We start from the raw sequence: 144,179 nt of genomic DNA, 5'->3' as shown, positions 1-144,179 counted from the left end.
ACCTTTTTCAACAGCATATGGTTCATTGCTTGTGTTCATTGCCGAACTGCCTGCAGTCTTCATGCAGGATAATGCTCCATGTCACACAGCAAAAAGGGTGAATAATTTCCTTAAAGATGAAAACATTTAATTAATGGCATGCCCTGCCCACAGTACTAATCATTACTTAGTAGAGAACCTCTGGAAAATCTTTTGTGACAAGGTCATGGTCAAGAAACCCACTACAATCACCGAACTGTGGAGGAGGCTGGAAGAAGAATTAACAAAAATCAAACCAGAGCAGTGCAAGAGACTAGTGCTTATTCTGTGGCTGCAAGTGTGCTGAAGTTATTTACAGCAACCTTATTGACTGTTGTAACCTTCTGAGTTTTTTCCCATGCTATAGTCATTGTTGTTCTTTAATTTTGATCGGAAAAATATTTTTTTGTGAAATGCATTTAGTTAGAGAAGTTGGATTTATTTCAAAGTTACTCAAATTATTAAGTTGTTGTCTAATTTTGATCTCGAGTGTATGAGCTTAATTCGTTCCAGGATGGTGCTTGTAGATCATACTGCTCGTGTAATGAGTGAATTTCCCCTACATGAAAAAATTTAAAACTAATTGGCCCGTTCGCAACCTCCCAAAAGGATCAAAGTGAACTTTATCTATAAAAACGCCTTCTTGGTCACTAAAACACATTCAAATTATAAATAAAATAAAAAATACTGCATTAAGATAGATAAAATGATAATAACAAAATAAATGAGAGTTTACAAATGCTGAAGGCAATTGCCATTAAAGAGAGATGTGGCACGACAAGGTGCCTTTTTTTCTGGATGTTTTTTTTTTTATCAATTAAAGCAGCAACTTTCTCTCACTTAGCCAGCACCTCTATAATCGTCTTTGTAGACATCAGCTTTTTTGGTTCGTCCTTTTCTTCACTATTTTCTTGCAGCAGGAATATACCGTCCCTCTTAAATAATGGCTTTGTGATTGGCACTTGCTGCTTTCCAATTGTACTCTTTGGCCTTGCCACTAACACAAACACCACACTTGTGATTCTCTATTTCTTGCTTCGTTTCAATTGTCATCGTTTTCCTTTATTTCTCAGACGTCTTACCATTTGGATTTTCAGAACTCACGGTTAAGATCACAAGAAGTCACAAAAAGGAGATGCTATAAAATGTGATTGCAAAGATGTGTTCAAAACGTACTTGCTGTGGAATATAGGGACTCTACAAGGTATAACCCAAGGAGGGGAATGAGGTGCCTGATGCATGCGCAAACTGGACTGAGCTGATCGTAGAGAGCAGTCATGAGCAGGGAGCGGCCTTAATCGGTGACTAGTGGTAGCCCCGGGGCTGCTCTTGAACTAAATTTTCCTTTTGTAAAGCGAGCAATATTAAAGAAACAACAACTTGTGCAAGGAAATCCTCGTGTGTAAAAGGGCTCTTTTAAAAAAATAGAAGAGGGCATTTGAGAAGTAAATCATACTAGCTCTCACATATTATAACGTACAGTCACACATGTACAACTATACTCCCCAAATTGCCACAGTCATACCCCAGCACAAATACTTCTATCCACTCTCATACACAATACTATTTTCACGTACACATTCAGATTCAGATTCAGATTCAGATCTACTTTATTGTCATTCTAGTACGCGTACTATTATACAGTACTTTCATATACACACTACTATGCTTTCACACCCATATTACTATACTTTCACACACAAGACACACTTACGACTAAATACTTTCACACACACTGCTATACTCTTTCACACACTCTATTATAAATTTGCCCACACTACTAGACCCTCACACACACACTACTACTTTTTCTCACACACCATTAAAATTGGTATTACTATAGGGTTTTTTTCACACCTAGTATAATGATTACCTTACCTCTCAGTGTTGTTTTACTTTGTGTACTTATGGTAACCAAGGCGATACACACTGATATGGTTTACAGTTCAATGATGAACTGGAGTTGCTCCCAGTACAATGAAAGAATGAGAGATTTTAGTAACATATGTAAGAGAGTATAGTAGTATGTATGTGACAGCATAGTAGTATGTATGAGAGTATAGTGGAATGTGCGAGAGTATAGTAGCATGTGTATGAGAGTATGTGTGAGACAGTATAGTAGTTTGAGTATGAGAGTAGAGTAATAGTATTTGTGGAAGAGTATGGAAGTGTAAGTATTAGGGTATAATAGTATGAGATTGTATGGTAGTGCGCATGAGTATAGTGGTATGTATGAGATAGTAAAGTAGTGTTTGTGCATGGTTATGACTGTGTCTGTATGAGAGTACAGTTGTGCATGTCTGAGAGTATGGTATTGTATGTGAGAGCAAGTATGAAATACTTCTTAAATGGCCTCTCATACAGAAGTACCGCTGTATACATAAATCAAATGTTTTCATATATTTTTCTGTTCTTGTTTCGTTTCTAATTGGTCAAGTTCATTGCATCTTTCTTCATCATCAACTGTAGACTGACATGGAAATCCACACTCAATTTCACACACTTCCCCTTGCAAAAATCCTCCCCTCCCCCACACACCTCATGCCTCCCTACACCATGCTGAAGCAATTATGTCCAGTGAGTCTTCTACAGGCAGGGTGAGGGTGATTGATGATGCTGTCAGCACAGGGAACATGTTTTAACGTCAGAATAATCTCCCTGCTAATATATTACATCCACTGGATAGGGTTCAATCATTACTAATAGAGCTGCTAAATTGCTGAGAGGGAAGACAACGTTCCGAGCACGTGCCTTGTGTTTGCTTGACCTAAGCGTGTGTACATACTTGTGTTTATGCACATTCATCAGAGCAGTGGTAGAGGCATCAGAAATCTAATAAGGACGACCAATAAAGGCATACGGTGAATGAGCAGCCAGCCATTCCGAGTTGGTTCTTCTTACATAATTACTTAGCGAGACGCCGCTATTGTGAAATTGAGAGTCTTACCAGCGTTCTGTATAATAATGTTTTCATGAAACGAAACAAGTGGGAAGAATAGCACACAAAGAAGAGCGATGCTTCAGAGAGGCGATCTTGCGACGTCTAATCCGTGCTGTCTAATCTCTCAAATTACTGTGACGCCGATGAAGAGGATGGAGCTGGCGTGCAAAAACGAACGCTCAGCCATTTTAATTTCTTTGCTTTTGACGTTCTTATTCTTTATAGGGATGGTGATACTAGGAATGTTGGTGCCCGATCCATGTGAATAAGGGGAAGTATTGATCAACAGCGATGGATACTTTTGGCCTGGAAAAATCATGATCGTTGAATAAATCACCCCACCCTTTAGTTAGTTTATAAATCTTGTAAACCAAAGGTCTTCAACATTTTTCAAGCTGAGTGTTTTTTGTAACTAATTAGTGCAAAGAACACCCAGGGTGGTATGCATTTTTAAAATATCAACTTACTGTATTACCCTGTTTTTACTATGTTATCAGCAGGTTAATTATTGGAAGTAGGGTAAATAGACTCGGTCAACTACTAAAAATATGACCAGAAAATCACAATGACCCAGTACTTGTGAGGTATTTGCAAAACGGGACTGCAGGCAGTTTAGCTGTCCTTAGGGGCCACGCTGGTGCCCGCGGGCACCACGTTGGAAACCCCTGTTGTAAGAAACACAATTTAAAAACCTTTACCAGTATAAAAAATGAAATACTTTGACGACAACAAATGTTCTTAAACAAAAGCCAAGAGATTTAAACCAAGAAAAGCATCAATTCAAAGAGTAAAAAATATATTGTACTGTACAACAATGTCATCAAGACAACTAAAATCTGCAACATTATTACTGTGAGAGTTGAAATGGGAAAACAATAGTGACCCTGAGACAATAATATCATTCTAATCCAAGTACTCGCTCAGTATTAATGATATCGATGTTTGCATTGATCAACCCACCCTTTTTTGCAAGTCACAGTTCCGTGGCCTTCGCTTCGTAGCAAATCCTCTTTTAAATTTGAGCAGCGTTGTTTACAACACTTTTGTATCCTTCCTCTTCCTACACTGCAGCAGTGAATTCCACACTTGCGTTTTCTCTTATCTGCTTAGTGAGCCGCTCATCACGTAACCATCCCCCACTTTGTGTCTCTGATATGCACGCGCTTTGGTCAAAAAATGGATGCACATGCGCATGTATATGTTAGATGTGGAGAAAAATAAATCTTTTATAAGAGACGGAGAAAAAACTATGACTGTCAGCCAGCTTTGATGGGATTTCTTACCAAATGCGGTGCACATTGAATGTCTAGACCTAAGCTTATTTGGGAAAAAAAAATCCATGCTTATGTAAGATGTTATTTTGCCCTTTATTTAAATCAACTTATAAATGAATACGGTATTTTAACAACACTAGGGGTTTCTCTATGAAACACACTAGGGCTGCAGACCTATGTTTTTTTTAATTATTAACGTACTGTATTTTCTGCACTATGAGGTGCACCGGATTATAAAGCACACTTTCAAAATTATATTTTTATCTAGTCATTGTATATATGGCACACTCTAAAGTGCAGTAATAGCTATCGTATTATATTTTTCATCACGGTACGTATTGTCCCTGACCAAATAACAAATCGTTGTGTGCAACGGGAATCGAACATCGATCAGAGGGCTGAAACTTAACCTTTCGATCACTAATAGTTCATATGACATACGAAAAGCAACTAGATTTCATCCCATTATCACACTATTTTTGCAGTGCCAGGAACAAATATTAAAGGATGGAAAAAAACAGAAAGTTGTCCTGAAAGATCTAAACGCGGAAAAGCACAACAAAGGAAACAATTATTTGGTGTATTTGATAATGAATCTGAATTTGAAGGACATTAAAGGTGTTCTACGGAACTTTAACCTTTGTTACTTGCTGCAGCCACCTATGGCATGCAGGGAGGTTCGTTCACAATGCCTGTGAAAGTACGTGCATGTATTTAAAGCAACAGAGGTATTAAAATCGACAGAGGTAAGATAATTGTAATAAACCTTGTGAATCACATGTTCTAAATATGATTTCATGGTAACTGAGTTGTCTTTTTGTCTTTACTTTGCATTGGGCTTACGTATGAAGACATTGTAAATAAGGTATACTGTATTTTGCTTACCGACATATTCAGACCTAACCAGAGGTTTTAAGTGATGGCGTCGTAAAAAGTCAACTAAAATAATTTGTGAGCCTGGCAATATCAAACAGCATCTTTTAAGATCTTATTTGATCTCCATTAAGTTTTTTATTCCTCATCATGCTGACTAGGACCTGCAATGGTAAAACCATAAATGAGGTTGTTCATGTTTCAAATTTTACCTGCTGAAACATGGCAAAAGACACTACCTCAAAAAAATTAAAAATAAAAATCTAAAATTATGAACAGTAAACCTGCTCGGTGAACTTTATGTTGGTATTGTTTTCAGTTTATTTTGTCGAAACAGTGTTACGTAATAGTTATTTTGTCAGTAAGTGGGTAATACAACTAATTATTTTTTCCACCGTTACAACACTGTTACCGTTACTGACAGTCAAAAGCGGTGCGTTATGTGGCTGCACAACGCCAGAGGCGGCGTGCCCCCGCAAACCAGTTTTGAGTGGTGCTGTTTTCTGCACCCTTCTGAGTCATTACATCACGTATTTTCAGATGTCACCATTTAAATTGATGACTGCCATATAGTGAGACAGCAATTACAAACATAGCATTTACTAAGGCGCCGAAAGAAAAGGCGAAAGAGGGCTTGAGTCGCGAAAAATGTGGGCCCTGTATTTGACAGCGCCCGACTCGTGTCATTCGTGAACCAAACGACTCTAACAGCCAGCTCTTGGAAGTGAACGAAGGAGCCAGCTTCCCACCAATTAACAGTTGGTTGCAATCATGACGCACTTTTTTTTAAGCTTGTGACTAGTCTGTGTGCATTATTTAAGGGTGTCTGTGTTGTTGAATTGATATTTTTTTAGCATTAAAAAAGCTTAAAATTGATTTGTATTTTATCTTTTTATCTTCATTCCTGTGTTTTTTAATGTTAATGTTCTTTTTACATTTTTCTTTCTCTTGTTTTCCTTTGTATATTTGTATATTGTATATTTTTCGTTCGTTTCTTCTCCATTTTCCCATTAACTTTATTAATCTCACTATATATGGTTTACTGCTAAATGTTGTTTGACTGCTAATTGATTACATTATATAATTGACTGTTGCGCTTCAAGCGTAGGATACATCTGTTGTTGGTGAAGTTAATTAAATATTACAAGGTCATATAAAACTCTATAACTGGAATACTCGTCAGAAAATTTCAAATTCTTTGACAAACAAGAAAATCTTATTTTAAAGAAACAGAAATAGTCACTTTCCATGGTAACTAGTTATTTTTTCCGTAGAGTAATTCAGTTACTAACTGTAACTCTTTTTGGAGAAAGGAGTGAGTAACTCCAACAAATTACTTTTTTGAAATGCCCAACACTGGTGGTCTACAAATGATTTTAATCATGGTCGCACTTATTCAAAAACGTCTGTGACTTATAATCCATAGTTTGAGCTGAGAAAATGTTAAAAAGGGGAGCACATTATACAAGTGTGTGTTATACACAAATACAAATGTTTTTCAAAATAAGGAAGGAAGAAAGAAGAACGGGTCCACAGAGATTTTTTTCAATATTTTGCTGGTGTCAGCTGGCTCAGAGCAAGCATGTGTACATGAAAGCATATGTGCACGCCGCAAACAAAAGGCGCCCTCCCAAACACCCGTAAACAGATTAGCTCGTCAGCGGAAAAACAAAGGGTTAAAAGTAATTTCTGATTTCACAGGGAAGGCGAAAGAGATGGGGGGGTGCGTCTCAATTTAAGGTGTGTTGGGGGTTCATAGGCCAGTACGGCGGTTGAGTTTGGTGATCTCGCACTCTAATATTGTGTGGAGAATCTCCCGGCCGGGCTCAGCTGCCAATTTTCTCCACTGTAACACTTCCATTCTCTTCTTCAGCTGGTGAAACAATGGCACCATCCTTCCAGCTCTCTTTCGCACAAAGACGGTGGCGCCGAGATAGACGCAAAGCATGAACAGAGACACCATGGCAGGACAATAGACCCGGAGTGGTTTTACGTGGCATTGGATTTGGTGTTTACGGAGACAAAGAAGGAGAGATATGTCCCAGGGCTGAGTGACTTATTGCTCATTGTTGTTGTTTTAAGACGATGCGCATTGCATTGAAACAGGAGTTGGCCTGAAGTTGTCCTCTGAAGATCGCTTTCCAATATGCCAAAAAACTTTAAAGCAAACTTTGACATTTTGGATGTGAGGATTTCAGTAGCGGGCTTACATTTCACACCTAGGACTTTAGTAGAACTACAAAAAACTGGAAAAAAAATCCTGGCCATACAGATGCAATTCTGTAGGAAATTTCTAGGCATCAGCTACATAGCCGTTGTGACAAGCAATACAGTGCCCAACACCATCAAAGGGTGCATTGGACCCTACAAATAACTGTTGTCAACTGTGCGCAGATAAAAACTGCAGTGGTATGGTCACGTCACAAGAACATCACAACTGGCCAGGATTATTCTCCAGGGCAGAGTGCAAGGGGACAGGAGGAGAGAAACACCAAAGGAGAACTGGGCCTACAACATCAAGGAATTAACTGGTGCCAACTTTGCCACAACCCAAAAACAGTCCAGGAACCGTCATCAGTAGAGAAATCTGTCCAGAGTTCTCTTCAGTGGTGCCCCGACAACCCAGGCAGTTGAAAGGATGCATTTATCATGAACAGATTATCAATGCGTCATTAGGAATAATACTGGTCCAGCCTGTTCTGTTCTATTTCTGGCATATATTTTCATCGGATACAGGGCATAAAATGTCTGTTTGAATATTTTTTCACATTTTTTTGTGACACTTCTGTTACCGCCCCTTTGCCAATCATGGTTTTTGAAACCGCAAACGTTTTCCAAGGCCCGTTAGCAGGCCCTGGCTTGCCATCTCAAAATCTGATTGGCGAAACCAACAGCTTTATTGACACTGGCCTTCAGAACTCATTGTGAAGGCCTCCAGGTAGATTTCTGATGCTAGCGACAAGAATGCCTGAAACCTTATTTGTTAAATGCCTAAAGAGCACAGATCTGGAAGCAGCACAACCAGGGGAAAAACAATGGAAGGAAGCTGATCGAAAATTTGAAATTATTTAATAGGAATACATGGACAAAATATAGTTAACATGACATGATTCAGGTATTTGTCTGTCCAGGTGTGTCCTGCGAATGGCTGGCAACCAGTTCAGGGTGTCCCCTGCCCACTGCCTGAAGATGGCTGGGATAGGGTGCAGACCCCGTGACCCTTGTGAGGATAAGCGGTGCAGAAAATGGAGGGATGATTCAGATATGTTTAGGCCAACAGAGATGGCCATGCAGAAACTGACAGCTAACCGCTGGAAGATTACATACCTGTCAACCCCAGCCGATTGATCCCCTTGTTAATAATTGCAATTACCCGACTAAGTAATAACAAACCTTACAAACACAACACCTATTGACTCAAAAGATTACATAGAATTAAAAAAAAAGATAATTAGTGTGTACAAGTTTATTTTATTTAACAAAAAAAAAAACTACTAACAAATATTTCAGCATCTTTCCTAGTTCTTTCCCCACTTGCAGTTAATTTATACATAGCTGCTCAGAGTGTCGGCATTAAAGTGAGGAAGGCAGAGCAATTAGCACGATCAATAAATTCCTGATCGAGGATAATTTTTGCGAGTGAACCACAACAACTCTATCAATCTACCATGACGTTGTTGTCTACTACCAATAACCAAGAGGATCCGGATTAGAGCTGAAGGAGCAAGACAGTATCGGTCTAACAAATTTTTTTTTAAAGATAAATATATCTTTTTTCGGCACAGAAATTGTTATACAATTTGAAACAATCCAAAAACTTATAAGATAGGGGGAATACATGAGATTTGTGCGGAAGTTTTTTTTTCCATGTTTTGGCGGCAACAAATGGAAAGCCGCACGGGCCCCAGAGGAGACAGCCAATCACGACTACCGAAACAAGCTCTTTATCTACGGGGGCTTATTAAGCTAATTCAATTAGCATGTTGTGGTTTCTGAACCCAAATACGATTAGCCTGTTATTACTGTGTTATCGGGGTCCCTAGTTACAGTAACAGCAGGTTACTTCTGGATGCCTCATTGGCTCTTTTTCTCCATTAACGCTTAGCCTGTGTGGCACACAAGGACTTTTTTCGTAGTCTCAACAATCGATCCCTAGAATGCATTCAGGAACAATTTCCATGTTTTATTTTCATATTTGCGTTTTTCTAGTTTATTAATACAAACATAATTGAACGGCCACATTAATACCTACTCCAGCAGTCTCAAACATGCAGTCTGAGGGCCAGTTTAATATGTTATTTTAATGTAAGAGTTCAATATTGATGCTCCTTCTGAAGAGGAGATCCTCATAGCTGTTGAAGTCAAGCTTAAAGGACAGTGGATGGACCTCGCAACGTTTAGTGGTCTTCTCACTTTGAGTGTGTTAAACATGTTTTATATGCTCGGCCATGGTCATTAAAAACGTTGGTTGGATTTACTCTGTCTTATATCACAGAGGTTAAATGTTACGATAAATAATTTTGCGAGAAGACATTTCCCAAACAGTTCATGTTTAGAATATTAAAGGCTAAATACATTAAAATCTGAATCATAAATGTTTGACTCAAATATGTATATAGTCTTTTGCTTCATTAAATGATTGATGTTCTTACTATTTTGTCAAAACATATACATATACAAAAATACACACACAGACAGACACACACCGCTTATCCAGCGGGGTGCTGGACCCCATCCCAGCAGTCATCGGGCAGTGGGCAGGGGGCATATATATATATATATATATATATATATATATATATATATATATATATATATATATATATATATATATATATATATATATATATATATATATATATATATATATATATATATATATGTGCTCGCTGGACGCGTGAAGCAAGTTGCTCTCGAGATCGGACTGTGATCCAAATACAGAAGTGGATCTTCCGTAGCAGGCGATGGCGGTGTCAGGAATGGAACAACAGCCAAGACAGGAGAGAAAAACGTGGTCGGGGTCAGAAACGGGTCATAAGCCGGGAAGGGAAAGCAGATGTGGTCGCAATCAGAAACAGATCTTAGCCGGAGACATACGGGGTGATCAGGAATGGACAGGTGGAAAAACGGGTGCAAAAATGGGACAGGCAGATGTCAGGATCAAAAAGGCTTGCCTGGTAACATTGTAACAACAGAGGTTCACAGACGGGCTGACAAATGGAGAATGACAGGAAAGGGCTTCAAAAGGGACAGGGAGCCACAGCGGCTGCCGCCAAATGAGCAGGCACAGGTGATCCAAATTGGTAATCAGGACATATTCAAAATAATTTATATATATATATATATATATATATATATATATATATATATATATATATATATATATATATATATATATATATATATATATATATATCATCTCATCTCATCTCATTAGCCGTACCGCTTATCCTCATTAGGGTCGCGGGGGGGCTGGAGCCCATCCCAGCCATCTCCGGGCAGTGGGCAGGGGACACCCTGAACTGGTTGCCAGCCAATTGCAGGGTACACAGGGACAGACAACTCATTTGCACATTCACACCTATGGACAATTTGGACCGGCCAATTCACCTGAAATGCATGTTTTTGGAATGTGGGAGGAAACCGGAGTGCCCGGAGGAAACCCACGCAAGCACGGGGAGAACATACAAACTCCGCACAGGAAGTCTGGAGCTGGATTTGAACCCACGACAGGTTCCCATGACATGAACTGTGCCGCACAAGCGCTAACCACTGCGCCGCCGTGCTGCCCATATATATACAGTATATATATATATATATATATATATATATATATATATATATATATATATATATATATATATATATATATATATATATATATATATATATATATATATATATATATATATATATATATGTATATATATATATATATGTATATATATATATATATATATATATATATATATATATATATATATATATATATATATATATATATATATATATATATATATATATATATATACGGCTTATGACCCGTTTCTGACGCCGACCACGTTTTTCTCTCCTGTCCTGGCTGTTGTTCCATTCCTGACACCGCCATCGCCCGCTACGAAAGATCCACTTCTGTATTTGGATCACAGTCCGATCTCGAGAGCAACTTGCTTCACGCGTCCAGCGAGCACAGGATCGTGGGCGCAGTCCTTCCTCTTTCTTTTAATAAAACTTGTGGTTAACCTTACGCAATTGGGTCCTGATTCCGTTCTGGTCGAGACTGAATAAAAGAATGTTTCTTAAAAGATATTTGAGAATGGTGGTATTTTTCAGTGCTCAACCTCACCGAGCCCTAAATTGAGTTTGAGACCTCTGACATACACCGACACTAACTAGTGATAAAAAGGTTTATTTAATATTCTGCATTAATTGACAATAGCATATCCAATGCAGGAATAGGTCGTAGTGTTCATGTAAACACACACGGATATCAAAATATGCTCTTATTCAAACTGCAAATGGTCTGATATTCAAGGATGGGTCTCTTTTAAAGGGAATTGTTGTTCAGAGGTGTCCAGTGGATGTAAGAGCCAAATAATAATTAAACAAAAAGACAAGGGCCTGAATGATAAATATTAAAATGACTCATATAGTCTAGTAAACCTAATTGAACCTACTCAAAAGCTAACAAATATATTCCAAACTGATGAGATAAATTAAATCTCATTTTCTTACAGCTGAGTTCGTAGTTTTTTTTCAACGGGCACAAAATAAAATTTCCTTGGTATGAAAATTCCCATTACATGAACATTAAATGAATGAAGCTGGGTATTTTGAGGCATCAGTAGCCTATATTTTATATTTTAGCAGAAGTTGGCCTCAATTTGTTCAAAGTCAAGAAATTTCCATTACACACTAAACTACGATAAAATAAAGTGCCAAGAAGTGTAATGTACAGTGAAATCTAATACACAACGATTGTTGGTGGACAATGCAAAGAAAACCTTGACCGAGGCCAGATGTGACCCGCGAGCCTTGACTTTGACATAGGTGATGTAAACTAACTTGAATTATGGAATGTCGTATGCACAAGCTCCTTTACTACGTTGGCTTTTTTTTGGGTGTTTGCTGCAATTATTGTGGGTTTTGTAATACAGTTAAATTATACGTGCTAACACTGGCTAACTTACTTGACAATCATCACAGAAATAAGATGATTTCCCCACAACATTTTCATTTTATTTTCTGACAGTTTGCCGAAAAAGCCACAGTTGTATCTATACATGCTGTCTATCATGTAAATCCGTGCTTTTTGTGAGCAACGTCTGAGCACAACTCGTAAACATAGGAGATATGGCAACGAGTGTTGGGAGAAACACTTGACAAATGAATGTGTTATTGGAACGCAATTACCTTTTTCAGTAACGGGTACTCTACACGGTATGAAGAAAATGTTGTAATTCAACTGTTGTTACAACATGGTGCGTTCCTCCCCATTTGTTAAAAGCAGATCATGACTTACAACATCCATTGACAGTTAACCATTCCTCCTTTGCATGCAATTTAAGTAACAATTCTCACCCTGCCAACAATGTTTAAGAAGGGTAGGTGTAAAACAACTGAATACAGTTACGGCCTCGCTTTCGCAAGCACAAAGATTGAGATCGCTGAATTTTTGTCATGGAGATATTCTCCCTACCATATACTGTATATTCACATCCAAGCTGTAGTTACAACTATAAAATGCTGTTTCTGTGACCATATTTGGTTGTGTGTCACCAGTAGCGAATGGTAGACTTCACGTGAAGACAACGTGTGGCTTATACAGGAAAAACAAAATCAATGGGGGAAAAGTGAGCACAGAATTTATGACAAAAATGTGCTGGATTTGGGTCTTTTTGTTTGTAATCTTTGACTGGTTTTAAGCTCTGAGACAAAATGGATATGGAGTGTCTTGGCTAAGTGTTAATTTGCAAACGGTCAAATTGCACAAGGCAAAAAAAAATTGAAGGCTTCACTGCTTTCCCAGGTTGGTGTGCCCATTTTATTTCATTATGTGGCTATTTTAAAGCAGGTGTAGGGGGTCTGCTTCGATGCGAGTTTATACGGAGATCTCCAACTAGATAATTACTTTCAGAGTAATGCGCTACTTTCTGGTGTCTCTAATCTGCGGAGTAACAAATTACTTTTTCAAGGAAGTAACTAGTAACTGGGGCAGCACGGCGGTCCAGTGGTTAGCGCGTGTGCGGCAAAGTTCTAAGGTCTTGGGAACCTCCTTTGTGGGTTCAAATCCAGCTACCAGACTTACTGGGCGGAGTTTGTATGATCTCCCCGTGCTTGCGTGGGTTTCCTCCGGGCACTCCGGTTTCCTCCCACGTTCCAAAGACATGCATTTCAGGTGGATTGGCCGGTCCAAATTGTCCCTAGGTGTGAATGAGCGAGGGAGTTGTCTGTCCCTGTGTGCCCTGCAGTTGGCTGGCAACCAGTTCAGGGTGTCCCCTGCCCACTGCCCGATAATTGCTGGGATGGGCTCCAGCACCCCCGCGACCCTACTGAGGATAAGCGGTGCAGCCAATGAGATGAGATGAGACTAGTAACTGTAACTTTTTTTTTAAGTAACGGGCCCAAGACTGGGAGTAAAGTAACGCACTTTTGCAGCGAGGGGAAAACTATTTATTTACTTCGTTGATTATTGTGGGTGAAATTAATAAAATAATATTCTATTTAATGTAAAAAATGTCATCCGGAAATGACCTCCATGTGCGTAATGACGTCACTCGTGCTGTACACTTTCCAGTCGAGTTATTCCTAAATGGCATGTTAGCGGGGTTAACTCTTGTCACTAGTCATGTAAAATAGAAACAGATTTTCCGAATTAGTCCAAAAACTTCGACTGTGATTATAATCTATCTATTCCTTGCATGTAACAATAGAATTATTAGTGTTGAATTCCCATAATATAGAGGGCTCCTCAAGTTTCAATGACTGCAACATTATATTCAATATATGACAAAGCCCTTAAGTCAAATGGTCCAAAATGTCAATATTACCTATCATGGCTATGCAGATGACAGCTGACAAATGACAAATGTGCTTATCAAAGTCTCCAAATGGAAGCACTTCAATTATTGCACAATTGGTGCCTAAAGCAAATATATGACTGGTAGAAAAGAAGAAGAAACAAAATTACCCACAGCTTAGCGGTGGTAATTGGACTGGCGCTTATAAACACTTTTTTTGTTTTGTTTTACTGAAATCAAGCACAACAGGCAAGTCGAACTCTATATGAGTTAACTTTCCTCTATTTTGATGTTCCGTCATACTTTTTACAGATAAAAAAAATGAGATGGAACACAGCCAGGTCATGGCTTATCGAAGCCTTTGGTAGGATGTTTACTGGCTCTAGGTTTCGTTGTTGTCATGCACTTTCTTGACAATTTTCACATATTACCTGTGTTTTTTTATTGATGTTTACTATATTTTGTGCACTGTTATCCAATGACAAATCAATTGCTTCCTGGTCATCCTGGAAGAGGGATTACCACTTGTGAGGCCCCTTTTCAAGGTTTCTTATTTTCCCCCATGCTGGGTGTTTGTGTTTTTCCTTGCCCTCATGTTGGTTTAAGATCAGGGGATGGTATCATTGTAACATGTGCAGTCCTTTGAGACATTTTGTGATTAAAAGCTATACAAATAAATGTGACCTGACCTGACATGTATTCTCATGCAACCCAATTGTGAATCTGTTACCTTGCATATTTAATGTGTTGCCAACAGATGAAGTGTGTAATATTTATTTGAAGTCTTGGAAAAATACAAGAACCATCGTACCAATGTTAATTAGAGAAAAAAAAAAAAGCACTGGCTTGCAACCATAAAACACAGTGCAATCGTGTGGTCAAATATTACACTTTGGAGCTATTTATTTTATTACTTATTTATTTATTTTATTTTAATCCTTTGTTATATCATGGTTTATGTTTCACAATCTCACTGCTACACAAAATTGAATCGTGTTCTGCATTGTGATTGGCTAACAGTCTCCAAGAAAGTTGTTTTCAGGTACAGTTTACAGTATTTTTGTTTGTTAAAGAAATGCTTGGGCCGCTAAAAAAATTTAGATGGCTAATCAAAAAACATTTACTGCCTCAAAAATGTTTTCATCTGTCAAAGATTTTATTTGGAACATAACCCCCACAAAAAAATATAGGACTACTGTAGTTTTTTTTTTAATGTGTCCAGCTGGTAAATCAATTGATAAAAAAGTTCATTTTTAGGCGCGAGTATTTCTTTGCCATATTCTTTAATTGAGACAGCACAAAGCAGTCCATGTTGCAAGTAAATATAAAAAATTTCAAGCTGTTGAGGAAATGTGCTTCCACGCGTTTACTGGGACTCAGCTGGTCAAGGGTCTCATGAATAGCTAATAACAAAATGTTGGAATCTGAAGTGGTTTTTTTGTGTGTTCTGATCCAAATCCTATAGATAAAAGCATCTGAAAAATTGGGTCTGGATTAATTCATTTGTGGAACATTTGATGTGCTTTGCTACATGTAGCAGCAATTTTCTTTTTTTAAGGGATGATTTGTGAATATCTCTTAATAGTTTGTCATGTCATAACATTTGTGTGTTTTTTCTCTCTCTTTTTTATTTATTTTCACATCATACGCAGTGCATATCTATCTATATACAATGGTCCCTCTTAACACAAGCCACTTATGAAAAGAGAAATTCAAGATGTATTTCGATGTAGTATCTTGCCTAATGCACAAAAGGAAGTCCAATTTACGAGAATTTCCAGAGTCAAAAGGTTTTAATTCAGTCTTCTATATTTTTACTAATATAATGCTATAGGTTACATGGCAACCTGGGCTGCGAAGAGGGAACATTCTACATATGACGCCTCTTTCAAGCTCAAAGTTGTCAATGGTGCTGAAATTCAAGGAAAATCGAACAGCTATACAGAATTACAGAGACAAATGTTAGAGAATAGAGAAACCTGACATTTGTCCTGAAAGATACAAACAAAACCAAAAAAGCAGAAACAACTCTTTGGTATATCTGATTATGACTTTGAAGGATCTTAAATAAATATTGTAAATTTTATATTGGTATTGTGTTCATAGTTTATGTTGTCAATTGGTTATTTTTATCATGGTGACACGTATTCAACGTCTGTAAAACAAAATCCTCTACATAGAAAGTTATACTTTTATTTATAACATAATTTTTCCATTTGTTATTTTTTTTTGCCCGTATAAAGTTTTATCATTTTTAGGCCAATCTCAGATATGGCTTTTTTGCCAATGTATCTTGAAGGCCAGCATCTCAGGGTCGCGCTTGACAGTTGTATGTGGCTACTATTTTACAAAACTGCTAGTTGAGGACCTGTAAACTAGAGTCTCGAATGAACTACAACTTTTGCCATTTTGTACTACCTGTGCTGTTCTTTGAAGGAAGTAGTATACGTTATTGTAGGAGATCTTCAGTTTCTTGACTGTAACGTTTCACATGAAAGTTCTCTTTTCTGAAAGCTTAATCACACCCACAAATGTGACCCTCTGCATCAGTGATTTTCAACTACTGTGCCGCGGCACACTAGTATGCCATGAGAGATCGTCAGGTGTGCCATGAGAAATTATCCAATGTCACTTTTTAAAATTTAAAATTTTATAAAACATTTAAGAATCATTTTCTGCAAATTGTCAAGTGTCTGTGCTGTAAAAAAAATGGGGGTATTATAAATGATATTGTAGTTAAACATACCGTTCAGTGTCATTTTATAACATTTTTGGTTAGTGGTGTGCCGCAAAATTTTTTCAATGTAAAAAACGTGCCCTTGCTCAAAAAAGGTTAAAAAACACTGCTCTACATACTAGTGTTCCTCAAAGGAATGTCAGTTTTATAGTTTAAACTCTTTTCAGCTGTTATAACATTATTTTTAGTCATTTTCCAGATTGGCAATCTATAGAATCTATTTCTGATTACTTAATTTTCCGGATTACAAGTTGCATCAAAAAAAACCTTTTGGTCAGAAATTCAAAAGTTTGTCTTTTAACCCAGTGCCCCAAATAGAGTAAAGCTCAGTCTAGCTTTAGTATTTATTTTTTTTGCTGAGGAGAGCTTTGGTCACTGCATTGTGGGAATTCATGACAAATGTTCTTACAGTGAGACAGATCCTTACCATGTTCAGAACTTAACTGGACAGCAATTCCAACTGCATTGTGACAACCATTACCCATTAACTTCCTCCACAATGACCTGTTCTCTCTTGCATTTGTCTTCCCTGGATAACCAGCCATCTTGGGCAACTTGAATGAGTTTGTATATTGAATATTCCTGAAATCACAGATTTGGAACAATTAACGGTGTTGCTATGGCTGATAGGGGGATACCTTTCATTTTCATCCAGACAACCTGCTGCCTGAGTCACTTTAGGACGGCCCACCATCTTTTAAAGTCAGTGAAACTGGCAGTTATAATGCCAGTAAAATAGAGGGTGACAGATAATCAAGGAATTTAACACCATCCCCACTTAAGCACCTCCGCACCACACGACAGCGATTCCCTCATAACAAACTAACATTTATTTTGTTTTTGTCATCTTATCTTTATTATTTGTGTATTTTTAGATATTTACTACTAGGCATTTTTAGATAAGGTTCAGTTTGATCCTATTGGGAGGTCACAAACGGGCCAATTAGTTTTTACCTAATTAATCAGTTTATTGTTACCACGGCGCAGTGGTTACCGTGCTTGCGTGGGTTTCCTCCCAGATTCCAAAGACATGCATGTTGGGTGAATTGGCCGGTTCAAATTGTCCCTAGGTGTGAATGAGCGAGCGAATTGTCTGTCCCTGTGTGCCCTGCAACTGGCTGGCAACCAGTCCAGCACCCCGCGACCCTACTGAGGGTAATCTTTACATTCTGTTTATGTAGGGAGATCCTGCCCCATAATACAACATTTTGAAAGAAGAAAACGTCAATGTTTGGTCTCAATTACCAACGAGAAGTGCCGAACACAGACGGCTTTGTGCGTTGAGGCTCCCCTCAGCAGCTGAGCCTGCGGTGACAGAGGCGTTCTTCAGTGGGAGGGGATGAGGCGGCCAGATTGGGTGGAGCCAAAGTCAGAAGTGACTTGTGAGGGGAGACGGGATGCAGGGATGAGCCAGGGAGCTAAAAGACCAAGTTGAGGGGTGGGGGGTAGTCAGCTGGTGCACCCCTCCTCATCCCCCTTCCCTCCTTCATGAATAACACTTTGTGCCACCTTCACACCAAACTGTCCTCACCTCCAATTAGCATGCTAATGAACCCGCACATGTGCAACCATGGTGTGCATGTGGGTGTGCTCGTATCACCTGAGGGCTCCATCCCACTTTGAAAGAAAACGGAAACGGGCCGGGATTCCGAGAAACGGCTGCTGCTCCGGTAATTGAGTGTGTCCGCATTTGCGTTGTGGACTGTGACCCGACGTTTACGCGTTGCTGTTATAGTAACTGGCTGAATAGGAATGTTTTTCTCACCCTCATTAGACTTGTCATGGTGACCTTTGTGGCCCTTGATTGCTGAGCCTTAGACGGGTCACAAACATCATTAACAAATTTGCTAACAAAGATGCAGCACTACCAGCAGGAAATGAACAAGGCGTGCATATATGGAAATATAATGGAAGACTTGAGCAGCTTACCTGTCGATAGGAAAGAAAACAATGGGGATGAAATTCATTGCATTACAGAGGAACGCGTTCCTGGAACGAGTACTGCAACACAATATTGATAAAAAATTTGTAATACGCAGCAAAACGCTGAACACAACATTGAAATGATGTGGATGTGTTTATATCTACTTCAAATTACAACTGAAAACAGTAACCTTGATGCCTTAAGCACAGATTATGAAAACAGGGAATTTCTCTCTACTGACATTCTGATATCCTCCCTTCTGTACATACTCACATCCAAGCCGTATATACAACTACAAAATCAAATACTGAAATCAAGGAGTCAGTTTATCTGCTCATATTTTGTTGTGTCTCAGCAATAGCGAATGATATGTGACCTGGGTTAAGGGGGCGTGTCTTATACAGGAAATAAAAAAAACTGAGAAAACACGAACGCAGAATTTATGGTAAAAGAGCGTTGAATGTTGGTCTTAAGTAAAATTACTCTGTATGTAATTAGCCGGTTCAAATTAGCAGGCCCAGGGAGACAAAAGGAAATGTCTTGGACATTACTCAAAAATTGAAGAAGGATATATTCATGTGGTTTGCAGACAAAAGACAAAATGGGTGTAGAGTATCTCGGCTCTAATAGTTTCCAAGCTCTCAAGTCAATAAATATGAAGGTTCACTGATTCGACAGATTGTTGTACACGTCTTTTTCTATTTTTTTGATTTTTTTGGGCTACTTTAAACAGTTTTAGGATGTCGGCTTCAATGTGAGTATGTACTGTAATTTGTAACGAGTTACTTTCAGAGTAGCACTCTTCTTTTGGGTATCAGTAATCAGGGGTATCGCAATTTATTTTTAAATGAAGTGTCTAGTAAATGTAAGTAATTTGTTTTTTTTTAGCAGCGTGCCCGACACTAGTCACAAGCATCATTAACAAAATTGGTAAGAAAGGTGCAGCTTTACGGCAGGAAATGAACAAAGCTTGCATGTATAAAAATATAATGGCAGAGTGGCGCTTGAGGAGCTTCCCTATTGATGGCACAGGAAACAATGCAGTTGAAATGTATCACGGATCACAGAGGAAGGACTCAAGCTCACAATGAAAAAGAAGATGCGTCAGTAAGACAGAACAATGACTCCATTTTGCTCTTTTGGAGGCAGTGCACCCCCACCCACTTCCAACCGCTCCCACTAGACTGTGAAAGCTACTGGACGTGCATACTGGCCAGGTTTGAAGTGTCACTCCAACAGAAGTGTGTGCATGTTTGTTGACTGCTTTGAAGGATAATTCACACAATGCTAATCTCTCACTTTTATGGACATAAGCAGACGAGAGATAATATGAGAAAAAAAAACATACACAACGTGTTAAAATCAGATAATGATTTTAATGTCATTTGAAATTGGCCCCAATCGTTCTTTGCCTTTTCATTCTAGAAATCCCTGTTGACAAAACAAAATAAAAAAGAATAATGGTAATTGTTCATATGTATTGAATATATATCAGAGGTAAGATCTGGCCTAAAAATTTAGTTCGACCTGACCTAGGCCCGCAGGTATTAAAGCCCGACCTAGCCTGAGCTCAAGCAATTAACTTGAATTTGCAGGACCGAGCCCAGAGCAAACTTGAAATTTCATATTTTGCTTGTGAGGACATGGGAGAAGGAAAATGATTTATGATAGCAAATAAAAGCCTGTCTGTTGCAACAAAATCTAACAAGACTGTATAATGATTTACATATTTTATATTTCTGTCTGCAGAGGTTACATTGACCAACACTTTTCCCTCATTGATGGGTTTTTCTAAGAGTTTAATGGACAATTTTAAGGCCATCCATCATTTTGACGTGTTGAAAATTAGGCTATAAACCACAGAAGCAGCACTTAAAAATCCTTAAGAATCTAGCATGGCACTTTAAGATAAAGAGAGAAAGAAAGACAAAGAAAAACAGTATAATAAGAAAAGTCAGTGAGACAAAAGCCCGGGCCAACCCGAAAGTAATGATTGACATTTCATGACCAACCTGGCCAGAAATTTGGGTCGGCTTGGGCTTAAAATCTTAGGTTCTCATGTCAGAGACTAGTCTACAGGTATAAAAACTATTCCTTGCTAAAATATTTGATTTCCAAAGAGAAAGGTGAAAAATCATGCATTACATGCTAAATGTCTGTTCATTTTAAGAAATATTTTCAACTTGTATTCCAAAAATACTTTAAACAAGGGAGACAATCGATCAACTGCCGATTGTATGAATATACATTTTACCTATTATACCATTTTAACAAGAAACTCAAAGTACAAAAACATTTTTTAATATATGCAAAAATGGAAGGTCTTACTCAATTGGCAAAAAAATGTATTTTCCGCACTATAAGGCGCACCGTGTTATAAGGCGCACCTTCAATGAATGCTATATTTTTAAACTTTTTCCATACATAAGGCGCACCCCATTATAAGGCGCTATAAGTGCATGCTGGTTCAAGATCAGGTGATTGTGCAAATTTGTAATTGTAATCCTGTGCAGTCCTACAAGACATTTTTGTGATTAAGGGCGTCATAAATAATTGTGACTTAACTTGACTTGGCTACAGTAGAGGATGTAGTTACGTTATGCAACCGTTAGATGGGAGGAAACCCACGCAAGCATGGGGAGAACATACAAACTCCGCAGAGGAAGTCTGGAGCTGGATTTGAACCCACGCAGGAGGTTCCCATGACTTGAACTGTGCCGCACATGCGCTAACCACTGCGCTGCCGTGCTGCCACGTCTGATACTTTTATGGTAAATTAAACGTTAGTGTAATCGCAATATAGTGACACTCGTAATGTGCAAAAACAACAAGTGCAAAACAATAACAGTAAAGCAATAACATAATAACTGTAAAATGTAAAACGTAGTGGGTTTTACATAATTCACCCATGGAACCATTGTTCAGTTAGCGAGTTCCTAGGGGGACTCTTAATTCTGCCGGCTCGAGCCACTCTCGTGTTTTGGTTTGTTTTGTAAGTTTCGATTGCAAGTTTAAATGTCATTAAAGCAGCTTTCGTTGGCACCTTTGTTTGACACTCCGCCTACGACTCCCGTCTCTGCCCGCTACAACGTAAACACACACCCAGTAGGACCACCTCTGAATTCTTTAATCTTAAGTTACCGTGCCGGCGCTGTTGCCTTCATTCGAATAGTTATTGTAGTGACACTTCTACACTGTTCAAGTGTGTCCTCTAACCGTGGCCATCTCGCTTTTATTGCCACGGAAACTTTGTTTATTCTTCCTTACTTGGCCATCGATTCATTAATGTTGAACTCTCTCGCTGCTGCTCTATTCCCGTGTTCTACTGCGTGAATGATCGCCTTGAGTTTAAACTCTGCGTTGGAAGCGTGTCTCTTAATAGGAGCCATTTTAGGGTCTTAATACAAACGCACAAATAAAAGAGAATCGTTGTTTAATATTTCCCAGTATGCACAGCGCACTTCTTCTTCTACGCTAAAAATGGAGTCGGTGGCTGCTTACCGTAAGTTGCGAGACCTTGTAATTCAATATTGATCCATATATAAGGCGCACTGGATTATAAGGCGCATAGTCAGGCAAATCACATTTTATGTGCGCCTTATAGTGCGGAAAATACGGTAGGTAATTTTAAGTATATGTTTTCTTATTTTGCTTTATTTGTCACGTCAAATAAGTTCACTTTTTAAAAAAGCAAATTTGTCTTATTATCTAGCACATAGTGGATTTTTATGCTCATTTTACATTCTAAGTTTTTTTTCCAACTTGGTGGAAATCCCTTTTTAAAACAAGCAACATTATAAACCTAATGCTAAATAAGATATTATCAAAATAAAAAGAGAAGGCATCAATCAATTTAAAACATGCAAGCAGAACAGGAAATAGCCTGTGTCAAACCCTCAAATAAGAAATTCCAATCTGTCCTAAAAGCCTTCCCCTCAGCCCTTTCTTTTAATTAAATCTCCCAGGTTAGGGCCCGGTCACACAGCCTTTTGCGTCTGTATCGCGGGTAAAATTTTGTGATTTTTTTTTTTGCCCGTGGTTGCCCGCGATAGAAAATGCGCAAAATTGGCCAACCCGCTGTTCATCCGTGGTATGCCCGCAAAACAGACGCCGCCGACTGTTCCGCTTCCTCATTGCGTCAGTTCCACGTCCTTTCCGCGTGTGGACCACGGGTATAAAAGCTGCCGAGCCGGGCTGTAGAAATCATAACCGCTCAAGACACAGTCCCGTGAAGATCAAGATTTTAAGCTATGGCACCGAAGAAGAAGCCAATATGTTATTATTGTAATAGTTTTTCATTTTTATTTTATTATCTTGTTATGAAATGGAAAGAAATGTCAAGAAATAAAAATGGATTAAGACGAGGTCACTACGGTGACGGGGATCCATGTTCACCCCTTGACGTCTCGAGCACAACTGACGTGTGCTCGGCAAATCGCGCTGAATATACGCGGAGAAAGGCGTTTGACCGTCACAAGCGTTACACACGCTAATTCACGTGATAACACCGCGATACAGGCGCAGAACAAACGTGCTATGACCGTGCTCCACCCGCGATTACCCACTAAAATTTTGCATCCTACCCGCGTGTAACCACGCCCTGGCCGCGGCCGTAGCACGTCGTTCCGCGTCTGTACCGCGTCATTACCTCGTGTGTACCACGTGTGCCGCCCACGGTTACCCGTGGTCTAAAGTTTTGAGCAGCGCAAAAGTTTTGAGCAGCGCAAAACTTTTTCGCGCGGCCAACCGCGTGTGAATTTCTTGCCGCGTGTAAAGCACGGCTGTATCTCGTCTGTATCGCGATCTCAAAGCGTCCAACGGCGTCTGCTTCACGGGCAGAAATTTCTGGCCGTGATTCAGCCTCTATACGCCCGTGAAAGGCTGTGTGACCGGTCCTTATCAAAAGCCTATTCGCCATAAAGAGTGTAGATACCAAAGAACAGAAACAGTATAGACCGATAATGACAATGACATCAAAAAACCAACAACAGGGATGTATAATGGTCGATATACCGAACCATGCAATCCCCTCTGCAGGTGTCCAATATCAAAAACAGAATAAACAGACTTTATTAACTATATTTAAAATAGGAAAAATAATTCGGCTAACGGGTTGAGACTTCATTTTTTGCACTGTGTGCTGCATAAACTTTGTAAAGACTTGTTTAAAGTTAAAATTGTTTTTTTCACAGAGGTTTGCAGGCGCTACTGGTGCGCTCTTCACATTAATGTCCAACATTGCTCTTAAATCTCTTACCTGACACTCAGCGATAGCATTTCTGAACTTACTATTTTCTCCACGGGCAAAAGCATAATCTCGTCTCTGTTTCATTCCTGTGAGTGCCCGCGTGAGAAGGTCTTCGTTTAACTGCGCGATAGTATGTGTGTGTGTGTGTGTGTGTGTGTGTGTGTGTGTGTGTGTGTTTGTACTCGAAGACACAGGCAGCAAAACAGTAACCTTTACAATCAGCTCTGTCTGACAGGCCTCTTTAATTAACCTTGTAGGAAATTAATCCCAGTGTTAAATGGACAAGAAAAAGATGTTTGATTACCGGCGGCAGCCAACTGGGACTTTTGCCTATGTCTAATTGACCAGGAAGAGAGAACAAGAGGAAAAGTAGCCAGAATGCAAGACATCAGGTGAGAGAGAGCACGGAGAAAAAGTATCGCAAATGTTGTGGTATTATTAGTGTCTGTGTGAATGTCAGTTAGTTCCCGGAGCACCGATAAGGTTTCGCTGGCAAGAGCGACGAGGGAGGAAGGAAGCTGAAGGGCAAACAGCCCGCTCAATGTCCGATTGTGCGCTTTGTATGTGTGGGTGGCTGTGTGGAACGGGTTTATTCGAGAGTTTAACATATGTACTTCATTTTGATGAATATGTTCAAATTGTCATGGATTTGTTCATTTTCTGTCTTGGTTTTCAAACAACTTTAGTTTAAATAAATGGTTACGTGAGGGATCAGGATATTATATAGATTGGAATTGAATATCTTGAAAATCTTAGCTTGTCTGCCTCACGAAAACTTTCCACGTTTTACAAATTTTGATGAACGCAATAATGCAAGTCAAATGAAAGAGAGTCTTAATATGTCTTTTTTTATGTCTAAAAGTTTTTTTTTTGATACCCAACCAGTGCTGGTGCCATTTGAAAAATGGAGTTATACATGGTTGTTAATAACCTTATTCTGTTTTTCAAGGCGCTTTATGGAATTTGGAACTTTCTTACTCTCTGCTGCCATCTCCGGGCTTGAAGTCAAGATCACAGCCTCTCCACCTCATTCATGATACTCGTGCAAGTACGTGCATTTTTTAGAGCCGCTCGAATAAACTCTTCTTTTTCATCCCTGTTGGGGTCTGAGATAGCGTTTGGACTAGAAACAGGCCCAATTACTTTCACAATGTTCATGCTACACAGAAAAGTTTTTTTTTTTTTTTTTAATATACATGTAAACTGCTTGGACGAGCATGACGTCACTCTCCAGCACTACCCCCAGGCCCACTCTTCGAACCTAATATTTTCCGCCTGAACAGCTATGCTTAAAGTAAAATAAAAGCAGATACAGTAAAGAAAATAAATAATTGAACACCCTGTTATTTTGCTATTTCTCCCACTTAGGGGTCTGAAATGTTCATCGTAGGTGCATGTCCACTGTGAGAGAGATAAACTAAAAAGAAAAATCCAGAAATCACAAAGCATGATTTTTTAAGGATTTATTTGTGTAAAATAGCTACAAATAAGTATTTGAACACCTGAGAAATTGAACGGTAATATTTGGTACAGTAGCCTTTGTTTGCTATTACAGAGGTCAAACGTTCCCTGTAGTTTTTCACCAGGTTTGCACACACTGCAGGAGGGATCTTGGTCCACTCCTGCACACAGATCTTTTCAAGATCAGTCAGGTTTCAGGTCTGTTTCTGAGAAACATGGAGTTTGAGCTCCCTCCAAAGATTTTAGATTGGGTGCAGGTCAGGAGACTGGCTGCGCCATGCTAGAACCTTGATATGCTTCTTATGGAACCACTCCTTGGTTTTCCTGGCTGTGTGCTTTGGGTCATTGTTGTGTTTGAAGACCCAGCCAGGACCCATCTTCAATGCTCTGACTGAAGGAAATAGGTTGTTCCCCCAAAATCTCACAATGCTCTGCCCCACTCATCTTCTCTTTAATGCAGTACACTTGTCCTGTCCAATGTGCAGAAAAACACCCCTAAAACATGATTCTACCAACAGTAGAGGTGGTTTTCTTCACTCTTCTTCCTCCAAACACGCTAGTGGAATTATGACCAAAATGTTCTATTTTGTTCTCATCTGACAACAAAACTTTCTCCCATGACTACTCTGTACCATCCAAATGGTTATATGCAAACTTAAGAAAGGATTTGACATGTGCTGGTTTAAGAAGGGGAAACTTTCATGCCATGCATGATTTCAAACCATTGAGTCTTCGTGTATTACCTACAGTAACCTTGGAAACGGTGGTCCCAGCTCTTTTCAGGTCATTGAGTAACTCCTGTCGTATTGTTCTGGGCTGATTCCTCACCTTTATTAGAATCATTGAGACCCCACGAGGTGATATCTTGCGTGGGGCTCCACTCGGATTGAAATTGACTCTCATGTTTAGCTTCTTCCATTTTATAATGATTTCTCTAACAGTGGACCTTTTTTCACCAAGCTGATTGGCAACTGCTCCGTTGCACTTTCCAGCCTTGTGGAGTTGCACAATCTGGACAGCTCTTAGGTCATTACCATGTAACGTGTTTAAGTCTTATTGATTGTATTGGGTGGACAGGTGTCTTTAGCTAAAGACCTCAAACAGGTGCATCTGATTCAGAATGAGACATGGAGTGCAGGTGGACTTCTAATAGGCGGACTAAAAGGTCTTTCAGGATCAGAATTCTAGATGTTACACAGGTGTTCAAATACTTATTTGCAGCTGTATCAGACAAAAAAATGTTGAAAAAAACATGTGTTCTGATTTCTGGATATTTCTTTTTAGTTTATCTCTCTCACAGTGGACATGCAAATCCTTACCCCTCCATGATTTCTGCGTGGGAGAAATAGAAAAATAGCAGGGTGTTCAAATACTTATTTTGTCCACTGTAGGCGCAGTAAAAAAAAAACATTAGGGCTCTTTGAACACAGTTGGACATGGTTGACACATACCTGATAGAGAAAATATTTAACTTTCAACTTTTTAGGGACACATAAAAGAACGCAACCCACCTTTAATCTAAGACGGGGGCTTTTGTCACGCAGGCCGTGTGTTTGAGACCCTCGAGCCCTGGTGTCTGCCATGTAAAGATGTTTTACAAAAAAAGAAATATTGCTCTAGGTAGGAGGCTACGGTCTACGGTAATTATCAATTAATAGAATTACTGAACTTACTTACCTGCTGTCTTTGGTGAACACGGTGAAGGTGACTGTTATGAAGCCCGATTGATGCGCAACTGGTTTGAAAGTATTGCTCTGGTTCTTAATGAACAGTTCATAGCCCTACTAGAAGATTTTAGCTGTGATCCTTAGATTCAATTTATTCAGCCCTCACATAAGCCATTATACTCTTCTGCTGACTTTCAGCAACAGCAGTGTTGCTATCCCTATCATAGCATCATCTCACGGATGTGGCCTGCGAGTCCACGTACAATCGTTTTAGGTCGAGGTCTCCTAAAAGTTTGCATTCCAGACTCGTGCTCTGCTTCCTCTCAGTTTGAGGCTCGCTGGAGCAGGTGCTTTTTCTCTTTTCTTACTAATATCTTCAGATCTCTGCACTGACCTCATCCCTCCATGACTCATCCCCGCTGTGTACTGGCTCTGTGTGTAGTGAAATTATGTATGTGTTGGCTATGTTCATCGGTGTGTGTCGACTTCCCGGATCACTGCTGGTGACTTGGTCAATAAACCAAAAGACATAGTGAAGGGAACCAGCGAGGCTTTCGATTTCAGCCTTTGCTATTTTGTAGTACATGAAGGTTTTTGTTTCTCACTGCAAGGTGTTATGTCTGGAGGACATTACTGGCTTGCGATACCGCACCAACTAAATTATAAAGGACTCATGTGACCCCGACCATCACCTCTTTGACCTACTGCTCTCTGGTAGGCACTACAAGTCCCTTAAAACAGGGACAGTTTCTTCCCCAGGGCTATCAACACCCAAATCAAGCGCTCAAGACTGGGAAAAATATAAACTGTTATATGTTATATGTTGCCTATGTATAGAAAAATAGGTATTCATATCGTATTTATCGACTTGTTTTTCTTGTTTATCTTTGTTGTATTCATCTAAAATCTTATTGTAATATTTTTTATTGCATTACTGTCACTATGCATCATTGCACTATTGTTCTGATGCATATACAATTTAGGCCAGTAACCTTGTAGTTTTTTATGTATTGTTATCCTGAGAATCGTTTTTTTCATCCTATTTTTCCTCCTATAAGTCTTTATTATGTGTTTATCCTGGAGTGCCACATACTAATCATGTAGTAAACTACTTTCACTATGTTGTTATCAATGGGGAAAAAAAGAAAATTCTAATTCCAAGTCTAATGTTTTGGATGATGACTATTGTCACTATTTTGACAAATTTTTCTGAAAAAAAAAAAAATACCTGCTCCAAATATTTAGCTCGGCTTGAGTATCATTATTATATTTGAACATATTTCAACTTCTTTCTGTCGTAAAATAAGAAAAATCACCTGATGTTTTGTCATTTTAAGAAATTTCTACACAGTTATTGAAAGAAAAATGAGCAAAATAATCTGCCATGTGTCAAAACAGAACATTTTGTTTATTTTAAATTACTTTTTATTTGACAAGTTTTTTTTTTATTATCTTGGAATCAAACAAAAAAACAAAAAAACACTTTAAATGCTAATGGTATTTCATTTATTTTTCTGTGCACCACTGCTCTAATGTTTGAGTACCGTATTTTCCGCACTATAAGGCGCACCTAAAAGCCTTTATTTTTTTCAAAAGCTGACCATGCGCCTTAAAATACAGTGCGCCTTATTTATGGATCAACATTAAGTCGCAAAGTGTTCCAACTAACTTGCAGCCGCCGACTAGATTTCCCCCCGAACGCCAAGTACTACGCGGTGTATGCTGGGATTTATTTACCGGCGTTTCATTGGCTAACCAATGTGTCAATCATCATTTGAATCGATCACTATTGGGTAAAGTTATTCGGAGGTTAAGGGGCGGATCCTTTTTATCATTTACAGGCTGGCATTGGCTTAAACGGCAAAACAAAGCCTGCAATTGGCCGAAAAAGATGAATGTTTATAGCACGTGGTTGACGGTATACAGAAAGCATTTTTACTGTTCTGTATTTGTAAATATTTCATTCTCCTGGATTTACTACACTCAAGGATATAAGAGGACATTGGCTGCACATTATTATGAACACAACAACTTCGGTGAGCTACTCCGGGTTTTATATTATCCCTGTATCTTGTTTCAGACTGAACTCGATGTTTCTGTGATAAGCGGTGCAGATAATGGATGGAATGGAGTGTCTATTTTTAAATTAAACTCAATTCCAAGTGTTTATTGTCATATGCACAGTAAAGTTGCGAGCGAAAAAGAAAATAGAAACTAAGGAATGGTTGGCATTTCTTGAATCCCAAGACTTTAACCTTCCGAATGATGGAACGATGCATTTGAGTGACATTGTACGGACACCGCATCCGCACGTGTTATCGACACATATTTGCATCTTTTCAAGCTTTCAAAATGTTAAGGGGGTAATAAGTTTGACTGAACTATCTGACTGTTTTGTCGACGTTCCCATTGTAGCGCCTTATAATCCGGTGCGTCTTATGTATGTCAAAAATAGGACCAAAAACTATTTTTTCGGGGTGCGCCCTATAACCCGGTGCGCCTTAAAGTGCGGAAAATACGGTACATTTATGTTAACTGTGTTTGTTTTTGAAAACACTTATTTTATTATCATATTACGATAATCTGATATTAGTTGTAATTTTAATAAGGTTTTCAACTGGACAAAGCAATCACTGGACCTTAACCCAATGGACTAAAAGGTTCATTGACTCAAATAAAAAGTAGAACCTCAATTGAGAAGTTTTTAAACTAATTTGATGATGAGGTAATAATAGTCTGTGGTTTGCAATAATCTGTGGTCCGTGCAGCCCTTTGAGACTCTTTGTGATTAAGGGCTATACAAATAAACATGACTTGACTTGACTTAAACTGACAATAAGATAAGACATTTTTACTGTTAACAAATCACAGTTAGAAACTTGTTTATTTTGCTTCAGACTATACATGTGATTGTTAAAATTCTGAAAATGATTAGGATGCAACGATTACAAGAGTTTGACTCAAATAAAGCATCTGCAGATCCAAACTTATCGACATGAAAGATTGCCTCCTGTGTGTCTTTGCTGTTTGCTACCTTAACAGTTCACTGCAAAATAAAGTAACAGTAGGCAAATATATAAACACATTAAGAATTTAAATAATAATGATAATAATAATAACAATAATTGTGATGATGATTAAAATATAAGCAATATAACAATTAAAGCACATAAATTAAGGATAGTGAGAGGACGATAAAAAAGTTACATGTGAGGTGAACTTTTTATCTACTTATTTTTTGTTTTTTTTGTTTTAAGTGAAAGGATTATTACGTAATTTTTGGGTGCAGAAAAAGTTTACGGTTATTGTGTATCTGTAATTATAAGGCTTATAAATACATGTTCTGCCATATTTTTTATTGTTCTACTTGGTCAGAATGATTACCACATAATATGTTTATAGTTTAGTCGTCACTTAAAATAACGAGAGCTGACATCAATGGATTATGAAAGGGGAGAACCCATACCTCAGACAAAAAAAATTCCAACCTCTTCTAAAAGCCTTTCTTTTTATCAAATGTCCTCAGTTACACAAGCAGATTTGCCCTAGAGGGTGCGGATATCAAAGAACAGCAACATGATTGGCTGATAGTAACAATAATGTGAACAATGCACTACAGTCAAAACAACAGAAACCAAGGGTTTATATTTAAGATCACAAACTGGCATTCTACGTGATTTCCTTTTCAGGTGTACAAAAGAACAGTAATTACCTGACTATAAATTTTCTCCAGAGTATAGGGTGCACCACCTCGGTGGCCTTGGGGTAGGGCTCCCGCCCTGAGACTGGGAGGTCGCTGGTTCAAGCCTCCGCCGGGTCATATCTAAGACTTACAACATTGGTACTCATTGCCTCCCTGCTTGGCGCTGGGCATTAGGGGTTGGAATTGGAGGGTTTGGTCACATAAAGACTCCCAACACCTCACTTGGGTTGAGCGAGGGGGCTGGGAATCCCCTCCTCTGTATCGATTTCCCAGAAAGAGTCAGAAAAAGACTCTAGCCACCTCCCACTAGGTGGACATGGCTCTGGTATATATATAATAATAAGGTGCACCAACCAAAAAATGCACAATTAGGAAGGAAAAAACATGTATACGTCACTCGGTGTATTAGTCACATTTTTGGGGGGAAAGTTTTTGATATAATCCAACATCAAAAACATACATGTTATCTTAAAAGACAATTAACCCCGCCCAAAAGAATGGAAAACACGGTATACTAACGTTAGACATACGTGCATATCTCAGACGTGCTTTTGAGTAACGATGTAATGTATAAAGAGTTATTCAGATAACTCTAGCGTATAGAACATGCTTACCAAACTATCATCTTCACTCCAATTGATTCAATCCAATTAAATCTTTATACTCCGTGTCACTTTTACCAGTAAACAACTCCAGGTAGGACTGGAGGTAGACAGTGTGTCGACTTCCTCTTTCCAACAGTCAAGATTGAAATTAAGAACACAGGGCTAGAGCACCGTTTTGCAGTTTAGTGTGAATTGTGAAGTTATATACAGTACCATTAATAAAAATGTAAAACTCAACAATATAATAATAATGTGTAAATAATTACACATATAAGTCTCGATGGAGTATAAGTCGCACCCCCTGCCAAACTATGAAAAATACTGCGACTAATTGTCCAGAAAATACCGTACCAATAGTGTTATATTGTGGGACATAAGGGAGACAGCACCTCGTAATTTGAGGTGTTAAACTAAAAAAAAGTTTGCCTAAAGTCCCCAGTATCTTGATGAGAGTTAAATGTATATTTTTGTTTTCATGTTTAAGGTCATTCGGGCCAATAAGGTGATTGTCCACGGCTCGCGGCGCCTTCCTGCTGTAACGAGCCTGTTAGTGTTAACTCATCAGAGGGTCAAACACTACGAAAACACACATTATGACACAGTCAGAAGATCACTTTACACAATTTGAATAAATACAAGGCAATTTGTCACTGTCATGTCAGAATTGCCCCTTTCTATTGCCTACCCTCATCCTCTACGTCTCTTGTCCTCCCCCACCCTCCGCAGTCAGCTTCCTCAGGTCCCCCAGCAGGAAGCCGTAATGATGATTGTATTAACCCTTTGTGGAGAGCGCTGACCTTTATTTCTGTTCAGCTGGAGGTATTTGGGGAAGCAACACCTTTAAGCCCAACTGCATTTTTGGAAGTAATGTGGATCAAGTAACTCGAACTCCCGAAATGTATTGAGTGCCCTGTCATCAATGCACCAAGTCAGACACTTTACATTAATAATTGTGGGTTTGAAAGTACATTATTACACTATTAAACACTAGTTTTCATAATATTTACCTGGGAAGGTAATGTCATACCAGTCAACCACCACGGCTCCATGCCCGTACAAACTGTCATATTTTCCCGTACAAAATACAAAATAATCGTACACCATATTTTTTTTGTCTGAATGATGCATGATGGGAAATACCCAAGCGGCAGACGCATGCTCACAGTAGTATCAAACTGCTCGCTTTGTTTGCAACGAAAAAAACGATACCGAGATAGAGGCTTCCGCAGCGAACTCTTTTGACTCGATTGATTTGCCGTTTTGTGATAGTTGGTGTATACCGGATTGTACCCATCATTGACAAACTTGCGTTTGTCCGTACAGATTTCCTTGTACGTCGTAAATTGCTTTAGAAGTATGTGTGAGTAGTAAAGCTATTTTAAAACCTGATGTTTAATATAAAAACCCCAATCGCAAGATTTTAAATGTCAACGAAAGAATAAAAAAATAAAATGTGAGAGAGGTTTGATGTCAGCGTGGTTAATGGGCATCTTTTGCATTTTCAATACTTCCGTTAGCCTTTGAGCTTTGGATTAACACTGCTCTTGGCCAAGTGCAAGATTTTTTTCACGGTCCTTAGCCCATGACAACCTATAAGGGCCTATTTTGAAAAAAATAAAAATAAAATACTAATATATATATATATATATATATATATATATATATATACACACTATAAGGCGCACCGTGTTATAAGGCGCACCTTCATTGAATGATATATTTTAAAACGTTTTCCATACATAAGGCGCACCGCATTATAAGGCGATACAGTAGAGGCTGTAGTTACGTTATGCAACCATTAGATGGTGCCGCGCTAAAGGGAATTTCAACAAAACAGTCAGACAGGTCAGTTAAACTTTATTAATAGATAACAAACAAGCTTTCCACAACTCCATTCACTCCCAAAATGAATAAACAGCTGTTTTATTATTTTCTCTGAGGTAAAGCATTTTCGTGACACATCTTTAACATCTTTGAACAAAAGCAAGGCATACCATTTTACTTTTCTGCCATTTAGTCAACACGCAAAAAAAACGTCTGATACTGTTATGGTAAATTAAACGTTAGTGCAATCGCAATATAGTGACACTCGTAATGTGCAAAAACAATAACAAGTGCAAAACAATAACAATAAAGCAATAACATAATAACTGTAAAATGTAAAACGTAAACACACAAAAGAAAAACATAAAGCTCACTCTATCAGCTCCTCATCTATGAATCCCTCGAATTCTTCTTCTGCAGTGTTCGCATTTACTTACTCAGTGAATGGGCCATCCAACACGTCCGGCTCCGTCTCATCAAGGTCGTCATTAATCGAGTCAGTGTCGCTGTTGTTGTCTGGCAGTTCGGGGACAATTCAACAACCCACTGTTCAAGTGTGTCCACTAACTGTGGCCATCTCGCTTTATTGCCACAAAAATTAGTATTAGTATTTTATTTTTATTTTTTTCAAAACAGGCCCTTATAGGTTGTCATGGGCTAAGGACCGTGAAAAAAAGCTTGCACTTGGCCAAGAGCAGCGTTAATCCAAAGGTCAAAGCCTAACAGAAGTATTGAAAATAATTTTACGTGTCTGTAATTTAAAAGGGGAGTGATGAAGCAAAACAGACTGATACAACTATTATCATCAAACAATGCAGGAATGCTTTTAGGCTCTTTTTTTCATCTGACGGCATTATTTTGTGATTCGAAGCAAACATTTCCAAAGTTGGGTGCACAGGACTTTGGTGAATGTACCCACACCATATTTGCGAGGAATAATATCATGAGCTGACTCCCAGGAGACGTTAAAGGTGAGCAATGCCGGCTTTATAGTTTTTGGGTATCTTTTTGCAGACTTATCGCAAGGTTTTTGTAATGAGTATATCTTGAATCCCAAGCGTTTAAGCTTTCGAATGATGTGTGGCATGATGTATATCAGAGGCTGGCGACATCATGAAAACGCGACTTTATTTACCAACATCCCAAATATCTTTTTTTCATCTATATGTATCTGGGCTGCTGGAGTATAGATGAGGGGCAGCAGATGGCCCCAGACATGGTTTGGACACCCTGCCATGAATGTTAAACATTTAGACTTTATTTAGAGTCGTACAAGTATCCGCCTGGATGTTTTGATGTCCCTCCATCTCTCCACACATTACATTCATACAGTTTTTCGTTTCGACTTTCTGACACCAAGGCTTAAGTAAATCCTGTCCAAATGGAAGTCTACATTAACACGGAAGCACAGAAACCTAAGGGTCATCTCAGTCAGAACGTGTAAGTGATAGTAATGGTTCGTTCGTGAATGAAACAGCTCTCTTTAAAGAAAATAATGAGAACCAGCTCCCTATCAATAAGAAGTAGGTTCTCTTCAAGACCATCACCCTATCTATCCTTTTCTCTTTTTTCTTTTTATCTCATTCTATCAGTGATTTTCTCTTTTTTCTTTTTATCTCATTCAATCAGTGATTTTCTCTTTCTTCTTCTCAATCCATCCATCCATTATCTGCACCGCTTATTCTCAGTAGGGTCGCAGGGGTGCTGGAGCCCATCCCAGCCATCTCCGGGCAGTGGGCAGGGGGCACCCTGAACTGGTTGCCAGCCAGTCGCGGGGCACACATGGACAGACAATTCGCTCGCTCATTCACATCTTGGGACAGTGTGGACCGGCCAATTAACCTGACATGCATGTTTCTGGAATGTGGGAGGAAACTGGAGTGCCCGGAGCAAACCCACACAAGGGTGAACATGCAAACTCCGCACAGGAAGGTTGGTAGCTGGATTTGAACCCATGACCTCAGAACTGTGCCGCACACGCGCTAACCACTGCACCGCCTTGCTGCCTTCCATATTCTGACTATCTTTCTATTTTTTTCTCACTCTTTCTTTGTCTTTCTCTCTATCCCTTTGCTCTCTCTGTATTTGTATCTCTCTCCCTCTCTCTCTCCCTCACTCTCTCTCTCTCGATTTCTCTCTCATTTGTTCTCGCCCTCTCTCTTTTCCTTTTTCTTTTCCTCTCTCTCACTCTCTTTATTTCTCTCCATCTCTATTTCTTTTTTCCTCTGAGGAAAAACTAAAGAATCATTTAGGAGCCGAGCCGAAAGAGTCGGTTCTCTAACAAGAACACAAATTCTCATCACCAGTGGGTAAATCGCCCCTTCTGGACCCCGATGTTCTGTTTGCCATTTTAGAACCATAAAAGTAACCCATTCGATTTATCGGGCCCTCTTCCTCTTGCCGTCTCCTTTTCGCCGAGGCCCTCAGGAGACACAGTGATAACTGGGCCTGACGAGAGGAGTAAAGGAGAGGAGGAAACAGGGATGGGTGTGGGCACAGGATCGGTGGGGAAGGGAGAGGTTGGGGGAAGTGGGATAAAGGCGTTGTGATGTCCCAACTCAGGGATATTTAATCCTCACAGTGAGGGGTAAGCGTCTCTTTCACTCTGTTTGGATTTTCTCAGATCAAAGCTGCAGTTCAGATCCTGGCCAGATCACTCCCTTGCTCCTCCTGAGTGGACACGCTTAAGCACACACACTTCAGCACTGGTGAGGATACTGTGGTTAATGAGGCAGTGATCTGTAGATACTAAGCTGTCTTGCAACCTGGACAGAAAAAGGACACTTTTGATGTATTTAAATTGCAAGTTTAAAATTCTTGGTTAGAGTTTTGAGTTATTGCGGACGATACTCAGAATCTTCGTCATCCGGTTGTCTTTAATGGAACATCGAGGGTAACACCAGTAACTTACAACAATAAATGAAGTTAAAGAGCAGCAGCAAAATGGTGAGTTTTAAGGTATGTTGTGTTTTATTTGACCACAATATTTTGCTGTATTGTGTAATGCAAATTAAAATGAAGGCTAAAAAGCACAAGGAAAAATACAAACCAAGCAGACTTCGTGACTAAACCGCAGCATTTTTCTTTTCATTTTTTGCCAAGCCTTTCGCAAGGTTTTTGACTTCTCTTAGAAGTAAAAGGGGGGACGATTATATCAGCTCCATCCATTCTTCCATTATCTGCACCGCTAATACTCAGTAGGGTCACGGGGGTGCTGGAGCCCATCCCAGACATCTCTGGGTAGTGGGCAGGGGACACCCAGAACTGGTTGCCAGCCAATCGCAGGGAACACAGAGACAGACAACTTACTTGCTCAATCACACCTAGGAACAATTTGGACTGGGCAATTAAGTTGCATGTTTTTGAAATGTGGGTAGAAACCGGAGTGCCAGGAGAAAACCAACACAAGCACAGAGAGAACATGCATATTCCGCACAGGCTGGTAGATGGATTTGAACCCCTTGACCTCAGAACTGTGGCCCAGACACGCTAACCACTCAGCTGCAGTTCCTACTTAGTCAATGTAATTTATCTTATTATTTAAATCATTACCACTTTTCATTCAAATCTTGTTTTTAATAATGTTTTTTACCTCCAGGAGGAACTAAATAATACAGACTTTCCCTTTAAAATGGAGTTAAACAATGGCAGGAAAATTTACAGTAGTGTATTATTTAGCGCCTCCTACTCGTAAAAAAAAGTCTTCATTTAAAAAACAATATTGATTTAAATACCGAGCAAAAGCACATGTACTATTGCATAAACATGCATCATTTAAAATATTTTAATAATTATTTTGATTTGGAGATATATAACAATTTTAATAATTTTACATAACAGGAGGCTTACATGTCACGGTTGCCATGGCGCCCAATTGGCCCCGCCCGTGTGGCGCCAGCTGCGGCTCATTAACAGATTGACTTTTTGTGTATTTTAAGCTCAGCACTGTCACGCTTCCCTTGTCAGCCCGTCAATGAACTTCTGCCCTGCAAGACGTTTGTTTCGACTCGGTCCTGTTCCTGTGGTTTTTTTCCTGCCCGGTATTGTTTCCGTTTATTTTGTCCTGTTTAATTTCGGTTTCCAGTTTTGTTTCCGTCTAGTTTTGTCCTGTCTATAGTTTTCTCCATTTTCATTCCCGTCTAGTTTCTCCTGTTTATGTTCGATATCCTGATTCATCATCTATCCTGTCTGTCCTGTCCGGTATCGATCCCATCTGTCCGATATCAACTCTGGCAATTGGAATCAATCTCGTCGGTCTCTGGCTTCCTGTCTTTCCACACCAGACCGCTGCCTAACGTGCATGACTCCCCATTTCCTGTAAAATAAAAGGCTTGTGTGAGAACGTCACGCGTTTGGGTCCTTATCCGTTTCTGGTTCATGACATTACATTGATCGATGTGACATGATCGTCCACCATCTTGCTGCTACAAGTACCCTAAAAAAAAAAACCTTGTCACAAGCTGGGCAAATCAATGATAAGAAAAATTGTGTGGTTTGATCTTTTTGGGTTTACATGGTTTGTTTGTGGCTTTTTTATTCAGGCACAGCATAAAAAGATATCATCAACTAATTAAAGGAGCTGTACGGAATTTGAACATTTGTTACTCTCTGCCACCATTTCCTGACTTCTGTAAGTCATAATCGCAGTGTCAGTGAGCCCATTCATGATGCGTGTGCATGAATGTGCGTTTCTTAGACACGCTCGAATAAACTCTTCTTTTTTTAAATCTTTTGTTAGGGATACTACCGGAAGCAGTTTTTCCTACTCTCACCATTTTCATGCTACACTAACAAAAAAAAAATAATAACCTGCAAGACGTCACTTTCCAGCACTCCCCTTAGCTAACCTTCCTTGAACCTAATGGGTTTTGCTTCGAACAGCTCTGATAAAAGTAAGATAAAAGCAGTCAGTGGAATTTATAGTATAGGAGCTCTTTGAACTCAGTTGGAAACACAAACTTCATCGAGAAGAATTTCACTTTCAGCTTTTTAAGGACACCTAAAACTAGGCACTTCACCTTTAACAGAAGGAAAACAACAAAATATTTGCACAAAATAGCTGTACAATACAATGGAAATATACATAAACATGTGCCCACCAAAGCTGCAGCCTTAAGTGCCTACATCCATTCCAATTTTACTTGAAAGGGAAGTCATATTCAAAATCAAAACAAGAAAATATACCCAGCAAAATGGAAATGAAACAAAAAGAAATTTTATTTCAGAACCCGAAATTGAACTGCTAGCATCTCCTATAACACACAATATCCAAAGAGACTCGTGATATATTCGTACTCTTTAGCATATTCATCTAAAATATGTACAGTACATAATTTTTGAGTTGATATAAATCAGGGACATTGTCAAGTTCACCATCTAAATCATTAATTGAATGAATACATTTTCATGTGGCACAAAGCCTTTTTATGTTGTACATCAATATTAGACCTTGAAGTTATTGTAATATCCATAGTGCTTTTTAGCACTTATCTTCAGTTGCACTATAGAATTTTACTTGAAAGGGAAGTCATATTCAAAATCAAAACAAGAAAATATACCCAGCAAAATGGAAATGAAACAAAAACAAATTATATTTCAGGACCCAAAATTGAACTGCTAGCATCTCCTATAACACACAATATCCAAAGAAACTCGTGATGTATCCATCCTCTTTAGCATATTCATCTAAAATCTAGTACATAATTTTTTGAGTTGATATAAATCAGGGACATTGTCAAGTTCACCATATAAATCATTAATTGATTGAATACCTTTTTTGTGTGGCACAATGGCTCTTTATGTTTTACATTAATAGTAGACCTTGAAGTTATTGTAATATCCATCGTGCTTTTTAGCACTCATCTTCGATTGCACTATAGAACACAGCAACATCTGGTGGTCAAATATTACACTGTGTCCCTTTCAGAACCTCAATGTACCAAAAAGTAGCCTTGATTTATTTTAGTTGAATTCCAAATGAACAGACACATTGTTTTAAAAATATATTGGGTTGTGTCCAGCGTGCTAAAGACGTTGTCAATTACTAGTTTGCTTGATGTTTTCATCCATCCATCCATCCATCCATTCATTATCTGCACCGCTTATCCTCAGTAGGGTCGAAGGGGTGCTGGAGCCCATCCCAGCCATCTCCGGGCAGTGGGCAGGGGACACCCTGAACTGGTTGCCAGCCAGTCGCAGGGCACACGGGGACAGACCATTCGCTCGCTCATTCAGACCTAGGGGCAATTTTGACCGGCCAATTAGCCTGACATGTTTTTGGAATGTGGGAGGAAACCAGAGTGCCCGGAGGAAACCCACGCAAGAACGGGGAGAACATGTAAACTCCGCACAGGAAGGTTGGTGGCTGAATTTGAACCCATGACCTCAGAACTGCGCCTCACACGCGCTAACCACCACGCCGCCGTGCTATCCTGATTGATGTTTTGTTGTACACAAAATCTTTAGAGGAGATAAATTGTGAACAATTTATGTGGGAATTTTCGCTTCTTATCCAAGCTTAAAGTAGAATTGTTTTTCTACGGCCAAATGAGCAATGTCTTCAGTGAAAACTATAGGTGTCTTTGCTAAAACATTAGTGTTTTTTTTTTAAAACATAAAGTAAGAAAACAATGTTTTATTTATCCGTGCTGAAAGCTGAATTACTTTTGTCCTTCATTAAAAGCTAAGTTAGTCATTTGCAATTATTCAGCTACTTCTCTACATAAGCTGCAGATTTCAAAGCAAAAATGACAGGATGTCAAATTTGGTTCGAGACTGTATTAAAACATTTGTTGGACTTGAGGGGGATGGGCGTCACCAGGCTGTACTTGCCCAAGAAACACTACAGGAAAGGCCGCCCGATGACCATTGTGGTTAAGAGATCCATACCACCCACAGATCCACATTACCTTCATTGTAAATGTAGTTTAGGCCGTATTTCCCAACTCAATTTGATTTGGAGATGTATTTTTACAGGGGGCATGTCAGCTAAATGGTTAGCACGTCTGCGGCACAGTTCTGAGGTCATGAGTTCAAATCCAGCTACCAGCCCTCCTGTATGGAGTTTGTATGTTCTCCCCGTGCTTGCGTGGGTTTCCTCCACGCACTTCGGTTTCTTCCCACATTCCAAAAAGGTTGATTGGCCGGTCCTAATTGTCCCTGGGTGTGAATGAGCGAGTGAGTTCTGTGTCTCTTTGTGCCCTGCGACTGGCTGGCAACCGGTTCAGGGTGTTGTCCCTTGCCCACTGCCCGAAGATAACTCCAATCCAACCTGTCATTAATATAACTTTGCTGTTCTCTACAAAATAAGTCTCATCAATTCAAATAGATGCCAATTTATATATAGTATTTTTTAACTTATTTCTACAACTTCACCGTACCGTTTCACTATGATGTAAAGAAAATAAGGCTCCTTGGTGTACACTATAATCACGTTTAATAGAAATTCCTGATTAAAAAAAGAAAAAAAACACGAAATACGCGTTCAAAGAAAAGGTAGACATTCTTTCATTAAACGCAGGCCTCCAATTTGGAACGGTGAGTGCTGCCATCTTTTATTCATGTTGTTGAAAATAATATTTCTTTCTGGATATGTGTCAGGAATTGTAACCTAGACTTTTGAGTGCACATTTTCACTCATTGTGTGAACAAACCCAGCATTGCTAAAAGATATTGCGTGGCTCAGGATGCAAAAATATTTCTGTTTTATCACACAAGAGAAATGTCGTAACTGTGGAAGCTCCAAACCATATAGCTGGTGATAACAAAAATGATGAATCCAAAGCATTTTTCCCCATTCCTATTTTAATTTCATACCAATCTCCTGAAACACACATACACTAATGCATCATTACACGCACGCACAAACACACACATGCACATGCACTTGAACACACCTACACACAACCCACAGCTCCCCTGTCATTCCGCCTTCTGAGCCTTGCAGGTCTCTGATAGGAGAACTCTGGAATGGAAAACAGATAAGAGTAAATAAGCAAATAAATAGAATAAAATGTAATTTCTGCTGATTCAGAGCGCATGAGGGAGAAGTGGAAGAACATTGCACACTGCCTGATGACAAATAGAAGGAAGCAAGGTAAACACCTGAGCAAAATCACAGTATTCCCATTTATTTTAACTGCGCCAGAGTGCTGATAGAGTGAAGCGTATCACATGTTGCTACTGTTTTTTTCCCTCACCATCTGTGACCATTTCAAGTGACTGCATTTATTTTGAATGCAATAATTCTATATCAGGGGTCTCAAACTAAATTTGCAAGGGGGGCGCCATATATGGGGCCTTGGTGAGGTTGGGCCAAATGAGTTTTCCACACAAAGGCCATGAGGATAACACCCAGAATTTTCAAATTTTACAATTTTCTACACAAAATAAGTTTTAAAAACTAAAAAGAAAACCGTTCAGAATTCAAACAAAAATAAACCAATCAATCAGTAATTAATAAATCCATAATTTGTGTGGGCTACACTTAAGGGACAGTGTGAATTAATTGACCACTAGAAGGCGCTGTGTTGTGGCATCGAAAAAGGACAAGGGAGAACTCAGACAATGGAGAATCAAAGTAGGCAAAAGACAACATTACATTTGATTACAGATGATTTGCCCAGCCTTTCATGAAAAAAAGGAAGAGAAAAGAAAACGAAAGATGGGGAAAAGAGAATGGAAAACGCAAAAATAAAGGAATAAGAAAAAAAGAAGAAAAGAAAAAGGAAAACAGAAAGTTGAAAGGGAAATAGGAAAAAAAGACAACACAAATTGAGAAAGGTCAAGAACAACATCCATTCATCCATTATCTGCACCGCTTATCCTCAGTAGGGTTGCGGGGGTGCTGGAGCCCATCCCAGCCATCTTCGGGCAGTGGGCAGGGGACACCCTGAACTGGTTGCGTGTTGTTTTTTTGGGGGGGAATGTGGAAGGAAACCGGAGTGCCCGGAGGAAACCCACGCAAGAACGGGGAGAACATGCAAACTCCGCACAGGAAGGTTGGTAGCTGGATTTGAACCCATGACCTCAGAACTGCGCCGCACACGCGCTAACCACCGCACCGCCACGCTGCCCTCAAGAACAACAGAAAAAGCAAAAAGAAGGGAAGAATAAAGCAAATATTAAATAAGTAAGAAGAAATTAATGAAGGAAAGCAGAAAAGGGAAATAGGAAACCAATAATAAAACAGAAGAAAGGAAAACAAAAAGGAAGGAAACGAAATAATACTGGAAAAAGAAAGGGAAACTCAAAGGGAGAAAATGAAAGCTGGAAAGACAAAAGAAACAAAAGAAAATGAATGTATGAAAACGTGAGGAAAAGCAAGAGAAAAAAGCCAGGCTTATGTTTTTTAGGGTTAATCTTTGCAGCAAGATGTTTAAAAATTATGTCAACACCCTTGAGGTGAGACTCATTGTATTCAAAATAAATTCAAAAAAATGCAGGTCGAATTGATAGTTCATTGGTTAATTGTATTAATTGTATTATTACTTACAGCACTAAGATGTGCTAAATAATACACATTGTCCCTTTAAACTTTGGGATTGTCAGGGGCCTTTAGGAGTCATCGTGCGGGCCGCAAGTGGCCCACCAGGCTGCGGGTTCTAGACCCCTGTCTATATGGAAAATTCCCACCTTGTCTCGGCTCGAGCGTGTATAGCAGCATGAATCCCAAATGGTCACTAGCTTTGATGCGTTCACAGCAATACGACACTGTAGCTTCCTTTCTTCTCAGATTTTGCTTAATTACACTATCATAGTCTCTTAATTACCTTATCTGTGTTGAATAATCCCATGGTCAGTGTTTGAACATATCAAAGCGGAGAGATCCTTTTTCATGTTTTGTTTGGCTTTTTGTGGTTTAAATTAATGGGTTATTTTTATGGCAACAAAGGAAGAACAGCAGTGCTAAAAACGGACCACCAAGGCTGAACTATTGTTATGTAACTAACATACACCCTCCTTTTATGTATCCCTTATGTTAATGGTTTGTATGCAGTACACTGTAAAACAATTGTTCCAGATTATTTTTCTAACTTCAATTACGTTTTGTCATATTTTCTTGAATTTTTCTTGTAAAACAGGAAACAGGATAAAGAAATTTCTTATTCATTAATATTTTATCTTATTTTTTTAATAAAATAAGAATTCAAATTTTCTTTAACGTTATTGATAACGTGGTGAACATTGTTTACAACTAGATAAGACACGGCACTCCAGGATGAACATGTAATAAAGACTACTAAGAGAGGAATAAGACACAAAAAATGTCAACATAAACAGGCAAAAATGTTTACACAGCAGTGCTAGTCTAAGTTGGAAGTGCATAATGACAATAGTGCAAAAAAAATACTGCAATAACAAAATTCCCAAATATGTCGATAAAGATATGAATAACAATGTTTCTGTACACAGGCAATATATGTGATATTTCACAGTCTTGCGTGCTTGTTTAGGGTGGTCTCTGAGCCTGTTAGTCCTTGTTGTACGGGACTAATAGCGCCTACCAGAGGGCAACGGGTAAAAGGATTGGTGGCTGGGGTGAGAGAACTCCTTTGTAATGATTAGCTCTGCTATCTGCAACGCTTATCCTCAGTAGGGACGCGGGGGTGCTGGAGCCCGTCCTGGCTATCTTTGGGCGGTGGGCAGGGGGCACCCTGAACTGATTGCCAGCCAGTCGCAGGGCACACAGAGACAGACAACTAACTCACTCATTCACACCTAGCGACAATTTGGACCGGCCAATTCCCCTGACATGCATGTTTTTGGAATGAGGGAGGAAACCAAAGGCCCCGGAGGCAACTCACGCAAGCACGGGACGAACGTGCAAACTCCACAAAGTAAGGTTTGATCCCATGACCTCAGAACTGTGCCACACACGTGCTAACCACTACACTGCCATGATGCCCAAGTACAAATCCCAATTATTGTATATTCAATTTTGTTTTAGGTTTCACTGATTGATATTCAGCCTCACAGCTGCGCAGTGGTTAGCACGTGTGCGGCACAGTCCTGAGGTCATGCGATCAAACCTTCTTGTGTGGAGTTTGCAGGTTTCTCCCTGTGCTTCCGTGGGCTTAATGCGGGCAACCAGTTCAGGGTTGCCCCGGAGGCAACTCACGCAAGCACGGGACGAACGTGCAAACTCCACAAAGTAAGGTTTGATCCCATGACCTCAGAACTGTGCCACACACGTGCTAACCACTACACTGCCATGATGCCCAAGTACAAATCCCAATTATTGTATATTCAATTTTGTTTTAGGTTTCACTGATTGATATTCAGCCTCACAGCTGCGCAGTGGTTAGCACGTGTGCGGCACAGTCCTGAGGTCATGCGATCAAACCTTCTTGTGTGGAGTTTGCAGGTTTCTCCCTGTGCTTCCGTGGGCTTAATGCGGGCAACCAGTTCAGGGTGTCCCCTGCCCACTGCCCGAAGATAGCTGGGATGGGCTCCAGCACCCCCGCGACCCTACTGAGGATAAGCGGTGCAGATAATGGATGGATGGATGGATGATTGATATTCAAGTTTAGATGAGAACAGCCCCACTTTATTAACATACAATTTTATTAAACTGCTACTACCATCTACAGATCTAAATATCGATATTATTGATACCGAGCAAGTACTCGGATCAGATTGATACTATTGTCCTCGGATCAATACTTCCCCCCTCCAACAAATTCTTGAAAGCACCCCACCTATATGTGGTTAGTGCAGTCCTTCCCCTCTCACCCAGCGCCCTCGGCCACTTTCTAAGTTTATGCCTGTTCGTGAGACCGAAGGGAATCTAAAGGCCTTTTTTTCAGTTTGACACGGAGAGTGTAGTGTTTCTCCCCACAATTATGCAAATATGTTCCAGAATATTCCGCACGCCATGGATCTCAAGTAGACAGTTTGAGTTAGAACTCATACCTCCTGGAGCTGTGACGTCACCAGAAGACAACAAGAACCAAAACAAACGGCGTGTCCTGTTAAACAACAGACAGCGTTTGTAGTAATCAGCGAATGCCTAGTGGACATTTCAGCTTGGAGTAATCAAAACTTTGCTTACCGTGTCGCTGGGGGACTTTTGACTGTCTTGTCCAAGTTGATCGTCAAAGGGTAAGCCTACCTGCCGTCGTTTACAGCGTGCGTTCCTTTTTTGACTTTGCCTCATTTTAGGTATGCGATTCTGACTTTTCCTCTTGTGTTTTTGCTTCTCGTCTTGCAATTAATATAATACTGTCCTGAAAGCTCCTGGTGAAGGCTTCCGGTTTTGTTTGGTCCAGATTAGCCCTGCAAGCAGTTGGCTAACTGGCTTTCCTTCCCTGCCCAATGTTTTTTCTCCCGGCTGGGTTCGTGTTTGTTGCTGCTGTCCCTCGCGGTCATCCTGGCTCATCTTGTTTTCGGTCAGCCAGCCTCCCGTTTTTTTCCGCCGATCAGCCCCAGTTTGTCCTTTAACCGGCTACCTTGACATGTCATGGCTGGTTCACCCCCTATTAGCGCTGTGTGTGTTATTTTTGCAAGTTCGCCCCAATTTTGGCTGCTCGCCATTCGTTGTACCATTGCTGTACTCATCTGCGACACAATGCCTAGCCCATCTCCACAAAAACTACCTAAAAGGCTTAAAACACTGAAAATATTTTCGACTAGTTAACATTAAACCATAGGGTACTGGCTTGATAGGTTGCTGGTGTTCCTCACATGACGTCACAACTCAGGAAGTCAAAGACGAGACAGACTGCCTTCAAAATCCATTATTTTGGGAAATTATTGAAATACACCAATGACATATATATAGATATCATGCTAAAAACATGTGCTATTTTCTCACACTTTGTATGTTTTAGAATTTGGGAATCCTTTTAATCACCTCTTTCAACCTGGCCAGCTTCTGCTTCCTGCCAGTCAGTCAGAGAGAGAGAGTGCCTAAACTCGGTGCTCACCTTTAACGGAAGCTGGGGTTGAGTGTTATGCATAAGGAGGATTTAATGTATCAATATACATACATTTATTATTGGCAGCTTTTGTCAAGTCAAGTCAAGTCATGTTTATTTGTATAGCCCTTAATCACAAAGAGTCTCAAAGGGCTGCACAGACCACAGTTTATTGCTTTTACTACACCATCCCCTGATCTAAAACCTACATGGGGCAAGGAAAAACTCAAAAACCTCAACATGAGGAAAATGAAGAAACCTTGAGAAGGGACCGCACATGAGGTAGTCCCCCTTCCAGGATGACCAGGCTGCAATGGATGTTATAACAAAACGCACATTATGCATAACTTTGCTTGGAGGTGGTCTCGCCCAGGTAATAGTTTACTGTAGAACTTCCACTGCAGCTCAGTGTAGACTTTTTTTTCAACAACAGAAAAGGACAGTGCCAGGTGTAATCTGTGTGTTAACGTGGTCTGCTACTGTGACAAATTGTCATAAACGATTCTTAGCCCGACTAGCTATTAAGTTTTTCTTTTTGTCAAGTACAACTAAATTTTATTGAACCAAATTTTATTTGACAATGATAATTGATTGCAAAGTATGTAAGGCTCTTGTAAATTCAAATCAAAATTTCAAGTAAACTATATGTGATGAGTTCAATTGAGCGCTATAGTGTTTACTTTCAAAAGGTTGTGCACATCCGCAGGTAACATGACTCCGCTCAACTTACTTTTGGGAGTAACTACGTAAATAATGTTGTATATCAGTTGATTTGGTGTAAGGATAGTCGATTTTAACACTTTAAATGAAGCCCTGTTTTTTTTATATTATCAGAAAAAATACTAGTACTGCTTAAACATTTGCTCTCAAATATTGAGAGTAAGGATTAGCATACAGAGAGCAACAAGCTGCAACCAAAAATGTAAACGTGTTACTGTTCCTGAACAAATCTGTTTTCACCATAGCAACAGATTGCAGATTTTTGGGGGGTTAGACTCTCGACTTTTTCTCTATAACAGTTACTGTAATATCAATATTTTCTTATTTATAGTATTAAAGGTTTTTAGATTCTATTGCTTAGACTATCTGCACCCTCTGACATTATTTGTAAAATATTCTGCAATGGTAGTTTATATGTTGATACTGTATTATATCATTAGCTAAGGAGGTAGAGCGCTCATCTTGGGATCAAGAGATTGCATGTTTGATTCCCGGCTCCTACGTGTTATATGTCAAAGTGTCCTTGGTCAAGACACTAAATCCCTAATTCCCCCGATAGCAGGTATTTGCCTTGTATGGCTGATGCTGCTATTGGTTATATAGTGTTTGAAGCACATTGTAAAACGTTTTGGGAGGTCTTCATTGACTTGAAAAGCTCTATATAAATGCATAATGCATATAAATTACATCATCGCTATTTTGTTTGACTCTTAAGAATCCTGGATTTTGTTTTGAAATTGTTGTGTAGAAATTTATACTATTGTTTATCCTGTTCAAGTTTGAAATGTAGTTTTTGTTTTGTTTTTTTAATAAATGTTTTTAGAGCCTAAAATCTTGGCGTTGTGTTTATTGTAAATATTAACAAACTCAAGTGGGAGGGTTCATTTATTCAGTGATCGCGACATTTCCAAGCAAAAATAATTGGTATCGGATCGGTATCGAGTGATATTGTGACGTGCGTCAATAATGAAGTAAGAGGGGTGCTGCGATAGTTAGAATTCCTGTGTCTTTTGGGCAATTACTGAAAAGCGACACTGGGAAGTGTGCTTACACTGTCTATTGTTTTGGTTTGATTTCGTCCTTTTCTAACACCTTATTTTACCTACGTCTTCACGTGACGCCATTTTTGTTCCCATGTTTCTTTTGGTTCAATAAGGAATTTAAGGTTAACGATTTTGACTATTCATCATTACCATCCAGAAACACCAAGTGTGCAGGTGGCCAGTGCACAAAAAGGGGTAACATTTCCAATAAACGTGTGCTGACTTTGTATGTATAATTATGTGTATTTTTCGTCGACAAGGATCGATCCAGAACCCTGTCAAAACAACATGCTACAATACTACCATGTACATACCATAACCTTCCCAGTATCGCCCACCCATAATGGGGATCCTAAAACATTTTTTAATCTTGGAATTCCCACGTGAAAGTGCTTTTATCTTAAATGTATCTGACGTGCGCATGTGTTTTCAACTTAATGTGGAGACGGTAATTAAGAAATAATTGGAGGGACTTGAGACATGTTGCTGAAGCGTGGAAGATTCATGCCTAAGTGTTAATTTTCTGTGCACAGATGTTTTTTTGTGCACAGATGTTAATGCGCGCTGCACGTCGGCTTCCTGGGCGCTTACATTCGACTCTACCAGCCACCCACCAGATCTGTCAGCCCCGAGAAGATTTCAATTTTGTAACTAACTCTGCCGCCTTTTGATGGATGTGTCTTGCTGCCTTTTATCTCTGGCTGCGTTTGCAAACTAATTATTTTTTTTCCGCCTTATTCTCTTTCCCCCGCTAACTCATTCAGGCAAATATTTGTTTCCTACGAGGTGAGCGTTTGCAAAACCCGCCTCGCAGCTCGATATGCTGCCATCTGTCAATCAAAATTCTTGGTAATGCCTTCCTTCTCCTCCCACCTTCGCTTCACGAAGGAATCAAAGAACTTGGAGGAACGCAAGAGTGAGTGCATTTCAAAGGAAAACCGGACTTAGAGTTCAAAGTAGCAAAGGAAATTCATATGATACTATATTAAAATACTGTATGACACTACCCACAGTATAGTCATGATTGTCTTATTTTTTCATTTATATCTTTATTTGTTTTCAGTAATTACCGTATGTATTGGCGTATGACGGGCACCCCTTTTGTTCTTTATTCATGAAAAAAAAAATGTTTTCACTTTTTCTCAGCTCAAATTACAGGTGGCATCCGTAACATTAAAATATATTCTACTTGCTGACGCCATCATCATTGCAGCCTCTGTCAAGCTGCCTGTGTGCATGTACATACTGTATTTGAAAAAGTCCTTTTCTTACTTTCAGCATTTTCATCCTTGAATAAATAATAACGACCAACACGCCTGTGAAAATACTCTCCACCACCGCCCTCCCCCGCCACGATTCTTTCAGCCTAATGCACTGAGTGGCCAGAACACCAATGATAAAGGTAAGATAAAAGCAGATTGGCATGGTGAAAAAATAATAATATAAAGGCTATTTGAACTCAGTTGGGCATCGTTAACATAAACTTAATAGAGAAAATGATTAATGGTAAACTTTTTGAGGTCACTTTAATCAATAATTGATCAGCCGCAAAGTATTGCTGGCCAGATTTCCATATCACTGGATGCAACAGGATTCAAACCCAGATCACAGCAATAAAATCATCAGATCTTTTCCACTAGATGACAAGGGTTATAGGTGACACAAGAAAAGGTATTCATTTTAATCTTATCATCACACTATTTTCATGGTACCACGTTGTTCAAAGTTGTTTTAGCTGAACTCTTTCCCAAAATGCTACATTACAACATTGTACAACATAGGACTGAGTAAAAACAGTGTAATGATGAGATAAAATGTAAAGCTTTTCCCTATTTCTTTTCATATGTTCAAATCCAGCTACCAGCCCGTGCAGCGTTTGCATGTTCTCCCCGTGGGTTCCCTCCGGGCACTCAGGTTTCCTCCCACAATCCTAAAACATGCATGTCAGGTTGATTAGCCAGTCTAAATTGTCCCTAGGTGTGATTGAGCGGGGAACGGGATGGGCTCCAGCACCCCCGCAACCCTACTGATGATAAGCAGTACAGATGTACTGCTTATCCTCAGAAGCTGGATGGATGGAGTATTGGCTAAAAATCGATTCCTGGGCAAAGTCCTTGCATATTTAAAATAAGGCGTATCCATTTAAAATATCAGTAAGCTGGGTTTGGTCAAAGATGGAGGAGGCTGCAGTCAAGTGGCAAAATTTAGCGGCTCACCTGACCTTAAAGCACAAGAATCATCAATATTCACTTGCATTACAATCTCTAGATGAGGCTTATGCTATATAAAAAAAAAAATAAGAATAAATAATAATAGTAACTAATACATTTTTTGCCCAACAAGTATTTTAAAAATGCACATTTACATGAAAGTTAATGTATTTTTGCATATTATTTAAATCAATATTGTTTTTTTTTAATTCAAAAAAACGTTTGTGTACCCACTAAATAATACACGCTATCCTTTTAAGTTCCAATGCGAGTTGTATCACCTTACTTCTTTGAGTGAAATACACAGCGAGAAACATCGAATTCAGCTAATGAGATGTAATGAGCTTAAGAATTCCAGCAAGGCAGATCGCAATAAGTAAAGTCCAGGTTTCATCCTTGTTAACAAAATATAATTGATTTCCTCAGGAAAATGATGAGGAGTTTGCGCAAGATTTCCCCAAGGATGACGAGGCTATCATCACTAAAACAGTGTTCTATTGAACTGTGGGCCCCCTTTAATATTTAAAGTTTATCTTTGTAATAGATTAGAATTGATAATCTTCACATCTGTGTAATCATTAAGCCATTGGCAGTAGCAAATTGATGCCCAGAATATTCTGTAAACAAAGCTTTCGAAGAAACTGCTCATCTCCAGCTCTTATTTTAACCGGTCATTACGTAACCCGGATACAAAAACTGCGGAGGAAGAAAACCCGTTCCTTAACATGACCCAAGTCCTTGCAGATTCTTCCTGTTTGACTTTGTTTTATGTTTGGGGTGTTAGAGAATTCCACAACATTGATCACATTCTTGTTTTGTTTGTACAATAGAACTTCTGAGAGAGCGCAGTGAGTACATGCGCATATTGATTTTCGTTTTTCGGTTGCAGTGACACAAACAGTGTGCTGCGCTATTGACACTGTTGTATTTGCAATCACAACATTACAGGTAACCTCTGTGTACAATGGATATAAAGTCTACACAGTCTTGATGAAATGCCAGTCTTTTATTCCTTCTGAATAAAAGACTGGCATTTCATGTACACTTGATTTGAGGGACCATATAAGTTACCCATTATTGTAACTCCAAACTCATAAAACGGTAAAAATATCCCCTTTCTCAAATTACAAAATGTGGTTGCACAATTGTGAGTTCCGAGTGACATTTCAGACTGGATGTACTACGGTGATAACTCAGTTCACAATGACAGTACACGCAGATTATTTCGGTCTTGTTACCGATCTATCTTGCAACTTTTTGAAACAAAACTTTCTGCTCAGAATTTTTTTTAATCAATTTCAGCGTTTCATACAACCACAACACATGAAGTGAGCACGCGAGCCGCAAGACCAAACACATGCATGGGGCATTTTTCCTTTCCCTCATGTTGGCTTTAGATTAGGGGATGGTTTAATAATAGTCTGTAGTTTGCAATAGTCTGTGGTCTGTGAAACCCTTTGAGACTCCTTGTTATTATTGGCTATACAATTAAATGTGATTTGTCTTGTTTCCGGGTTACAAGCGGATCCTGTCGTTTTTCTGACATTGCTGCCAGTGGCCATAGATTATAAAAACTACAAGTTCACTCGGTCGCAATGAACATTACTCTTGCGCGAACATAAATGACGCCGTTAAAATTGATTTGCATTAGAGCGTTAATAACGAGATATTTTTGACAGCAATAATATTTACAAGTTGTTGGAAAACATGGATTCTCGGATTAAACCAATTGTAAATGGGAGACAGCATGCACCTGACACGGTTTTAAGTCACCTTGCTTATCCTAAAAACTTAGTTCATTCATCTTCCTGTTTGGTAATAATCCCTTCTTAAACATTTTTAGAAATTGAGTTTTTCTATGTTTGGGACAAGAGTGTAATAATCTCTATACCATAGCCTGTGGAAAAATAGCATTTGTTTTGGGGTTCTGGTTCTCACAAATTCATTAAATGGCCTTGGCTGTCATCGTGTGGCATTTTTACTATCAGAAACTTACATTATGTACTACTTTTACAGGCCATGCCAACGTCCAAATCTTAAGAAGTCATTTGTACAAAATACGGATGCCAGCAATACATAAATTTCCTCTCCCCAACCCATCCCCTTCCCCAAAAGTACCAAGACATTCTTTATTTTTGTTCACAATTGCAGTTGTTGCAATATAATACTCTACATTCTAATTGTAAAACAGCTCTTAGAGGGCAGCCATTACTAGTGGCCCTTGACCCAAAAATTAATAATACAGGAACAACAGGTAATCTAATGGGGCAAATGTGAGCATATAATTTACGGTAAAAGTGCTCTGGATTTTGTTGATTTGTTTGTAGAAAATATTTTTGCAATACACCTGACCTGGAGAAAAAAAAGAAAAGACATTGGACAGCACCCAAAAAATGAAAAGGATATTTTGGTTTGAAGCCCAGAGACCTGGATATGGAATTTTTCAGCTAAGTGTTCGTTTGCGAGCTCTCAAGATTGCATAAGCCAATAAATATGAGCGCTTTACTGCTTCCACAGTTTGGTGTACACGTTTTCTCCTATTTCTATTATCATGTGGCTCTTTTAAAGCAGTTTTAGGGGGTCAGCTTCTATGTGAATATATCAGGAACCAGAAAGTTCCTTTCAGAGTAAGGCACTACATTTTGGTGACAATAATCTGCGGGGTAACCAAATTACTTTTTATATGAAGTAACTACTAACTGCAACTTATTACTTTTTTTTCTTGATTAACATGCCCAACACTGGTTACGACGAATGTATTATTTCCATTATCAAACCAAACCAGACTTGTGGTCTTCTAAAATTGGACTTTCTAACTCCCTGGCACAAATTACAAACAACAGAGAAAATGAGACGTGGAATGCATTTTGTCTCCAAAGCTTTGTGGCTAAAGAAACACTCATGTTGGGAAACAAACCACTGTAGCTGCAGGCGAACTGCATATTAGAGCGATAAAAAGTCCAACTTTATGCAAATTTAAACAAGAGGAAAAAAAACAAAGAACCAAAGCTTGGCCTAACATTCTCAATTGTGAAACTAGAAACGAGAAGTTTTACTTAAATAAAGGTCGGTATCAAAGGCATGTGTAAAAATTTTTTCTATTTCCACAGTTATATTGACAATAAAAGGCACAAGCACATTTATGCTTTCTCTGCAGTCTTACTGTTTAGAGTGGCAAACCGTAACATATATTCTTTCCCGCTTCTCCCATTGTTTCCTCTTAACATAAAAAAGATCCATTGGTCAAGAAAAATCCGAAAACCTGCAGCATGACTCTTTTAGAAAAACTCTCTTTTGGTATTATGGCAACACAGATTTGGAGGGATCTTGCAGGGACATTGTGTATTATATAGTGCCTTCTAGTGGTAGAAAAAAACTGTTCATTTAAAAAAAACAATATGGATTTGATTAACAATCAAAATTACGTGAAGTATTATTTTATTTGCATTTTATTTTTATTTTATTTGAAAACACTTATGACTTTACATTCAATTTTCAATACATTGGTTTTTATTACAAATACCTATCGGAAAGAAACCAAAACATTTCTGAATATGGTGCACTTATCATAACTGACAATATTATGACTATAATGATTGGAAAAAAAATATAAAAAGATTTTAGCTTGTAATGTTAATTTAAAAATAAAAGTATGACACAAAGTGGTAATGTCCTTAGGGAGTGCGCCGATCAGCTGGCTTGTGTCCTAACAGACATTTTCAACACCTCGCTAGACCAAGCCACGGTACCATCGTTCTTAAAAATTGTCACTATCATCCCAGTGCCAAAGAATCCCCAGATCTCATCATTGAACGATTACCGGCCCGTTGCACTGACTCCCATCATAATTAAGTGCTTTGAGAGACTGTTTAAAGAGCACATCACCTCCAGTCTCCCCTCCTCACTCGACCCCTTTCAGTTTGCCTACCGGACAAACCGCTCCTCCGGGGATGCCATCTCCTCTGCGCTTCACCTGAGCCTGACACACCTAGAGGAGAAGAACACCCATGTGCGGATGCTGTTCCTGGACTTCAGTTCAGCATTCAACACCATCATCCCACAACACCTGGTAGACAAACTGAGACTCCTGGGCTTCATCACCCCCCTGCGGAACTGGCTGATGGACTTACTCACTGACAGACCCCAGTCAGTGCGGATTGGTCAGAACATCTCCGATGTCATCACCCTCAGCACGGGATCCCCCAAGGCTGTGTCCTGAGCCCCCTGCTGTTCACCCTGATGACACACAACTGCGTCCCCAGGTCAGCCACATACCACATCGTGAAGTTTGAGGACGACACAACAGTGGTGGGCCTCATCAGGGACGACGACGACCTGGCCTACAGAGAGGAGGTGGAGTAGTTGGTGGGCTGGTGCAGAGACAACAGCCTGGTCCTGAATGTTAACCAAACTAAAGACATCATCATCGACTTCAGGAAAAACCCAGCCCAAACATGCCCCACTTCTCATCAACGACAAGGCTGTGGAGGTTGTCAGCAGCACCAAGTTCCCGGGGGTGCACATCACAAACAAACTCATCTGGACCGTGAACACTGCATCACTGGTGAAGAGGGCACAGCAGCGCCTGTACTTACTGCGGAGGATGAGGAGAGCCCACTTGCCCCCACACACCCTCATCACATTCTACAGGGGCACCATAGAGAGCATCCTGACCAGCTGTATCTCTGTGTGGTGTGGAGGCTGCAGTGCCTCGGACTGGAGTAGTGTGAGGAGGGTGATGAGGACAGCAGAGAAAATCATCGGGACTTCTCTCCCCTCCATTCAGGACATTGGCCAGAAGCGCTGCCTATCCCGAGCCAAGAACATCATTAGGGACCCCTCTCACCCCCATCATGGACTGTTCACTCTGCTAGCCTCTGGGAAGAGTTACTGCAGTGTGCAGTGCAGGACCACCAGGTTCTGCAATAGTTTTGTCCCCCCAAAAAACTATTGTTGCTGTTAAATGGTCAATCACACACATAGTAAGTCTATGCACTACTAGGAGTTCTTTATACCTATCCACTCCTTTGCACATCTGTTCTCCCCTGCACTATCGTACTACAGTGTTATTGTTACTGTACAGTGACTTGTTTACCTGACTGCCCATTTTGCACATCTACTGCAGTTGCTACTCTTGCACTCTTTGCACTATTATATAATACTATCCATAGCCATAATCATTTAGTATATTATTAGTACTTCAATACTCCAACTCAATACAACATTTTATTTATATCTGTACATTCAAGGAAACTGTGCGGGTCAGATGTATCGACATTTCGTTCTGTATACACGTGTTTAAGAATGACAATAAAGTATATCTGAATCTGAATCTGAATGATGATAATACTACAACCACTAATAATATTTATTCTCCCAGAGGGTACCAACCCTGTTTTGAACTGGACACACCTGAGCCCAATCTCCCCACACCTGTCGTAAAAATTACAAGACTTAATATTGACCGCTCGGACAGCACACTGCTTCGGGTCGTTGCCATTGTCATCTTGGTATCCATATCTATGTCATTCTGCTGTCTTTAACTGTCATGTCAGGTTTGGTTTTGTTTGTAAATTCCTGGTTTTGTGACCACTTTTTTGTTTTTTACTTTATACCACCTTTTGTTTTTAAATACCATCCCTCCTTTTGAGGAAACCTTCCATTGTTCTGGCTTCCCCGCGTTTAGTTCTACCCGCAAAATGCAACTATAGAGTATACGTTTACTTAGTCACTCACTTGGTTGCTTACTACTGTATATTTTTAAAGACAGGCTACTAGTTTTCTGTGGGCGGCAGTAGCTCAGGAGGTAGAGCGATCATTTTAGGATTAAGGGATCCCAGTTCGAATCCCGGCTTGTCCGTGTTACATGCCGAAGTGCCTTGGGTAAGACACTGAACCCCCAATGCCCCCAATAAGCAGGTTAGCGCCTTACATGGCTGCACAGATCACGGCCGCTATTGGGAAATGTGAAGCACAATGTAAAGCGCTTTGGGAAGTCATTGACTTGTAAAGCGCTATATAAATGCAGATCATTTCATTACTGCTTTGGTTAATGTTCTTGAATCACGACAATGAGCTGGATCAACAAACAACATTTCGTTTTTTTCTGGGTTAAGGCGCAGTAAGGCAAGCTCCTAAATTTCTCCAATGTACCTGAGCAGTTGTCTCCAGTGGCAGATACAGTTAGATGTCATCTGCATAGCAATTGACTTGAAAAGCGCTATATAAATGCAGATGATTTCATTTCATTTTTCTGACAATCATTTATATTTCGTAATTTCTTTTTTCAAATACAGTAATCAGGCGGCAGTAGATCAGGAGGTAGAGCACTCGTATTGGGACCAAGGTTGCAGGTTCTATTCCCTACTCTTCCGAGTTAAAAGTCTAAGTGTCCTTGTGCAAGACACTAAACCTCTAAAGCCCCCAGTAAGCAGGTAGGAGCCTCGCATGGCTGGCGCCACTATCTGTGTGTGTGCGTGTGTCTGTGTGTGAATGGGTAAGTGTGAAGCACATTGTAAAGCACTTTGGCAGGTCTCCAGTGACTTCAAAAGTGTCATATTAATGCAAAACATTTACCATTTAATCCCTTGTTGCAATGTGATTCTCCTTCCACGGTCTTGGTGCTTCACGGATTTCCATCAAGCATGTTGTTCTGCAATCTGATTGGTTAAACATTCCTTAAAACAGAAAGTTTGAGTAAAAAATAAAGTTTAAAAGTCTATACAGGTACAGTATGAAGCACTTTTATTACTTTAATGAATACTTGGGCTAGTAAAAATGGTTTCTCATTGATTTAAAATTTAAGAGTATTTAACTGTATAATAATTGTTAGAACATAAAGGTTTCTAATCGAAAGATTTTGTTTATCATGGTTTCTTTTTGGAACATAACCACCGTGATAAACAAGGGGTCACTGTACTGGAAATTATTTATCCATTTTGTGCATAATGTAACATAATTATTGGTAATATACAGATTAAATGGACCTACCAAAGGAATATTATTTTTTAATAGCTTTTTTCTTCATTTTTCTTTTTTACTTATATTTTGTTGCGGTTTTCTTTTTTCCTTTTTTTTTTTAAATTGTTTTCTCCTTGTGTTACTTTTTATTTATTTGGGTGTTTTTTTCCTTTTTTGCTTTAGTTTTTTTCCATTTCCTTCAAGGCAGTTACTGCGTAATGTTACTCAATAACTAAATGGATGGAATAAATGGATTAGAGCAGGGGTGTCCAACCTTTGTCGAGCTGCGAGCCATGCTTTGTTACTAGTTAGCGCAAAGGGCACCCAGTTTTATATGTATTTCAAAAATAACTTATCATTCTATTACTATTTTTACTATGTTATTACCAGTTTAATTATCGGAAGTAGAATTGAATAGACTCGGTTAAAAACAACAAAAATAATTTCACTTGAAATTTACAATGTCCCAACACTTGTGACCTATTTTCAGAACAGGTCGGCGGGCACATCAGCTGTCCTTAGGGGGCCTCTTAGTGCCGGCGGGCACGAATTTGGAGACTCCTGGATTAATGCAACATAGAAAATCTGAAATCTCGAATAGGATCCGAAAGAGCTGACTTTTTGTAGTAAACTACGCCGAGTTGGTTCTCTAAGAAGAACCGAAGCCGGAATTTTGGAGATTATACAACACTTTTTATTTTATTTGTTAGTTAATTTTGTGAATAATGTTACATTATAATTGGTACTATATCGATTAAAGCAAAACAAACAAAAAAAAATCTGAAGAGTCTTTTAGCAGCAAAATAACCAGCTCTTTTTAGTGAGCCAAGCCGAAAAAGACGATTCTCTGAAAAGGCTGGAACTCCCATCAGAAGTCTTCTGCGTACTGTAACGTAACTTCCGCTTTTTCAAAATAAGACGTATTTTAGCTGCAGGGACCTAGTTGTCCCAATAGATGGCCCTAAGCACATGTGATTTAACAAACAAGGAATTATTTCCCATTTAGCATTCAAATTACAAGACAGACCACACGTTTTCATTCCTAACGAGTACTTCATTGCCATGTTTAAGTAAAACACACACACAAATAAGTGTTGGTAAGATCAGGGTTAGGGACTTTTCACAAAATGACTGCTGCAAATTATGTATGAAAAAAGGAATCACTTACAGCATGATAGGCTCACCCTTGAGTTCAACATTATTTTTCCTTTCTTCTGCTATCAAGGGTCTGGTGATCCAAGTAAATGCATAGTAGTATCAATCGATACCGATCCAATACAGATATTTTTTGTCATGGAAATTTCAAGATCATTTAATTCGTTTATAAATACAATAAACACAGCACAAAGATTTTGGACACTATGAAGTCTAACTATGTAGTGTTTTTTATTAAATAACTACATTGCAAACCTTAATAGTATAAAAAATAGAAATATTTATTTTACAATTGTTTTATAGAAAAAAAAGCCAAGTTAGTTAAAGCAAAAAACGGCAATGTAATGGAAATACCGATACTGTATGACAGTGTAAACTAGAGAACTAAAATACATTAAATTGCACACTTTTTTGAAAAGAAAGTCAGTAATGCAAATAAAGTGTCGAATGTCTTTAATTGTTTGTGTTGCCATAGTGACAACAGAATCTAAAGTTTTTGTTCAGGAACGGTAATGTTTTTTTTACATTTAATGTTTCAACTCCTTTCTCTCTGCAGGGCTAGCTTCTTCGTTTATGTCAATTTGGAGTGTTGCCACAGTAGCAGACTACTTTACCACTCAAATTAGTAGATTACACTTGGCATTATCCTTTTCTGTAGTTGAAAAAAAAAGTCCACACTGCTATACACTTTCCGTTTACCTCTGTCATTTATACCTTTCTGGTATGGGTGGGCCCATTGATTAGCCCTCTCTTCTGCATGGCAGGCAGGATGAAGCAGTAGGTCAGGTATGGAGAGGTACTGAAAGTATTCATGGGTGAGAAAGAGAAGGGCTGCACTATCTACGTGGAGAAGAGGCGCTTAGAGGAAATAAGCGGCAGATTTAAGTATTGATCCTAGAAAATTGATATTGATCCAATCCAAGTACTTGATTTGTATCGTTAATATCGACATTTCCATCAATCCTGCCACCCCTACTGCTCTCTTGGTGTGTGTGTGTGTGTGTGTGTGTGTGTGTGTGTGTGTGTGTGTGTGTGTGTGTGTGTGTGTGTGTGAAAGGGATCTGGTCTTTGTGAGGTTAATTAAAGGCGGGAACTGTGACTGCCTCAGACATAATCTGCCTGCATTTACACTTCTGTCTGTATGCATGTTTGCGTGTTCCAAAGGGAAGGATGTTCCTTCATAAGTCCCCTCTTGTTATTTATACAAAACTGGGGAAAGAAATGCAAGCAGCAACTCTTTATCCTTCCACCTGCTGCCCCTCTACCTTCGAGCCTCAGAACAGATTAGCACTGGGGATTTGGGATGTTTAAAAAAAAGTGTTGCCACAAGGCTTTCTTTTCTCTCACATCAGCGATTATCTAGGCAGTCGTTTTCGACAGGAAAACGCCTTTATTACATAAAAGTCGAAAATTGTTTTTACATCAATTTCAAAGGACTTTTTACTGAGCCAGTCCTGATGCTTCTCTTAAACTAAGCTACAGGAACGATCTCCAATCGAGAGGCTGACATCCAAACGTGCAAAGACGTCAATAGACTTATGTCCTCGCACTATGTGAAAGAACACGCAAAATACACAAGCGCACAAGCGCACGCACACGGAGCAGGTAATCGGCTCAGTATGGTTAAGGGGTTAGAGCATGGAGGAAAAGTGTTCTTGCCAAGTGGATCTTTCCTTTGACTGGATTAGCACTCACTGTCGTTTAGGTTCTGGTGCTCAACGGAGGACAGTGAAAGTTTCAAATGAATTTTTAATGATTTATTCTTGTATTTTTCTGACAATATACTTATGGCTGCATGGTAACAATTTGACCTTCTCTCAAAACTGAAGGAATGGTACCTAACACAATAGTAGCCACAGTATAAAAAGAAAAAAACTGAAATAAATCAGTTACTAGATTCTGTTTGTTTAGATCTGTGTTTGTTTAAGCTAACGTACCCTTTTTTTCGTTTAAAACATTTCGAAGCCTGATTAAAAATTGATACCTGGCACCTCTCATGTTTCATGTTTTTATTTTGAAGTTTAAAATATCATGTTTCCTCATTTGACAGCATGAAGTTTTTCTTATAATTTGTGGTTACCGTGGCTCAATAGGGAATAGAGGCTAGTCAGTATGGATAATAATTTTGCTGAATTTGGCATTATAAGTTAAAACTTTAGTAGACACTTAAAATAAAGAGAGAAGACATCAAGGAATTTTGAACTTGCAATGAGGACAGAGAAGCCTTCAGATAAAGAATTTCAACCCGTTCTAGAGGCCCTCCCATGAGCCTTTTCATTTTGTTACATATCATACGTTACAAAACATGATTGGCCTATAGCAACAATGTGGTAATAGTTATCACAACAATGAAGAGTGTGCAATAACAGTCAAAATAACAAACTAGCATCTTATGAAATCTTGTGTACAATATTAAAAACAGAACAAACTTATCACCTGTTTTTTATCTTGTGTAATTTTGTATTGATTTTACGCATTGTTACAATATAATGTAATAATTTTGGTTCAAAATTGAGCTCTAATTTATTTTCCTTTTTATAACCTTTTTTTCCAAGTTTTACTTAATTTGATTTTGTTTTCTTAAAAAAAAAAAACTAAATGTGGTTGTTTTTTTCTGGTCTAAATCCCTATTTTCATTTGTGATTCCAGTTGAGATCTATTTGAAGGGCAAGACTGTGCCAGGCGACAATACCAATGCTTGTATCGCTTTCTTGAGCAAGCACTACCATGCTCTCTGCAGTTCACCAGGAGGGCTCATTCAACAGCTGGCTGAATCTGAAGTCAGTCAACCTCTTGAGGCTCACTCAAGAAAGTTCCAGCTCCTCTTGAACCAAGTATGGCCAATCTAATTATATATGACCAATTTTACTGGGTTATAGAGTTCTAGTTTGTGCAATAATATCACAACTATAAGTGCCAAGATTGACTGTAAAAGCTGACAGTGATCATTTGCTGTTTACAATTGTTTCTTACGGCTTTTGCAGAACCTCCATTTATGATTATCGGTCAAACCTCACCTAGTCTCCTTGTGCCAGAAGTTTTGCATCCACTTACACCATTGATCTTGCTTATGTGCAAAAGTCCAGTCCGATCACTACCTCGAGGGAGCTCTTGTGCAGTACAAAAAGCTGCTGGAAGAAATTCAAAAGGCTTTTGACTTGTTCGCCCTGCGAGTACTATTTATCATGGAGCCTTATGTTCAAGCTGTTCTGCATGTTATGGAACAGTCAGATTCAGATCAGATTTCACAGAAGTTTTGGCTTATATTTATCCATCCATCCATCCATTGTCTTCCGCTTATCCGAGGTCGGGTCGCGGGGGCAGCAGCGTTAAAAGGGAAGCCCAGACGTCCCTATCCCCAGCCACTTCCTCCAGCTCATCCGACGGGACCCCGAGGCGTTCCCAAGCCAGCCGAGAGACATAGTCTCTCCAACGTGTCCTGGGCCGCCCCCGGGGCCTCCTGCCGGTGGGACATGCCCGGAACACCTCCCGAGGGAGGCGTCCAGGAGGCATCCTTATTAGATGCCCGAGCCACCTCAACTGGCTCCTCTCAACGCGGAGGAGCAGTGGCTCTACTCCGAGTCCCTCCCGGATGACTGAGCTTCTCACCCTATCTCTAAGGGAGAACCCAGCCACCCTGCGGAGGAAACTCATTTCGGCCGCTTGTATCCGGGATCGAGTTCTTTCGGTCATGACCCAAAGTTCATGACCATAGGTGAGGGTAGGAACGTAGATGGACTGGTAGATCGAGAGCTTTGCCTTTCGGCTCAGCTCCCTCTTCACCACGACAGACTACTAAACATCACAGAAAAGAATTTCAGTAAAGTATTTTGACAATAGAATAGAATAATTGACTATGTTTTAACTTTTATCATTTTTTTTTATTTTTTCTGTTATCTAGAACCCGCTTGGGTGGCGCAGAAGCATAAAAATATATCGATTAGAGCAGGATAAAGAAGGATAAAGGCAACATGGGTTGTTAATTTGGTCCAGGTTTGGTACACGGGAGACAGAAAATCGAGGTAACAGTATCTTGATCACCGGAGGCAGTTGTAATGGTCCAGGGGTAGGCAAGGTGTCGGTAATCCAGCAAACTCACAATGGCAGAATTCGTGGTCGGGAAAGGAGGCAAGGGTTCAGTACACTCAAAACAAAACAAAACAAGACAAGACCGAGACAGGAATGGCAAAAAAACAGTAAACGTAACCAAAAACAGGAGCGCTTAACTAGTGAGCAGGAGAAGTGATTACGGTGCAATCAGGGCAAGTGACACCAAGTTTGAGTAGAAATCAGAGACAAGGAAGAAGTAACCAAAAAAGGAAAAGGGACAGCAAGAGGGGGAGAGAGAGAGATAAAACCAATCATGACAGCGAGACCGTGACATATTTAATATTATAAAACAATTTTGGTAAATTATTCAGATGTATTCTTTTAACATTTTCAATTTCTTAACTTTAAGAGTAAATAATTAATAAGTAATATCAGCAAAAGTATGTGCAGGATTTTTACTTCATTTTACGTTTCCTTGCAATCTCAAACAGCTTTATCAAACAAAATAACTTATTAAATATATTTCAATACACTTCCTCATGAGCGGATAATATGTATAAAATTAGAAAACAAAAAAATTTAATCTGCTATCACTTACTGATATTGATGAAGGTTATAGTGGAGAAATTTAAAATCTAGAACAATGGCATGCTTTTTTGTAATGAAATTTGGGGGGGGGGGTATCAATGCGGCACAATAAACAAGGTCTCACAGCACAGTAGTGTGACCCAGGGCACAGGTTAATAAGCACTATGAGTGAAAACATTATTACCGATATAAGGATTGAAAAAGCAAAAACAAAATAAGGAATACAGTCTTAATTCAAATTTCTATTATGTTTTTGTTTTGAAATTATTTTTCATGCGCATCCCCCACCACAAAACTTTTTTGAGTGAAAAAGCAAAATGTTTTTGTGGCGAGAAGAGCAACAGAGACCTCAACTGGTCACAAGGAAGAACTACTCTTTTACGGGATCAAACTTTTTCAGACGGGACGTCCAGTCAAATTCATCACCAAATCCTAACAACTATTTCAGTATACAATTTTTTACCCTTACCTACGTAGAAAATATTCTCCTAAATAAATTAGAATTAGTTTAAATACTTTATAAAGAGTAGGCTTTCATAATTGCCCTGCAACTGGCTGGCAACCTGTTCAAAGTGTCCCCCTGCCCACTGCCCCAAGTTTCATATTATTGGACAAATAGGAGAAAATGTATTAAAATAAGAAATATATGTTTATGGGTTACAGTGTTTGGATTGAAAAATGTAGAAACAAAAAACTTTTTTCCAGACTGATATGGACTTGATAAAGAAACTTCCCAATAAAGATACCATTGGTGGGCTACATAACAAATGGCTGATAATTTAAAAAAACACAAAATCCCCCAAAATGTATTTATTTTCAATAAAATTGATCGAATAAAACTAAATTTAAAAGAGCTGTATTGAATTTTGGAACTTTATTCTTGGATGCCATGCCTTTCTTGTGTCATCATTGCATCCTCAGTCTCCTGATGCGCATGCAAGTACGTGCATTTCTTAGACTCGTTAAATAAATTCATCTTTCTTGGGGTTTCGGTTGGCGTTTGGGTTCTACTTGAGGCGGGCCTTTTCTTACATTCAGCATTTTCATGGTACACTGACAAATCTAAATTCTAAAACACTGGAGACGAGCATGACGTCACTCTCCAGAAAAAGCCCCCGATCTACGAGCCCCCATTCATCGAAATTAATGTGCTCCGCCCCAAACAGTTTTGCTAAAAGTAGGATGAAATCAGATAAGTGTAGTGTAAGTAAAAAATGAATATTGGCTCTTTGAACTCAGATGGGCATCGTTAACACATCCAGTGCTCAATAGAGAAAATATTCAAGTTTCAACTTTTTAAGGACAACACATGCCTCATTTTACTTGGATGGACAATTGAACATCCCTTGAATTTTGTATTTTAATTTAATCAAATCATCATCCACCAGTGAGAAGCAGATGGGGTATTTTTTAATTATTTTTTTACATTGACATGATTTTGTCCCCTGCCCACTGCCCGAAGATGGCTGGGATGGGCTCCAGCCCCCCCGCGACCCTAATGAGGATAAGCGATACGGCTAATGAGATGAGATGAGATGATTTTGTTTGATGGTTTCATGCGCCCACAAAAAAAAAACAAGATTAATACGTCAGAATAATTTAATTTGATTTATTCGGTGGTTGGTATTTAAATTTGATCCTTTTTGAACAAAATAAGAAGTATGTTGTCGGTTATGATCAGCTGCTTGGAGCTCATCAAATGAGCTCCCCAGTGACATGCAGTAAAGGAAAGCCGGTAAAGCGCATAGAAATATAGGAATGAAAAAATATTAATGCATATTTATTCTGTGTAAAAGTTCATTCTCATTTAACAACACAATTGGGGACTTTTATTTTTCAAAATCGCGGAATTTTCACTATTACCGTTCAATACTAAAAGTGAGCGGTCGCCGAGAATGACTCACTGTCACCTCCAGGAAGAGCTACAGGAGAAATGCGTGCCTCGTGTCAAACAGAAGGAAAACATGGACTTCAAGCTATCAATGTTTATTCAAAAGGAACAGCACAGATACTTCATTTATAAGTGAGAGTAAGACGATAACATTTTATGTTATTTTTCCATGCTATGGTTTGTATATTTTTTAATACGTTTTTTTAAACAAAGCAAATGATGAATAAGGTATACAGTAGGTTAATTTATTTGCAAATCTAATTGTGCCTCACTTGACATGGACCTCACCAAGCGTTACTATGGTGTCCTACGGGTCGATATTTTTAAATTTCACCCCGTCCAAAAAAATTCACAGCAAAATGTCCTCAAAGGTTAATAATGTTTTTTTTGAGCAGATGTCTGCCCAGCTCTCTAGCAGGACAAGGAAAAGGTCAGTTGTCTCCTAGCCTATGGCAGATTGGCTCGCCTTCTCACTTGTTGGCGAGCAGCGCTCGTCCCACCAACATGAAGATCAAGCCTGAAAGGAGCTCCAATGGAACGCCGGCAGCGGCCAACATGAACGAAATGCCATAGAAAACCGAGACCTTCATATCTATGCATGTCTCCCCTCTCTCCTGGAGAACATAGCGCGTCACATCGACCACCTCCATCCAAAGCACGAAGAGAAGCAACACGAGGAGAAAAAAGCATGCTGTGGAGAAATAATAGACATCAGAGAAGCAGAAGCATCATCCATTTTAAATGTTACCTGGGTAACAATGCTTATACCATTACAACATTGCAAAGATTGGCCCAGTATTGTCCCAATGTAATGCTGGAATTGTAATTCATGCGTTTGTGACCTATAATTTCAAATACTTTAAAGTATTGCACTCTGGTCTCCCATGTCAAAAGTTTGCATTTGGATCAAAATGCTGCAGTGAGACATTTGATAAAGACAAGAAAGTTTGTTCACATAACCCAAATTTTAGATAACCTCTTCTGGGTCGCTGCCAGTTTACGATGTGATTTTAAGGTTTAGTTTCTAACATACTATGGTTTGCATGGACTTGCCCACTCTTAACTTTCTGATTTGATTGTGCCCTATGTTCCTGTTTAGAGCCTCTGCTCTGAAAATGCTGCTCTACTCATGATTCCAAGAGCCAAGAAGAAATTTGAATCTGAGAGTGTTCTCCCTTCGAGCCCCAGTGCAGTAGAATACTATGATTTAAAACCTCAGTGTAAGTGTTAAATCTACTTAAGACAGACTTATATTATATATCCTATGAGTTATGTTAACCTTATAATCTATTTCTTGTCTTTGAGGGAGAAAGGTGGTCCTTAGCAGTCGTATCGGCACATGTACCTGATCCATGGCATCATCTAGATTCTAGAACCTGCTGAATCTGTCAAGATATTTTGACAGGAAGTTTGTCGATGTTGTGAACTGAAGTTTTTGCTAGATTTCTGTTATTGCCAATATTTAACGTTGATTGGGTATTGTCTTTTGATGCTCTCGCAACCACTGGTCTGGCCATCCTTGAAAGAGGATTACCCTTATGTGCGGCCTTATCTAAAATTGTTCTTGTTTTTCCTTGTCCTCCTGTAAATCAGGGGATGTTAAAATGGTGTTTTGTGCAAAACCCTTCGTGATTTAAGCAAGGGAGTCGGTGTGATATCAGCGTTGGTGGGGACATAACAGACTTTTAAGTGATCACATATGATAGGTGGGGACCAAAACAATTATTGCTCGATTTCAGTGGGTAAAAGTGTCCTTGGTCCATGCCAAAACGATGCCTTTGGATTATGAGCTATAAATAGGACTTCACTTGAATTAACGGTGAGTGAGATGTATGAGTGGTATGGGTGTGTCTGTCACCACAAAGTGGCTTCCCTCTGCTAAATAGAGGTCTAGTGATATGTTTTAGTCTGTGAAATGTTTGCTTTCACTTATTTTTCTGAGTGATATATTTCGGAGTACTTCAGTAGTCAATAATATTTATTACAAGCATTGAGACAATTTGTTCATGTGTTGCATGAAATACAAAGACTCGTCGGTAGTCTATAATTTCATACAATTAAACTCAATCTTTTTTTCTTATATTTCTATAAAAAACATTTCCATGAATTGCATTTAAATGGGCACCTAACGGCAGTATTTGTGCCCACCCCGGCGTGCTGCCCTCTAGAAGGCACCACAGGTCCTTTAATTAACAGGCTCCTGAACAGTTTCTTCCCCAGGGCCATTATCACCCTAAACAAGCGCACAAGAATGTAAAAAATCTTGTCTAAGTATTGAAAGTGGGTTTCGTATTTTATTTATTGACTTCTTTTTGTAATTAGGTCTCTGCTAAATGTCATTGCACTACTTTTTGTTCTGATGCGCTTACAATTTAGGCAGGTCTCCAATCACTTTCGTATAAATGTTTTTGCCTATTTATCCTGCCATTTTTTCTTTTTCATTTTTTTCTTGTTATAAGTCTTTATTACATCAAATCTTGTTGTAAGCAATGTTCACTACATTGTTATCAAAAACGATACTACTTATATTTATAGACTACAATTTAAAAATAGGAAATACAGTATAATTTATAGTTCTTTTTTTTTAAATAGCCACAAGGGGGCGGCCGACACTGGCATTAGCTGTCTTCACAAGTGCTGTTGCTGTAAAATTAGGATTAGGGTTATCAATTTCCTAAAATTCAATTAAATTGATTTTGTGTTCAATTTTTTAACCTGTTTAGTTTAGCGGCAGTTCAACTATATATTTTCATTAGAATACTTACTTTCTTCATACATTTTAAGGACACAATAAAATCTTATTAAATTGCAATTTAAATATCTTCACAAAGTAACTAAGAAAACAATGTTTTTTTATTCATAAAGTAATTTATGATTTAATGTGTGTATTACTGTGATCCAATAATGGATATTAATATAAAATTAAGGAATGGGTGGGTAAATACACCATGTTTTTCAGTCATGGTTTGTACCTGTCTTATTTTAGAGTGACACTGTGTAATCTTTGACAAATGTTGACAGATGTTGTTCTATCGTGTAGGGCAACTGAAAACGAATATTAAAAGGCACAAGGAAGAATCCAAACCACGGAGACTTAGAGACCCAACCATATAATTTTCTTATCATTCTTAGCCTTAACTAGGTTGTTGGTTTTTTAAGGTATTCTCAGCAGCAAGATGGCAGACATATATGTCAGCTCCCTCTAAGTGAGGATCACAAAGATGTAAAATAACTGCAAATTTTATTTCATTTGATAAAAAGCATGTTTGTATGATAGTTCATGTATTTTGCTTATTTTTCAAACCATTACTGTTTTTTTTAATGAATGGAGGTTTCAACCACTAAAAGGTGCTAAATACACACTGTCCCTTTAATGTATTTGACCTTGCAAAGATGGACAATACCAGCAATGGCTGCCATTTAGTGGCCATTTTACAATTTAAGAATTTGAAAGTAGAGAAACATTTAATTTCAAATGCCTTTAAATTTCAAGGAAAAATAGTATGTTAGGATTTAAAGGTTTTTTTTAAACTAGCATTTATTTTTTGGGGAAGGGAATGAGTTTTTATGTTAACGGGTTTTGGTAAAAAAAATATATAAATTGTGCATCCCTTATATAGTGTTATAGTCTTACAGTACAATTAATGAGTACCGGTTACTTACTTAGAAATTTATGAAAACAATACATTTAAAAAACTCAATACAAAAAGTCGGACTATGAAACAGATTTATCATATCTATTGGAAAAAGAAATATTAAAGATTTTGTGTAATGGTTTTATTGAATTTTCTATCAGATTATGTAAAGAAAATACGATTAGATAATAATGAATCAAGCTGTTGTCCCCAGCCCTACTTAAAATACGGGGGGTATTGCCATCCACCCATCCCTAATTTAATGTTTGAAGTATGTCCCAGCATGCCCATTACCAAAGATTTCTCAATCACTATCGCTACTTGACCTCACAAATGTTCCTCTAGATGAATCCCTCTAATACACTACTAATATTGTAAATGACCCAGAGCATTAATCGACGATTGCCTCAATATTTTTTGTCTATCTGCTGTACAGTTCCGAGCATCATCTGGAGACAATCTTACCGGCAACGATGAGAAAAGCTCCGCCCAGCTTGTAAAGTTTATGGCTGATAAATGGAACACCACACACCAGGAGAAAGCTGCCAGTAAGAGCTGAGGCCAGTGCGAGGATTATGAAAACCGTCCAGAAACCTCGAAACACTCAAAACAAACACAAATATGATGCTGTTATTAACGATCCGGTCGATAAAGAACGCCTCAACTGAAATAGTGATTGAAAATAGAGTAATACGGTAATCTTATACGTGTATATGACTTAAATGTTTAACACCTGCTGTGGGATCATAACTGGGATGTGGCACTGGTCCAAGTACAACTGGTAATGGGAAGAGGTAGCCATGGACACACACCTTGGATACAGGTTGGTTGGCTGCAAGTAGAAGGAGTACAGTTAAAAAAAAAAATGTCCCAAGAAATAATCATATTCCTTTTTTGTGATCATGTTTGTAAAGGAAACTGAGGCTCCTAAAATCAACGTTATGCCAAGTTAAATTAGTAAAACGGTATTCAAACACTTAATCAGTTCAAATGATTGAAATGGGCAGATCACTTTTTTCCGTCAGCCTTTTTTTCTTTTAGTTTTGGATGAACAGAGGGTTTAAAAAAAATCAAATAATTAATCAGAACTCCAATATTGCATCTCAGGGCTGGATATATCGCATCTATTATTTCGAAATTGTCTTCTCTCCCATTGTAAAATGTAATTGCTGAAGGAACAGCGTTGTAAAAAGTTTAGGAATGTACCCTAGTGGTGTTTGGCTAGCTCAAATAAAATGGTCATTTTTCCATGCCAATGACAATTAAAGCTTTAATGAGTCGATTTAGGCAACAGGCAAATGTAAGCTTAAAAAAAAACATGTAACTGTTGAGGGAAATTCATTTTGAAATATTTTATGACCTGAGAAGTGCTTGGAGATTTTTTAACGGAAAAAAAAATCTGCCTTGATTTTAAAAAGATTGAGAAACACTGGTATATATTACCATTATACTGTATGTTCACCATATTCATTTGGTGGGCCCAATTAAAAAGCCTGGTGGGGCACATGTGACCACTGGCCGTAGTTCGCCCATCCATGTCTAAGAATGTGTTTACCTTTAAAAGTTAGAATTACAACAGAGCTTCTAATAACTAAAGCTCAATCCACGCGGCTTCTTTGCAATATTTTTTTCACAAATCACTTGTCGTCAAACCTACCTTAGTAGTTCATATTACAGATGAGATGGATAGATAGATCTAAAAATATGGATAAACTGTACATAATTTTTAATAAACTGACTGCTTAATAGTTTTGCCCACACTTTAGTTTGTATTCCAGTTCCATTTCACCACACTATACACGGCAAAGCACTATATAGATCAAAACAAGCTTCATCTTCCAAGTCTATCACATACTGAAAAATGTTGCCAAGACTTCGTTTGTATTGGGCTCCACCTGGAAGACACAACGCCAAAAAAAGCCTTCGTGTTGGAGAGTGAGTGACGCGGGAGAGATGGTGACCGCTTCCACAGACTGCAAGTGAAGAACACAAAGAAAACAAGTTGACATAAGTTGTCAAAAAAGGACACCAGACCCGAAATATCTGCCGCGCGGTCAACATGTGGCGGTGCCGCTCTTCCAAAGGCTCGTATTGCCAACTGAAGGGCTCCAGACCGTACAATATGGTTCTGATTCAAAAGCTTTCAAGAGGAACATTTGAAACATTGATGCTCACAAATCTTGCCAACTTGTCAAAAATATGATTGATTACACATTAACCTTTATGGAATTCTGATGTAAGAATGGATGGCAATAACATATAGACTAGCTGTCATTATAATTATGTCTAAACACTTTTAATGGGAGAAATGTGTGTGGTTTTTTTTTCAGCAGTAAGCATTCTTCCGTCAAATAAAAGAACGCATGTTCAACATAAATATAAGTTGTGGGCTGGGTAACACAAAATTCTGTGGTGGGCCATCAGGGGTAAGGGCTACTCCGCTGTTCTAGAAAATATCTGAATTATGTGATATTATTTAGATTGTGTCCATTGATACTTATTAAATAATTTTAAATTTTTTGTCAGCTTCTTTTCATTGCATCCAATAACATTTCAGCCATGCTATGCTCAGAAATCTACATGGATGCGTTCACAAAAAAACATGAAGGCTGGGTACCTTAACATGAATCTTCGAGAAGGCTGAGGGTTTAGCGGATAAACTTTAGCCAATCAGAATCCGAGTTGGGGTCTGAGCGCCTGCTGGCAGGCATTGGGAATCATCGCTAGTTTCACAAATTATGATTGTTTAGGGGACGGTAATCCACTAAAGAGATGGTGGTGCCGCCAGCCGTTAAAGAGACTGAGCTGCACAAGGAAATAGACTGTTGTGTTGATTTAATAGCAAAAGGTCGGACAACTCTGAAGTCAGCAAGCCTTTTGCAAGCTGGAAAATGTTTTATCAGCCACTTTCAGCCTAGATGGAAGATTTTAATTATTACGTTATTATTCACCCGTCGTGGTTTTTCTTTGTTTTTTTCATACAGATTTGTTTATCTTAGATTTCATTACAAAAGACAAGCTTTCAAGTCACGTATCCGCGCAACGCAGCATTTTTTGCACCCTGGATCCCCCACCCTGACGTTGCCGGCTACCAGTGGAATGCACTCGCCCGGTCGTCAGACACAGACAACCGGGCGTGAGGAGGGAGGCGGGGTATGCCCAGTCACTTCTGCTTCACCTTCTCACAAATACAATAGGATATTTCACGTTTAGGAGCCAGCTCATAGAGCTAGTCCGTTCACGAACGACACATCAGTAATTAAGACTAAAGCTGAAGGCCTAGGTGTAAAATACTTGCCCCCTACTGGGGTGAGAGGACTCCTTTATAAGGTTGTTTGCTCTGTTGCAGTATTGCAAGCTGACAATGTTCTAAAAACTGGGTAGAGAGCAGCCAGTGTTTTTCTGCGCTGTGATGATGACTCTTTTTTTCTCTCTGCTGCTGTGCTTTCAACATTCCCCACTGTGAAGCTGTCTGATAGAATGTTCTCCACTGTGGCTCAACACAAGAGGTTTGGAACCATGTTCAAAAAATGTCACTATAAGTCAACAAATATTATGTAATATTTATATTAAGTAAAACTTCTAGGATTCAATAATACTAATGGAAATAGTACTGTAATCTTGAGTAAAAATAGAATTGAATGACTTTATTACTTTAAAGGTACAACCAAGTTGAATTATGCACCAGTCTGAAAGTTGTCAAACTTAAAAAGTAACACATAAAAACTATTTTTAAAACATTTATCATCTGAAATACAAAGAAAGAGCCAAAATGTTAAAAATTTAAAAAGATGAAACGATAGCAATCTCAAATCACATCTCCCAGGGGTCATTTGCAGCCCACTGACCATTTTTCAATAGCCTGAAACTTATCGTAAAGAAATAAATAAAAATGAAACACTTTACAGCAGATTAATTACTTACCGTCCTCAAAGTAAAAATCAATATTTTGGGGGGAAATGTTAACGTTTTTGTCCAAACTCTACACAGAGCTGTTTGGGTTTAACAAAAACAAAGAACTAAAGTAACTGAAAAACGTATTTCGGTGTGCTTGAAAATTGTAATTTTAACAATGTAAGGGGCCCTTACATACTTAAATTGTTCTCTCTGTGAGCACCTCCGATCTAGCGTCTTATGAGAGGCATTAGCTCAGGAGGTAGAGCGCTTGTCTTGGGATAAAAATGTTGCAGGTTCGATTTCCAGCAAGACACTGAATCCCTAATGCCTCCGGTAGTAGGTAGCTGCCTTGCATGGCTGACGCTGCTATCGGTTAGTTTATGTGTAAAAGGGAAAAGTGTGAAGCACATTGTGAAGCGCTTTGAGGGGGTCTTCATTTACTTGAAAAGCGCTATCCAAATGCAGACCATTTACATTTATGAGCACATGCACTTCCATCCATCCATCCATCCATCCATTATCTGTCCCGCTTATCCTCAGAAGCGTCGCAGGGGTGCTGGAGGAAATCCCAGGAATCTTCGGGCAGTGGGCAGGGGACAAACTGAACTGGTTGCCAGAAGACATAGACAGACAACCCACTCGCTCATTCATATCTAGGGACAAATTTTAGACCGACCAATTAACCTTAAATGCATGTTTTTGGAATGTGGGAGGAAACCTGAGTGCCTGGGGGAAACCCACACAAGCACAAGGAGAACATGCAAACTCCACACAGGAAGGTTTGATACCATCAAAATTGTGCCACGGACGCGCTAATCACTCAGCCGCTGTGCCGCCCCACATGCACTTCTTATGATTTTAATAGGAAAAGTCATTAACCTCCACATCCTTCCCAAAAATCGTTCCATTCATTCATGTTGTACATTCCCCGGTGGTCTATACTCTGATTATAACATTAATTTGCTCCATTTCAGAGGACAGCTGAAAATTACAACAAATTTGCAAACCTGAAACCTTAAAAACACAACACTGCACCTATTTACTCACAGCAAGAAAGATTATGTCGAATAAAAACAATTATGATTTGTGTAATACAAGTTTAGTTTATTTACCAAAGACACAACACCAACAATTCGTTCTGTATCTTTCTTTGGTCTTTCCCTATTTGCAGTCAATTATTTTCATTTTCAATTTTTTCATAGCAGTATATATTGTTTAAAAAATCGAAAAAACATTACGTACATTTTATACAGCATAAGATATTTGAAATCAACCCAAAAACAGATAAAATACAGGACAAATGTATAAACTGACAGGTATGCAGTTGTTTAGCCCTTCGAAAACTGTTATGTAATTTCCAGTCGACCGCATGGACGCTACCGGAAAAGGATAAAAAAAAAAAAAGCTAGATTTTGAGTTTCCTTTCAATTAAGACACCAAGTATTGTCTTGTGGGGAGTCTAATTACGCGGTAATCATTATTCTGTTTTTTGCTATCAGGCACCTGCAAAGACGTTTGCCAGGGTTGTTTGTTATTTTGACTGTGATTGCACGCTGTTATTTGTTATTTTGGCTCACTGTTTGTTGTTTTAACTGTTATTTTGTGCTGTTTTTTGTTATTTTGACTGTTTTTTTACATCATTGTCACTATCATGTTGCTGTTTTTGATATCCACACCCCTTTTGGTATGACCTGCTATTTGTAACCTTAGAGATTCAATTTTATTTTTTTTAAAAGGGGCTCAGGGACGACCTTTAGAACAGACTGGTATCTTAGAAATGTTGACTGGTTTCGGTAAAGTTCACTCCTGTTCTTGTCATGAAACCGGTCGGGAAGCAGGAAGTAGGAACTCATTTGCATAGACGTCCTCACACTTTAATTGAGAAAGAAAAGTTGTCCAAAACACAAACGGACCAGAACAAAAAACAAAACGGGTCAAACACAGGCAAAACTATGAACTAGGCATTTCCAGAATCAAACTGAACTTGCAGGAATCTCTCAGAATGTTACACCAGAGTGCAACAAAGTCCAACAAGCATAACCAAGCATAAACAAGTTTTCAACAACGATCTGCCAATGCGCAGTTCAAAATAGCACGTTTAAGTACCCACAGAAGTAATCGATAAATGCGAGTCAGCCGGTGTCAAGGGGAGTTGCCAGCTGGGCGCCATGGCAACCGTGCAGAACCTGACAGTTCTTTTTGCAAGTTTAAAATCCAATGATTTATTTTCTCCTTATTTTGATGGTCTACTAAATTATAAAACCTTCATGGTGCTGTATAAAATACACTACTGGGGGTATTTAGGGATGGAATTCATTTTCTGGGATTGACTTTCTCATAATTATTTCACCTGTAATTTAGAACAAAACACACTGTCCCTAAAAGTGAAATTGTAACTGGACTGGCTCTTGCTCTCCCCGCTTGCATTTTCTCTTTGAAAGATTTAAATTAAATTCTAGCATATCTTTCTCACAGTTCAGAAGTCCGGTGCTCAATTCCAGCGACCATGATCCCTGTGAGGAGTTCGCATGTGTTCCAAGTCAAATCATGTATATTTGTATAAAATAAATACAAGAAGTCTCTAAGGTCTGCATAGACCACAGACTATTAAAGAATACAGACTTCTATTACACCATCCCCCGTTCTAAAACATACACGAGGGCAAGGAAAAACTCAAAACCTCATCAGAAAGAAAATGCCTTGAGAAGGAACTACACATGAGGCAATGCCCCTTCCAGGATGACCAGACTGAAATGGATGTATCATTTGGTAATAATACACAAAACATGCTCAACATCAACATGGAATATAGGCTATAGAATGTGGGTTTTAGGCCTAGATTTAAACAGTTCCACTGAAGTTGCAAATCTCAGAGGGAAGAGCGTTCCACTGCACAGGGGCCCAAATAGAGAACACTCTCAAGCCTTCGGATCTGGCTAAGAAAATTTTCTACGGGCAGTCCGGTTTTCTCAGCCATACCAAAAACATGCGTTGCAGGTCGATTGGCAAGTCAAAAGTGTTTGCCGGAATGAGTGTTTGAGTGAATTGTTGTCTATCTCTTTGTGCCCTGTGATTGGCTGGCAACCTGTCCAGAGTATCCCCTGTCCGCTGCCCAAGGCAGATAGGATGGGCCCCGCAAGCCGAGTAAGGATAAGCGAGCGTAAAATAAATTAATCATCAAATTGAATTTATAAATCACACATTGGGTGACTGTTTCAGATATCTGGATGGGAGAACACTTGAAAATGATTTAAAGGCATAAATGTCGCAGGAATAAGCTTTAGCTTCAGCCTATGAATTTTAATTCTGTGTTTTGTTAAATAATGACTGCTATTCTGTGTTTTCTTGTATTTTTGGGGGACAGATTGAAATAAAATTGCCATGGAGCACCGTGCACAGGTAGCAGCTGGACAACTATTTTACACTGAGTCAGAAATTTGGAGGCCTGCCTCACTGAGATAAAAGAATGGATGTCACTCAACTTCTTGCCCCTTAACTCTGAAAAGACCGAAATGTTAGTTATTGGTCTATCTAAATCCCGTGACTTGTTCTAGAAAACTGCTCTGAACATTGACAAATGTAATATCACCCAGAGTGACTCAGTCAAAAATTTAGGTGTCATATTTTACCCCGATCTGTCCTTTCAAACACACGTTAAGCATATTACTAGAGCAGCTTTTTTTCCATCTTCGCAACATTGCTAAAATTCCCCCTATGCTGTCTCAGTCGAATGCGGAGATTATTATTCATGCATTTGTTACCTCCCATCTTGAATACTGTAATGCACTACTCTCTGGTCTCCTAAAGTCCAAAATCAAGAGCCTGCAGCTGGTACAAAATGCTACATCGAGGTTTTTAACTAAGACATGAAAGTTTGATCATATTACCCTGATTTTAGCTCACCTGCATTGGCTCCCTGTTAGGCTAAGATGTGATTTTAAGGTTCTGTTGGTATTATACAAAATCATGCATGGACGTGCTCTCTCATATCTTTCGATTTCTGAAAATGCTGGTCTAATAGTGATCCCAAAAGGCCAAGGAGAGATCCGCAGGTTATTGCAACATCCGTTGCAGCCTGGTCGTCCTGGAAGGAGCATTACCTCATTTGCAGTCCTTTCCTAAGGTTTCTTCTCATGTTGAGGTTTTGAGTTTTTCTTTGCCCTCATGTAGATTTTAGATCAGGGGATGGTGTTGTCTGAAGTTTGCAATAATGTGTGGTCTGTGCAGCCCTTTGAGACTCATTGTGATCAAGGGCTATACAAATAAACGTGACTTGACTTGACTATATTAATTTATATAAACAAATGTGCTGGCATCTAAAATACATTTTCTTTCTTTTCAATGAATAAGAGAGTATTTAATTGTATAAAAGTTGTAAAGGTAAAGGTTTCCGCATCATGGATTTTGCCTGTTACGAGTTATTTCTTGAAAACATAATCCCCTGATATCAACCAAGAATCAATGTAAAACCAAAAGTTGCAAAAGGAAGTTAGACGAATACCTAAAAGAACATAAAGATGACTTTTTAAAATACTGGCCTTTTCTTTCATTTACCGTTTTCATGCTACACAAACAAAAACTGCGATGACGAGCATTAAGTCGCCGTTAGACCTTTCCCTCTCCCCTCCTTCTTCAACCTAATGTGTTGTTTATCCCGAAACAGCATTACTAAAAGTAAAGTAAAAGCTGATAGGTGCTGTGGAATTTTCTTGAATAAAGGATCTTTTAACTCAGTTCGGCACTTACACGTACTGAATTGAGAAAATATTCTACTTTCAAAATTGTTAAGGACACATCAAAGGACGCACCACCTTTTTAAATATTTTTTTCAGCAACACCAAAGGATACTATTTAATATGAGCAAAATAATTATTCAGCAAAACAATAATACTTTTTGATCATTCGACTATTTTTCAGATACTTTCCCAAGTATACCTTTTGCAGTGTTTAACCACTACAATTTTAACAACAGCTGCCTTACCTCAGTCCCATTGGTATCGTTTCTTGCAGTTGCTTCTGTGGCTGGCCATATGTAAGGTCCACAGTTGTCACTGGCCACCAACCAGTAGTCTGTACCAAAGGCCAGAAAGAAGCAAATGGTCCCCAGTGCTCCAAATATCCCCCCAGCTAGGGCAGCAGCTCCCACCCTCATAGCTCCAAATGAGAATCCTCTATGTGATGACTGGATCTTCTCCTTCAGTCTTTTAGATTTGTGACCCTTGGATATTGTCCACTCTACCAAGCAGTCTCTGGGAGTGTCGCGGAGTTGTGAGGGGCAAGATAGCTTCTGTAACCAACGGAGGCCAGGCGGACGGCGGGGTACCCGAGTTATTTTAGGAAGGGCGTCTGCCCTGGTCAAATTACTCTTTGGTGTGCCAAGCAATTGTGGATTGGTTGTTTGTGTGGAATGAAGAAGGCAAGTGTGTGAGCACTAAGGAACGCAAGGCATTTAGCAATTTCTTAGCCCGCAGTTATTCTTACGGGTGCACTTTAAAAAGGAATTAAACAGATCATGCAAATGACCCTTGGATCTTTCACATGAGTAGGAAAGTTTTTTGGGTCATACTAATTATTTGGAACCGTCAATTGTGTCGAGTCTTATTAGTCCTCTTGATCAAAAGCTAAACTGTAGAATATCTGAAACCCTCTGGTGGACAATGTTTACTTTGGCATTGAGGATTGTGTCCATGTAAATTGAGGCATTACATTTTTTCTGTATATTATCTCCTTGTCAGTTGTGACCAGTTTTGGGACTAACCTGTTACAAAGGAACACTTTCCTAGAACCCGATTACTTTTCTTGGTAACAAATACTGTAACACGCTATTAATAAAACTTTGTTACTCTATCGTCATTACTACAAGGTACGTTACTGCGTTATAACACTACTTATTCAATGTAGATCTGGAATTAGTGTCAATTGATTGCTGATTACTCCTGCATCACTTGCATTTTCACATACAACCTTTGATTTGCCATCAACATCCTGGGTTATAAGTACCTACAACGTACAACTGAAAACATTTACGGCGGCGCCGCCTCAAGCACCGAGTACAAGGACGCTGAATTTCTTCTCATGAAGCTATTCTGCCTACTATCCTAGCCAAATTTACAGCTACAAAATAAAATACTGAAATCAGAGTGACAGCCTATACACACATATTTGGTTGTGTGTCACCATTAGCAAGTGGTAGGCAGTGCATGGGGAGGGGTGTGTGGCTTATTCAGGAACAACAAGGCAACGGGAAACAATGGGGCAAACGTGAACACAGAATTTATGGTCAATGTGTGCTGAATTTTGTTTCTGTTTTTTGTAAAAACAAAACAAAAAAACAATTTCAATACACCGTGCCTGAAGAAAAAATATAAACGTCTTGGGCAGTTCCCAGTAATGGGAGATATTTGAGTTGTTTGAAGCCTGGAAACAACATGGATATGAAGTGACTCGCCTAAGTGCTTACAGTATTTGCAAGATCTTAAGATTGCCTAAGCAAAGAATATGAAGGTTCAATGCTTCCATAAGTTTGTGCAGACTGTAGTCGCTTATTTCTATTTCTCTTATTATGCTGCTATTTTAAAGCTGTTTTGGAGGGTCATCCCCTATGCGAGTATACGAAAACTGCTCAGTAGTTTGAAACTAGACTGTTATTTTCAGAGTCATGTGTTGTTTTGGTGTCAATAATTTGGTGGGTAAGAGAATCACTTTTTAAATGAAGTAACTGGTAACTAACGGATACAAGCTCGGTGGCCTTGGGGGTATGGCGCCCGCCCCGAGACTGGGAGGTTGTGGTTCAAGCCTCGGCCGAGTCATACCTAAGACTTAAACATTGGTACCCGTTGCCTTCCTGCTTGGCGTTCAGCATTAGGGGTTGGAATTGGGGGTTTGGTCACCTAATGACTCCCAACACCTCAGTTCGGTTGAGCGAGGGGGCTGGGAATCCCCTCCACTGAATCAATCTCCAGAAAAGAGTCAGAAATGACTAGCCACCTCCCACTGGGGGTATATGGCTGTGGTATGTATATATATATAACTGTAACTAATTACTGTGTTTTTAATAACACTCCCAACACTGATGGTGACAGACACTCAAAAGGAAGGGGCATTGCACAGACATGTTTTTCCTTTTTCTCTTTTTTTCCACTATGGTTTCAAAACAACTATAGAACAGAGATTTGCTGGATTTGTACAATCATTCTTATTGTAGAAGTTTTGTGTTTTGGAATTTGAACATCTGCTTCTGTGAAAAGCTCAACAAATAAATACATAAATGAGTGAATTGTTAAATACAGTCATATTCAATATCTTGTTTTAATCTATCCTTCATGACAGCAAATCTATACAAAAGAATTAAGGATGAATGGGTTAATTGGATGGACTGATGGATGGACTGTTGGGTAGAATGATGGATGAATGAAAAATCGTTTAATCTTAGATCTCGAAATGTGCTCGAAACATACACTTTATCCACTTTTATTTCCTCAAACAATGAGAAACTAGCATGGTTTTATGGCCCGGGTATTGTATAAAATATGGTATTTGCGGCCATCTACAGGAAACTATATCTTTAGAGCCACAAGTGATTTGTGCTTTACAGTATGCAGGACTGTATGTACACTGATGCACGAATTTAAAAATGTATTCTAAGGAAAATTAGGTGTCCCAAATCAGTTTCCATATGTTCAAATCCCTGCCGTGGTTTGGTAAAAACGCTTTCAACACACCTGTAGCAAGGTTTTGCATACTACTTTGACATTTGGGTTAGAGTTTTGACTGTTTGAACCAGACCTTTCCTTACTTCCCCCATTTTCCATCTCCACTAAGAAAAACTGTGAAGACAAACATGAAATCACTACCTTCCCGACCTTCCCCCTTTCTTGCTTCCCAATGTCTTGCGTCTCCCGACCATCTCTGATAAAAGTAACATGAAAGCAGATAGGTGCGGTGGTAAAGAATATACCAGTATAAAGGCACTTTGAACTCAGTTGGGCATATTAACATACTTCATAGAGAAAGTTTTTGACTTTCTGTCTTATAAGGACACGTCAAATGACGCACCCTACCTTTCAGTAATGGGAATACTTGAGAATATTTTGTTGTATGTAATGGATTGATTCATAGGTATTTCTCGGATCCTTTCATTTGTTTTTGATTTATCTCGTTTCCCACTACAACAGGAACAAATCACATGTTTTCTCACAGTGTCGGTGAGAAAACCCCGTAATACAACAATTCACCAGTAAGTGACATAAAAGAGCAGTTAAAGTTCACTCACGTCGCCATGAAGGACGAAAACTTTAATGTTCAATACAAGTTATTTTACTGTCAGTGGCAAGAAAAACAATTTGTATGTAACCCGTGATTTTTTTAATCGACAAAACGTCTTTTTAATGAATGCATTCAACAAACACCATGTTAAATTCTTTCATTGCTCATGTACATCTTCTGAAATACGAAGCAGAGGAGTACTAAAGTTGGACGAACATGAAGCTAAATTTTGTGTGGTCAGGTGACTTATTTTCTTGTCACTTTCTCCTCCAGGTCCCTTTTCCAGACTGGACTCCAGTGAGTGTGGCCCATGCTTCCCCTTGACGGGTTGCAGGGGAGGCACCAGGCCATGAAGGAGGCTGTTCCCCACGATGGAGCCGCATCGAGCCAGGTTATCGGTCAAGTGCTGCAGATAGACCTCGTCCAACTTTTTCTCGAGAATTCCATTCAGCAGTGAGTTTGACATGGGCTCCAACTGCATGGCAGGCATACCCAAGCTGGTGGTTACCCCGTCACCCATTACCAGGTATTCCGGGAGTGAGAGCGAAGGCTGGTGAAGAGGTTCATCAGATTGGGTAAAAGGAAAAGATTGTGAGTAGAGTTCTTGTGGGCTGGCGCCAGTCCTGAGAGGGTTGGAGGGGATGAGTCCTGAGTCAGCCACCTGCAGATCGGGGTAATGTTCTAGGAGGCTACAGGGAACCGAGCATAGCGTCGATTCTGTTTCCAGCGATCGGAGAGTTGAACACCTGGGGATGGAAAGTACTGTGGCGGATGAGGGCAAGAGTCCGGACCCGATTGAAAGTCTGGAGCCAGGATCCTCCTGGTTTAGACCTAAAAAGAAAAAGAAAAAAACCACCAAAAAGTTTATTCAGCTTGTTTGTTACTGTTTGATTAATCCCCAGAAAGTTTATTTTTAAACACAATGCACCCCTGATCATTCTCAAGATTTTTCTTCTTAAATCATTGAGAAGTGAAAGTGTGCATTAATCACTAAAACAAAAGTAGGCTGGTGCATACATTTGGGTACCCTTCTTGTTTCATTGATTAAAAAAAGCTTTCTAACAATTAGTGCTAATTTATGGTGGCCAGTTGCATGTTCTCCTCTTTGCATCTTCTCTGAGGAGTGGCAACAAACTACTGCAAATGACCTTGCGACAAAGATTTTTCAACATCATGGTTAAGACAGTGTTTCTCAATTATTTTCCTTTAACCCTAACCCTAAACCATTTTTGCTAAAGAAAAATTCAAGCCTTCGTTCTGCCCACTGCAACATTTTTGACATAGCAAGCACACCAATTTTCCCATCTTCCTCCATGGTCGAAGTGAAGTGCACCAGGAGGAGACTTTTGCTGGTCTCTTTACCCAGTTTCTCCTCACCTATCTCCGCATCAGTGTTTTTTTGTTCGTGGGGTCACTTGAAGGCCCACTACAGTTTGTGTCTACACTTCATACTGAATGCGTATACTATGTGCTTAACGCAGGGTGGAGGCTAAATGTAAACAAAAACACTTTGCCACTCAGGACGCCACTTCCCCCTAGTGTAGCAGAGTTACAATTGCTCTTTATTCTGGAAAAGTTAGAAATGTTCCCTGAAGTCAACCGCGCCCGGACCCCCTTGACGGAGCCTTGCTCCCAGTGGAGATACTAGCTGTCTTGATCAAGTTGAAGATTGCATGAAATCCAGTCTCAGTATCAGCAATTACTTCCAAACAATTTTAAATTATTCGTGACGGTTTAATTTTATGCCAGGGCTGGATACCTTAACAAGACAATGACCCTAAACACTGCTCAAATTATACTGTGTTATTCACGCAGAGGTATAAATACAATGTTCGGGAATGGACATCTCAGTCCACAGACCTAAATATTATTGAAAATCTTATGTGAGATTTCAAGCGGGCTGTCCATACTCAGAAACCAACAAATCTGAACAAACTGGAGATATGTTGTCGAGAAAAATCGTCCAAAACAGCTTTAAACAGAATCATTGAAAGCTAAAGAAGCGTTTAGAGGCTTTTTTTGTACAAAAGGAGGATATAACTAAATATTTATGTAATTCTTTCTGTTTGAGTACTCTAATTTATATCTGTTTAAGTAAATATTGCACTTTCTGTAAATCCCATTAACTTTATTTCACTTCCCGAATATCACCGTTTGTCTGCTATATGATATTTCTATGACAATCTTGATTCAAACAACGAATGATTTATGAAGGAAAATCTTGAAAATGTCAGTATTGCCCAAACAATTTATTGCGACGGTTTTGGTTAATATTCTGCTTACCTTTTTGAAGATCAGTCTGAAGAGTCGTCGAGGCCTTCTGAAAACCGTGTCCCATGGAAAGCGAAACATCTTTCTCGTTGTCGTCTCTGTAATGCAACACACTCAGAAAACCTTCTCCCAGCATGACTTACAATTAATTTTCCAGTTCCCTCCCCCCTTCTGGTAGTCGTTTTTTGCTAGTTAAGAAGTAAAATGTGACCAAACATGTATTTGTTGAGATCTACTGGCCTGTGTAACTTCTCCAACAGAGAAGTGGCCCCTTCCACCCACTTAGCTCACTTCCTTTATGAAGAATGACATTGAAAATTAGGAGAGAAGAAGGTGACCACTATTTTGCAATAGTGATCAAGTGTATTTGAAGGGAAATTAGATGCAAGGGGGGTGTTAAGTTTAGAGGCCACAGATGACTCACTATAAGAGTAGCCCTACTGTTTATGTTTTGCCAAATCATTACACCAACATTTGCACAAGTTAGTGTTTTAATTTACATGCATAAAAAGCTCACCCTTTCTAAAACTATGATAACAAACGTATATAGGTGTAAAAAAAACACACAACTCAAGTGCAAAAAAGAACAAAGTGAAGTATTGTAACCCACTCCTAATTTTTCTATGTCAAAAGGTAAATACGCTCATTTAAGTTTTATTTTTTACTTATTTCTGGAGTTAGGTGAAATCCTTGTAGTAGAAACATATTTCTAACAAATATTATACAGTTAAATTCTGTATTATACATTGAAACTAGAAAATAATCAATTTTATGTGCCCAAAATACTCATCTCATTATCTGCACCGCTTATCCTCTGTAGGGTCGCGGTGGTGCTGGAGCCCATCCCAGCAATCATCGGGCAGTGGGCTGGGGACACCCTGAACTGGTTGCCAGCCAATCGCAGGGCACACGGTGACAGACAATTCACTCGCTCATTCACACCTAGGGACAATTTGGACCAGCCAATCCACCTGAAATGCATGTCTTTGGAATGTGGGAGGAAACCGGAGTTCCCGGAGGAAACCCACGCAAGCACAGGGAGAACATACAAACTTTGCACAGGAAGTCCGGTAGCTGGATTTGAACCCACATAGATTCCCATGGCGTTAGAACTGTGCCGCACACGCGCTAACTAACCACTGTGCCGCCGTGCTGCCCACGCCCAAAATGCTAATTTGACAAATAAAAGTACTGTGTAAGGTACCTGTAAACATTGATTTTTTACGCATGCATACCTTGTTAGGGACTGATTATTCATTTAGAATGCATGATAATATATGTGAAACAGTGAGACTGTAAAAAGTGAACCTCTTTACAGCGAGGCGATTACTGTATACCTTTTGGAATTACTTTCCTGAATTTGCTTTCCTTGATTTGGAATACTGTTAGCTCTTCCCCACAAACTCCAGTTTAAAAATTCAATTCACATTCTACTAAAAGAAAAACATGTATGTTAATATGATGAGAATTCTCAAACATTTTCAAATTCTATCACTAGGGCAAGCCGTGGAGTTGTCATGATTGTCCATTGCCCTCACCTGTGCCTGCTCGTTTCCCGATTGGTTCCCCTCCTGTTTAAACTCAACGCTTCCATTCACTCGTCAGTCCGTCAGCAAACCTCCGCACATGCAAGGCGCTCCGATCTCCCGCCCTGGCTGCCCAACTTGTTTCTGCCCATCGACCACGCTCCAATCTGCCGTCCGGCTGCTCAACTCGTTTCCGTTTTCCGAGCACGCTTTGATCCCGTGAGCTCCCGGCTCCTCCTGCCCAGCAATCGCTAAATTGCTGGCGTTTGCTTTCCCGCACCTGACTTCTCTCCGCTTCCGCAATAAAGTTTGTTGTGAAACGTTACGCGTTTAGGTCTACAATTTGTTCTTGTTCTGTCAGGAGTGTTTTGTGTGTGTATTCGGTGAGTGTGACTGTATGCTGTGAGTAATACAATCCGGCAGGCCCACGAGTCAATGTTTTCACCCAAAATAAACTGCGAAGCATGGAGAGCATTTTAGCGCTGGTTACATTGAAAAGAAATTCATCAATTAAGATCAGACTCAGAAAAGAGCGCAATGAAATGCTAATAACCACTGGATGCTCTGTGGCTTATTATCGGGTTCGGGAAGAGACTGAGTTGGCGTGTGGAGATGAAGCAAAGCTAAGGCTGCAGGTCTGTTCTGCCGGTTACTTAACCCTCACAAACATCCCCTACCGTGCCTGCTTCTCTCAAACGCTAGGTCCATTAGCCATAAAACGGATGACCTGAAGCCACAACTCGAGGGAAACGACTACATTCGTGATGGTTGTATTTTCCACCATTTCAGAGACCTGCCTCGTCCCAAGTATCCCTGATGCTGGCGTGCAGCCAGCTGGCCGCTCTCAACATCACTTTCTTACACTGAAAGGATAAGCCCTCCAATTTCCTTGTACTATTGTATGACAATAAGGACTATTCATTCTTACAACTGCAATTCTGTTTGGATTTGTAGATCTAGAGTTGTTATTTTATTAGTAGTATGTATTACATAATATCTAATAAAACGTTTCCACTTTGCGGGTTTTCTCACGACTTTTTTGTAACACAACCCCTGCAAAAAATAGAGGTTTAACGTAATGACAAATACATGTTAGCAAAAATCACATAAAAAAATAGATTAAAATGCCGGAGACTTGTTTGAAATTTAACATTTATTCTGGGTCAGGAATTATAACACATATTCTCCAACACAATATGAAACATAAGGCTTACGTCATATTCGCTCCACTCATCACCCCAAAAATCAACAGCAAACAAAATAACACACCTGCCTGAAGTGTCATTGTTAAACATGTATGCTTTTGTAGAAAAAGGTTGCCGTGAAAACAGCTTTAAGACTCATTGAAAAAACTAAATATAAATATATTTTCTAAATAAAAAAACAGAATTAGTTCACTCCTGCACAAGGTGCTGAACTTTTGGCAAAAACAGAACAAATAGGAGCACCAAAGGAAAACTTTTCTGAACTTCCCAAAGATTAAAGACCTTAATTTAATCATTGTTATAATGTGTTTAATGTGCACATTATACTGTGGACAAAAATATCTTGAGGCTACACTGGAGATCTTATAATCATGTTCAACAACAACCTTGACATTAGACCAATAAGTGAAAGGGCTGAGGTTATGGTAAGTGGAGGAAGCACTTGTCGAGTCCTGATAAGCTGTATCATGTCGTCTTTTGTTGCACCTCGTTTCGCAATAACTGACTAGGCACAGCATGGGGGGAAAAAAAAACATTTTTTTTTGTAACAAACATATTCCTCGACAGGCGGGGTGTTTATTTAAAAAAGGAAAGATCACTGCTACTGTTGTGCTTTTCTCAGCAGAGCCTCAGCCTCCTGCAAGCAAACACAAAGAAAAGAAAGGACAGAGTATGAGGAACAGTGTAATATTTTAACTGATTATCTATTATACTATGTTGTTCTGGCTTAACCATTTCCTATAATGCCCCACTACAACGTTGTACAAATTGGCACTGTGTGTAAAAATAGTATAATGATTTCATTCCCGTTGCATCAAATGCTGAGCAAATGAGATTAGCATTATTTGTGGACTGATCAGTCATTGCTCAATTACAGTGATATACTACAGTAAAACCTCGGTGTAACGCGCATAAATACAGTATCAGCAACCAATAAGGTATTTTTTTTTGTTTTTTGGCGTGGCCCGGAACCAAATGAACAACAACCATCATAGATTTTTGCAATACGGAGATGGTATAAAAGCTTGCTCTGTCCACTCCACGCATCGGCCCGGTATTGCAGTACCTCCGGGAACGGTGCATTCGCAATGATCGCAGCAAGGCTTTAAGGCTAGGACCTTAGCTTGGCCTTTTGGCAGAGAGTAACCACTTGACAGATAAAAAGGCTAGGCTTTGTAGCGTATTATGAACTGACCGATAACGGATGACCGTGTGCTTAATGAAGGACATAGGGCTAGGACCTTAGCTCCGCCTTTTGGCTGAGAGAAAGTGTCCCGGCGCCTTGGCTTTGTAGCGTATTATGAACTGAACGATAACGAATAATGGCTAATGAATAACGAAGATAGATCAATAACCCTTAAAAATCCCTCCCCCCCGGTACTGAGAGCTTGCTCTGTCCACTGCACGCATTGGCCAGGTATTGCAGTACCTCCGGGAACGGTGCATTCGCACTGATCACTGCATGGCTCTGTGGCTAGGACCTTGGCTCGGCCTATTGGCTGAGAGCAAGTGTTTCGGCCCCTTGGCTTTGTAGCGTATTATGATTTGACGGATAACGGATAATGGATAATTGATAAAGAATATAGAACTATAAACCTTACAAAAATCCCCCCCCCCCAACCCAAAACTAAGATATTTATTTTTTTGCCATTGCAATTTTATTTGACAAAATTATTATACATGTAAATGCCTAATCTATATTAATGTTACAAGAATGGCGTGTTAGCCATATTTTGTTCAGACAAATACGTTTAGATAACTATGTCCTTAGATTTTAGCTATACACTGAAACTATGATTATGTGTTAATTTTATTTAATTTTTATCTGTCAAGTGGTTGCACACCAAACAATCACCTCGAATCAATATTCAGATAATTTCACTTGATTGAAATCAGTTTTTTTTTTTTTTGAATCATCTCAATTTTGTTTCAAAATTACAATAAAATTATCTGGATCCAAATACATGTTAACTCAATGTATAATCGGCCTAAATAGTCTATTTCAATTTTCGTGCAGCAACTTGTCAGAATATTGGATAGGTTCTACATAAAAAAAAATTCAGTGTTGAGTTTTAAAGCTAGCCTGGCAGATTTAACCAGTAAAAGAGGTTAAAAATTTGCGATAACCTCACCTAATTTATTTGTCAATTTTTCTTTCCGCTCTTAAATGTTACCTTTGAGCCTGGGGGAGCGGTCAGACCCAAAAAGGCATACACAGCATTGTCTTCTCTGGCATCGAAGAAGGCCTCGTAGTTCTGAAAAGCAAAGAAAAAGGAAAAAAACTTAACAAACCTTTGTAGAATACTTTGAAAAAAGGAAAGGAAAAAAATAAGAAACGAACTTGAAGTTACTAAATGGCAGAAGAAATGACTGATTAGCTAACTAGCAAAGCAGCCAGCATAGCAGCTAGGTAGTTAGGTACCTAGGTAGTAGGGCAGCACAATTAACTAAAATCTAATCGATATTGAGATGCTAAGTAGTGTGCTTGTGTAATCGTAAAACACTTTTTTTTTTTAAATAGTTCCAATTTTGTGACTTATGGAGTGTCACAGTTTCGGTTTTAACAGCGCTGGGTAATCAGAGGCAAGTTTTAAGGCACTAGCCAAAAAAGGCAGGAGAAAGTTTGCAAGCAGCACGCTAAAACCCTTTCAAAGCTCCCCAGAAGAGAGCGCTGTTTTCTTCAAAATGTTTTTTCCTTTTAAAATGTGCTGGGTGCGGCTTATAATCAGTTGCGCTCAATAATCCGAAATTTATGGTAGGTTTTTTATTTTATTTTATTTTTATTTTTTTTTTCAAAAATTGTGCCGCCATACTGTTAAGCATGCAAAGACAGACACACAGATACATAACATCTGTCTGCTTGTCTATACATAAACAGACAGATGCTATACAGAGAGACGGAAGGACGAATGGACAGACAGACACAATCTATAGACCAAAACTATTTCTATATCAATCTGTCTATCTGGACCAAAAGTATCTATCTTATCTATTGACAGATATACATATAGATAATGTATTTGAGACAGACACATCTATCGAGACATTTATCTAGACAGTATCTATCTATTTTATCCAGACCAAAATTATCAATTTGAGATACTGTCTGATTTTTATTCTTTATGTGAGTTCACCTCACAATTTTTGTCTCACCCCACAATATTTAGTTTCATTGAATATCTGCGGCGGAAGAGGGTTCCCAGTGGCCGGCCGTGACTCCTCAGGAACATTCTCTCGCATCCACTTCCGGTTTTCCTCGTTGGCTGCAATGTCGCACTCTTCATACCCAATTTTATTGGCTGCCAGGAAGCCCATAACGTCCTGTTGCTGCTTTTTAATCTGTGGGTGGATTTTAAGAGAGGGGAAGTTGACAGTTAGTCATGTGTCAACTGTGAGGAACCGTTTGAGGAAATAGAGCTTGGGGGGGTCGAATGAAACTGTCATCGGTCTGCTAAAGAAAAAAGAGAAAGAAAAAAAAAAGCTAACTTCCTCCTGGTTGGATACAACACCCAAGAAAAAACTGTTCACTCTGTGTTAAAGAATGGTAGCATCCTTGTAAATTTGTGTCATTGATAAATTAATAGTTTAGTGGAAACTCCAAAAAAAGGTGACAAGTCAATGAATTTTGTATATGAAGACAGTACAAAAACAGTATGCCAAATTCTAATTATGTTCTAGAACCCCTCCTCTGAGGCATTTCTTTTACTTAAATCTCCTAGGTTACAAAAAACTAAGGGTGGAGGATCTATTCAAATATTCATATATTCGATTCCGAGCTAGTACTTGGGTCGACTCCATACTATTGTCTTGAGATCGGTACGGTGCTCATCATTATGATAGTGTTTTTATTAAGTCGTAGGGTTATACATACATTATAACTTTCAAATATGATTCGATCGTGTTTACACTTCATTCGCACTACTGACTTTATTTTCAAAATAGATAGATAGATAGATAGATACATAGATACTTTGTTCATCCCCGAAGGGAAATTCACATTTCCAGCAGCATCCCTGAGCTGAGAACAATCGAGAACAATCGAAAATAACACGGGAGCTGCTGGAGTGGCTGCCATTCGTGACGGCGCCGGAAGAAAAGATTCAATTTGAATCATGTACAAACAAACAAACAATTGAATCATGTATATTGTGCAATGGAAATTATTCTAAATGTATTTTTATTTTTGTTAAATTACTGCTTTTTTTTACTTTGACTCTCTTGACTTTTGTACTGAAACAGTTGTAAAAGTATTTTATTTTAATACTGCAATGATTTTTACATAGTATTGTTTATCCCATTTGCACTTTTCAAAATATTGTGCAATGGAAAGTATTAGAGTTGTCATCTTTACTTTTTTATGCTTGCATTTTTGTTAAATTTCTGATTTAGTTTGGTTGAACTTTTTATACTTGTATTTTCGTAAAATTTCTGCTTTATTTTGGTGAGACTCGCTTGATTGTAGTTCAACAGTTGTAATAGAAATATCCATACTTGTTTTTTTATACTCTTAGAATTTTTATTGTAGTTATATAATAAAAAAAAACAGATTTTTCTAGTGCCTAAAATCTTTGTTATTTTTATCATAATTTTAAACTAAATCAAGGGGGTACGGGCTCAGTTAGTTAACAATCATGACATTCCAAGCAAAACGTGTTTGAATCAAATCAGTATTGATCGATACAACCCTGTGTTTACTTGGAATGGATACCAAAAATCCCGGTATCGCCCACCCCTAACAAAAACCAGATCGGCCCTACTGCATTTGGAAATTAAAGAATAGCAGGAATGTTGGCCGATAGTGACAACAATGTAAATAGGCAAAATAACAACAAATAGTGGGGAATCACAGTCAAAATAATGAACTGGCATCCTTTGCAGGTGCCCAGTATTAAAACAGAGTAAAGTTATCACTCATTTATAATTGAGTGGACCTTTGGGCAAAAAATTAACATAATAGAAATGTAATAGTTTTTAGGAAAGAGCAAAATATGGGAGCTGAGAGGTTGGTACACACATGAGGACTGTTGGACTTAGAGGAGAGATGGAAAAGGATGACACACTGTGGTGACCTCCAACGTGACAAGCCGAAAGTAAAAGAAAAAGGGGCAGGTCCTTCAGACATTCTGTTTGAATTGGGGTCTTGATTGTAGGCCAGCCTCTTACATGGATGTGTTTGAGTGCATTGTCCAATAGGGCCTTGCTGGGTGCCTGATGGCCCTAGAAGGCCAGACGGAAACAAATGCTCCTCTGGGTCTTGAAAGGAGGTAACCAGTCAAACAAGAGCCAAAAAAGGCCTGTGGCAAGTCTGTGCACACACTTTTGAACGCCCACAACAGTGTGTGACACACACCTGGCGTCATGTGCATTTCGGAAAGAATAGATTTATTTGTCATATAAATTATATTTATTTATTTCTAGGGTTAAGAAAAATGAAAATAGAGATGTTCCATTATCTACTGCAATTTAAATGTTTCCATGTTGAAATACTTTGCAATCATACGAGTATTCTTGAAAAAATACTTATACTCTACTACCAAACCATATTGTGTTATATTTGACTATACATTGCATTGTGTTGTCTGGTACAAGCCAGGGCCAGTGATATACGGCACAACGTGGCGGCAAACATGGCGCCGACTTAAGTGGGGATTCCACGGTGTAAAAAAAAAAAAAAACATTTATTGAACAATAATTTGTTAAAAAAAAATAGCTTTGGTATGATAGTTTTTTGCAGAGTAGTCTTTTCTTTTTTTTTTTTCTTTTACTGGATCAAAGTTTTTTTGTACCACTAGAAGCCACTGAATATTAGACATTGACTTTTAAGACTACAAATCAATGTCTGGGCCAATGTTAAATGACAATTGTGGTCCATACAATCGTGTTCAGAAAGGAAAACAATTTTCATTTAACATAGGTTTTTTTATTCTGTCAGTGCAGATCTCTCTGCTCTTTAACATACTGTGCCTCTAAGACACAACTTGATAATATCACCTCTGTTTTTTTAGGTCTGCGTATGCGACCAAAAGGGCTTTTTCAGGACGGATACAGAAACCGATTATTAGTAGGTCGAGAACTGATATTTGGAGCCGGTATTAATTTTCTGTAAAAACTTAAAAAATGGCGTATGGCATTTTCAATAATGCAAAAACAATGATTATTTGTTATGAATTCAAATAAAACTTGGCGGCAGAGTGGCGGACAGAGACCAGCTCAGTGCCCTTAGGGCTGGGTGCTCGTTCCAGAGAATGGGAGGTCACAGGTTCGAGCCTTGGCCAAGACTTACAGTATTTTTGGGTGAAATCCCAGGTTTTAGCATTTTCAACTAAATGCACCACATCAATGCTTCTCCTGTGACTTTTAGATAGATAGATAGATAGATAGATAGATGGATAGATACTTTATTCAAGCCTCTTGTTTGATTGGCATCATATTCCGCTTGCATGGAATAGGCTGCGTGACATCATATGCAATGCGTTGTAAGTGGAAGAACTCATGGATGCTAACTCCGTAGCATATCTAGCAATTTGAAAGTTATTGTACTACCACAGGCTGAAGAGAGTTGTCCCTCCGAATATGAATTCAATCCAAAACCTCACTTTCCCTTTATTGAATGCTTTCAGTGTTTTCGTATGACGTGGTGTGTCGATTTTTACGCTACGCGGAAGAACATGAAAACCGAGCAGCCCCCGCGAGACAATTGAAGAATAATTAATCGAAGGTTCGCTAGTTAAAGGAAGCTTAAAACAAACACAGGCAGGTTTTTACTTCGTTATCAATACTGAAATAAACCACAACCTAACTCCATTTCGCTTCCGCTTTATTTTATCAATACGCACACTTGTATGCTTGTCTGTGTTAACCCGAAAAAGTAGTGATTCTGAAAAAGAACCAACTATGGAGACGGCGCCCTTTCAGACGGTGTACCTTTTTGGGCGGGGGCTATATGGGTAATCTTTCACTTAAACCAAAAACTTACAGTGCAGGATATAAAATTCGGCTTAGCAGCAACTGTTATAAAATGTAGATGAAAACTGAAATAGCTTCCAATTTATTGTTTACAACAAATTCATAAAAAAATCTCCCTGCGACTGGCTGGCAACCGGGTCAGGGTGTCCCCTGCACACTGCCCAAAGATAGCTAGGAGGATAGCTTCAGCATGCCCGCGACCCTACTGAGATTAAGCAATACAGATAATGAATGAATGAATAAATAAATAAATAATTTAATACAACCAACAAGACTGAGAATGGAAAATTTAACGGAGCTAGCAAATTAAAGTGAGGGCACTCCTGTTTTAGAGCCAGATTGACAAACCAATGTTATGTTAAAATCTAATATATCAGTCTCTACCTAAACGTTCTTCCCTAAACAAGTTCACTAAATTTTTGACGCTATCTCTCAATTGCACACACGCACTTTTCTACCACAGACTTTAAAAATCTCGATATTAGCGACTTGATTCACACTCAGGCATTTCTGGGAGCTAGCAGAGCTGTCGCTCTAGCAATGTTCCAGTGGCTCTGCCCCGGGTCACTTATTCAATTAGAAGGGGCAGGTTGGGTAAAGAGGATGGAGGAGGATGGGAGTGGAGCGCTTATCCAATCAGAAGGCGTGGGCTGGGTAACGTGGGAGAGAAGTAAGAGTAAGGGAGCGAAAGCCTCGGCTGTATTTAAGGCATAAATATCTGCCTGTGGAATACATTTTTTAAAAATCCGATACTGATATCCGTCAAAATTCCCAAATATTGGTGCAAAGAATTGGCCTGGCTGATAATCGGTCGATCTCTAGTCAGGTCACATTTATTTGTATAGCTCTTTAAGGGATAGTGTGTATCATTTGACCCCTTTATGTCGCTGTACTGTGTAGTGCAACTGAAAACAACTACTAAAAAGCACAAGAAAAATACAAACTACAGAGACTCAAAGGGACAAAACTGCATCTTTTTCCCCACATTTTTTGCCCAGCGTTTTACTCGTTTTGGGTACCCGTCGCAGAAAGATGGCGGACAAATATGTTAGATCAGGGGTCGGGAACCTATGGCTCGCGAGCCATATATGGCTCTTTCTACGAGTATCTGTGGCTCAGAGACAAATTTGATTGCATGCAAAATTTCTCCATCTTGTTCAAAACTTGAGTTGTCTATCAATATCGGGTACACGCAAAGCCAAACCAAAACTAAATAACATTGCATTACTTCGCAGTATATATAGGGCACGTTTTTCACTACAATTTACAGTCAAGGTGTCACACAAAAAAAGGGGGGGGAAAAACTCGTTTTGGCTGTACAACGCTAAAGAATCCTTTATATAAAAGTTCACTATGTAATCTGTGTTCAGTGTTCAGATACCTTATGATGAATCCACAGAACTGTAAATACGCCAAAACACCGGAAGAGAACTTAGTCATTTGATTGGGTGAGTGGGAGGGATGGGTGGAGCTATGCAAAAAGTGTGAGCACTCCCTCCCATCTCTTTAGTAAATTTGTCTCATAATATATGGTGTGGCTCTTTCCCAAAATAAAATTAATATTTTTTGCTTTTATGGCTCTTTGAGTCAAAAAGGTTCCCGACCCCTGTGTTAGATCTATCTAGGTAGGGCTCACATTATGTAAACTAGATGCAAATTTCTCCACCCATGACTACTTTTAAAAGTCCATGTTTACTTTTTTATTAATTAAACCAATATTGTTTTGTTTTTTAATAAATTGCCTTTTTTACCACTAAGAGGTGCTAGTAATACACACTGTCCTACTAAGGAGCAGGTGTCAAACAGGCGGCCCACGGGCCAGATCAGGCCCGCTAAGGGATTGAATCCAGCATGCGAGACAACACTCAGAGAAGCACAAGAGAAAAACTAACTGCAGGTTGAAATATGTCAACTTGATGTTGCCAAAGCCAAGTGCTTCTCACAAAGACATTGTACTTTCATTTATTTCTCTCTCTCTCTCTTTTTCCACACCTTTTCTCCCACTCTCTGTCTCTTTCACTCTCCGTGTCTCTCTTTTTCTCTTCCTTTGTTGCTTCTTGTCTCTTTCCCTCTCTGTGTCTTTTTAACTTCTTTTGCTCTAATTTAATTTTTTCCTTTTCTCTTTCTCTCTTCCTGCCCTTCGCGCTCTCTTTTCTCTCCTTCTGTCTTTCTATTTCTCTTTTCATTTCTTTCTTCCTCTCCCTTTCTTTCCCCCTCTCTCATGACTTCTCTCTTTATCTCTTTTGTTCCTCCCGCTCTCTCCCTCTCTCTCTTTCCCGCCCTTTCTCTCTTTCTCTGTCCCGCCCCCTCTCTTCTTTTCCCTCCCTCTTTCTCTTATTTCTTTATCTCTCTTTTTCTTTCTCTTTAATCTACTAGTCCGGCCCCAGACAGAATGTTTGTTGTATCGTGTGGCCCCCGAGTTAAAATGAGTTTGACAACCCTGTTTTAAGGAGTGCATTTAAAAAAATGACCTCATGATCCAAATGAAGATAACTGTCCACCATTTTCGGGGAATGGTTTTACTTTCCTTGAAAATCTTTGTGCTAAAGTGGGTGACATTTTAAATCATTAATCCGTAAGAAAAATATTTTTGCTGACCTCCTATAAATGTGTTTTTGTGTACTGTATAGTTTAAATTGTTTATAAGTTTATGATACGTTTATTCTGTTTTTAATATTGGACACCTACAAAAAAGATTGCATAGGATACCAGTTAATTATTTTGACTATTGAGCACTGTTGACATAATTGACACCATCGGCCAATAATGTTCCTGTTCTTTAATTTCGCACCTTTTACGGCAGATCTGCTTTATGTAACATTGGAGATTAAAAATAAAAAGAAAGGGCTCAAAGGATGGTTTTTAGATCACATTTGGAATTTGGCTTGGTGAGTACCAAATCCAGTGATGCCTTCTCTCCTTAGTTTAAAGTGTCGACTAAACTATAAACTTATCAGTTCAAAGTGTGACAAAAACAAAATGTTTATCTTTCTGATTTTTTGGTTTGAACAAATTGATAATATTGATCAATTCCTTTCACGGAAAATAAAAATATGCAATAGTCTTACTGTCCGGTACTTTTAGGAGAGATGTATGAGAGTCCTGACTCAGAGGTCGGCCTATTGCTTTAAATGATTGCTTTCCATTCTGTTTGTCGTATTATAGCTAGATAGTCTGGCAAATAACAGTAAGAATGAGCCCTTGAAAATGCAGCACACACATTGTATTGTTTGGCTGGAAATGGATCATGTGTTTCTAATACCCAGAGACCGAAGACTGCTGATGCAGGTCATTCCAAACATGCCAAAATATTTTTGGGGTAAAAATCCTACAGCGATTTTGACAAATGTGCATAAATTTGGCTAATAGGAGCAAATACTGTGAAAAATATGCTTTCACTATTTGAAATTGGCAGTCGGTAGTTCCACTTACTTGGTCCCAAAAATTGACTTTCACCAAACTGAACTTTATTCACAAATGCCGTTGACAATTTTTACTGTGACTTTGCCCAGTTTCATGCAGTACACAAAAATTTAACATATTATGTCATCGTTCAACACAATTGAGTTAATGTGATCAACAAACACTTCAATTTATCACATGACCCGAATTCTTTAGGCTGTTTTCACATAATGACAAATGTTGATCGACTGTTGACACTGTGTGGCAATGAGACTGACATTTTGGCAGTGTGAATGTTTATGTGCAGAGAGTAGTCAGGTTGAGATCAGAATATATGTTCTAAACCATTTCAAATAACCTGTTTACGTTCTTTACACGAGTTAACGTTATATACTTAGTTAGCCACCCCGTGTCTGCATGGATTTCCTCTGGGCACTCCGGTTTCCTCCCACATTCCAAAAACATGCATGTCAGGTGAATTGGCCGGTCCCAATTGTCCCTAGGTGTGTTGTCTGCCTTTGTGTGCCCTGCGACTGGCTGGCATCCAGTTCAGTGTGTCCCCTGCCCACTGCTTGAGGACAGCTGAGATGGGCTCCAGCACCCCCGAGACCCTACTGAGGATAAGCGGTGCAGTTCATAGATTGACTTAATTAGCTTGAGTTAGCATGTATAATTTGTATCAGCACTATTAGACCATTGCGGCACTAACAAAGAGGACAAAACTAGCTGAAAAAATAAAACGAGGATAAAGCATCAAAAAAAACGAGTAATCTAAATAAAGAATGACTACCCTACCTTGTAAAGTAGATTATTCATATTCTGAATAACATCACCTTTGAAATTTCTGTGGACCTTTATGTTAATTTACATAAACTGAACATCTGCAGTCTTCTGATCCTAATCCAACTATTTCCTGAATGTAAACATACTCAGTGTTGCTGTTTTCGACTGCCATCGTGATCTGCACAGCCTTATCAGCTCGGAGTGTTAGTTTCGGCAAATTCACTTTGGCTTACAGTGGAGTTAGTTTCAAAAATAAAATATTAACAAGCACGTTCAAATGCTTTTGTTTTTATTCAGAAGGTACACTTAGGGAACAAAAATTGCTGTGGCTCCTTTGACAAAATGTATTTGACTGTAGGCACAGACAGTTTTGGCTTTGTCCAACATTTTTGGCTGTGTTTTCCAGAGGGAGAATTTAAAGGTTTCAAACAGCTTCAAAAGCACGCTGCTGTCTAAATTCACACGGCCTTCAAATACACGCTCAAGTCTGGCCTTTGTTTCCCTAGAGACTTTCAATGAGAATGAGCGAAGGCTGCTTTAAGGCATATATTTCAGTTGCCATTGCTCTGTTCTTTTAAGCCAATCTTAAACTAAATATCAATTTTCTTTTGGAATATTCATTTAGGGAAGAAAAAAAGACTGACTGTTTTTATTGCAGGACTGACGCCGAACTATGCACCATTACTGGACAGTAATTTGTAGCTGCATAAATTTGCCAGGTTTAGTGCAATCCACAATCTTGCAATGATAAAATGCCTGTGGAGGACACACTCTACTTCAGGTTCTCAAATACACAGCCAACCCAGGAAAAACTTGTTGAAAATACATTTAAAGACATTTAAACAATGCCAAGTTTCTGCACAAAGAAGTTGAAAAGTGAAAAAAAAAATAATGGTTGAGGTAAACACAACAGGGACTATTAAGTCAAGTCAAGTCAAGTTCATTTATATAGCCCTTAATCACAAGAAGTCTTAAAGGGCTGTACAGACCACAGACTTTTGCAAACTACAGACTATTATTACACTATCCTCTGATCTAAAACCTACATAAGGGAAAGGAAAAACTCAATTATTGTTCTAAATTTGGTCCACGTTGGATGGGCTCAGCTCAGACACATTTATGACACGTTTTTGGACTAAATCATGTCTGAAACCGAGCAGACGAAAATTAGCCCAAGAAGAGAAACCATATCGTGTTGGGTGGAAATATATACAAATTTGAGAACAGACGGTACCTAACCTGACGACAGACTGACTGAACAATCACGCAATCCAATCTGGCGTGGATGACTAATTTCAGTGCACCTGTTCAATACTTATGCAACCCACTGGCAAAAAAACAGAGTATTTACTCTATATGCAAAATTAAGGTTATTTTCTTGTTATGTGGTACCTCCTTTGTACCTGGTTTAAAATGTGGCAGCGGGGCCTTTACTATCGTTCTGATTTAATTTCCCCTCAATGTTCCTGCTCAATGCCACCGCTCGGAAAATGCTGGTCTACTTGTGACTCCAAGAGCAAAGAAGAAATCAACAGGCTCGGGAGCGGTCTCCATTTGGGCCCTGGTGCTGTGGAATGCTCTGCCTCCTGAGATAGGATCTAAAACCTCAGTGGAAGTGTTTAAATCTTCTATAGCTTATGTTTGATGTCAAACTCATACTTTGGTTTTCCTGTCCTTTTCGGCTTCATGGCTGGTGGCAGGATGAGGGAGGCAGACAAATGTGGATAAAATAGCAGACCAGCTCTTGGACCTAAGACATGTCATCTGTATTGACCAGTTGGCTGATATGGGAAGCCGTGTTGTCACTGACTTGTACTTTTGAACAATTTTAGTCATTATCTATGCTTATTGCTAATGTTGACTATGTTTTGAGTATTGTTACCCAATGCAACATCCATTGCAGCCTGGTCATCCAGGAAGGACTACCTCTTCTGTGGCTCCTTCTTAAGGTTTCTTATTTTCATCATACTGAGATTTTTTAGTTTTTCTTTGCCCGCATGCTGGTTTCAGATTCGGGATGTTGTAATTTTGGCTTATGCAGTCCTTTGAGACTTTTTGTGATTTAGGGTTGTACAAATAAATGTGCAACACTCGAATGATCCGCATATTCTTTATGGTTTTCATTTAACATGATTCTCAATATGACAAAACAACGGCGATATGTCTTCTCCCAATCAACTACTGATACACCTCTGCCAATTATTAAAATTTCAAATTCGTGTAATGTCATACATTGTTACACGACATTCACAATTTATGCCACTTCAAAAGAAGAAAGAAGAAAAAAAAAGGTCTGCACCGTGGATTGAATGTATAGGTGTGTGCAGTACACACAGCCAGAGGCGTGTTCAGGAGAGTGATCAGACATGTAGTCTCTTGATAATCGCTTGCCGCGCACTGCTGAACGTTTTGTAATCGCTCGCTGTGATTGCCTTACTGATCCAAAATGGCCGACGACAGTACAATGGATTTCGTTCTACAGCTTGCTTTGAGCGAGTTGGCTGATATGAGCGACAGTTCGCATATTGACACAGTTAAGGTTATCCTAAACACAGTGGAAGGGTCATACCTGTCTTGCATTGTTCACAAACATTACCAGGCAATGTAAGACGATATATTACATCGCCAACAGCACTCGTCAGGGTGAGATCCTCCATCTTCTGCACTGTCGACGCCATGTTGGAAATCAAAGTAAGCGGTCTTTCTCCCGTGATTACTCGGGCACGCGAGCGCTCAATAATCACTGGCCGTTCAGAAGCTAGCGATAGCTCGCGATAGCAATCACTCACTCTCCTGAACACGCCTCAGGTGGCTCAGAAAACTTCCCTTCATTCTCTGGTTGAACTGGACAAATAATTAAAATCTGAAAGCTGATACATCAATTAGCAAATCATTTAAATACTTAGATAAACTGTTCTAACAAATACTCCAAACAAGGATTCTTACCATCATGCAGTCGGAAATGATTGGGAAACGACAATTAACCTTTATTGTGAGCAGGCAAAGCAAGGAAAGGCATGTAACGGCAGATTTGTCAGGCTCCGTTGCTCCTGATTACTAAAACAGTTAAGAATCAATGCTGATGTTTCAGGTGTGCCTCTGTTGTTGACTGCGTGGTTCTGTCCTTTTCGACAACCGCAGAGTCGTTGGCAATCATTTACGGAGAGTAATAAAGCCTTTCAAGCGCTGCCAACCGAAAATAGGCTTTATGTGGCTGAGTAACTACTGAGTGAGTATGTTCTCTTGAGGTAACGTTAACCCATTGGAAGTAAATGTTAAATACATGGAAGAAAAATGATTGGTAATGACAAAAGGTTAAAGGTACATTACAGACTTGATAATAATAGTAAACAATATGTTCCTACATCAAAAAAGCTAATCACAAAAAAATACTTTTTAAACTATGACTACCCCGCGACCCTAATGAGGAAAAAGCGGTATGGCTAATGAGATGAGATGAGATGAGAACTATGACTAAAACGGCCGTATGGATTCTTCAGCCACCGAATACAATCTGCTGATCATACAATCCACCTTGGGTTTCGTTAATAATGACCGTTTTTCAATTATTGTTAGTTTTGCATAAAAAGTACATATCAAATGGTGCTGAGTGGCACAGAAAGATCTGTAAAAACATCATTTGTCCACTACATGGAGCAATGAACCCTCAAGGTGTTGACTAACTGTATGACATTTTTTACTATAGTTAGCTGAAATGAGCATGTGAACATGTTCGGTATGCATGGTTAGAATTAACCCAAACCTGGACTGCAAGTGTATTTCCCAAATATATTTCTAAAAGATGTGTCATTTACTGATCGCCATCGTCTTATCGTTATGGAAGACTTTAGAGAACATACAGCTTATAAGCAGCACACACGTGTAATCAAAAAAGCCAGCATTTCAACTGTATTATAAATACAACAAAACAATGTTACATTGATGCTTTATAGGGGGTCAATATATTGATACATATTCATTTGTGGATATTACCAAAACCGGTATTTGCATTAATAATTCTACTTTTGAAAACCCCCGGCCCCAAGCAAGCTATTAGACGATGCCATGCTGGCAAGTCGTATCAAAAGGAAACCATGAGTCACTTTCCTTTTTGTTCCCATAAATTGGGAAAGCAAGTAATCGGTAGTCAACAGTGTCGATGTGCACAGGCCAAACATTGTTTATTTGCCACGTTTGAGAAAGAAAACCTGCTAAAATGGGAAATTAATATTTTGTGAGGGCCTTAACTCAAGCAATTGCTGTTTTGTGAGACAGGGCAGGCTTGCTTACTTATTTTCGGCCATCCTCGTCTGCAAAATTGTACCGTTGTAGAATTTGTGGTGGAGAAAATGTTTTCAGTGGCCTGCAGCTTATACTAAAATTGCTATTTACTCCAAAATGTTTTTTATACATTTTGCACCTTTAATAAAATAGCCCGTGATACCATTTACTTATCACAAAAAAAGAAACCACTGGTTATTTTTATTTTAAGTTCTAAAATAACCTTGTGAAAATGTGTCGGTTTGTTTCACAACAGAGTTAAACAACAAATGTGCTGTGCTTGGTAAATAATGTCAAAATAATAAGAGGCTCTTGTTTTTTTAATCCTTTCTGTATGCAGCTTTAGAGTTAAAAGGTTGGGCATTTCGCATAGCTAATGTTGCATTCACTAAGCAAACCTCCTAAGGCTTTTTTCATTGAATGCATTTCTGATGCAAGGATATTTGTAGTTTGTTGAATATTTAATGAGTTGGACGCAAACTAACGAGCTCTCAGGCCCTTCTGTATATTTTGTACTGCAGGGCATCTTGTAAAAAATAGTATGAAATCATGTTGAGGTACGATTGTATATTGCCCTGTGTACCTAGTGTGCTTTTCGTATCGCCAGATCCACAAAGCTAACCGCCCCTAGTGTATTGTCAGCTATGTTATGGCATTAACTGTAAACACAATTTTCTTCCACTTTTGTAATAAAATATCAATAATCAATAATTATCAAATAATTCAATATCATTTACAACTTCTGGGATCAAAAACCTGTTTGAAAGTTTATTCTGGAGGATTTTATCCCCCAACTGTGTAAAGGCGAAAGAAGAAGCTCACACAAATGACAATTCAGGGATATGTAATCATTAGAAAATTACAAGGATGTCATCAAGCCATGAAGGGGACACTAACTCAATCAATGAACACAGCCAATAAGGTGTCATTCTTTGAAGGAAACGTTTTTTCTGTTGCCCTCCATATGCCTTAGCATCTGTAGTGGCCTTGCCAAGTTTTTGCGTTGTAATTTTTGAACCTCAGTTATAGGTCAAACCAGCACAATTTCCAGGAGACGAACGTTATCTCGTTCACTTCCATATCGTTATCATGGCTTTGGATACAGCTTACCGCCGAGAATGTGACGTCAATGTAAGCCTTCTACAGGAATGGTAAACATGGACTTACTATAGCCAATACTTAAGGCAAGTGGTTCATAACATGGGTTTAATCAAACCCTAGGGTTTCAGAGAGTCAGCACTACAAAAGTTTAAGTGACATTGCTTGGCGCACTCAGGAGTGATCCAAAGTTTGGATATCATCATAGTATGCTGTGTTATTACTATATTCATATTTCAATCCACACTATGTCGAACAAAAATGGATGATACACTGTAGTAGGTTCTTCACAAAACTCGATTGGAGTCAGCGTCCTATCTGCAAGATTTGTAATGCCAAGTTGAGCAACTCTAGCCTTGCTCCGGAAAAAACGAAAGGAAAACTTCAATAAACTGAGTTAAGATGGGGAATACAAGAACACAATGCTTTCTAAATTAAAAGTGAAGATGCCTTAATTGGATTTTAAGGCCACTCTGCTTGTTCTTGAATTTGACCCATTAACAAAACAATCTTCACAGCATTACACCATCAGCTGCAAAATAGACAACATGAATAAGACATCTTGGCACAAGTTGTCACAGATCTGAAAGAAAAAAAATATGAATTTGATTTGAAAATAAAATGAAAATTTTAAAAATTAAAACTTAAGTAAGGTTTGGTGAATGGGTGTGAGAAACTGGTTGGGTTTGTTAGCTGCAGCAAATTTAAGAACCACTGCGTTAAGCACTACCACAAAATCCAATTTATTTTTTTAAAAGATAAACTAGCTGATTTTCAAAATGAAATTAGTGAAAGGTACTGATGTTGTATTTTGAGTTTTCAAGTAAGATATGGCTATGTATCACAGCTAAGTATAGTTATCATATGTTAGCCTGTCATGAAACTAAATAAGGTAACGTTAACTTTGGCAACATGCCTCCCAAAGATGCAATACACTTCTGCTCTAAAACTTTTGATGCCTACACTTCATAGTTTGAAGCACAAAAATAAACACGAATTTTTAAACGTGCTAAATTGTGGACTGAAGCTGCACCTTTTTTTAAAACCCAACAGAATTGCATCGCCATCATTCCTTTCCACTCTAGACAAAATTGGCATGCCTGAAACCAAACACCACACCGATTCCTTCAGCAAACCCAAACCATTCCAGGCAGGGAATGTGCAGTAAATGTTTGCTAACTTACGAGTATTTCCTGTTTATCATGCTGCTTTTAGTAGCGATCCCTTGTCAATAAACACAATGACCAAACCACAACAGTTGTCAGACGAATAGAGTAAATTATTCTCTTGATACAACTCCCAATACATCAAGAAAGGATGAGAGAATATACAAAACATGACGACAGGTCAATTAGTAATGGTCAGACACTCCCATGTTTATACACATTCCGAGTTCAATCAAAGTTCAGTTGCACTCCAATTGGATTTGAGATTCATCAAATAGTCACACATTATCACAATAGATTTAACATTCACATCTCTTACCGAAGTAGAGCCAGAAGAAGACGCTATGTACACTTTGATAACCATGGTCATTTGCCGATGATGCCTTTTGATGCTCTGGTTCCTCTGTTGGTCGCGTAATGTGGATAAATCGTTAAGTGAATGGAAAAAAATGGAAAATTCCCAGGTTTGATTCTCTGCTAACAACAGACTGCGTTCTCAAATATTCCTCTCCTGCACTGGATGAAGCCTGTGCATTCCTCCTCCGCCTCCTCTAACTTCCCCGCCCCTTTCAGTCCCCCTGGAGAGATTATGGACAGAGGGAAGTGATCTACCTCGAGTCGTGGGGAGATACGTAATCGCAGCGAGGCGAGAGAAATAAAAGCTGGCGAGAATGCGCTTGAGAGTTTTGTTCGAAGTGATTGTGGTCGTTGTTTTCGTTGCACTGCAATGCATGCGTCTGTTAAAAGGGAAAGTGGCGAATGATGAGTCGAGATGCAGTGTACAAGTTCGTGTGTGTGATTAATCGTGCACTATACAACGTGGAGACAAGAAGGCAGCCATGTTCGCGAGGTGGACCTGGTAGGCCCCCTGCAGGCGTCTGGTGCAGACGGCGTTCATTGTCGCTCAAAGAAATTGAGGAAAGTAGTGATGGGAATTCCGGCTCTTTTTAAAGAACCGGCTTTTTCGGCTTGGCTCGATAAATAGAGACGGCTCTTTCGGCTCTCAGACTTTTTTATTGCTTTAAACGTATGACCAATAATAATGTAACGTTATGAACGAAATTGATTGATAAATAATGAATTAATTAACTCATTCAATGCCAGGTGTTTCTGTCAATATGGAAGAGCCGTTGCCAGCCAATTTTTACCATTTTGACTCCACTTTGATGGCTTGCCAAAAATTTAGTTCTGTACCCATATCAACCCTTTGCACAGATGCAACCTAAGCACGTGAAAACACCATGACAGATGGCAGTATACCAGAGTAAACAGTGGGCATGGCCAGTAAACAACAACTACAACAAAAAGTTATACTATTCAACACCATTGACAATGTCTAGTCAAATAAATATTGTGCAGCTATCAGATGAGGTTGCTCACTTTGTCAAACAGCACAAAGAGCGCTATTTAAAGAAACTGATGATAGCATTAGCAGGGCTAGATATCGACCCATACAGCCTTCTTTCTTACATATTCACATATCCAACTGAATACCCCAGTTTGCCTGACTTAAGTCAACACGATCTGTACAATCCATAATCTAGACCGCTTATTCTCAGTAAAATCCATCTCAGGAATTCTTCGGGCAGTGGGCAAGGGACACCCTGAACTGGTTGCCAGCCAATCGCAGGGCACACAGAGACAGACAAGTCACTCGCTCATTCACACCTAGGACATTGGCCAGAAGCACTGCCTATCCCATGCTAAAAACATTACCGGGGACCCCTCTCACCCCCATCATGGACTGTTCACTCTGCTAGCCTCTGGGAAGAGGTACTGCAGTGTGCGGTGCAGGACCACCAGGCTCCGCAATAGTCTAGTCCCCCTGGCCATTAGACTGTTAAATGGTCAATCTAACATATAGTTAACTTAAATCCAAACGGCTGCTAATCTGACTTTTGCACTACTGGCAGTTTTTTTTATAGCTTGCCACTCCTTGCACATTGCTCTCTGCACTATTGTAATTACAGCGTTATTGTTACAGTGTTAATGTTACTGTGTACCTGACTTGTTAACCTGACTGCCCATTTTGCGCATCTGGTTAGCTACTCTTCTTGCACTATCGGCACTATGGTAAAATACTATACGTAGCCAAAATACAATACAACATTATTTATATCTGTACATTCAAGGAAACTGTGGGGGTCAGATGCATCGACATTTCGTTCTGTATACACGTGTACTAGAATGACAATAAAGTAGATCTGAATCTGAATCTGAATCTGAATCTGAATTTGAGATCCATGTGGGAGGAAACAGTGCCCATAGTAAACCCACTCAAGCACAGGGAGGCTGGTATCTGGATTTGAACCCATGACCTCAGAAATTTGCCGCCAACACGCTAACCACTTAGCTGCCGTGCCGCCGATCTGTACCACTATATTATAAATGGAGTATCCCCACACACCGTTGATCTAAAAGCTTACAGGGTCTTGTATGCTTACCAGTTCTAAGTAAGTGGTATGTGTTGCTGCGCTTTGTTGTGCCAAAAAATGCACCGACTTTTCAAGAACTTTTTGTCATGCAATCAGCATTGTTATTGTGTTTCATCTTTTTAGTAATAAAGATGTGTTGAAGGATCAACTGTCATTACTCATCCATATCTCTGCTACGCTCACCACGCTGCTTCTCTACGCCCACTTGCCATATGGGGCTGCCATCACACTCTCAATCACTGGATACAGGAAGTAACACAAGGAAGTGCGGGGTTTCTTGATGTGTGGACAAAGATCTGATCAAAGCATATCCTGACATCTAATAGTGATTTATTATAGCAAAATTATTCACAGAGGCTTGATCCTTACCGATGCGCTGCTCCTAACCCGTTTATAAGTTGATGTTTTTTAAGTACTTTAACATTTTAACAACAATGCTTCTAAAGCCTATTTATACATCATAGCATTGGATGAGTTAATAAAAAAAATGTATTATACTACTGTTCAGTGGCGGGCCTTTCATTTCACACCTAGGTCTGTAAAAGTGCTACGACTGAATCAATCAAACCCTCAATAACTATTTTATAGCTATAAAACCTTTATTGTAGCTACAGCGGTGACACATACAAAATATCAATAATAACCTTGGAAAATTGCAACATTATTTAGAAATATATCCATACCTTACAAAATTGATTTTTATTGGTGCACAACATCCATCCTAATGTCTTTCCCCGAGAATATTTCAATTACTTTATCGTACAGATTATCCACGCATTTCAGTTCCCTCAAGAAGTTCTTTTCTATCGCCATTGAAGCTAATGCTGAAAGTTGCAGTGTTCCTTGGAGCTTGTGAGCCAGGTGTACCACTTAGATAGATAGATAGATAGATACTTTATTCATCCCCGAAGGGAAATTCACATTTCCAGCAGCATCCCTGAGCTGAGAACAGTACAATAATAAAGCCAAAAGAATACAATATACAAATACCCAGTGTGACGTGCAAATGCCCACTGTAGCGTGTTATATAGAGTAACTAAATAGTGCTACACAGAATACAGTTTGCAGTAAGATTCGGTAATATCCAATGTAGGTGGTGTGGTTTAATGTGGGCCTTTACTCTGCCGGGTGGAGTTAAAGAGCCTCATGGCATGAGGAAGAAAAGATCTCTTCAGTCTGTCCGTAGTACAAGACAGTGACAGCAGTCTGTCGCTGAAACTGCTCTTATGTCTGGAGATAATGCTGTGTAGTGGATGCGATGGATTGTCCATGATTGACCTCAGCTTTTTCAGTGCTCGTCTCTCAGCTACTGTTGTTAGGCTGTTCAGCTCTTTGCCCACAACAGAGCTCGCTTTCCTAGCCAGTTTATTGAGACGAGAGGCATCCTTCTTCTTGACGCTGCCTCCCTTGCAGTTGTCGTCGTCGTTGAGTCACTCAAGGCGCCTAAGGTAATCCATAGTAGCGCCAGACTCGCTCGTGGGAGGCTCCGTAGTTCTCCGAAGGAGAGGGGCTGCGACTGTCCTGTGCCGCCAGGCCTGACGGGGTGCGACCCAAGCAAACCAAGCAGACGAAGCCTCTAAAGTCCTTAGTACCTTCGGACATGATTTATGGAAGCCCCGTGGGCAGGTAGTACAGGTGATTGGGGTGTGGTCGCAGCGAATGGTTCGAAAGCACCACTGGCATTTGGACTGGGTGCCAGGGTTGCTCTCGAAGTCGCCCGCCCTAAGAAGAACAGAGAGAGGAGAGTAGAAGAGAGAGAAAGAGAGGGACATACGTATAGAAAGAGAGAAAGACAGACAGAGTAAAATGCAAAAAGGGGGAAAAGAGAGTGAGAGAGGTGGGGAGAGAGTAGGAAAGAGAGGGATAGAGAAAATGAGAGACAAGAGTGTAAAGGGGGAAGAGATAAATGGAGAGACAAAGAAGGAGAGAGGACCAAGAAAGAAAGAGAGAGCGAGTCTGAGTGGACTGAGTTGGATTCGTAAGGCTCCCGGGAGAGAGCCCTTCGCAGGACACCACGGGAAGGTTCCTAGTCTTTGTCCTGCACTTGCAGTTGTTGGGCTAATAGTGGCGAAACAATCATTTTCCCGATTGCGACAAGCTTGCCATCTTCGGAGTTGTTCGACCTTTCTCAATGATGTCCAGGTTTTATGAAAAATATGTTTAGAAAATGGCTTTAACAGTACATCTGTGACCAAATCTATTTCTTACCCTACAGCTATTTTGGGTTGAGAAAAACAGTACTGAATCTGCACAATAATATATTTACTTCTGCAGCTTGCTAAAAATACAGTTTAGTTATAAATCTATAAATAACCAATCATTCCTCCTGGTCCTCTTCAGGTTTAACAGTGATTGGTTGGCACCATCACTTTGGGGCATTACCCCCAGCCAATCATAGTACCGGTATGTGAAAACACAGGCATTCTACTAAGCCTGCAGAAAGGCCATCATTGGTTGAAGCAACAGCTTTATCAACATTTGTTTTATGCTACAGAGCCCGCAGAACCAATTGTGAAGGCCTTGAGGTAGATTTCTGGGCCTAGTAACAAGTAATGGCTGAAATATGACTGGTTAAATGCTTAAGTATAAAGACACATCTGAAAGCAGCGTTACCAGGGGAAAAGCAATGAAAGATGCTGACAGACAGTTTGAAATTATTTAATAAGTATTGATGGACAAAATATAATTAACATCACATTGTTCAGATATTTTGGGGGGCCAGCAGAGAAGGCCCCTTAAAGTAAAAAAAAAGCAGGAGCCCTGAAAAACAATCTACACCGCTGAATGTTGGTTAAAACTGTCTTTTTAGTGCAAGCAATAAACCATGAAAAATGTAATACATAAACATATATGTACAGATCAACTGAAAAATAAATGATAACAATCAAAACATTTTTAGCTTTCTATACACTCAACAAATTTACAGTCAAACAACAACACAAAATCCTTGAAAAAAATAATTGAAAACATATTATTAAGTGCTATAAATGGACTATAAAATAAAATAACTTTTGACAATTCAACTTTTGACTAATGTGGGCTGAATCCACACCTGTCAACTTGAAACATTTCCCTGTGTTTTATACATTTTTTGTTCATTTCATACTGTGTATGCCATACAATATTTTTTTGCATGTAAATTTTACTCAAAGTTTTTTTTTATTAGACCAATCGTGTCTTGACCATTTTGGCTCTAATCTGGATTGTCTCAGCCTCTGGTAGCAGACGACAATGTCATTGTAGATTGCCAATTATGTCGCGGTATTTTCTACATATTCTGTTTGCTTTGAGTAAATAATTGGCGTGTTGTGTTTGTAAGATTTATTATCGCTAAATAAGAGGCATTGCAATCATTAACAAGGGGCGGGTTAAATGGTGTGTGAAATAACACAAAATCTCTGAAAACACGCAAAAATATAAATTAAAATGTGTAAAACACGGGAAAAAAATATCATTAGTCTCTTCTGATAATGGCCTTTAGAAACAGTACTTAAGCTTTGAGGGACTGATTTGGCTTCCTCTGTCAGTCATAAACAATGCACAATGCTTTTTTAATTAAAACTAGTTATAAATAGGACCATTTTCCTGCTTTGACTCATTTTTTTATATCCTTTCCTAATTTTTGTCAACTCAAGGCTGCCGCTCCTCCCAAATCTCTGCTCAATGCACAAATGAGAAGATACTGCCACAACTCCAAACATATTGACCTCTAAAGATGTACCCAAACAGATTTTGTTTTTAATCATGCACAGAACGTGTATTTTTCCCCGCCCCAAGATTCTGCAAATATGCTGCAAAATATTTTTACACGCTGGGGGACTCTAGAAATGTTGTCCCAAAGTTGATCAATCTGGCTTGTTTTGTATAGCTTTGACGTCATTGAAGGAACACAACACTTTCAAAATGGCGAATCCCATTAACACAACATGTGAGGCAGCTTCGAAAAAAGATGGTGAGTGTAGTAAACAGTGATTGACCACAACCCATTGCTGTTTGGAGAATTTGGAATTCCTCTTACCGCGTTGCTAAAGGCCTTGTGACTGTTTTGTTGAAGTTGTGTGCTTTGACCACAAAAAGTTGCGTGAGGTGGGTTAACCTGCCGCCGTTACATTGTGTGTTCATTCTTTTCATTCTCTTAGGTAGGCAATTGTGGCTTTTCAATTGTGTTGTTTGCCATGAGTGTTCCTGTTAGTATCATATTTTTTGGCTAGCTCCTTTTTTGTGTCGGGCTGCAGAAAGCTTCCAGTCTTGTTACCACCTGTTAGCAGACAGCTAGCCTGCCGTGCCCATTGGTTTATTCCCACGTTGGTCACCGTAGACAGTTTTCATTGTTGGTTTCTGGTTAGCCTGGCTGCTCACTGTGTTTTTGGTCAGACAGCCATGCGTTTTTCTGCCAAGGCTGGGACCGCCTCCTGTTGATGGTTACGTTTAGCCCCAGTTAGCAGCCGGCTAGCCTGCCATGTCAATTGGATTGATATCGTCCGGGTTTGTGCCTGTTGCTATAGCCACTTTTGGTTTCTTTGTTAAACTGCCTGTTTTTTGGTTAGCCAGCCTTGCGTTTTTCCGATGAGGCTGGAGCCGCCTTTCGTTGATCATACTAGACATCCCCCGTTACCACTCGGTGTGTTCATTTTGCCTATTAGCCCCTTTTTGGCTACCCGCCTTTGTGGTACAGCATCCACCCTTGACACAATGACTAGGCATTCTCCACAGAAACTACCAAAACTTTGCCTTAAAACACTTGTAACCTCTTCGACTGGTGACTGGCTTGAATGAGGTTATTATTAATACTTTTTTTGTCGCAGCTGTAGCTTCAGTAAATGCTTTATAGCCATAGAACAGTGATTGATTAGTAATGCTGAAGGCGTAGGTGTGGAATGCACGACCTGCTATTAAAAACCATGTACTATATCCTAAAATGTTGTATGTTTAAGAATTTGAACAGAAAAAAAACGTCTCAAAGTGAGCCAGCTCCTGTTAAGTAGGGAGCCAGCTCCCCATGGAACACTTTAAAGAGTTGTCTCTTAGAGCCGTTTTGTTCGCGAATGACACATCACTAGAGGGAAGCCGAAACAAAAAAAAAATAGGTCAGCGAGGTGAGGAATGGGCGCCATTTTGGACACAAACACGACAAAAAAAATCACTCTTTGTAAATAGAAGTAGCATTCCATTGTCTATTTTTCGAAAAAGAACGATAAGCGCGCCTTTAACGTTGGATGTGCTACCGACGGTGGCTTGAGCATGGCAGGTTTTCCATGAATCTCCCCCTCCCTCCATTTATACAATTACTACACATGTATTCAGCGGGTCCTTTCATTCTCGTCCTCCCATCTGCCCCTGTAAGAAGAAGCCATTCGAGCGGAGCCGCTCACTATCATCGGCTTGAAAATTCCAAGTGTTCCGCAGCTCCGAAAGACGCCACGCTATTGGCTGGCTCAGCCGTCAATCTCCTGATTAGCCGCACCCCTCCCCCCATTCAACCACTCGCCTCTCTGTTTCTGTGTGTTTACTACACTGGTCAGCATAGGAGAGCTTCGTCTTCGCATGCACTCAGAGCAACTGTTTAATTTTAAGTCGTGTTTGCGTTAGAACCTCCAAAAGATCAACATGCCCAGGAGAAAGGTGAGGAATCTATAACGATTAAATATATTTTGAGGTTTATATGGCGCGCGGATGCAATGCAAACGCGTGCGACACATTCCTCTGAGACATTACTTAATTATAACACGATGTATAATCTTCACATGTGTTCGATAATTTTTTCCCGTCTTCTACAAATAATGAGGATTTTTTGCGTCTCGGAATGAATATTTTCCCGCGTTTTATTGTTGTATTTTTCGTGTAAGCCGCCGCTGTCCGTTATGAAGCTCGAAGTCGGTGTCTCCATGCAGTTAAAGCACAAGCGGCAGCAGCCATGCTTTGCAGCTCTTGTTCACCTTCGTCGGCGAAGCCAGTCTTGAACAAACGGCTTGCTTATCGTCGTCTAAGCGACAAACCGCACCTAGGTAGTGCAAAAAAATACTACGGCGACTTAACTTTGCGTTTTGGCCACAAAATCCTTTCTTTGCCGTCTCGTTTTGATACATTTTTATATTTTCTCTCTTTGTTCGTTGTCCCGGACGGGTGCGGTAGCGCCGTGCTGCCTGATGGGGGCGCTTTCGAGGTTGCTCCCCCGCCCTCCCAGCTCTGAGACTCCCGCGCCAGCTTTCAAATCTGAGCTGCTTGCATTGAATGGAGAGGCAAAAATGGGGGAGTGAAAGCGACAAGGCCGGCCTGGGCCCTCCAATTGTGGCCCCTAGGGACCCGCATGCTAAAGTTCTCCGAGCCCCCCTCGTCTGCTACCCTTTGCCGCCTTATTTCCCCTGCCCTAAAACGTTCAAAGGGGCTGTATTTGTCACACTTTGGTGTTTATGTCTGATATGAAAAAGATTTTTCAACACCTGTAATGTTAATCATAATACGTGCACAACTTGCATTTTTTGTGCTTTGTTCTACATATATCCACCAATTACTCTTTTTAATCTCACAATTTGCACAATTCCCTGTTAAACTGTTTTGCTGTTCTTTTACAGAGACAAGAAACTGATGAGAAGGAGGAGGTAAGTTTTGGTAATGTTAAAAAGCACCAATATGTCAAATGTTAAACCTTTAATATGTATTTTCCCTTGCACATTGTATTATTTTACAAAGCAAGTTGATTAATATATAAAGTGTTCCTTTTCAGCCCAAAAGGAGATCTGCCCGGTTATCAGAGGTAAGAGAACCCAAATGGTTAGTGGTAAATAATATGGATAAATAACGTAAGATATGTATATGTATACATATATTTACTTAAAATAGGTGTTAAAATATGCAACATTTGCTTTATGTAATCATTTTAATTCTCATTAATGCCCACGCACTGTCATAAGTGTAGCAAAAACAACAATTGTATCATCTATGCTATTAGGTAGAGGAAGAACAGCTATTGGACTAGTTTTAGGTTTATGAGTGGTAAGATTAATAGAGGAAACACAAAAGTCAAAATTAGTTGGAACAATAGGCAGCAATTCGATAAGCAGTGGACAACATTTAACGTAAGTTATTGTAAAAGTACACTCTTGCTTGGATTAAGGTGGTTGATCTTCGCAGGATTTACTTTTATGCGCACCTATAGTATCTTAGAGTTAACTTAAATCTGTGTCAGAATTTACAGCCACTCAATAATATGATTAAAAATTTAGTGACAATTTTCGTGATCGAAAAGAACAAAAGCGGTATATACTGCTAATATACACTCCATTAAAATTATTATATTAAAAAGAACCAATTTTGTGTTAAAAGCACTTAAATGCAAGTTAGATTTTGTTTGCAAGGCTTCAATTTTTGAAATCAAACAAGTCCTTTCAAGAATAGTGCATAATAACTTGTGTTTTGGAATTAATACTACATACATGCTAAGGCATTTTTAGGACTTCAGTGGAATTTTAAACTGTTATTAGAGGCAAAATATTATTTATTTTTTCATTATTGTAAAAACTTGTGTGGCAGAGCTTCAAAGTTCTGTGCTGTTTGTTAGCACCTAGATGTTTATTTAACTTTATCAAATAATGTAACATTTAACTCCAGCATTCTGTTAAAAAAAACTCAACTATTTTATTGTTGTGTAATCAAGGAAAAGGCAAACCCTTAACTCGGATTTACTCAATGTTAGCAAGAATGCTGTTTTTGATCAACTCCATTAACTGCTATCCATAACAATAATGGCTGTCTACTGTATTGTCATTATTTATCTCCTAATTAGCAACTTAAAGAAAAAAATACTCAACTCTTATACATAAAAACACATTCATCAAAATGCCATTTGACATGGTTGGATAATGTACTAACGAGAACCTAAGTAAATAATACATTAAAACCATAGCGAACCATCAACTTGACTGCTATTAAAACGTTTTGCCCATGTCATAATATTGTACTCATTTTGCCATATGTGTGAACTTTTCACTGGTGAAATTGTGAAACTCACATTTTAAATAAGATAAATTGTCAAATGTGGCAGATGGCCTTTGGTCATTTTAAGCATTTCGTAAATTCTTAAAGTAAAATCTACACAAAATATCAGCTGATTTTTTTTCATATTTTAAATTATTCTTCTCATATTTTAGTTACACATTAAAAACTATTTTGAAATAAGCAACAGCTGTAAAATTATCAAACATTTCTACCAACAGGGCTAAAATACCTTTTTTTAATCAGAGACTGAAAAATTATATTTGGCTGAGAATTTTTTCCATCTTAAGTATTATTGTTTTATCTGAAGAGAATATATCTTCTTTTCGTGCGATATGAGAAAGTGTATACTTATAATAATCAAAATTGTCTTATCTAGCAGATGTTAGTAGGCTTCTCTCAATTCAAACAGTGTGACTCTAGTGGTAAAAACTCAAATTGATTTAAAATAATATTTATTTTTAACAATAAGCAAGAATACGTGCACTATAAATTAAATAGGTAATTTTCACAATACTGATAATTTTATAGATAAGCAATTATTTGACATGCGAGCCTCGCCTAAAGGGAACTGACAAAGTTGTCCGCCATCTTACTGACACTGGTACCCATAACCTTAAAAAGGCTGGACCAAAATTTGGGAAGTAATCTTGTGCAGTTTGGTCACTTTGAGTCGTTTGTATTTTCTATTATGCATTTTAGCACCACACCATAAGGCAAGCTCTTTAAGTCAAATAATACACACTATACCTTTTAAGATCTTTTGTTTCTAATTTGGGTAGGAAATATTCATTTTAATTAGATCAATTTGGTAGACGAGGTCTTCTTGCTTATTTTAAGTATGGTTTTAGTTATGTGGTGAACAAGATAAAGTATTTTCGGATTAGAATAATCCTTAAAATAGTAGTCTGCCCCCCAATGAGGTTAGATTGTTTTATATACAGTCTTAACTAATAGAATAAATAAATCAAGAAAGAACAGAAGAGTGGGTTTGAATGGTGTTGACATTTTGGAGTTAGCAATTAAAAACACGTTGATTTCCTACACAGACAAACTTGTGCAAAATCCCAAACTATATTTATTTGAACTTCTTTTCTTTTTTTTCTCTTAAGCTGAAGCCGGCTGCATCTAAGGTGGAACCAAAGGTTAAGAAAGCACCTAAGGTAAAAGAAGCTAGCCTGGCGCATAATAGTCTGTCCTAGCATCTGCACACTAAATTCTGATATATTTCCCCCTTTTTGCCTATCTAAGAAGGAGAAGGCTGTGAACGACAAGAAAGACGACAAGAAGACAAAGAAGACAAAAGAGAACGCAGATGCTGAGGCCAACGAGGAGAATCACTCGGAGAACGGCGAGGCCAAGACCAACGAGGCGAGTGCACACTCAAGTCTTGCCCTGGTCGAAGCTGAACCCTGTGTTTGACCTGTTTTGTCCCTTGCAGGTGGAGGAAGCCCCTGAAGAGGCCAAGGAAGAGGCCAAATCCGAGTAGCACCACTGCCCCACGTACGGCCCAAACGCCCTCACCCAGCCCGCCCTTCGAACCTCCCTTCTCAAGTCTCTCACATGGTTTTCCCTCAAGGCGTATTGTTAACAGAGGAATATTTTTATCAATGATTTTATAAGTATCCGTACAGATTTTTAGCACAAAAAGCAAAGCCGATTATGGAGCACCTTGCAGATTTGCAGTGGTCATATCAAGTGTCTGCAAGTGAGACAAAACACACTAAAATCTTTTTTAAATGGCATTTCGTGATTGTTCGAGCCTTGTTTGGTGTAGAAAGTAAATAACCCCCACCCCTTACCCTCCGCACCCTTCGTCGGATTGGCTCTGTTGTGATTCGTGCGTTCCTGTGTTTTTCCTCCCATCTCCTCCTCTGCAGATTAGTCCTTGCCCCCTCAGTCCGACTTCGTATACATGTTTTATTAACGGTTCGGCCCCTGTCGTCGTGGTTGTTTCTTTTAGATCTCTTAATGTGCAGTGAGTTCTCTTTTTATTGTGTCTTTTTTTTCCCCTTCACTGAAAATGTGTTTTTAAAAAGTAATTAAGCCCATCGCCCTGAAGAAAGAGGAAGACGAACATGCGAAACATTCCTGGAACAGTTATGCTTCCTACCCGTGTCCAAGACGACCCTGTGTTAAGAGCAAGACGGGGAAAAATCCCATAAAACAGCTCCCACAACATCCACGCTGTCACGTCAACTTTTTTTCTTCGAACGGTTGTTGCTCTTTCTTTGTCAACAATTTCAACCTGGAAATCACTCATGTATGCAGGTGTCTGGTCCCGCTCATATGTTCTGAAATTCTCTAAATAAAAACAGTCCTGGGAATTTTCCTCATAATTTCGTGTTTGGAGACTGATTTTTGAAGAAGAAAAAAAACCACTTATACAAATGGTGGTGAACAAACAAGACATCTTGACAAAGATTTGCAATAACATCTGGCAAATAGGACAGTTGCCATATGTATGGACAAAATTGTTAGTCATTATGCCACCAAAGGAAGCAACATCCAACTACAGAATCATCAGCCTTGCTAGTCAAGTTATGTTGAAAGTCCTATGAAACGGACTGAAACCACAGACTAAAGACATACTACCTGAACAGTAAGGGAAGAAGCACCACAGAAAATTTTTAATCCGGGCATCCTATGCAAGAATATTCAACATCACCAGAGAAACCTCTATCATGTCTGTTGATTTCAAGAAGGCTACCATGTGGAAATAGAGCATGGACCAGATAGTTCGGACCATTGAAAAGCTGTACACCAATCTAAACAGTGTAGTATTGACTAATAGTACAATTGAGCATGATTTCAAACCACAGTTAATGTGAGACAAGGCAGATTTGTCTCCGACTTTATTCAAAACCTTACTGGTGAGAAAGATGACTGAAGCCGAGACCAACATGTAGGTAGTCAGCATCGGACGATGTAACGCCACTAACCTGTGTTCTGCTAAAGTTATTGCTAAACTGTCAGGAGAACAGCATCTCCTAGATCTGATCACTCACATGGACAATATATCAACCCAGTATGGGCTGGAAATCAACACAGAAAAACACAAGGTATCACCACAAACATCACCAAGCACTTGAACCTGTTCCCTAATTGAATTTCTTGAAGCTGGTATATCAAAAGAGGGGCCAAAACCAGAAATCATGTCCAGGAAAGCACAACTCACAGCTGCGCTTGTCACACTTAAACCCATCTGGAGGGACACGAACACAGCAGTGAAATCAAAGATCATACTCCATTCTTGCGAAACATGGTCTCTCGCAACAAAGCTGAGAAGGATAACCCAGGACATCAAGATATGATGCCACTAGAAAGATCTAGGCATCAGCTACATAACCCATGTGACAAACGAAAACGTGCACAACACTATCGGGGCACCCTACAAGAACTGTTGCCAACTGTTCAATGACTAAAACTGCAGTAGTATGTTCATGCCAAAAGTTAATCATGCCTGGCCAAGTTCCAGGGCACAGTCCTAGGAGGGAGGAGGAGAGGAAGACAAAAATAACTAGGCCAGCAACATCAAGGAATGGGCCTGTGCCAATTTTGCCACAACCCAAACTCTGGCCATGAACCATCAGAAGTGGAAAAGGCTGAGAGTTGGTACCCTGATGGTTAAGTGGTTTGTGAACTGTGAAAAAACACATATGTGTGCTGTCTGCTTCACTATAAATAAACTATTGTTCCATTGGCAAATAACTGTTACATTCTGGTGTGAGCGCATCCTATATAAGTTGGCACAAAAGTAAGATTTCAAGAAGCATTCATTTAAAGAAGAGTAGGTAGCAAAAGACCTTCAAAGACCGATCAAAGGAGGCTCTGCAACTTATGTCTGCTACAGAGGATATGCAACACTAACTCAGACTTAAAACATGAATGAAAAGTCATGCAAAATGAATCTTCACAGATAGGTTGAAAAACAAAGGCTGTCGTGACAAGAACACAAATCAAATGATTTAACAATAGCTTGTCATGTGGGCATTGAGCAAGAATGAGAGATAATTATCCGACAGCCAAGAAGGCAGCGAGTGCTCTTTTAATACGTTCTAGAACTCATTGAACTCATAGTATAGGGACCTCAAACACAGATATTACAATAACCTTTATAATTTTAAGTATTGTTCATTTATATTGGTTATCAATACAACATTTTTATACTGTGGTTAACATTTACCTTATTTTTCTATTAAAAAAAGAAAAACATTCTCAAAATTAGCACAATTGTCCCCACCCAAATTGTTACATCTAGCTAAGGATTTATTTTGTCATTTTGCTTTTTCTAAAAGCAAGAAGCATCCTTAAAATTAGTCAAATTGTCTCCTATTTCAGATTATATTTCTCATTTGAAGGACTTACTGTATGTTGTAATTGTAAAAATATGATATATGCATAGAAATTAATAACAATCACATCTTAAAAATACATAAGCAAAATGATCTTCCAAACAAGGGTATAGGTTTAAAATCGGTGGGGAAATAACATATCTTTTAAAAAGTGATCACATCATATTGTTGGGGGCAAGCAAATGTTGCCCAACTCACAAAAAAGTCACTCTCAGCTTCAAAAAAGTTGGCAAACTTTGGGCCCTTCCTGTTGATTTTGAAGCATTTGGGCGACTTTATAGTCCCTCATGTTCAAATTGGATGATTTCAGATTGGGGCCTGTTTGTGGCCACTTACGGTTGAAGTTTGGCCTCTACCTGTGGATTTGAGGTACTCTGGTTCACTTGAGGTTGGACGTGGAGCACTTCTGTGACAATTCCTGCCCAGATGTATTAGTGTAAAAATTGCCCTAGACAAAAAAGATGAAGTTTTTACAAGTTACATAAAATATTGCTCTTATTTTTACACTAGTGATCAATGAAAGTGTTTCTCAGCTGGTGGGCTGGGACACAAAAGTAGGTTATGGAACTGTTGTCAGTGGGTGGCCTTTTCCTTGGCAAAATAATGCTAAGAAGAGGAAAAAAACTGAGGTTCATATACACTCCTTAAGAGTAGATGGCGGAAATGCCCTGTTCGATCTCTTCTATCTGTTCAGTCAATCGGTGAATTTGAGAGGGACCACATCTCCTCTTATTGTGATTTTGTTGGTTTTATTTCCTTTTTCTCCTATGAGTAATGGTTCTTGAGAAGAATAATCATAATAGGAAGGAAAAGTGGAAAACAGTGACAACAACGATCGTGTCGAAGAAGGAAACAATTGCAAAATACTAAGATAGCGTACGAGTGTCTTCTGGAAAGTCCTACTAAAAGGACTCAAATCTTAGGCTAAGAGCTATCTTGGATCCATCCATTCATTATCTGCACCGCTTATGCTCAGTAGGGTCGCGGTGGTGCTGGAGCCCATCACAGCTATCTTTGGGCAGTGGGCAGGGGACACCTTGAACTGGTCGTCAGCCAGTCACAGGGCACACAGAGACAGACAACTCACTCACTCATCCACACCTAGGAAAATTTGGACCAGCCAACTAACCTGACATTTTTGGAATGTGGGAGGAAACCGGAGTGCCCGGAGGAAACCCACGCAAGCACGGGGAGAACATGCAAACTTTTTCATGACCTCAGAACTGTGCCGCACACGCGCTAACCACTGCGCTGCTGTGCTGCCCTGCTAAAAAACATATGGTTTAAAAAGGTTATATTATTTGCCTTTACCAGTATATTAATCTTTATTAACTACATAATCAAATAGTTACCCATGTTTATGTACAAACCTTTTGAATAATAATGTTTATATTTTAGTACGTGGCTGATATAAATAAATTTTAGGGGGTCGCTTGTGTGCGACTTAGGCTTGAATGCAAGTAATACGGTGTGTGAAGTTGTCTTGGTTTTGCTGGTCATTTTTTAATTTTTTAAATAACATTTTAAGAGGGTCAGTATATTCTACTATCCCTTTTCAAACGGCACAATCCTTTCATTGGATACCTTTGAGAAGTCAATCATCTTTTCTTGATTTGGTTCGCAGCTTGTCTTCAGGGTGATATTTTGAATCCTCAAGTCAGGCCAGTTGAGAACCAGTGATCTAATGTGTGGGAAAATAATTATAGTTAGAACATATATTTGGATTATTCACACTGCTTTTTGTGCATTTCATTTATTTCTTTACCCATTTTGTATGTGTCTGTGTATTTAATGTTTTGTTATGTTGAGTGGGAGGGGAGTGTTGTTTTCTTATTGTATGTTTAATGTCTTTATACAGCACTTTGAGTTTCATTTCATTGTCTCATAAGAGTGATACAAACAATTTAATTTAATATTGGTGGGGACCTACCTCCTCTGTTAATGCCAAAACTACACCCCTGCTCCCAAAGCAGTTTTTTAAAGTGGGATGGTTGACACAATGGAGGTCATGCACAGCTCTGATATCAGAATGTCAGCTTCTCGTTTTGTGTAATTCTTCCATCAGCTTCGAGTAGCCCCTATTTTCCACAATGACCCTGGTTGGCTGAATTTTCTCTTGTGGACAAATGATCCTGCAAGAATCCCTGTTTAAGCACCCTGACCCAGATCACCATTATATTATTTCTTTGCAATCTGGCTCCACCTTTACCTTAAGCCTACTAAGAGCTTCATGCAAGAGGACCCATAAAACATTCATGTGTTGTTGAGCTAATTTACTCTCTTGAGTTTAGTGGCTTGGTTTTCAAACTGAACCGCAATGCATGAGTACTACATAAGTGTCAATGACTCATTTTCATTGCAAATGATCACAATATGCGTGCATCCATGGGGATATTTTATTATGGGAGCTCTTCCTCTTTCGCCCTCTTTCTCTCTCTCTAAGCCAACCTGCAGACATGCATCTTTCCAAAACAAAGACGTCATAATCACTTTAGCTTTACAGCTAATCTTTTTTTGTGGAGCTGATGTTGCTTCTTTGAATAAGCCACAATGGTCGAGGCCAAGCACCGGGCTCCTCCATTTTGTCGGCGTGCGAAATCCCGTGTAGGGTGTGATTGTAATGATTTACCGCTAGATGGTGTACTTACATAGCTCAACAAACAATTCCTTTCATGAAAATTAGGTTGTACTTTACTTTAATTCTCTTAATTAATAGTTTTAAATATTTGGATATTCTTCTCCACCCGAACTGCAACCTTATTATGGTGCAGGTTTTATAAATCTGAATGATGCAAAAAACACCTTTTTTCAGGCCCAGAATGGCCATCCTTTAGTTTTAACTTGCACAGGAAAAAATATTCAAAATAAGTGCAAAAATAAAGGTCTAACCTTGAGAACTTTGATGCTTGAATTTCCATTTGCAAAAAAACACCTTCACTACACACTATATAAACCAGTGGTGGGCTGTCAGGATCTCCAAGGCCTTCTCTGCTGGCCTCTAAATATCGGAACGATGTGATATTCCGTCTATGATTACTTATAGATAAATTCCAAATTGTCATTAATTTTCCCTGTTTAAGCTGCTTACAGATGTGTGCTTTCATATTTAAGCATTTAACCAATCACATTTCAGCCATTAGTTCTTGCTAGGCTAAGCTATTTACCAGGGGCCTTCACAAAATCTTATGAATGCTGTGAGACATATAACATTAGTATTCAAGAGAGCTGTTGGTTTTGCCAATCAGATTCTGAGTTGGCGTATGAGGTCCTGCTAGTGGGCGTTGGGAAACGTCCCCAGTTTCTCAAAGTATGATTTGCTAGGGGGCGGTAATCCAATAAAGTGATTACGCCAACAGCTGTTAAACTTGAAAAAACCGAGCTGCACAAGGAACTGTGTTGATTAAATAGCGGAAGGTCGGACAACTCAGGAGTGAGCAAGCCTTTCACAAGCGGGAAAGGGTTTTGTCCATCATTTTCAACCTGGACATACCAGTAAGTTTTTAAGCCCAAGCTCAACCCACATTCCAGGCCGGGTCAGGTTACAGTAAAATCTCATTCATTATTTTCAGGTTAGGCCAAACTTCACACTTGCTGACTTTGTTTTTGTTATCTACATGTCATTGTTGTTCTTTGTCTCTGTTTATACAGTTTTGTTAACTCATATTTCCTTACAAAAGAAAATCCTAATGCACTGTACGTCCGCGCGGCGCGGATCCCCTTACCCCGCTTTTGTGCCGGCCGCACTCGATGGTATGGAATCCATAAAAACGGGGTTTTCAGTGGAGACCGGTAAGCCCATATCACCTCTCCTCGATCCGAGTCCTCACAAATAAAATAGAAAATTTTGCTTCCAAGAGCTGTCTTATACAGCTGGTTCATTCGCAAACGACCTATCACTAAGTCAGACTGGAGATGAAGGCCTAGGTGCAAAATGCATGGCCTGCCACTGCTACGCACTATATACGCAATAAATTGACACTTTTTTCTCACAAGTACATGTGATAATTTATGTTTACTATTGTACTGGGTTTCAGCACATTCAGACAAATATTAAGTTTGTTTGTGTGTGTGAGTAGTTATAAGAATGAAAAGACATACATCAATTATAATAAGATCCAAGAAAGCAAAAATGTAAAGATGAATTTAAAATACTGGAAGTAAAGTTAAACAACGATTACATTTTACAGTCATGTTTGATCAACGTAAAACCAAATTATATCGGAAGGACCTTTTACGCCAAATGTCCACAGGGGCGCGCTAAATACTCTCAAATCTAAATTCAGGCCGTGAACTGAGCAAAGGCAGAAATGACTTTTTTCAAGAAAATGATTCACACAGAACGTTAGAGCGGAACATGATCATTCATCAACATGAGAAGGATTACGTAGATGTATTTTTTTTACCAACAATTGTTCTGCTCATAGAAATATATTACAAAAATACACATTATTTTGACAAGGCTGTTTAAGATTGCACAACAAAAATGATCAAATAAATCAAACAAAATAAAACTCGAGCAGATAATCTCGCCGATTTACTCATTATTTTCTTACCTTACGCAAATAACTAAATAAATAGAATATATAAAATATAGTAAAACAAATTTGTTTTACTGGCAGATCATCTTAGCACGTTTTAAGTATTATTTTTGTTGTTTTTCCAGAAAAACAATATGAAACAGAGTAAAACTGGGTATGATTGGGTAAAAAAATGTACTAAATCTGAATTTACGGCGAAATTATTAACTACATCTATGGAACCTGCATTACCTCTTCACCCACGGTTACAACAATTGATAAGACCAACGTTATACTGTCAATTTACGCAAGATGATGATTTAAACTTAAAACAAAACAAGACAAAAAAGCATGACTGCTGCCATTATTGAATTTTTAAACGCTGGCTTAAATGAGCAGTGGTGACACCACGAAGTTCTCTCTTAAAGCTAGGGTGACAAACTTATTTTAGCTTAGCAGCCACACGGTAGAAAAACTATTATCACGGGGGCAGGAATAGTAAATTAATGCTAGGCACAACTCTAATTTAGACAATTCACTTATTGCAATGTGTGCAGGACAACATAAAATATAAATAAAGTGAGTGTATTTGTAGGTCAGAGAGAGAGAGAGAGAGAGAGAGAGAGAGAGAGAGAGAGAGAGAGAGAGAGAGAGAGAGAGAGAGAGAGAGAGAAGAGAGAGAGAGAGAGAGAGAGAGAGAGAGAGAGAGAGAGAGAGAGCACATAGTGACTTTTGACTACCAATTTGATATTTCTACTCACATACTGTATTTGGGTTTCTTTACTCATTCTTATGGACCATATTATTATATACAGTATTGTTATTATGGTTTTATTATTTACATAATTACTACTGATTTTTTTTTGCCATTATTTTTATAAGTTTTTTTTAATCTTTAGATCTTATTTTGTGTAGAAAAAAAAACCATCTGATAATATTATAATCTGTTTTATCACTTTGAAAACCTTATGTGACCCCACTTCACCTGGACTCCAACGTCGCTAACATAAATAGAGTTTGTGACGCCTGAGCCACATTGAATGCCACAGTCTGTAAACACCATTGTGGACAATCATGATGCTAGGGTAGACAAAATAGTTTAGCATGATTACAGGAAGTGTTGGAATTTACGCGTTACAAACGCGTTCCTGGAATGCAATTACTTTTCTGAGTAACAAGTACTGTGACGCGTTATTAATGAGATAATGTAACTCTATTGTTCTATATAGAATAGATAGAATAGATAGAATATACCTTTATTGTCATTGTTACAAAATGGGTTAACATTGTGACAACAAAATTGGGCATGACACTCCAGTTTTACACATTCACAGTGAAGTATGGTATATGGTAGTTTACTGCGTTATTCCGCTACTTATTGAATAAAGATCTGAAACTATAGTGTCCTTTAGTTACAAAATATCTCTGCATTACTCCCATGGTCACAAACCACTCCTGATTACATTGCAATGAATATAAAGGGCAGACATCTTCATATTTACCAACAAAGTACAACTGAATGAAGTTATTGCGGCACCATCCCAAGTTTGAAGTACAAGGACACAAAATTTTTCCTCAGGGAAATAATTTTCCTACCGTAAATAGTCACATCTAAGCCTTATTTACAACTACAAAATACCAATATCAGGTGATCAGCTTGTATACAGATATTTGGTTGTATGTCACAAGTAGCAAATGGTAGGAAGCGTGTGTGGTTGAGGGCGTGGCTCTTGCAGGATAAAAAAAAAACAACAACAGTAAATCAATGTGCAAATGTGAGTACATAATTAAAGGTAAAAGTGTGCTGAATTTGTGCTCTTTTAATTGTAAAAATATTTTTTTGCAGTACACCATGCCTGAAGAAAGAGAAGTATTAAACCTACCCAGAAATGGAGAAGGTTTTTGAGTTGTTCGAAACCGACAGACATATTGCATATGGAGTGTCTCGGCTAAGTGTTCATTTGCAAGTTCTCAAGCTAGCACAAGGCAAAACATGGTTAGGAAGTGACTTAGTTTTTAAATGAATCAAGTACTAATCTTAAATAATTATTGTTTTTTTTTAATCCACCCAACAATGATGACCTCTAAAGAGCAATTTTTGGAATCAACTTGACTAGGGCAGATTAATCTTTTCTATTACCTTATTTTAACCCAGACACTTTTATTGAGCGCACCTGATGCCGTGTCAGTGTCATGTATTCTTTAGTCTTTTATTTTTTATCATTTGGGGCGATATGTGCATTGATCAGACAGCGGTGAATTCAAAACATCTTTTTAGCACTCTTACGCTTCCTTTCAACTGCAAAGCTCTTGAGATATTTCATAGTTTCATCACACGCATCGATCCGTCCGTTTACCCTGTCTCCTGTGATCAGGCTTTTGCCTTGGTAATGGCTTGACTAGAAAACCACACACAGAGATGCACATGCACATTGTTTATCCCAGTTCACCTGCTCAGGTTTATCAGTGGAAATGGGGGAAATCGTTCCCCCATTTCAGAGTACGCATAAGGGATATTTGGTAACCAAGCTTTGCATACTGCATACTGTATACTGGGGATGCACTTAATTATCTATATAGAAACATTTTTGGCCCGAAAATGTCCGAAAAGCTAATTTTTCAAAAGTGCAAAAGAGCTGAAAGACAAACACTACAGTATGTAAGGCCGATCCTGCCATAGGTGTACATTTATTAACAAACAAATAAATAAATTCCGAAAAATATATGCCATTCAATAAATTAACACATAAATAAATCACATAATACCTAGGTAAATGACAAATTGCATAATAGGAATACATTGCGTTTATGTCCTTTATTTAGGTATTATGTGATTTATTTAAGTGTTCATTTGTATGGCATTTATTTGTAAGTTTTTATTTATCATTTTTTTCTACATATGGCAGGATCAGTCCTCCATTGGACTATACTCAAAAATGCTGTCAAAGTACATTTACAAGAAGTGCAAAAGTTCCAGAAGAGAAATAAAACCCCCAAAAAATGCTTTAGAAAAAAATGAAATGATGCTAAAACAACAACAACTGTCTTTCAAGAACTTTCAAACATGAGGAAAGGCTTGCTAGCGCTTACCCTTACCAGTTTGTGCATTGCCTGGCTATTTAAAAAAATTGGGCTTACGTTTTATGTGCAATAGTAAATATGTGCTTGTCTTTGTAATCACCATCTTGAATGGTCACTTGCTCTCAAAACACATGACGTAAACAACTCGGAGCATAACTGAAAAACTACTGAGATGCCCTCACATCGGGTGGAGCTAGTCAGACACGCTAGTTGACACCTGAAGTCACTTGAGCTACTTACTGTGTTGATCATAATGTGATCTAAATTAACACGATTACAACAGTCTTCAGGCCAAAGAAAAATGTTCCCATATTACTTAAAGTCTGTGAAAATATGCAGATTTCACAAACGGGAAATAGTTTTTTTCCGACACATGTGAGGCAAAGGGACAACAGGCCGGCTTTTGAGTTAACTTGATGGTCAAAACCTTTTGCCTTTCAGGGTAGGATATCTGTGGGACAAGAAAACCGTTTCTACCTTTATACACCTAAATATTAACCTGCGCCACCCATGGACAAAAATAAAATAAAGATCCACAACACAGATAGGATGGATGTTGAGTGCAGACAAGAGTAAGGTAATGAGGTTTTTAAGAAGTGGTGAGGTGGGTGGATTAGAGATTTGTTGAATGGTGTAAAGTTGCAAGAGGTAAATGGTTTTCTGTATTTGGGTTCGTAAATGGCAGCAGGTGGTGGTTTGAAGAAGAATGTGAAGAAGAGGGTGGGTGAAGGGTGCAAGGCAATGGGTTGCTGAACAGATTGTTCAAATGTAGAGATCTGCGAATGGATGCAAAGCGAGGATTGTAAGAAGGTGTGGTGGTACCAACAGTGATGTATGGCTCAGAGGCGGGGGGTTTGAGAGTAAATGAGCGTAATAGGTTAAATATGTTTTATACTAGAAATCTGCGTAGTATGTGTGGAGTGATACTACTGGATAAGTTCAAGAATGAGGAAGTAAGGAGAAGAACTGGTGTGGTGACAGAGCTTGCTGAGAGGGTTGATGAAAATGCTCTGATATGATTTGGACATATGGAAAGAATGGATGAAGGCAGTTTGACTAAAAGAGTACGTCGTGCAGAAGGTGTGGGAAATAGAATGAGAGGAAGGCCCAGATATGGTTGGATGGATAGAGTGAAAGATGCTCTAGATGTGATGTGGCTAATTTAACGGATGCAATAGTGCATGGGCGGCCAACCCGGTCCTCAAAAGCCGCATGCCCTGCATGTTTTTGGAGTTTCTCTGCTCCACAGGTGATTCCTATCACCTTGACCATTATCAAGCTCCCACACAGCTTGCTAACAAGCTGAAAATTGGCATCACCTAAATTAGAGAAGCGAAAAGTCCAAAACATGCAGAGCATAAGGACTGGGTTGACTACCCCTGCAATAGTGTGTGCTAGGGGTAGATGTGAATGGCAAAAGATAGTTAAGAATGACTGATATCGATGCATATGATGCAGAGGGGGTAAACCAGTGTATGCTGACGGGCCTCTCTGCTGATGAAAGGTTGCATGGCACAGCAACTCACCCCTTGTTGTGCTGTGGGCTGAATGTTCGGAGTCAGGCTGGGAAGAACAAAGGGTAATGAAAGCTTGGTGAATGTAAGTGTGTTTTGACTCTGGCCACCTCCCACAAGGGATATATGGCTTTGGTATGAAGATAGATACATAGACAAACACTTGGACTCCTACCTACACAGTGCATCCCAAGTACATAACCATGCTCACTCAAACTCTTAAAATGGTGACTAGCTTTTGTATATTTTTAAAGCATGTAAATCTCTGTCATCCCACTCATTTTCAGCCCCCTCAGCCCAACTGTGGACTTAATTACGGTCATGGCTTTGCACATAGAAGTGAGGGAGGGCGAGAGTGTGTGAGTGAGTTTGCACACACCTTCTTCTGTGTAAAACATGAGGATGACCTTTCAGGAGGAAGCCATTTAAATGATGTCCTGTCATCACCAGGGATACCGACGAGCGAGTGTGGATGAGCATCTACTGTGGAACTGACGTCACAATTCAGTATGCGCGCAGACACAAAGACACACAAACAGAATAAAAGCAGTGTACACACGAAAGCACCCATAAGGCGCAGGAGTCAACGTGCCCATCCTCCTTATGAAACCTTTGTGATGCTTCAAATGAACAGATGGTTAGCAGCATGGGGGCTTTAATGTGCCTCTGTAAAATGATGTTGTCTGCATGTCTGAAATTTTGGTAGTTGTGCTCAACTATCTTGTTACAGCAAATACAGGAAAGCAAGAAGAGGAAGGAAGGTAGAAAGAAGGCGAGCCTTAAGGACGTTAAAAAAAAAAGTGTACAAAAAATGTACCAGGGACGAAAAGCTGGATGCAAATGGGAATCTATTCTCTGTGCATGAAGGCGAGATGGTAATGAGTGGGAGTCTGTGACGTCAATCAGTGTAGGCATAAACAGAAGACTCTCACACACATCCTTGTACACACGAATTTGTGAGGACATAAAAAAATATCAAGTATTTTATTTTGATTTACCCCAACCTTAAGCACCACAAGAGATTAACTAACCTGAACCCTTAGCAAAAGAGTGTCAATCTCATTTGACCTCAGGGGCCACGCTAATGGCATATAAATTGTCTCCAAAAAAGGCAACTTTACTACACACATTGACTTCTCCCTCTGAAATCCCACATAGTGTTGCTCTAGACTGGTATATGACATGTAAATTAACATTCTGTGCTCCTGACAATAATATTCATGAATCATGTTGTACCCCGTAACTAGATTACATACATCATGCAGTTCAAATTTCAGTAAACCAGTTATCTTTAAAGATAAATATCATTAGTTTGTTACCATTGTCAGTTTACAAGATCCATCCAATAGGTTTCTCAGGTAATATCTTTACCTTGTATTCTCAGTACTCAGTGTCTTTGAAAGTAGATCTATTTCTTGAAATATCTGAGTGTCTATGTTACCTCAAGATCCAGCATGGCCCAAGCTCTCCACTGACTCTTGCAGGCTGAAGGCGTACTTACACGTAGGTCATCAACTGCAACCTCAACCATTGATAGCTCACCCAGAGTCTCATTAGTTAGCATTCATGTGTGACGTTGCTCCCTCCACGGGTAGGCACTGACGGCTGGTGATGCAGGCTCATCTGCCTCTGACGTTGGATACTCTAATGATGGCTCTAGAAGATGGTCAGCAGGCTCTGCAGCATTGTCATCGCTGTCCTCTGCTGGTGTGTGGTCATCTACCCACTCTGAAGCATTGTCATCTTTGTCCTCAGCAGGCATGTGCTCAACAATGTCCTGTCCTATGTCCTGTGGTGCAGGTTCCTCATGTAGATATTCCACCTCTGGCACGAAAGGCTCTACCTCAGAGTTTAGTCTTCCAGTCCTTTGGCTTGCTTGATGTTGGGTAGGGAAATGGCACACCAACTCACCCTCATGAATGCTGTCACTGTCAGAGCATTCCAATTGTTTAACAGGCTTCTGTCCTCTCTTTATCCTTTGTGTGGAGCTTGCTCTTTCCTGTTCCGCGTCTCCTTCAAGGTGAGTTAGGGGTAAGTTGTCACATGGAAGTAGGAGATTCCTCGACATTTACCACCTCCCTCCGGTACCACCTCATAAACAGGACTGTCACAGCCTCTTCTTTTCACGACCACATGGACTTGGTCCTCCCAATAGGATCATAGCTTGCCCACACCCCCTCTTTCTGACAGATTACAGATTAGCACCCGTCCACCAGGCTCAAAGGCAGCCCCATGAACTCTATTGTCCTAGGCTGCTGTACTGGAGGCAATCACATTTGCTTGTCTCATTCTGGTCTGCCAAACTTCAACATCAGCTGCACAGCTCTCTTGTCTCTCTGTGGGTGGTATATTCAAAAGCAGGTCTATTGGCAGGTGGAGAGAGCGGCCATAAAGCATGCTTGTTTTGTGGGGTAATTTAGTCTTCAGACACTCAGAGACCTTGGTGACAAAGTTGTCTATGTCACTCTGCATGTAGGCGTAAAAAAAAAACAGTCTCTGATCAAGCTGTGTGTTCTGTTGACACCAGGATGTCCCATCTCACGGTGGAGTTCTTGAAATACAGTGGGGTGATACTCTTTTGGCAGGACAAGCTGACATTTGTCACCGGCTTTCCTGTAGAGGACACCTTTCTCATCAATATACAGCCTGTGCCACTCTCTCAATAAAGCTTTTATGTCAGCTGACTCAGTTTTGAGCACTTTGTTAGGAGGCTGCTGCTGACTGTTATTTTTTAAATGGAGGACTTGACTGATGACAGGGTCTCTCAGCTGACTTTCTCTGATTTGCTCTGAAGTTAGATGTTTGCTCAGGGTAGGTGAGTCTCTCACTGCTGTTACAGCCTTTATGGACATAAGCATGGCCCAAATGGAAGGTGTATCCCTTTGTATAGCCACACCCTGCACAGATGCACTGATAACCTGCTGGTGAACCTCCTCTGTACACTGCTCCATGAGCTTGTTTATGTCTACAGGCGATAGGCCATCTGCATTAACCTTATGTTTGCCAGGGCGCTACTTTATTGAGAAGTTGAAATATGACAACTCAGCGACCACCTGTGAAATGAGAAGCATGATACAAATAGTCTCTGAATCGCTCACAAATCGCCCACTTAGTGCTAAGAACTCTAGCTTTCCTGAGTGCATGTGATAATTCCTTTTTGGTTGGGTTAGTGTTCTGGAGCCGTATCCAATAACAACCATTTTGCCGTTCTGCCTCTGATAAAGCACTGCACCTAGTCCCTCCTGGAATGCATCACAATGCAAAGTGAATGGCTGGGTGTAGTCATGGTAGTGAAGAATGGGGGGCTTGATCAGCTTATCTATGAGGAAGTTCAGTGTCTCTTGGTAGGGGGTGTTAGGTAGGAGGTTACCTTTATTTCTTTTGGTCCCATGCTTTCTGTTCACCTTTGGCTTTGTTGTCTTGTCAGGGGGTAAATGTAAATGTTCTGCATTTATATAGCGCTTTTCAAGTAAATAAAGACCTCCCAAAGCACTTTCCAATGTGCTTTACACTTTTGCCTTTTACACACTAAGCAGCGTCAGCCATGCAAGGCAACTACCTTCTTGTTGGGGGCTTTAGGGATTCAGTGTCCTGCCCAAGTACACATTGACAAATAACACGAGGAGTCTGGAACCTGCGACCTTTTGATCCCAAGAAGAGTGCTCTACCCCCTGAGCTAATGCCGCCCTGTAAATGTAAATGGTCTGCATTTCTATAGCGCTTTTAATGTCACTGCAGACCTCCCAAAGCGCTTTACAATGTGCTTCACACTTTTCTGTTTTACACACTAACCGATAGCAGCGTCAGCCATGCAAGGCAACTACCTGCTATCAGGGGCATTAGGGATTCAGTGTCTTGCCCAAGGCCACTTGAACATATAACACGGAGGAGCCGGGAATCGAATCGGTCTTGCAAGTCTGGAGAAGTTTGGTATATAAGGCCGGTAGTATGATAAGAAGCCCATTGTTTGTCTCAAGTCAGAAATGGTGCCATGTACCCTCTCCTTTAAAGCCTGACTTCAGCGGGGTCCATTGTATAGCCTTTCCCAGACACCATCCGTCCCAGGAATCTAAACTTTCACATGAACACCTTCCACTAATGTGGGCTGAGCTTAACTCCATGTTTTTGTATCTCTCTAACACAGATCTAATGTGGTTGACATGGTCATTGAAGCTAGAACTGTGAACGAGATTATCATGAAGGTATGGTTGACTGATAATATATCAAGGCACTCTTCCATGTTATGCTGAAACTCAGCGGGGCTGAACTCAAACCAAAGGGGATTCTGGTCCACTGATAAAGGCCCCAGGGCGTTATAAAGGCAGTAAGGTGTTGACTTTCCTCACTCAGGAATACCTGGTTGTAGGCCTTCCCCTGATCCAAGACTGTCTTGGATTTGAGGGATTTGATGACAATCAGGGATTAATTTTGTGTTCAGCTCCCTATAATCACAGAAAAGTCTCAATGTCCCACCTTTCTTCCTCACACACACCACTGATGATGCATATGGGGATCTTGACTGGACAATCCAACCACGGTTCAGCAAGTCCTGAAGATATTCTTTGACCTCATTATGTAGTGGTTTGGGAACTGATATGTTCGTCCTCTTTACTAGATTTGGGTCCTGAAGACTAATGTGAAGTTTCAGGGAAGGGATACATCCTATGTAATCTTCATCATAGGCAAACACATGACAATCCTCTCTCTGTAATTGCTTCACAGTGTCCCTCTGGTCACCAGTTAGGTGGGAATGATCAACTGGGGTATCCCACTGACTTGGTTTTGGTGTTTATGGGTGGTGTATAGTGGGGTCCTTTTGCTGTTCACCTGCCTGATTGGTGTCACTCTGTTTACAGTGCTCTCTCCATCTCCTTTGGTAAAACAGTCAAATACGGATTACACAACATGAATCCCAAAATATAACATTTTAACTAGTCAGCAACCTTGTTGCGCCACACAAAGACACAGATGTGATATTTCCTATTTTCATATTTTTTTAATCCAAGTGCTTACCGATACTTTCTTGTCACTGCGGATGAAAAGCGGTTAAGAGAGACACCCACACAACAGCTCAATCTTATTGCCTTAAACAGGGCATCAGTGACTTTTCTTTTACGTAAAATAACATTGAGATAGGTGTCTCCTCAAACGTTTTCTGGTTGATAAACGGTAGTCAACAAATACCGCTTTTTCTCTGTGGTATGCTTTAGAGTGGTGCCTGGCTTTGGCAACACCCAGTCGACATATTTAAAACAGTAGGTCATTGTCTGACGTGATGGCTCATTTTTCTTTTGTGCTTTCTTGGCATTGTCTTGCGGCCCGGATTAAATCCTTGTGTTTGATAATTCAAACTTAAACTCTTAACCAAATCTTGACCCTCAAAGAGGAGGTAGTGTACCATTCAAATGTCCTCAGTCTGCTGGTTAAAAACTCATTCAGGTCCTTAAATTGTATTCCAAGAACTAATACACATACAAACACAAAAATTTAATTGAGTCTCCTGCTAAATAACAGTAGTGTTCCATGTCACAGAATATTAAAAAATGATTTCAAAGAGGCTCCACATTGATAGAACCCAAACACTTAATCCGTCTGTTTTGAATTTTATGCTGTGGACGCATAGTCAGAAAATAGACTTTTGAGTGTTTTATTATGGTCAATGTTTATGTTTAACTTTTACGTCCTACTAAATTGAGTTAGTGTTCAGTACACTGCTTAGAGAATGCAGTAAATACAAATACCAGTGGCAGCTGGAAAATACAGAGTCTCTAAAATAAATAAAATAATGCTTATTGTCGCTCTTGTTGTCAGTAATATAACAAAAAAACAAAAATAATAACAAAAATAGTCATCATCTTTCTTTGCTATCACCAGATCTGAACTTTTTCACTCATTGTGTGTAATTTGGATTCGGCATTTTCAAATTTAGTTTCAGTTGTAGTTCAACGTCAGTGGCACTTTCTAATTCTAATCAGGGTTCTTGTTAACCTGATCCCATTTAGCTTCATCCAGAAATGTAGCAGGTTTTATTTGCTGAACTGCGATACATCTTTTTTGGACTTGTAGCGTTTTTATTGATATATTGTGCCCACATTTCTTTTTTTTGTCTAATATTGACCATTGAATGAATCAAAAATGCATCCATAATTCACATCTACTTTTTTTGTTTGCTGGGTCCAGTTCAAAGTATTTCCTTTTAGTCAGTCCTTTTAGACTCCTGTCTGCCCATGATTCTTTACTCGCTCTTTGCTGCACATTTTGAATGGTATGGGTCTTTGAAGCAAATTTGAACAAAGCATTTGGACGAAATGCAGACTTTCTGTCATGTTCAGTGGGACCCAAATTTTGGGAAGCATGGTCAGGCCACATAGTTGGACCTAAATAAGGTTTATTTGACAAAACTGGGAAACAAAGTATCAAATTAAACTAATGAACCAAAACACAAATTCCCGAACCAAGTAGCTAAAACTAGAAACAAACCTGAGGCAACTAGAGGGGACGTGGACAACTATGTGACAGTGATGTGCAGTCGGGGGAGCCAGGTGAGGCACTGCTTGTTATTACGGAAATATAAATATAAACTACCGTATTTTCTGCACTATAATGCGCACCTAAAAGCATTTATTTTTTTTCAAAAGCTGACCATGCGCCTTATAATACAGTGCGCCTTATTTATGGATCAAAATTAAGTCGCAAGGTCTCGCAACAAAGGCAAGCAGCCGCCGACTAGATCTTTCCTCGTAGACGATGTGGTCCGCGGTGTATGCTGGGATACATATGCCGGCGTTTCATTTCCCAGCCAATGTGTCAATCATCATTTGAATCGATCACTATTGGCTAAACCTATTCGGAGGTAAAGGGGGCGGATCCTTTTTATCATTTACAGGCTCGCATAGGCTAAAAGGGGCAAAACAAAGCCTGCAATTGGCTGAAAAAGATGAATGTGAATAGCAAGTTTGCTTGAACTACGGCATAGAGAAAACATGTTTTATTATTCTGTATTTGTAAATATTTTACTCTCCTGGATTTACTACACTCACGGATATAAGAGGACCATGGTTGCACATTATTATTGAACGCAACGACTTCGGTGAGCTACTCCGGCTATATATTTTCCCAGTATCTTGTTTCATACTGATCTCGATGTTTCTGTGATGAGTCTATTTTTAAATTAAACTCAATTCCAAGTGTTTATTGTCATATGAACAGTAAAGTTGCGAGCGAAAAAGAAAATAGAAATTAAGGAATGGTTGGCATTTCTTGAATCCCAAGACTTTAACCTTCCGAATGATATTTGGAACGATGCATTTGAGTGACATCGTACAGACACTGTTTCCGTATATGTCTGAGACACGTATTTGCTTCTTTGCAAGCTTTCGGAATGTTAAGGGGGTTATAAGTTTGACTGAACTATCTGACTGTTTTGTCGACGTTCCCATTGTAGCGCCTTATAATCCGGTGCGCCTTATGTATGGAAGATATAGGACCAAAAACTATTTTTTGGGGGTGCGCCCTATAACCCGGTGCGCCTTATAGTGCGGAAAATACGGTATATTGAATAGTTATTTTTATTAGTGGTGAAATTCTTTCTCATTAAGCTTGACAATTTTTGGACAGCAGATGCAGAGTGAGGCATGCCGTTCTCTTGCCTCAGGGCAGAAGGCAATAGTGCGACTAAGGACTCTGACTTGGCGCACACCTTCGCCCCACACTTTAGACTGCCCTGACCCAACTGAAGTATCGGTACACCGTTGTCAGGATGCGCTTCCTAGACTCTAGCTTGGCTTTCAAGCTAATATGAGCTCGAGAGACAATTAGACACAAGCGGACATACAAAAGGAGACAGACAAAAGGAAAGTCACAACATGACATTTTCATCATGGATTTATTTAGGTAAGACTTGTCATTACACTCAAGATTCACTTCCGATTATACATGGCTAATAAGGAATTTCATCTAGTATTCTAGTTTTCAAAGGGTGAAAAAATGTGTATGTCAAAAATATTTTGTTTACTTGTTGTTGATGAAATTAACACAATGTGTGCTTTTGATTCCAAATGAATTAAAGGCCACTGAGTGAAATAAGTATATTATTTTTTAAGAGGCTTAAACAGCCACACTGTCTCTGACGCTGTTGCCTCCAAAGCCATTTAAAGATATTCTGCTATTTATGGATTTTACTGTTGTCTGCGGTTGATGTTTACATGCTCCCACGTCATCGTGTAATTTGTGACGACACTATTATGCGTCCCAAGGGAGAAAACACCAGCAGCTTCATCAACAACCCTACCATTTCTATTTTGCTTTTTGCGTTTTGTTTTTTAAACGTTGCTGACATCACAAGGGCTGTGTTTTCAAGCTAGTCACAAGAGATATCTCTAATGTTCCACTTGCTTCTGTAACATTATCTGCAGAAATGAAGGCCATTTTAAACACATTTCAAATAATAAGTATATGATATTTGTATTCTTATGTTCAATTACAACTTGAATATGGTTTTGTGATCAGGAAAATATGTTTTATATCTATTTGGTGTTAATTTCGATGCTTTTGGGAGGCCGGGATCAGATGAATTGGTGTTCATTTCAGAAATTCTAGATACGAACTTAACCTGGGAACAAATTAATCTCGTACAAAGAGGGGCTGATGCAATACCAAAAATCCTTCACAATCATAGAAAACGACAATTTAGACCTGCCAAAGCTCTTGGAATGTGAGACTGGAATAGTCAAGGTAAATACACATCTAAGCTCCATGCAACCATAAGCTGGAACTGAATCCAGGGCCTCAATACTGTGAAACAGAGACACTTACCAGTCATACACAATGCTTCCTATAAAACAACCATTCTGAATAAATATTGAAATATTTTGTTTTAAAATTGTGGAAAAAAAAAATATGAACATTATTTAATAAGAGGAATAATTCCTATAAGTTATGTGATTTTATTGTTCTTAAGTTTATCATACCAAAAGGTGGGGTACGCAATTTGAAACCCTGTTACTCTCTTCCACAACTCCTGGCCTCAAGTCATGATTGCAGCCTTTGCCAGCTTGTTCATGATGCACGTGCAAGTACATACATTTCTGAAACAGGCTCAAATAAAATCTCTTTTTTCTTTTATCTTTCTTGGGGTTTAGGTTGGCGTTTCGACTTTACTAGAAGCAGGCCTTTTCTTACTTTCACCATTTTTTTGCTCCACGGACAAATAGAATTGAATAAGAAAAAAAAACTGTGAGGACGAGCATGACGTTGCTCTCTACCATTCCTCCAAGCCCCTTTCCTTGAACCTAATGTGTTCCATCCCGAACAAAAAGCATGCATGGCAGCTTGATTGGTGACCTCAGCTTTTACCTAGTTATAGATGTGTGTGTGTGTGAAATGTTGTATTGTACATCTATGTGTGCCCTGTGATTTGCTGCCAATCCGTCCAGTGTGTCCTGGAGACGGTTGGGACGAGCTCCAGGATTACTTCCATCCTAGTGAGGATTAGCGTTTTGCAAAAATGAGCGAAGCATTCTGTTGTCTTTAAAGTGTTTTACTTTATGCTTATCCTGAAGTGTTCTGTAGTTGACATCAATTACAATTAAAGCAATTCTAATTCAAATTCATTTTATATTTCATGTTCTTCATCTTTCTTCATCAGACAACCATCACTGAAGTTCAACATTCATAAAAGGTTAACCCTACCTCAAAAAAGAACTAAACCTTTCATGACTCAGGACCATGGTGCTGATTTTATTCCGCAACATTCCAGAAAGTCCAATGACAGCTGGAGATCACATCTTGGTGATGTGAACACGTCATCTGCAAAAAGCATACAAGCGAGAGTCCAATTAAACTGAACTACGTCAAGGCCTGGCCACAATCTATAAATCACGTCCATAACATTTATGAACAGAATCAGTGGCTAAGGGCGACTTTGCCACAGTTCAACCCTCCCTGGAAACGAAACAGACATACTGCCCGCAATATGAGCCACACTTGACATGTGTTTTACAGCCAATACCATGCTTCAACCCAAAGACTTTCAGGCCCAACAAACACATGTGGGCTTATATACCATTGAATAGACTGTAAACACAAGATGCTTAAGGTTCAAACTGACAAACTTGTAATTAAAGAGAACAACTCTTTGCAAAAACGTTTGCCACTCTTGTTAAATCGACTGTCCTTCTAATGACACTCAGTAAATGTTGTGATAGTGATAGTTCTTTTACTTTATTAGGTGGAACTCTTTCCCTTTCTTGCTTGGTATAGAGATTAACTTGTTCAAGAATCTTGAGCCTTTATTGTTTAATATTCGGTTTCATAATATGTTGCATATTTTTACTGAGAGACAGGTCTAGATTGATTGGATATTTTGCTACAGAGCCATGCTGCTGTAAAATGTGCAATATTGCCTGGCATTGTTTTGATGGAACAAACAGGAGCGTCCAAGGCATCATACAGTATTTTTCTCAATTTTTTTTAGAGTGTTTATACATAGGTGAGTTCCCTATAACACCACATATCCTGGCTTTTGGAATTTGCACCAATTACAGTCTGTATAGTCCTTTTCCTCTTTGGTCCGGACTACGCAAAATCCACAGTTTCCAACGGTTACAAATGTGTACTAAACTGACCACAGAACACTTTTTTGCTTTGCATAAGTCTATCATTGATGAGCTTGGGCGTAGTGAAACTTGCTGCCTTTTTGAGTGCTCTTGATAGATGGCTTTCGCTTTGTGTTTTTTCCCCAAAACTTACAGATGTAAAAAAAAAACTGAAGTGACCGTCATTGGGTTTCCAAAATGTCCTTGAGCCCTTGTGTTGATGTCCTTTGGACGCTAGCATAGGTTTTTAATGCAGTCCTGCCGCAGGTATTAAAGGTCACCGATTTTTAGGTGCATCATTTATGAACCGTGATTCCTCAAGACTCTTGGAGCCCTTTGCCAATATTTTAGACACTAGATAATGAAATCTCTACATTACTTGTAAAAGTTCATTGAGTAATTGTCTTTAACTGTTCAACAATTACCTCAAGCATGTGTTAATCAAGTTGAAACCATAGCACTTTGTTTTTATACCCAATCATGGCACCTGCTGACTTTTAAGACTAAAATTTGTATCTGACTTTAAGCAGCGCCCAATTAATTTTGTACTAACATAACTCACACCTAAATATAAGCCGCACACGACCACATTGAAATATGAAATATTTACAAAGAAAGATAGTACATAAAAATATCAAATAGACACGGGAAAAGGCACCAAGACAGAGTTACATTAGTTACACAGCAAAAAACACAGCAAAATTAGCAGTTACAAAGCACTAACAGGGCGAGATAAGGAGCAGGTCAAACGTCAGAGGTACCTAATCAATATGTATTATGTCGTCTGGTCCGATGCAATTTTCTGCTATCATTGTTTGAATAAATTTGTGAACATTTGCAACTTTTTCCCTGTGGTCGGGAGGGAGATGCTGTCACAGGGTTGTCCATAATACATGGACAGACCATTTTATTATGTATATGTAAGACACGATGACAGTCATCCAATGAAATCTTGAATTTTCTTTATAGTGGCAGTTGTTATTGCTTTCAGTCTGATCTGTACAGTGGAAACAGCTCTGCCATCTGCTCTCTGTGTGTTCACCCAGCCTTAAAGAATGTGTTTCAGTTCGGGGGACCTGCTTTTCTTACCCCTGAATGCTTTTCTTCACTTTTTACATTGTTAGATTTATTTCTGCTGACGTTTTCAGCGTTTCACTATCGATTCATAGATGCAAAGTTTATGTGCAGGAGCTGGACGCCTACTCAATTGTGCACTGCCCAGACCTCAGAGCACAAAAAAAATATATCCAGCGCCTAAAATTCAGGGCTCAAAATTGGAAAATGAATTTCCCAGAAAATCCGGGCAAAATTACAGTGCATGCGGTTAAAACAATGTGGATATCCTCTGTGTGTTTTTAACACACTATTTCATTTTAGGCTGGGGATGGGGGAACTATCGAGGCAGGGGTAATGACGAAGCGCGTTCCCACAGTTGACGTGGTGAATTCATGTTGTATGCGCCTTTCAGTAAGTTTCTGCCTTTGCGCAGTGTGTTAAACATTTTTCTCTCTGCTTGACCATGGTTACAATACAACTAAATTTTTTGCTTCTTTTGTGTTGTGAAACGTCACACGAATTTCACTGAGCATATTTACACGAAAAATATAAGTTGCTGAAAAATCTCGTGTTTTTAAAATGGAAAACACATGTAGTTATTATAAAAATAGGGTTGGGCCTGGTAAGTAATCGGAGACCGCTTGGGAATACCAGGTGCTGTAAAAAACACGTTTGTGGGTCGTGTAGCACTTCCAATCATACATTTACCAATTCATTAATATGTAATAAAAAATAATTTACCATTGCCAGAATCTCAGCTAAATATGACTTCATTTGATTTGGTTTTTTTTTATCATGATTTGGTTGCCAGAGGTAGGAGTGATGTTGCTCACCGTAGTTCCAACCGATGCTCACAGACTGTGTGTAATTGCTCAGACACGTCAAAGCTTAGAGGGACCATTAGGCCCAGTTGAAAGCTGCCTCATATGCTTTTCTTGCATTTTCCATGAAGAGGGTACCATCACACTTATTTTATTCATGTACAAAGCGCATTACCGTATGTTAAACTTCTCCTTCTATGGTGTATATTTGTGGTTGTCACTTGTGTCTTCTTCAACAACCACCTGTCTCCTTTCTTATCATTTTGGCTTAAGCCATTACAAAAAATGCATAACAGCCACATCTCTGCTTCAACCATGGGGTTGAAATTGTGAGACAAAAGGAGCGCTTTATAGTCTAGAAATTACGGTTATCCCAATTTGCACGTTCACCTGTTGGATGTTAAAAGGTGATTTTTGAGCATTCAACTTTCTTTGTGTTTTTTCCGACTTGGGCCAACCTTTTTGAAATACGCTCCAGACATCAAATTTTAAATGAGCTCATATTGGCAAAGTATTACAAGATGGATCATTTCAAACGTGTATTGACTCGTGTTTGCATTTGAGTAATTCAAAATGGGTTGAAACAGATTTTAAAATCAGTGTGTACTGTTTTTATTTACGATTCAGACATCACATTGTGATTTTGTTAATCAAAGAGTTTGTTATGGAGTGTCCGGTAACCTAACAGCGTTCAGGTTCCGTTTTTAGACATCATTCCCCCCTATAACAAATATGCGTGGGATGAAATTGGAACTTAGGTGTTGTTACACGTACTATCTTCACAAAATTATTTTTTGTTATGTCATTTGATCTTTTTCATAAAGCGCTGACGATACAATACAATATTGGACAACGTGTGAATGAAGGGGAATGAATCTACTGTGTGTCTGCTTTGCTTTGTATGGAAATAAATTATGCAGCAAACACTTGCCCCGGCATTTTTTCCAGCTCTGTCAGTACAATGCTTGTCCTTGCTTTTTATTTATGAAGATTTTTATTTCTTTTTTTTTAATCATGCTGAATGCGCACTGAGTCACAGGAGGCCACCGTGTGGGAGGCAGACATTCAGGTAGAGGGGTGAGAGACAAAAGGTAGTGGGCATGAGTAGCACAGGTTAAATTTTGTGAGGTCGTAGTCATTTTTGTAAATTACAAAATACTTTCAACTGCTGAATGCCTGAGCACGATCTCAACTTCATTACGGACCATCATTTTTATCTTCCGGCAGTTAATTGAGAATATCAAGTTCATTTTTGGATGACATTTAAAAATGTTGCACTAACACAAAAATATAAAGGGCATCCAAAAGTAAAAAAATAGTCTGGCCTTTGTACTTTCAATCATTTGCGATAACTGTTTGCACCGTCGAACTCGCACGTTCACTCCCGACAGTGCCAAATTTACCCCTGCTATCTAAAGAGACTCGGACGTCAGTGTAACACGGCCCGCCGTCAGACCCTGATGAATTGTGAAGACGTGTGGACGAGGTCTCTCTGTAATTTCTAAAAAAGCCTGTTGATGGTGCACAAGTGGGTTGGTCATTATGTAAATTGATGCACATCCAGCTGTATGTGTGTATGAACATGTACTCCCATTTTGTGTGTGCATATCGCTCTGACATCACTGCTGCCGTCACTGCAGCCACTTCACGGTGACTCCCCTGTGACTGAAGGCCTGACAGCCTCCCACGCTTTCTTCATCGACTCCTCTGCTCCACCCACCTTTTGCTTTATCTCTCCACTCACTGTCCTTGTCTTATTGTTCCCTCCTCAACTCGATTTTCCCTTCCAGTCACCCAGCTTCTATCTTGAACCTTTTATTTCTCCAGCCTCTTTTTCTTTTGTTTCTTCTAACAACCCCCGCCCCTGACTTTTTTACTCTCACCGCCCACCCGTTTGCTGTGTGGGTCTTCCCTGTCCAACGTCATGCTTTCCTGTGCCCCAACAGGCTGTCTGTCCCTGTCTCTATGGAAACCACGAGTGGACAAGAGTGGCTCAAAGGTCTGTGGGATGCTGATACAGAGCCTTAAAGATCACACACGTCTTCTTCTCTCCGGGAAAGTCACGCAGCCGAGTGTAAGGCGACATAAATAAATAGTAAATGTGTGTGATTTGCAAAGTGTGATCACATGTGAGTCCCTGAAGGCATTCTCGCCCTGTGCCCACTCTATCAGCGTGACATACACGGAAGGATTTTCCTTGTTTCGTCACTATTATTAGGAAAATATGGCCTCTTCTCTTCCTCGCTACGGGTGAACAATACTGGGAATTTTGATTTTGATCCGAATCTTAGTAACCACAGGGTCCGATATCGATACTTTTGTTTGGAAATGCCCTTTGGTGTTCCGGCCATTCTGAGGTTGATCGACCCATGTGGGAGAAGCAAGAACTGGAGGCAGGGGTGCTCAAGAAGGGGGATGGTATTTAATAATGAAAGAAGGTACAAAATGAAAAACAAATAAGGGTTTAAAAAGACAGCAACATGACCAAACAAAACCAAACCTGACAAAGTCCAAACCAGAAACAAAGACCAAGACTAGAAATGGAAACTGCAAGGAATTGTCACAGATCAGACAGACGAGGACCACAATTGCGTCACGTTAAGAAAGTTTATTTAAGGATGGAGGAAACGGCAGAGAGGGTCTTGGAGTGAAGAGAATTCTTGAAGTGGAGATTTGGGACTGCCTTTAAGGAAGATGGCTTGAAAGATGGAACAAAGAGGAAAATCGAGCAACAAGGTTGGTGAACGCACGTATACATTAATATTTCTACTACAACTGTTTCGGAACTGAATTCAAGAGGGTCTAACCCAAAAAACAGCAGTGAAACCAGAGTACAGTTACTGTATGACAATCTCTAAAAGACAAGTACCGGTAAATTACCTTTCATATTTTTTCAATATATTACCTCAAAAAACCTTGCTCAAGTATCAATTGTCTCTCATTGGCTCTGTTGCCACAGTGACAACTGATGTTCAGGAACAGCACTATGTTTACATTTTTGCTTGTGGTTTTAATATTTACAAATATGATATATATAATATTTAAATATGTCACTGCCCATATTTAGTCATGATTATATGCATTCTCAGTTTAGAACTTCTATACTTATTTTGTGGTGATTATGTAACTTTAGCTGTGTTTTATTTTATAATGTTGCCTACTCATTTGAGTGGATGGACAATGACAGATAGGACACATCAATTTTAGTTCATGAGATGTCTTAAACAAGCACATACCTGAGAAAATTGCACTAAAGTCCAGCTTTTGTCCGTTTAAAAAACTACTATTGATTTCTTCATCAAGGGTTGAGCGGCTTGAGTAAAAGATAACGAGGCGATCCTCAGTAGAATAATGCGCTATTTAATTAAATGTTTGTCTTCTGTTAGATTTTCAATCAGCTGTGGACTGCCTTTTTCGAATAAGAATGAATGAATGAATGAAAACTTTTATTTCAAACATGAAAATAAAAACAGGACAAAAACAATGAGTCAACAACAGAATAATGTCACATAACATGTTTGAAAAGTGGTAGTCAGAAGCAGATGCTTATTTTTCCTACCCCTTTATCTTCCTTATTAAATACATTTTATAAATAGCTCCTCTTGTGTCCAATACAACAAAATCTCATGGATATATTTATTACATAGGTCAGATATTAATAATTATAGTAGTTACAATAATCACATATTTTATACACTAATCTTCGCAATACCCATCCCTCAACGTCATAATGCGCATAATGTCACTGCGGCACCAGTGATAATAAAGAATAATGTGAAACACGTCAGCATTCGCCCAAGTAAATTGCTATAGCCATTGTCTATAATCTCATTTATGCCCAGGATATATTTTGAACTAAAATATTTGAAGGAACTGCTCATCTGTTTCCATCTGTTTTAATTTGAAAATCTGCCTTGTCGGTATCTGGAACCAACAAACACGCTAAGGAAAACGCCGTTCCTCAACACAGCTCATTGCTCCGTGCAGGGTAAGTTATTTAAACTTGTTTATGTAAATATGTGGTGTTGTCACAGTACCAGACCACTTTACCACACAATTTACACCTGGCCTTGTTATTTTCTGTAGTTAAAAAAAATCCATACCGTGCTCCTCTTCTTGTTTGCCTTTGTAGTTTTTTGCTTCTGTTAGGGGTGTGCATAGACTTGGCCCTGTCTTCCGCCTGGCAGGAACGATGCAGCAGCAGACCAGATAGGGATAGGTGCTAAAAGTGTGCCTGTTGGAAGCGACTCAGGTATAAACTTAGGAAGTGGCCTGGAAGGAAAGCGCTATCCATATAGAGAATCGAACCTTTAAGGGAAATGGTGATGGTGCCAAGTATTGATCCCATTCAAAGAGAATGGATCCCATTACAATAGTATCGATACACTCCAAGTACTTGCTTAGTATTGATAGTATTGATATTTGGGTCGGCCTGCCTTCCCCTATTCCTTGCAATTACCTATTTTTGAACAAGCTGGATAGCAGTGAT

General features: G+C 39.2%; 4 protein-coding genes, 3 long non-coding RNA genes and 1 pseudogene across 10 annotated transcripts; 4 read left to right on the top strand and 4 right to left on the bottom strand.

Annotated features, from left to right (window-relative positions):
* Nucleotides 1-41,117: 41,117 nt before the first annotated feature.
* Nucleotides 41,118-45,838, bottom strand: LOC148359209 (uncharacterized). Its single transcript, XR_015851385.1, has 3 exons — nucleotides 45,348-45,838; nucleotides 45,209-45,264; nucleotides 41,118-41,258 (listed from the first exon to the last, which is right to left on the bottom strand). It is a non-coding gene; the product is annotated as an uncharacterized LOC148359209 (long non-coding RNA).
* On the top strand, nucleotides 45,119-70,984 carry LOC148359208 (uncharacterized). 2 transcript variants are annotated; one of them, XR_015851383.1, is made up of 5 exons: nucleotides 45,119-45,397; nucleotides 49,254-49,377; nucleotides 60,950-61,134; nucleotides 65,929-66,049; nucleotides 68,901-70,984. It is a non-coding gene; the product is annotated as an uncharacterized LOC148359208 (long non-coding RNA). The 2 variants fall into 2 exon arrangements; XR_015851384.1 differs by lacking the exon at nucleotides 65,929-66,049 and adding an exon at nucleotides 64,855-64,967.
* Nucleotides 64,909-77,619, bottom strand: LOC148359207 (transmembrane protein 182-like). The gene is made up of 5 exons (XM_088344405.1): nucleotides 77,343-77,619; nucleotides 70,320-70,437; nucleotides 69,198-69,296; nucleotides 68,930-69,067; nucleotides 64,909-65,520 (listed from the first exon to the last, which is right to left on the bottom strand). The coding sequence occupies exons 1-5, from the start codon at nucleotides 77,511-77,513 to the stop codon at nucleotides 65,300-65,302; spliced, it is 747 nt and encodes a 248-aa protein (XP_088200531.1). The 5' UTR covers nucleotides 77,514-77,619; the 3' UTR covers nucleotides 64,909-65,299.
* A 2,850-nt stretch (nucleotides 77,620-80,469) lies between these two features.
* Nucleotides 80,470-84,590, top strand: LOC148359205 (uncharacterized). The gene is made up of 3 exons (XR_015851322.1): nucleotides 80,470-80,597; nucleotides 80,900-81,152; nucleotides 84,396-84,590. It is a non-coding gene; the product is annotated as an uncharacterized LOC148359205 (long non-coding RNA).
* LOC148359206 (uncharacterized) lies at nucleotides 80,757-84,408 on the bottom strand. 2 transcript variants are annotated; one of them, XM_088344026.1, is made up of 3 exons: nucleotides 84,235-84,408; nucleotides 82,910-82,995; nucleotides 80,757-81,457 (listed from the first exon to the last, which is right to left on the bottom strand). In XM_088344026.1, exons 2-3 carry the CDS (start codon nucleotides 82,962-82,964, stop codon nucleotides 80,784-80,786), a joined length of 729 nt encoding a protein of 242 aa, XP_088200152.1. In that variant the 5' UTR covers nucleotides 82,965-82,995; nucleotides 84,235-84,408; the 3' UTR covers nucleotides 80,757-80,783. The 2 variants fall into 2 exon arrangements, with proteins under 2 accessions (XP_088200152.1, XP_088200150.1); XM_088344024.1 differs by lacking the exon at nucleotides 84,235-84,408 and having other exon boundaries at nucleotides 82,910-83,170.
* A 968-nt stretch (nucleotides 84,591-85,558) lies between the features above and the next one.
* sh3bgrl (SH3 domain binding glutamate-rich protein like) lies at nucleotides 85,559-104,151 on the bottom strand. The gene is made up of 4 exons (XM_088343963.1): nucleotides 103,644-104,151; nucleotides 88,782-88,967; nucleotides 87,803-87,883; nucleotides 85,559-86,265 (listed from the first exon to the last, which is right to left on the bottom strand). The coding sequence occupies exons 1-4, from the start codon at nucleotides 103,692-103,694 to the stop codon at nucleotides 86,230-86,232; spliced, it is 354 nt and encodes a 117-aa protein (XP_088200089.1). The 5' UTR covers nucleotides 103,695-104,151; the 3' UTR covers nucleotides 85,559-86,229.
* Nucleotides 86,569-86,716, top strand: LOC148359204 (U2 spliceosomal RNA; annotated as a pseudogene).
* Nucleotides 104,152-111,213: 7,062 nt separating the features above from the next.
* On the top strand, nucleotides 111,214-116,090 carry hmgn6 (high mobility group nucleosome binding domain 6). 2 transcript variants are annotated; one of them, XM_088344403.1, is made up of 6 exons: nucleotides 111,214-111,381; nucleotides 112,332-112,358; nucleotides 112,484-112,513; nucleotides 114,864-114,914; nucleotides 115,006-115,122; nucleotides 115,193-116,090. In XM_088344403.1, exons 1-6 carry the CDS (start codon nucleotides 111,367-111,369, stop codon nucleotides 115,238-115,240), a joined length of 288 nt encoding a protein of 95 aa, XP_088200529.1. In that variant the 5' UTR covers nucleotides 111,214-111,366; the 3' UTR covers nucleotides 115,241-116,090. The 2 variants fall into 2 exon arrangements, with proteins under 2 accessions (XP_088200529.1, XP_088200528.1); XM_088344402.1 differs by having other exon boundaries at nucleotides 111,217-111,381; nucleotides 115,003-115,122.
* Nucleotides 116,091-144,179: the final 28,089 nt, after the last annotated feature.

This window comes from Urocampus carinirostris, chromosome 9, assembly GCF_059441175.1.
Source record: "Urocampus carinirostris isolate Australia breed hairy pipefish chromosome 9, RoL_Ucar_1.0, whole genome shotgun sequence".
NCBI classification, from domain to species: Eukaryota; Metazoa; Chordata; class Actinopteri; order Syngnathiformes; family Syngnathidae; genus Urocampus; species Urocampus carinirostris.
The sequence above is the reverse complement of the archived record's forward strand: the minus strand, read 5'-3'. Positions and strand labels throughout refer to the sequence as shown.

What these genes read in the sequence shown, in the direction of transcription:
- hmgn6 (XM_088344402.1), top strand. An exon ending in AAACTGATGAGAAGGAGGAG is followed by an intron (nt 112,359 to 112,483) that starts GTAAGTTTTGGT and finishes GTTCCTTTTCAG; the next exon opens with CCCAAAAGGAGATCTGCCCG. An exon ending in GATCTGCCCGGTTATCAGAG is followed by an intron (nt 112,514 to 114,863) that starts GTAAGAGAACCC and finishes TTTTCTCTTAAG; the next exon opens with CTGAAGCCGGCTGCATCTAA.
- sh3bgrl (XM_088343963.1), bottom strand. Translation starts at nt 103,694, where the DNA reads ATGACCATGGTTATCAAAGTGTACATAGCGTCTTCTTCTGGCTCTACT. An exon ending in CTTCTTCTGGCTCTACTTCG is followed by an intron (nt 88,968 to 103,643) that starts GTAAGAGATGTG and finishes ATCCACCCACAG; the next exon opens with ATTAAAAAGCAGCAACAGGA. An exon ending in ATGAAACTAAATATTGTGGG is followed by an intron (nt 87,884 to 88,781) that starts GTGAGACAAAAA and finishes TTTGCTTTTCAG; the next exon opens with AACTACGAGGCCTTCTTCGA.
- LOC148359207 (XM_088344405.1), bottom strand. Translation starts at nt 77,513, where the DNA reads ATGAGGGTGGGAGCTGCTGCCCTAGCTGGGGGGATATTTGGAGCACTG. An exon ending in ACGATACCAATGGGACTGAG is followed by an intron (nt 70,438 to 77,342) that starts GTAAGGCAGCTG and finishes CTTCACTTGCAG; the next exon opens with TCTGTGGAAGCGGTCACCAT. An exon ending in AGCTTTTCTCATCGTTGCCG is followed by an intron (nt 65,521 to 68,929) that starts GTAAGATTGTCT and finishes ATTTCTCCACAG; the next exon opens with CATGCTTTTTTCTCCTCGTG.
- LOC148359206 (XM_088344024.1), bottom strand. Translation starts at nt 83,033, where the DNA reads ATGCTGGGAGAAGGTTTTCTGAGTGTGTTGCATTACAGAGACGACAAC. An exon ending in TCAGACTGATCTTCAAAAAG is followed by an intron (nt 81,458 to 82,909) that starts GTAAGCAGAATA and finishes TTTTCTTTTTAG; the next exon opens with GTCTAAACCAGGAGGATCCT.